General features: G+C 40.5%; 4 protein-coding genes and 1 non-coding gene across 5 annotated transcripts in view; 3 read left to right on the top strand and 2 right to left on the bottom strand.

Moving 5' to 3' along the window:
• Window positions 1–41,257: 41,257 nt before the first annotated feature.
• LOC149010839 (ABC transporter F family member 4-like) lies at window positions 41,258–56,385 on the bottom strand. Its single transcript, XM_089161073.1, has 3 exons — window positions 54,108–56,385; window positions 41,902–41,966; window positions 41,258–41,797 (listed from the first exon to the last, which is right to left on the bottom strand). The coding sequence occupies exon 1, from the start codon at window positions 56,249–56,251 to the stop codon at window positions 54,128–54,130; it is 2,124 nt and encodes a 707-aa protein (XP_089017199.1). The 5' UTR covers window positions 56,252–56,385; the 3' UTR covers window positions 41,258–41,797; window positions 41,902–41,966; window positions 54,108–54,127.
• A 37,732-nt stretch (window positions 56,386–94,117) lies between these two features.
• Window positions 94,118–94,224, top strand: LOC149010838 (small nucleolar RNA R71). Its single transcript, XR_016174887.1, has one exon. It is a non-coding gene; the product is annotated as a small nucleolar RNA R71 (small nucleolar RNA).
• Window positions 94,225–110,897: 16,673 nt separating this feature from the next.
• On the top strand, window positions 110,898–111,494 carry LOC149010837 (uncharacterized). Its single transcript, XM_089162484.1, has one exon. The coding sequence runs from the start codon at window positions 110,898–110,900 to the stop codon at window positions 111,492–111,494; it is 597 nt and encodes a 198-aa protein (XP_089018610.1).
• Window positions 111,495–113,325: 1,831 nt separating this feature from the next.
• LOC149010836 (uncharacterized) lies at window positions 113,326–114,021 on the top strand. The gene has a single exon (XM_089162483.1). The coding sequence runs from the start codon at window positions 113,326–113,328 to the stop codon at window positions 114,019–114,021; it is 696 nt and encodes a 231-aa protein (XP_089018609.1).
• Window positions 114,022–142,777: 28,756 nt separating this feature from the next.
• Window positions 142,778–144,179, bottom strand: part of LOC149010835 (NADH dehydrogenase [ubiquinone] iron-sulfur protein 6, mitochondrial-like) — a 12,043-nt gene continuing 10,641 nt past the window's right edge. The window contains exons 2-3 of the mRNA XM_089163511.1: window positions 143,293–143,377; window positions 142,778–143,144 (exon numbers count right to left, since the gene is read on the bottom strand). Coding sequence (XP_089019637.1) covers window positions 143,035–143,144; window positions 143,293–143,377 — 195 coding nt within the window. The 3' untranslated portion in view covers window positions 142,778–143,034. The remainder of the gene's footprint in view (window positions 143,145–143,292; window positions 143,378–144,179) is intronic.

Below are 144,179 nucleotides of genomic sequence, written 5' to 3'. Positions count from 1 at the left end.
GGTCCCTCTCACCAAACTTCTTTCTATTTTTTTTTTACAAAGAGTTGGGGGTGAGCCAAAGGGGGTCAAGGATTGATACCCCTGATTTTGATCTCAAATAAAGATCAGGAAATCAATCCAAACTTTATAATAAGTCTTCAATGATCTGATTCTGATTTCAATTGAAAATCAGGAAATAAGTCAATATGCAAATTGAACACACAAAATTCTCTGGTTTCCTCTCCCAAACCCAACTTGTAGACCCACCTTTCATATATTTAATGCATTCTGGCTGAAAAGGAAAAGTTCCTCTTCACCCTTATTAGATGGGGATATTATTGATTTTGCACATGAGAAAGAGCAATTTTTTTTTTTTTTAATTAAAAATATATTATATTAGGCTCTCTAGACATTTTAGAGGCATTAATGCTGCTACAGCCACCTGCTTGTGAAGCTGCCTCCCACGCTGCATAACAATATATAGAGGAACAGTAAGAGATCCTGTATTCAGGTGATGCACAGCTTGCTGATTCTGCAGGTTAATTCAAAAACGAAAAAAGAATCAATATAGATTTAAGTTTTATAAATAAAATAAAATATATAGAACTAGACAAACTTGGGTATGTGTGTAACGTTTTCAGATTAGGGTAAATAAGCCAACTTCGAGGGTGGCGCCTCCAAGGAAAACAGAGATAAAAAGAGAGAAGATATTTGATATTCATTGCCTTTGCTGCTCTCTCATTTACAGTATTTATATAATCCCCTTATAAAACCCTACAATTCGAGTTCACTCAATTCTCATGACTCTCCATCCAAACCCTAACAGTCAGTGTTGTTTTCTCTTCAAACATAGTCCCGCAACTTTGTCTGCCAAAGGAGGGGCGTTGTTTTGGTTGTAGATGTCATCCTCCATAATGGTCCTTGTGATTCCAATAATGGTCCCCGTTTCTGCCATGTCCTCCCTACGTGTAGCTCTCACCCCATCTGGGCAACCATTACAATATGCCACGAAATAAATAGTGATTTTGTAGGGGTAGTAGGATTGTTAGAAACCTGACTTCTCAGTGGAGAAGTCGTGGGTTCAACCCCTACCGGCGGCATATGTAATATCCCTGTCTCCTATATATAAAAGCGCTTTTGTACCAAAAAAAAGAAGAAAGTGATTTCTAAGGTTCCATATTACCTAGAGAAGAGAACTTCATATGGAGTTCATCTAATCCAATTGCTTGAAATTCTGAAATCTATGATTGATAAAAGTCCACCACTCCGTAATTGATTCTCCTTCGAAATCTGAGGTATCAAATGCATCGTGTGCTGTCCCACCTCCATAGAAAATTTTTTATTTTGGGAAGATTGTTTACCTTCCAAATCTGCCCGCAAAATTGATCAGGAGGAGGAGTTTTTTTTTTTTGGTAGACAGGAGGAGGAGTTGATAGATAGATAATAAGCAATTTTGACATTAAACTGTCCATTTTTTTAGGCTTTCCAAGACCATTTGTCCTCCATTTTTTGGAATAATATTGGGAGAGTCTAGATGGCTAAGCTCTCCCCTGGGGTGAAGAGTTCCCTTGACAATGACATTTTTCTAGAGAGGAAAATTGGGAATACCAATTGATAACTAACCCATCAGTTGTATGAAGTTAAATGCATGGGGAAAGTTACATGTACCAACCTTGAGATGTGATATATCCATTTTCATCGATCAACTTTAAGAATTATTCATATCATGCGTCTATAAATAGCATTTAAACCTAAACTTTTAGAATTGTAACTTTTTTGAAAAAAAAATGTCATTGATGTTATTAAAAATTTAATTTTATTAAAAAAAGCAAATTATATATAACAATCTCTGGGCTTGTAAATTATTATGTTTACATCCCGTGAATTCTGTTGTATTTGCACATCATATGTTTTAAAGTATTCATACAATCATACACGTATCAATTATATATCTATCATCAGAATAATAAAGTTAAATAAGGACTCAACATTTTTTTGTATTTTCAAAATTTACATACTAGCATTATTCACTTAGCAAGAAGTCTAGAATTATTATTGTTCTTTTTTCTTCCAAATTGAATTTGAAAGTTAAGGGATTTGGTATGTGGCATCGTGTATTCTAGTTATTTTTAGATTTGTTTTTTTAATATTTTCTTTAAGTTATAAGAAGATTTAATAAGGACAAATATATAGTTCTCTATTTAAAACTAAACATATTAGACACAAGAAATGTCTATGATAGGAAAACTTTAAGAGAGTATAAACATAATAGTTTACAAACCCAAAGTTATATATGTAACCTTAAAAGAAGATGAAGATGGTGTCAGAGGCTTCTGCAACAAGCGAGTGTAGAAGAAGCATATATAAAAATAATATCTTACTAATATGGAGAAAATATAACCGAATCTAGTTCAATCTTGGTTCAACCCTCGACCCCGGTCGGGACGAAAGGAATTGACTCGCTTCGGAGCGGGCCGGGTCCAAGAGATAGCTAGTTGAGGAAGAAAACTAACTCAGTCACAAGCACTCCCTAATCCGATACAATCGGAATAGGCTAATCGACAAAGATACGGGTAGCAGCATTTGGCGGCTATCACTTATCGCTATTATATGGATAACTACCATATAACGATCGTATTATCAAAGGAGTCATCTACTAGTCCAACCTAGTAGGGATCTATCACTCAACGGATCTATCTGTTAAGATCTGACGACTATTCAAAGAAGGTTCAAATACATCCAACGAAGGAGATTTGAAGGTACACTCTATATAAGACAACACCTACTCATAAGGTAGAAGGACAGATACAATCTGAATCGTATTCTCTTTATTCATTCCTTAGCTCTATGCTCCAGGAAAGCCGTTTGTGATTAAGTTCATCAACTGACTTAGCCATCGGAGGTGGACTCCTGATCCCAGCGGTCGGGCCACAGCTGACGTTCGTTTTTGCAGGTTATTCTCAGGAGATTTAAGGGCTGAGCAGATTTTAGACGCATCATCTGACGTCGTCTGTGGGAATAGTTTCGGAAAGCCATGGTGACTAGATCATCGGCAGCAGCGGCTACTGCGGCTCAGCAAGATGTTGGCGTCCAAATTCCCGGAGCAAATAATCCAGATATCCCTGAGGGGAGTCGACCCCTTGAGGTGCGGGAAGATGGTGCTTAGGGAGGTAATAATCCTCCAGATCCACTCCAGTATCAACTAGATCAGTTGAAGCTCCAGATGTTGGAGGTAAGTCAGGCGCTCCGTGTGCTAACCAGACAAGTGGTGGCACCGCAAGCACCCGATCACCATGATGCGGGAAGACACGCATTGCAGTGGGAGCAAAGACTGATCGATGAGCAGAATGTTGGTCAAAATTTTCGGGAAGGCGACCGATGGCGAGAAAGAGAACCTAGGAGAACTGTAGAACTCCCTAGGCGAGACGATCGGTTCGACGGACCGCAAGGAAGTACGACCGATTCGAATATAAGGTTGGGTGTAGGAGTACGAACTCACTCACCAACCATCAGACGTGTGGCTCGAGAGAATGATCGTGTCGTCGGAGATCGATCCGCACATATTGGTCAAGAATTGGCCAATATCATTCAGAAACTCGGACAATTAGCGAAAGGGAGGATAACCAATGATATTTATTCGGTTATTCGAAAAACTCCGTTTGTCGGGCCCATAGCTGGATATCAGTTTCCTCACAATTTTTGTTTGCCGACTTTTTCCAAGTTCGATGGTTCTGGAGATCCCACCTGTAATATCCAGCCCTATTCTAACCTTGACCCTGACCCGGATCCACTGTTGTATTCAGGTCCGAGGATCCGAAGCGGCGGAAGAAGAGATTTATAGACCATTCTGATTGATGATCATGATTCGGAGACCGAGCCCATGGACATTGACAATGATACCCCTTGCTTAAATGCATTGTCAATGTTTAAGGAAAGTCTGCGCATCGGAGAAGATTAATATGGTTGATGTACCAAATGACCTCCTGTGCACAATCCGAAGGTATTCCTCGAAACTAGACTTCTTGATTGATTTGTGGAAGAAAACCTCACTCAATTTGACCTTGTATAGCCTTTCAAATCCCTACTTGAAGTTGCTGTTCTAAACCTGAGTTTTCTGCTGAAAACATTTTGGTCGATACCATCGACCAAGGACCATCGACCAAAATGTCCCAGTCTGCCAAGTTAATGATTCCATGGAATATTCCTTTTCTATTTAATATGACCTCGAGCCTTGAGCCTTTTGCAATCATTTTTCTCACCTGGGAACGTGGGGAGAGCCTCCCGAAGCAGCTCCTTGGTTAGTGTGAAGGGTATCTCATCAAAGACACTTAATTTATCATTGATTCTTGTCTTCATCTTTCACACTAAGGTATGACTCTTCATTCCACTCTCTACCCTACCATTTTTTACTCTTTTCTATTGTCATCTTTCTGATGGGACATTTGGAATGGTGCTGCAACCTTGCAACCACCACTCCAAGTGCCTACTCATGCTCAATCCATGATCCCCTTAGCCATTCATTGATGCTAATGCTTATATCTCATGCCTAGCATATGTATTCCATGATTTACCTATTACCATCATACCATTTGATATCAAACTGAGCTATAGAGTGTATTATGTTCATGTTTAACATTGCCATATGATTCCAATCGAATTTCTATTAGTTCCTCTAGCTATTGCATGCTATTCCTCATCAATGCAATCAATTCCAACTCATGCCATGATGTTTATCACTTGAACTTGATAGCTCAAATTGGGGCTTTTTAATTAGACCATTGGATTGGGTTAATTCCTTGATTTATAGTGTCCTACTACTGTTGTTAAGTATGCCTCCAAGTTTCAGATTAATCCGAACACCGGAAGACTCATTTCGGACCAAAATCCCCAAAATCCACTATTCTGCCCGAGGACTATTTTGGTCGATCATTTTGGTCGATACCATCGACCAAGACCATCGACCAAAGTTGTTGCTTGTGACAAGCAACCTTGGTCGATTTTTGACTCAAATGACATCCGATCTTCCCGACTTCTTTTCTAACTTATTATTGATGTTTGTTTAGGGCCTTAACAATTCTATTGGACTATTCTTGGTATTCTCAATTCATCATCAACCTATCCAAGGTAAGGATGGTTATATCCATAAACATATAAGTCATCAAATATTGAACTGTGCTTTATTCAAAGAATGAAATCCCTAAATTTCTTTCAATCATTATGATCTTTTACATATGTGTTAGAACAATGAATATTTAAATCTTTATACATTGGTTGTGATACTTTATCATTTTGATTTGCTTATGTTTATAATGATTCGTTTCAATATCATGATTTGATTACTATTATGAATATGCATTGGATGCATGAGAATGATGAGATTTGATGTGTGATTGCTTACATATGACTTGGAATTGGAGAGTGTCCTACTGACACTTCTGTCCTTGGGCATCGGAGGGAATATTATGGGATGTTCTCCGATGGTGCCTATTGACACTCTCCCGAGTTATTGGATGACATACATAGGATTGTCTAGTTGTGTGGCTAGGTTCATCCTTGTCATGTCAGACCCGAATTGGAAGGGCATTGAGACCTAACAACCCGTGGTAGTGTATGGTTGGATGGGCGCTCTAGGCCGGTAGCCAATCCGGTAGGGGAGATAAACCATGCTACGGATACCTGAAAGGGGCCATTTATTGGTAGAGTTGCATATGGATAGACTTGGGCTCACGGGCGCTCAAGACCGGTAACCAATCCATGAGAGGACGTGAGAGCTTCCCGTTTACTATATGTGGATGACCAATAGGGTTGATGAGTCCGAAATCCGGGATTTCACTGACTCTAGTGTGAATGATACCGGAAAGGATCGCCGGGGGCAAGGAATGGACGTATCTGAATCTGACTTGACCGACTGAGTAGACGACTTGCATTGGGCTAGGCTTTACTGTGACATGCGCTAGTACTTGACCAAATGGTGATGTGAGAGAGCGGTGACCGATCCCCTTACCATGGTTTTTGATGACTTTACCGATCTTCCCCGGGCATTCCCAAGATATGGAAATGGGAGAGTGACTGACGACCCAGAGAAGTACGGTGCTATGACTTAAAGCATGTCTACCTTAGAGACCAAGCATTCATAGAGTTAGGCTCATATCTGCATCATATGTTCCATATCACATTGCATTATTATATGCTCTGAATGTGTATGATTTCTAATTATGGAATAACTTCTTTGCTGAGCTCTTTGAACTCATTCCTTTTGTGCAAATGTTTTAGATTTCATTCCAGGTACTGAAGATTACGATGGCACCTCCTATGAGGCGGACTATGATTCCACATACTACCCTCTGGGTAGTGGCGTCGGTGAGGATTCGTATATTGGAGCCGAGGAGGATTATTATTCGCACCAGGGTTAGCCCCACAGTTGTGCGGGAGCGGCAGCGCTGGGTTTACTTCATCCGTACTGTTGAGGAGACTACCATTAGTATAGAAGAAACCCTAGCATAGTGCCCAATCCCCCTGGTGTATTTGTGGAACCTTGGATTTTGTAATTAACGTGTCTTTGAATTATTCCGGTGATACTTGGATATGTAACTAACTTGATTTAATACTTTTCCGCTGCTCTGAGAGGGTGACTACCACACCTTCTCACCCTTTATGATTTTGATCATACCTTATTTATTATCTATATTCCGCACTCTGATTTAGTTAATCTTGTCTTATTCATGATACTTGATATTAGCTGTTTTTACCATTGATTATTACTGTTCATGATTGTGTTACCGTGTATGTGGGAGGCATGGACCTTAGATCATTGATCCTTGGACTGTGGATCACATCCCGGGTATTCCAAATGGGGGGTTTGGGGTGGGGGGGTTGGGCCCCCCCGCTCACAGGGGGCCCTCGGGGGGATTATTATCAACAGACTATGGCTGTTGCAGGTAATTCCGATGAAATCCTTTGCAGGGTTTTCGATTCATCCGTGACTGGAGCAGCACAGAAATGGTTCTCGAATCTCCCGTCGGAAAAGATTGTGGATTTCGAAGAATTGGCACGCAAATTCATAGGACGATTCCAAAGTGGACGCGCCGGGAAGGACATAGGGTGTTGGTTGACACCAGGTCTACTGCAGACCTTTTATCTTATGCAGCTTATCAAAAGCTTAAAGTAGATGAAGACTTGATGGAGCCGTCATCCACGCATCTATATGGCTTTGCGGGATCGTCTGCAATAGCGGAAGGATCAATACAGCTAGATCTGTCGATTGGAAGCTTCCCCAAAGAGGCTACTGTTTGGGTAAACTTCTTGGTGGTTCGAGAGCTTTCGGCTTACAACGTCATCCTCGGAAGGCCATCCTTATCAAAGTTAGGTGCTATAGTTTCAACAAAGCACCTAAAAATAAAATTCTCGACAAAAATGGGGATCGGTCAGGTCTCAACTGATCAGAGAATCTCTCGACAATGTTATGTGGCATATTTAAAGGATAAGGAGGGCCCAAGAAAGGTAACTGCATTACCAATAGAAGTACGAGATGATCGGGACAAAGCAGAAATGCAAAGGCCCGAGCCAGTAGAAAAGTTGGAACGAATCCAACTGTATCCCGATGATGAAAAAAGAATTACTTATATCGGGTCTGAGCAGCTGGAAGAATTCAAAAAGGAGTTGAAGTCTTTTCTTCAACAAAACAACGATGTGTTCGCGTGGTCGGCGGACGATATGCCAGGAATTGATTGGCAAGTTGCAGAGCACAAACTTTGGATAGATCCAAAGGTGAAACCGGTAATTCAAAAGAGGAGAAATTTCTCCATAGAAAAGTACGAAGCCGTTCAGGGTGAGGTTGAAAAATTGAAGAACTCTGGTTTCATTGAACCCATTGAATGCCCGATTTGCTTGGCCAACGTGGTAATGGTCAAAAAGGCAAATGGAAAGTGGAGGATGTGTACAGATTACACAAATCTCAACAAGGCTTGCCCAAAAGACTGTTACCCGTTGCCCATGATTGATCTGTTGATAGATGCAACAGCAGGATATGAAACATTGAGTTTCATGGATGCATACTCAGGATACAACCAGATCCTCATGAACAAAGAGGACGAGAAGTTTACGGCTTTCATGACTGATCGTGAGAGTTTTTATTATAAAGTTATGCCATTTGGCCTGAAAAATGCAGGGGCTACTTATCAGAGGGTCGTCAACAAAATCTTTAAAGACTTGATTGGGAAGAATGTGGAAGCGTATGTTGACGATATGCTGGTAAAAAGCACTGCAAGAACAAAGCACATTGAAGATTTAGCAGAGGTATTTTCAGTACTGCGGAAATATCAAATGAAGCTGAACCCGGAAAAGTGTGCTTTCGAAGTTTCATCGGGCAAGTTTTTGGGCTTTATGGTATCACAAAGAGGTATTGAGGCTAACCCAGCCAAAATACAAGCTTTGATTGATATGGAAGCCCCAAAGACTGTTCGGGATGTGCAATGCTTAACGGGGAGAATAGCCGCGTTGAATCGTTTTATCTCACAATCAGGAGAAAAGTGCCTACCTTTTTTCAAAGCACTCAAAGATTTGAGGGGCAACAAGGAGGAAAAATGGACTGAGGAGTGTCAGAAGGCTTTCGAAGATCTGAAGGAAACACTGGGAAGACCACCGCTATTGTCCCGACCCGAGAAGGGAGAAACTTTACAGCTATATTTAGCAAGCATCCCCTTCGGCGGTAAGCGCGGTACTCATTCGGGAAAAAGAATAAAGCAGTGGCCAATTTATTATGTCAGCCATGTATTACTCAACGTGGAGACATAGTACTCTTAGATCGAGAAGCAGGCTCTGGCTCTTATGATAGCAACTAGAAAACTATGGCATTGGGATCATCCAATCGAGGTATTTACCACTTTTCCCCTTTGTAAAGTTCTTCGTAAACCTTATTTGTCTGGAAGAATGGTGGCTTGGTCAGTCGTACTCAGTGAGTTCCAAGTAAGCTTTAAGCCTCGAACGGCAATTAAAGCTCAAGCATTGGCCGATTTCGTAGTAGAGACTACTGCACCGGTGGAGGAAATTGCCGAACCCACTATTCCAACTGTTTGGGAGGTATACGTGGATGGTTTGAGTAATAACCAAGGAGCAGGCGCTGGAATTCTTCTGAAGAGTCCAGCAGGTTTTATTATTCGATATGCATTAAGATTCGCATTTGAAGCGAGTAACAATGAGGCTGAGTACGAGGCCCTGATAGCTGGACTTCGATTGTCAAAAGCATTGGCAATAGCAGACGTAACTATTTTTAGTGACTCACAGCTTATTGTCAATCAAGTACAAGGGGAGTATGGCGTTAAAGAACCCCGATTACAAAAATATCAAGAGATTGTGCAAGCATTGCAGAAGGAATTTAGGAATCTGAAAGTATGTCAGATCCCAAGAAAAGAAAATACAATGGCAGATGAGCTATCTAGATTAGCCAATGCCAAAGAAAAGAATTTAGACCCTTCGGTCTACATAGAAGAAATAATATTCCCAAGTTATCGGGAAAAGGAAATATCCTATATTGAAGCAGAACGATGCTGGATGGATCCGATCGTGGAATATCTGAGAGATGATAAACTGCCAGAAGATCCGAAAGAAGCAAGATTAATCAAGGTGCGATCTACATGATTCATTATGCATAATGGAAGGCTATACAGAAGATCTTATTCTGGACCCCTCTTGAGATGCTTCGGTCCCGAAGGGTCGGAATTAGCTCTGGCCGAAGTACATGAAGGAATATGTGTGCTCACTTGGGCGGTCGGGCCCTGGCACACAAAATTTTGAGGCTCGGTCTATATTGGCCTAAGCTTTAGCAAGCTGCTATGGAATATGTTCATCGATGTAGCAATTGCCAAAACCATGCTACAGTATCTAAACGCCCAGCTGAAACCTTGACTTCGATTCTAGATCCCATCCCCTTCGCATGTGGGGAATCGATATCATGAGAAAATTCACCAAGGCGTCGGGCGGAAGAGAATATCTCATAGTAGTGATTGACTACTTCACCAAATGGTCGAGGCTAGCGCCCGGTAACCATCACTTGAACAAAAGGTGGAGAAGTTTGTGCTCGAGTCTATCATATATCAGTTCGGGATGCCAAAAATAATCGTGACCGATCATGGCACTCAATTAGATAACCCACAATTTGAACAGTTTTACGAAACCTATTTGATCGAGCATCGTATGTCATCAGTGGCATACCCCCAGAGCAATGGCCAAGTCAAGGTTATAAACCGAACATTACTTGAGGGGATAAAGAGAAGACTCGAAGCTGATAAAGCCTTATGGGTTGAAGAATTGCACAACGTACTATGGGCCTATCGAACTACGGTTCGAACACCCACAGGAGAAACTCCTTTTAAACTGGCTTATGGATTTGAAGCGTTGGCACCTGTTGAAGTAATGGCTGGAACACTACGGGAAAGAGAGTTCGAGGAAAAAGCGAACGAACAAGGACTGCTAGATAGCCTTGACTTGTTAGATGAATTTAGTGCAAAAGCAATAGCACAAACTCAACATTATCAACGAAGGATAGCATTACATTATAATTCTCGAGTGAAGAATCGTCGATACATAGCAAGAGACTTGGTATTAAGAAATACCTTAGCTTTAGATCCACGCCATCAAAGGAAATTGGACCCTTCATGGGAAGGCCCATATATGGTTATTAAACCGGTCAGTTCGAGAGCTTACAACCCAGAAAGAGTTGGATCGTTCGTGGAATGCCAGGCACTTGAAGAAATATTATCCTTGAGGAGATTATCATTTTCATTCAAGATATAAAAAAATTCAACTCCATCAATACAATTTTAGTTTTCAAACATACTGTCTTTTGATTGGGGGCAAGATTAGATCCAGCGACAAAATCAAAAGGCATCGGTTTAAAACCCGAGTGAGTTCCTTCTCAAACTTATTGAATTTCTTCGGAAATCCTTAAGTAAAGGCATCAGTTTAAAACCCAAGTGAGTTCCTTCTCAAACTTATTGAATTTCTCCAAAAATCCTTAAGTAAAGGCATCAGTTTAAAACCCGTGTGGGACCTTCTACAAGGCATCGGATTAAAACCTGAGTGAGTTCCTTCTCAAACTTATTGAATTTCTCCGGGAATCCTTAAGTAAAGGCATCGGTTTAAAACCCAAGTGAGTTCCTTCTCAAACTTATTGAATTTCTCCGAAAATCCTTAAGTAAAGGCATCGGTTTAAAATCCGAGTGAGTTCCTTCTCAAACTTATTGAATTTCTCCGGAAATCCTTAAGTAAAGGCATCGGTTTAAAACCCGAGTGAGTTCCTTCTCAAACTTATTGAATTTCTACGGAAATCTCTAAGTAAAGGCATTGTTTTAAAACGACTAAGACCTACTGCAAAAGAGACTCAAGTGACTGACAAAGTTCAAAGATGAAGTTAATTCTTTATTCCTTTGAAACGACTAGAAGGGGCCAACCTTTACATCAAATATACATATGAGATAACAAGTGTTGAGGTACAATCTTCGTTCGGTCAAAAAGGAAAGTCATCGTCGGTGATCATCAAGAACTCTAACACAGGATCGAAGCAGCTTTGTCAGAAGCAACACAGAGTCAAGAAGCAACACAGATTCAAGAAGAAGAACAGAGTCAGGAAAACATATGTTATCATTTGTTTATCTCCCTTGGGGATTGCGAAGCATTCTGTAAATACAAAATCCTCCGCAATTCCATACTCTTTATCCAGCTTTTCCGGAAGAAGCCCGATCTTTGATCAAACCTGCATTCAAGGCAAGCTCTTCATAGCTGAATCCTTTAAGAGGAGACAAAGGAGGAGAGTCGTCAAGATGATGCATTATATCCGGATCTGGAGGTGGAAGGTCCATCGCATCCTTGGCCTATGCAGAAAGAGGAAGTCCTAGCTTTGCAAACACTTCAGGATGACAATTGGCGCGGTGGGGAGTCGTGTTGAAGTAAGGATTTCTACTTAGTATTGATTCCCATACCTCATTCTCACCATCCCGATATGCCTGCAAGTTATAAGCGTTCAGCATGTCAACAGAAGGCTTACTCTGCAATATTTGAAAATGCAAGCCCTGCGAACATCAGTCGGAAGGGACTCGGGCAAAAGGGTAACATCTTGCCTTTGAGGTGTTGATACAGCTCCAGACCCTTTCGCCCCTACTGAAAGCTTTCCAACTTCTTGCTCCAATTGCAGGATCTTCTCCCTGGCGCCATCCAAATCCGAACGAAGACGCTCGTTCTCAAAATTCTTCTCTCGAGCAATCTCCCAAGCTTGGATTTCCAAGACGAGTAATCTCAGCATCTTTGGCTCTGGATTCTTCCCGATGCCTAGAGAGCTCATCACTCGGCTTACTGAATCTAAAGGCTGCCTCCACTTGGTTGTGGAAGTTACCAGTAAGACTCCTGCAACAACTTAAGAGTTAGTAAAGAGCAAAAGAAAAATCTTCAGAATGAAAGGTAATGAAGAAAAACTTACATCACCAAGGATTTCATAAAATCCCTATCCGGGACCGTAGAGAAGGCTCTGCTCTCGGCAGGCATTTGAACAGTAGTGCACCATTCCAGTGCCTTGTCAAAATCGTCTGTCACCAAGTCAGACCTCTTCAACGACCAGAAAGGATGGAACACATCATCCGCCAACGGAGGGCGCTTCCTAGTGGCAAAATCCTCGGCCTCCTGGAAAACCTCCTTGGAAGGATTGGAGGAGGATGCCAAACAAGCACTAGAGTTGGGTTCGGAGGCCCGAACGACTACTGTAGGGACCACATCTTCCTTTGAAGCCCGAAGGGTCTTCATCATGGAAGAGGATTCTAGCGTAGTGCCACCAGGGGTATCAGCAGTGCGAACAACGACGGAGGGAGCCACATCCTACTTAGAAGACCGAACGGTCTCTCTAGGCAAAGGAAGTCTGGGAGAAGCATCAGCAGAAGCTGTGGGAATCTGATATGAAGATTCACCAACAACAATCTCCCCACGTTTAGAAGATTCACCAACGGCAATCACCTCAAAGGGAACAACCTTCGTCAGCACTGGAGCAGTCTTCTTGCAAGATCTCGCCCTAATATTATCCAAGTTAATTCTTGGAGGCATTGCAAATAAAAGGCAAACATCGTCAGTACGAGAAATCCAACAAAATATAGCAGAAAAGGGAAAACCCTAGATTTCTGTCGAATAGATGAAGCAACGAATACCCAACAAGGATCTTCTGTAATGAGTAAATCCCAAGTACATATACTGGTGGAGATTACTCAGGAGAAGGAAGAAGTTCGTGATAAACTGAATAACAGATGAGAAAACTTACTTGTTCAGGTTCTGATCGAAGATATTGTTGGAGTACAAGAGTACAGAGACGGCAAAGGAAGACAAAATACTACTTTGCAAATCTAAGCAAACAAGGATAGCTTGTGGATAGCGAAGATAAAAATGAAGCACTCTTGAGGAACTTAAATAGCCTCAAGGAGTGATGCGAAGGTTGAAAGCCCAAGTTAATCAAGGGATAGGATGGAAGAGACGTTTCGAATTCCGAAAAATGCAAGATCAACGGTCAGGAGATAACGACGCTTCAAATTCGAAACTTGAAGGCTGACCTAAGTTTCCACGTGGAACAATGTGCACCTGATACGAGGATACTGCCAAATAACAACCGTCGCACCAGTATTAAGTAAGAGAGTATTTCCAATTCCTTGGGAAGAGCAACTTGTACACGAATACGAGGAAACGTTTGGGCTTCGTCATAAAGAAAGAGCAGTCGGGAGATAAAGTTCAAGTGTCAAATTAACGCTCCCGAACGCATCTCTCTGATGTCCCGAGCGTTATCTTCAATTAAGGTATAAGTTAATCTTACATGGTAACTTATCTCACTCTTAAAAATCTCTTGCGTGAGAGAATAGACAATTCCCTGGATACGATATGAGAAAGTATTATGGCAATCATTGGAAGAGTTCGAGAAAAAGGAGGCAAATTTCTATTTCATTATAGACGACCATGGGGGGGCCAACCCTTACACACACACACACACACACACACACACACACACAAAGAAGAAGAAGAAGAAAGAAAGAAAGAAAGAAAGAAAGAAAGAAAGAAAGAAGAAGATAGCTTCCTATTGGTTTTTTACATTTTCGGCCGAAGGATCTGAGGCAGGCTTTGGAGGCTCTTCGGGAAGAGGCAGCAAATCAGCAAGATACTTCTCGAGGAGGTTCTCCGGGAAGAGGCGGCGAATCAGCGAGATACTTCTTGATATCTGGATATGCTGGAATGGGATCCTCTTCTTCCCAAACCCAATCGAGGAAAGGCAGTTCGAGCTTCTCGATGATTTACTTATGACACATGCTACGAAAGGGAGTTGTGTCAAAGGAAGGGTTAGATTCGAGAATCTTTTTCCAAACATCATCTGCCCCTCTCGATAGGCTTGAAGGTTGAATGAACCCATCAGGTCAATGAAAGGAACGTTGTTCAGATACTTCCGAATGCAGTCCCTCCGAAGATCTTGTGAAAGATGTTCAGGTTTGCTAGGAACTGTCATTTTCTTCAGGCGTTCGTTATCCAGGGCCTGAAGCTCGAGGCTCTCACCGAATGCGATGGCCTGGTTTTTTTTCTTCTTGGCTTTGCATTCGGCAGCAGCAACGCGGTTGATCGACAAGTCAAGTTCTTTCCTCAAAGAACTCATGGCCTCGTCATTCTTTTCGTTTGACTCTTCGGCTGTTTTCGTCAACCGGTCAACTTCAGAATTGGCCTTCGCCAAATTCTCTTCACAGGTCTGCAGCAAGGAGACGCTACAACCAACTCGGCTCAATGCCTCCATGTGTTGATAGAAGCTCAACACAACATTCCTAGAAAACGAAGGAGAATTATCAGAAATCCCAGGAGAGATTACAAAGCAAGTAGCAAAAAACTCAAGAAAAGTAATACCATCGAATCGACTTGATTTTCCTGACAGCAGCTCTATCTTCTTTGGATAGTTGAGGGACCCGGTTGCCCTCAGAGTATGAAGTGTACAGTTTCCAGGTGGTTGGGAAGTTAAGATCAGATTGAGGCGCTCGGTAGAAAAAATACTACTTGCGCCACCCTTTGTGATTGGAAGGGCAAGTTCCCCTGGCAAGAATGCTGCCCGACCAGTCAAGCTCAACTTTGTTGTGCTTGGAAAGCACAACCCAACTAGGAGGATGGGAAAGAGAAAGAACATGAAAATGTACAAAAAGAGGAAGAGAATGTATGATGTCGAGTTCAAAACATAAACCCAAGAAGCCGACGATGAGACGCCAGCTATTGGGAAGAGGCATTCCAAGACAAATGTCCCAATGATTTAGAACAGCAGAAAACAAAGTATTGAAGAAGGGAAAGCGAACTCCGCTTTCCAGAGTATCTATATACAGGGATAATTCGCCAGGAAGGACCGAATCAACCCTCTCATCAGAAGTGGGAGCCCTAAGTTGGTACGAAGAAGGGAAGTCAAAGCATTTGATGGCTAAAGGAAGGTTTTCCTCATTAAAGGAGGAAACAACAGAACCAGGTCCATCAGTGAACTTGATAGGTTGTTTGGACTGCCCAGAGGATTCGGCAGTCACCTTCGAAGTCCTGGATGGTCCAGACTCAGGAAGGGAAAAAGAAGCCTCAGCATTTTCTTCTACTTTTCTCTGTTGGCTAACTTTTGCAAAGTCACGCCAGAGAGCAGTTAGGGTTTTCTTGTCGCTATCCGACTGCTCGGAGGGAACGGAGGCAAAGGCCTCATCACCAGTATCGCCCTTACCAGTGCTAAGTTCATGAGGAATTTCAGAAGAAACCCTACCGCCCTCCATTACTAAAAAAGTCTGATTGTGGTTTCTAGCAAGAAAAAGAAACCTGGAGATGAAAGCAAACTTTGCAAAGGAGTCAGTAGACTTACTGAATCACTGAAGCAGAATGCTCGAGAGCAAGAAGATCTTTAGGGCATGAAGAAGACGACGAGGTTTCAAAATTCCAGACAAAGAGAATGAAACCTACGAAGACAACGAACCGCTTTTAAGCACTTGCACAAGTGTTCGAGGACGTTTACGATCGAGATGGATTCAACATCAACGATCAAGATTCGGAGATGCTTCGAAAGTTTGAACTCACGAATCAAAAACAGGCGTTCAGAAACCGTCGTTTCAATTTCATGAGCAACAATAGTTTTGGCTACAAAGGACACGTGGCGTCACCCCCACAAAAAGTGACAATACTCACAATGCTCGAGGAAAAAGCGATACAGCCGCATTAAATGTGATATGACATTTAATGGGTTGGGGATTATGCAAAACTATTGTTTGACAAGATACCCAGTTCAAAACCAAGCCCTCGAGATCGTCCGAACGCTTGGTCTGGGGGGCTCGTGATATGGAGAAAATATAACCGAACCTGGTTCAATCTTGGTTCGACCCTCGACCCCGGTCAGGACGAAAGGAATCGACTCGCTTCGGAGCGAGCCTGGTTCAAGATATAGCTTGCTGAGGAAGAAAACTAACTTAGTCACAAGCACGCCCTAATCCGATACAATCGGAATAGGCTAATCGACAAAGATACGGGTAGTAGCATTTGGCGGCTGTCACTTATCACTATTATATGGATAACTACCATATAACGACTGTATTATCAAAGGAGTCATCTATTAGTCCAACCTAGCATATAACTACCATATAACGATTGTATTATCAAAGGAGTCATCTACTAGTCCAACCTAGTAGGGATCTATCACTCAACGGATCTATCTGTTAAGATCTGACGACTATCCAGAGAAGGCTCAAATACATCCAACAAAGGAGATTTGAAGGTACACTCTATATAAGACATCACCTACTCACAAGGTAGAAGGACAGATACAATCTGAATTGTATTCTCGTTATTTATTCCTTAGCTCGTGCTCCAAGCAGAGCCATTTGTGATTAAGTTCATCAACTGACTTAGCCTTCGGAGGTGGACTCCCGATCCCAACGGTCGAGCCACATCTGACGTTCGTTTTTGCAGGTTATTCTCAGGAGATCTAAGGGTTGAGCAGATTTTGGACGCATCACTTACTAATTTACGTTGGGGGCAATGCTGAGAGAATAGATTTAAAAATATTAAAAAAAATAAAATTGTTAATTAGAAAAATCGCATGAGTCAAGATGGCCAAATTGGTCTAAAGCCAATTTCAGGTACCAATCCAAAAGGGCATGGATTCAAATTTCATTCTTGACAACACCTTTTAATGTTGTAATTGGAGGAGAACTACCAAATTTATTTAAAAAATTTAATTAGAAAAAATACTTTAGTCGAATGGTCAATAAGCTTATAGCATTTTCACTCTAAACGTTAATCTTGGAAAATAAAGTTGTTATACGAAATTTTCAATGCCACCCCTTGAGTTTCCCATGAATTATCTTCTTGTATATTTATGGTTGTTGATTTACATATTTAGGAAGTCTAGAAGCATGGTTAGGTTTCCAATTACATGCTAATACCCTTTCGATAGGGGAATTGAAGTCGAGTGACCCATGATGGCAGTGGTTGGGTCTTGTGGGTGTCCAAAAGTGGTAACCAGTCCATGAAGAAACACAAACACACTGTTATCATGCAATTGTAAGGTTGCATATATTGAGGATTGGGCTCATGGGCATCCAAAAGATGGCTTGGGTGTCATTAAGAGACATGAGAAGCATCCACCCTAACATATGTGGATGACAATAGGGTTCCAGAATGTCAATCCAAATTAGTTAACCAATCCGTGAGAAATAGCATTCCTAGATGGAGAAGGATACTAGACCAAAAGGGCACTACGCATGAGGAAAGATATATTGACCACATGAAAAGAAGACCCATTCTTGCAACGAATCTTGTGGAACTTTGTTGACTTTTGAATCATAGAAGTAAGTAGACTAACTACTCTCTTCCTTCCTTATTCTATTATTTAGGGAGTAATTTTTCATGCAAAGCTTCTACTGAAAGAGGATTTGACATGGGAAATTATTTATTTGTCATTGATCCTGATCTCATCACACGAGGAGAATAGATCATATATCTATTTTAATGGAAAACACTTTGAGAGAGAGTTATTAAATTCTAGATATAAGTTTTATTTAGTTTTTTGTGTTTTTTAAGTTGGGAATATTATTTTGGCAATTTAGGGACATAATCTAAGCCAAGGATCAGCCCAGAGTCTATTTAGAATAGGAGATCAGAGGTAGGATATTTGGGCTTGTTTGTGCAAGCAGTCAATTGCTTGCTTCAGGCGGTTGCTATAGGCTTTCAATTGAACAAACCGGCTCAAGCGACCGATCCTATCCCAATGAGCCGTTTCGATGTTGATTTGCTATTTTTTATTCCTAAGCCTAAATATAACTTCTTGAACTTGATCTTAGGGCTTTCTAGGATCTGCAAGAGTGTTTGATTGTGAGGAATTAGGTTACTTATCGTGTTTTATCCATTAAGATAGCTAAGGAAATAATTACATTATACTAGATTGTTTGATATGTTGTTTTCTTTGATATTCCAAGTGTAAAATCCGGCCTTATCCTAACCCTGACCCGGCTCGGATTTTATACTGTTGCAGGTCCGATGACCCGAAGTGGTGGTGTGGGCCCTCTTAGTGGATGATTCGATGCTTGATACAGAGCCTATGGACATCGACAATGATGCCCCTTACTTGAACACATTGTCAGTGTTAAGTGAAAATCTGTGCATCGATGAAGATTGAATTAGTTGAAGCACTTATTGGAACCCCGTGATCAATCCGAAGGTATTTCCTGAAACTAGACTTGTTGATTGACTTGTAGGAGAAAACCCCGCTCGATTTGACCCTGTATAGCCTCCCGAATCCACTCCTGAAGTTGCTGTCATGTCTTGGTCGACTGACAGTCGACCAGCTAGTCGACTAGCAGTAATGGAATCCGAAAATTTACTAAATCACTTCCCATTTTGCCCCTACTTTTTGGAACTCGTGAATGACGACCTAGACTAATCATTTGCACTACAGAGCTCGAGGTTGGACACTCTCTTGGGCTTTTTCTTGATGTTTGGGAAGATCTTTGACTCAAATCATTAGTGTTATGCATTAATCCTCAACTCAAGGTATGATTCCTTCTATTCTTCTTCTAATCTATTCATTTTCTATCAATCTATGATCTTGAGACCATGGTTGAAGTGCTACAACCTTGCAAACACTTAACCATGAGTTTTCCCCCCTTTCAATTCCATTATCCTCCCCCACTCATGCTATGTTATGATTCCATTGAGATTACTAGCACTTCATTACCTTGATTCTTTTCGATTTAACCTATTCTTGATTCAAAACTGATATGTAGATACATGTTAAGCTTAGATTATTATGAAATTAAGTTTTTAACTTGATTCTTAACATTCACTTGATTGATTCCCATCATCCTTTACAATTTCAATCAATTCCAATTTGATTCTTGATAATTAACATATGGAACTTAAGATTTCGAATTGGGCATTTTTGATTGGACCGTTGGATCATCATGAAAATTAGTGTGTAGTATCCTCTTACTGTGATCATGCCCTCCAAATCTCATGTCGATCAGAGCACCAGAAGGTCAGTTTCGGACCAAGTTTCAATTCTGCCCTGAGGATAACAAGTGTTGGTCGACTGACAGTCGACCAGCCAATCAACCAAGATATGAGATCACCCTGTTTGTGGCCGAATTGATTTGTTTGACCTCCGATTAGATTGCTTTCTTCTCTAATGCTACTTGTATGTTGTCTAGGGTATCAACACTGATTCTTTGGGACCATTCTTGGTGATCATTGAATTTATTTACAACTTGATTAAGGTAAGGACGGTCGTTAACTCAAGTATGTTAATTATATCAACATGCTTACATTATGAGAACTTAATGGTTATGTTCCTATATGTATTCCTTTACCATACATGATTACTATATGCTTTCTCATCAGTAGTAGAATGTTACCTATCATTTAGAATATCATGTTCAATTGTACTTTATGACTTTATATATATGATCAATCATATTACGATATGTCTTGCTTATATGATGAATCATTGATTTAGTATGATATGATGAGATTGAGCTTGTGATTGACTACGTATGACTTGGGATTGGGAAGTGTCCTTTCGACACTTCTGTCCTTGGACATCGGAGAGAGTAGTATGGGATATTCTCCGAAGGTGTCCATCGACGCTTTCCCGGGTTATTGGATGACATGCATAGGATTGTCTAGGTGTATGGTTAGGATATTTTCCTTGTTGTATCAGACCCGAATCGGAAGGGTATTGAGATCGAACGACCCATGGTAGAGTGTCACGCCCTCCCAGCCGGTACCCTATCTGGCATACCCGAGAGTGTGATCCACAGCCCGAAGATCAGGTATCGAGTGATCAACCTCCCACATAAACAATAACATAATCATGAACAACCATAACAAGAGTGCGGAAGATAAATCATAGATCCAATAATGAAAGAATGAATCATAAACGAAACGGAATAATAGATATAATCAGAGTGTCAAACAGATAAGTAAAGTGAAGCAAAAATCCCACTTTACATCCAGCGGAAAAGTAGCTCTAAAGAATAAACTAGATAAAATCTAATCCCAGTAGCAAGTACATTGGGTAACTAAATTATTCTCCACTTTGTAGACGACATCCTTGTAGGTGTAGATCTCATAGATAGCACAAGGACGCTTCCACTCAATGGTCGGACTAAGCATCGTACGGAGCATAACCACCCGCGGGATCTTCAGAGTAATTGTGGTAACCGCAATCACCTTCCCGGAGATATGTCTCTTCGCCTTGCGCTTCCTCATAGGGACCGTCATAGTATTCCGTACTGCAGGATAGTCTAACAACATTGTACAATAAAGGAATGAGTTTCAAAGAAACTCGGAAAGGCGCTTAAAATCCATAATAACATAAATGGCAGGATTCCGGAACAATCATAAATGCAATATGATATGAGACAAACAATGAATGAATGAATCTAACTCTAAGTATGCTGGTCTCTATTGGCGAGACATGCTTTAAGTCATAGCACCGTACTTCTTTAGGAAAGTCCACTCACATCCTCAACCATTTAAGATATCTTGGATTCTCTCACGGATCATTTCACCGGTCTTGAGCAGCCGATTGGTAATGGGTCCTTCATCCCTCGGGACAAACCTTGGCGGGGGTTAAGTCAACACACTCTCTCACAACCATTTGGTATAAGTACCGGCGCATGTCGTGGTAATACCTAGCCAAATGCAAGTCTTCTACTTGGTTACATCAAGTCGATCCGAGATACTTCCATTCCTCGTCCCCGACGATCCTTTCCGGTATCCTTCACACTAGAGTCGGCGTATCCTATGGCACCGACCAACTCGGACTACGAACTCATCAACCCTATTGGTTATCCACATATGGTAAACGGGAAGCTCTCACGTCCTCTCACGGGTTGGTTACCGGTCTTAAGTGCCCGTGAGCCCAAGTCTAACCATATGCAACCCTACCAACAAATGGCCCCCACAATGTGATTCCCCGTCCTCTCACGGGTTGGTTACCGGTCTTGAGCGCCCATGAATCCCCATTGCTACCACGGGTCGTTCGGTCTCAATACCCCTCCGATTAGGGTCTCGACATAACAGGACATCCTAGCCAAACACTACTAGACAATCCTATATATGTCATCCAACAGTTTAGGAAGGTGTCCAGAGGGCATCTCCGGAAATATCCCATAATATTCCCGTAGTAGTCCAAGGACAGAAGTGTCAAAAGGACACCTCTCCTTTCCAAACCATACGTAAGCATACACATGCATCAATTCATATCATCACATATATGGTAACTCCATATATGGAAAGAAATCAAGATAACAATCACTTGTATAACATTGGTAAGTAAATCATACATGAATCAATTCAATATGAATAAGTAATGCTACTGTAATCAAAGTTATGCAACAAGTAGAATATCATTGTAAAAATCTAATTTAGGAAACATATTAATGATATTCAAATATAGAAACTAGATTCATGCTATCTATGTAATTAAGGAAATAACCATCCTTACCTTTTATAACTCGCAAAGAATCCAAAGAAATCAAGTAAGATCTTGGCAAACTTGAGAAGAAGGTCCTAAACAAGTATATACAACATATTAGGAAAGATCCCTAACAGAATATATATCAAAACATCCGAAACGACCAATTCTGAGTTGCCGTACTCATTGGTCGAGTGGATTGGTCGAGTGGTCCAATCGACCAATCACCGACCAATGCAGACAATAGAGTTAGAAAAACAGAGTTTTGAGATATGAAACCCGAATTTGGTGGTTCAAAAGGGTACTAATCAAGGGGTAGACTACATCAGTAGTATTCTAACATATATGGGACCTCAAAACACTAATCAAATCAAGGTATCAAGATCCAAATTAGGAAACAAAAAGTTACCATAAATAAATCAAACATGGATCTTGATGAATTTTGAAATAGAAAACAAAGACAAGAACTACAGGAGGATGGATCATTGCTTTCGGTAATGAAAACATGAAAACATGCATAGGTCTTCATGGAATAAGGCTTAGAAGCATAAATCTAAATAAGGAAATAAAACCTACCATATATGTACTATCATGCATCATGAAGAACACATAGTAAGGTAGAAGAGAGCAACTAGAATTTCTATGGATTATGGATCATAGAAAGAAAACACAACCATTAACCACTAACATGATCAATGAAAGAAGATCAAAGAGATCAGAATTCAGATTAGGAAATTAACAGAGATTAAATCATGGTTTGATCATGAATCCTTCAAAAGCTTGCAATGATCATGGTTAAGATCATTGTTCTAGCCTTAAATCCTTAGGATGATCATGAGAACATGTTCAGAGATGTTTGCAACAGAGGATGCAGCATCTCTTCCACTGTCTCAACTCAAAAAGGAAAGAAAAACAAAGATGTAGGAGAAGAAGAGAGAGTAGACATACCTTTTGATGCAAAAAGAAGAGTTCCGACGAAGATCCGCCAAGAAAACTCCAAGGATGCAAGAGAGATGACTTGCAGAGGTCTTTGGTTCGTTCCAGAGGGTTTGGAGGCAGCAAATACGAAGTGGACCCGAGGTTAGACTTAAATAGAGCAAGAATCAACCTAATTGCCAAAGACAGCACCCATTGGTCGAGTGGATTGGTCGACTGGCCCAGCCGACCAATCAGTCGACCAATGCAGATAAAGAAGGCCAAAACAGGGAATTGAAGGCCCAGATCAAATCCAAACCTAAAGGGGTTTTGTACACAAGTCAAGTGACTTACCTAGTAGGTAGAAATGCCTTCAAACCAAGATAGAGAGCACTCCAAGTCCATCAACTAATTAGATCTTCATCAGGATTCTGTTTCCATAAATAGAACCTCATCATCAACCTTCATGGATTCAAAGCCAGACACCAAGTCCTCTACTGGGATGGCCCAAAGCTGACTTCTTACTTTACTTCGGGTCATCGGACCTAAAAAAAAAAAAAAAAAAGACGCCCCAGGGAGGGGGGGGGGGGCCACAAAGAGTATATTGGAGGGGGGCCCCAACCCGGGATCCACTCCGTGAGAGGACTTGAACCATACTGCGGATACCTGAAAGGGGCCATTTATTGGTAGGGTTGCAAATGGATAGACCTGGGCTCACAGGCGCTCAAGACCGGTAACCAACCCGTGAGAGGACGTGAGAGCTTCCCGTTTACCATTTGTGGATGACCAATAGGGTTGATGAGTCCGTAGTTCGAGTTGGTCGGTGCCATAGGATACTGTGACTCTAGTGTGAAGGATACGGAACCGAGTTGGTCGGTGCCATAGGGAAAGTATCCGGATCTGACATGATATGACTGAGTAGATGACTTGCATTGGGCTAGGCTTCGCCATGACATGCGCCAATACTTATACCAATGGTGATGTGAGAGAGTGGTGACTAAATCCCCAACCATGGCTTGATGAGGACCTTACCCAATTACCACGGCAGACCCAAGATATCTTATGATTGAGGGGGAGTGACAGAGGACCCAAAGAAGTATGGTGCTATGGCTTACAGCATGTCTACCTTAGAGACTAACATACTTAAGATTAGAATCATATTTCATCATTGTCTCATGTCATATTGCATCATATTGTGACTTGTATCAAATGAACTGTGTATTATGAAACGACTTGCCTTGCTGAGTTCTTTTGAACTCATTCCTTTTGTGCAATGTGTTAGATTATCCTGCAAGTATAGAAGAATTTGATGGCGCATCCAACGACCCGAGCTATGATCCCGCATACTACCCTTCGGGTGATGGCTACGTTGAGAGTCAGGATTACTGTGCCGAGGAGGATTATGGTTCGTACCAGGGTTAGCCCCACCTTAGTGAGGGAGCGGCCACGTTGGGTTCACTTCATCCATACTTATGAAGAAGTAATCATTAGGATAGAAGAAACCTATGTGTAGGCCCCATTTCCCTGGATGACTGTAATCATTTCATATTTCCCCCTTAACTCTTATGGATTTACTCTCATTTACTGTTTGTATTTAAGTTGGATTAACCACTGTTCCGCTATGATCGAAGGAGTGACTTCTGATCACTCTTTCCCCTTGAGATCATTTTTATGAGAAGTTAACACTTGATATTCAGCACTCTGATTAAGTATCTTTTCTTATTCATTATCTATTTATTGCTTACTTTATACACTGATTATATTGTTCATGATTATGTTATCATGTATGTGGGAGGCATGGCCGCTCGATCTGGATCTTCGGGTTGTGGATCACATCCCGGGTATGCCAGATAGGATACCGGCTGGGTGGATGTGACACCAAGCATGTCTTTATTATGTTAGTATGTTGTAATTATTGTTTATGCATGATTGTTTACTTTATGTGCATCATGATTAATTAATCGTTGTTCTCTACTTTAATATATGACATGATGGTTGTACGGCTTTGACTGAGAAATGTTTGGATTGGTATTCCTAGCCTTAAACATCAGGGATTGTGTGTAGAGATGAAGATTTAAACTCAAGATCTCCTTGGATTTATTGTCTCAACCTGTAACAACCCCCGTATTTCTAACATGGGATATGTATTGCAGGTTTGAAAACCCGAATGTCTAACCGGGTAAATTTGTGGAGTGTCCAGATAGAAGTCCATGATCCATACCCTGAACCCATGGATCTGGATTCTCTTGATGAAGAGCCTGCCTTGCTTGGTAGATGGACTTTTGTAAGGCAAGAGATGTCTAGAGATGTCCGGAATGAAGGTAAGACCTCCCCCATGTGTTCATTAGGGTTAGGTTGTACTTAGACATCAACTCCCTAAGCAAAGCACCCTTGTATAGCAATATACTTGGGGGCAGTTGCTAGGGGCAGTTGATTAGACCAAGTGACCGCCTGGTCTTGATTGTGGGGTTTTGCCCTATTTTGCCCCCAGACTCCTATAAATAGTAACCCTCGCCTATTTTACTAATATTATATTCGAGATTACTGTTTTTGGAGGTTAGACGGCTGTGGAGACGTGCCGGAAGGTGATCTGAAGTGTTGTTAGCATTCTAGAAGGTTCTACTGTCCATCATAGCTGATCTGGTTGAGGTAAGTGATTCCCTGTTCACTCTTACTTCACTTTTAGCTATGATAAAAGTAGATTAGTGTTCCCCTTTGGTTGTTCTTGATCCTTCTATTGCATTGTCTACCTTTTTGATGATCTTGGTGAGATCAGATCCGAAAACGAAACCTTGTTTTCGTGAAAAGGGTTGATATAATCAAGAGGGAGGATTCTGGATAACCAAATTGATGTCATTGGTTAGGTTTAGTATCACCCTTGGTTATGGGAATGATAGATTTGAAATTCGGACTATGGTCATTCAAAATTCGGATTGAAATCGAATGATTAGAACCCTGAGTTTCGGATTGAAAACTCTATGTTCTTTGGGTAGTCACTAGTGGTGGTCACTCAGCCTAAGCGACCGGCTGGTTTCCAGTGACCAAATGACTTTTGGTTTTGATCCGCTTTGATTCATTCGACTTATACCTTATTGTAACCCTTTATATAGGTGTTCTCTGTTTCAAATAGAAGTCTTATAATTGTTCTTGGTTTGCAAGTTAAAGGGATTCTACATAATTACAGGTAAGGACATACAATCCTATCTTTATGAAATGACTTAAACATGCTAGTCCAATGTCTGTTATTACTGTTCTTTCATTTCAAATGCTATTGTAACCTTGTTTAGCATGCTGATCTTATTATATGCTTATTGTTTGCACTGTCTTTACTTATACTTTATTGATTATGAATATGATATGATAATGGTTGATGGTTTGTGGTTCTGATGGAAGGGGTATTCCATTGGGATATCTTAGCTTAGGATATCAAAGGGCTGTGGTATGGGACACATGCTCGCTGATGTCTCTAGCACTATCATAACTACTGGATGACATACCTAGGTAGAGTCTAGAATTGCATGGCTAGGTACTCCACATGCTACTACCCTTTCGCTAGGGGAATTGAAAGCCGGATGACCCGTGACGACAGTGATGTGACGATGGTCCACTATTGGTCATATAAATGGTAGGGTTGCATATGTTAGGGTTGGGCTCATGGACGTCCAAGGAACTGAACGGGTGTCGTGAGGAGTCATGAGAGCATTCCGCCCCAACAATATGTGGATGACCATAGGGTTATGGAATGGAGTCCAATAATAGTAGCCAGTCCGTGAGAGTTCTCATTCCTAGGTTGCGAAGGATACTGAACCGAGTTGGTTGGTCCCATAGGGGATGTATCTGGACTTCATGTAGTATGTTACCATTATGACTTGCATTGGATTAGAAACCCCGACATGCGCCAGTACTCATGCCAATGGTTGTGGTGAGAGTGTGTTGACTTAACCCCAGCCATGGTTTGAGAGCCAGGTGTGGACTTTCCATTTTACCCAAGATCCCTACAAAGGTAACCAATCCTTGCCTGATCAGAGTGACTAGACCTACCCAAAGGAGGGCTGGTGTATATCTTAAAGCATGTCAACTATTAGAGATTTGCATGGTTAGATCTTAGCGGTATTCATATTTTGCATTTATACATATAATATAGCATTTCTGATTGGTTTGACATATGGATGGGAATCATTGTTTGTTCTTACTGGAGTTCTTCGAACTCATTCCTTTATTTGTCTATGTTTTATTAGCTTGTACAGATGGAGGATATACGCCGGAAGATGGATTGGTTTCCCATGAAGGAACCTTCTCGTATGAAGAAGATGTGGCACCGGCAATGGGAAATGGAGATAGCATGTGCGGGAGCTCCTGCGAGTGTGTCACATCCTCCCAGCCGGTACCCTAACTGGCATACCCGAGAGTGTGATCCATAGCCCCGAAGATCAAGTATCGAGGAAATCATCCTCCCACATATACAATAACATAATCATAAACAGGAAATAATCAAGGTTTAATATTATAAACAAAGGTTCAAAACAATAATGAATAATCAATATAATCAGAGTGCGGAAAAGATACCAGATATCCAATGATATCAAAAAGAGTAAAGTGAGGCGGAAACTCACTCTACCAATATAGCGGAACGCAGTATGAAAGTCTAAAAGGAATACAACTGAAACAAATGTACTAAGAAATAAACTAAGATCAAGCGTCTTCTAGTTTATAGATAACGTCTTCATAAGTATGGACTTCGTCAATCCAATGAATCCTTTCTAACTCTATGTTGTTTTCAAAAGTAGTACGCAGCTTGATCCGCCGGGGGATCATCAGAGTAATCTTGATTGTCGCTAGCACCTTGCGTGTAATAGCTTCATCGGCTTGCGCTTCACTGTACTGCTCGTCATAATAATATGTACCTGCAGGATAATCTAAACAAAGAATATACAAAAAGGAATGAGTTTCGAAGAAACTCAGTAAGGTAGTTAATCCATAACATCATAGATAACATGTGTCAAAACATAACATGATGCAATGCAGTATGAAACAGATAAAGTATGAATGCATTTAAACTCTATGTATGCTGGTCTCTATGGTAGACATGCTTTAAGTCATAGCACCGTACTTCTTAGGGAAGGTCCGCTCACACCCTCAACCATTCAAGATATCTTGGGTTCCCTCAACCATTTAAGATATCTTGGGCAACCGGTTGGTAATGGGTCCTGCATCCCTCAGGACAAACCATGGCAGGGGGTTAAGTCAACACACTCTCTCACAACCATTTGGCATAAGTACCGGCGGATGTCAGGGAAAAGCCTAGCCCAATGCAAGTCATCTAGTCAGTTACATCAACTCAGGTCCAGATACTTCCATTCCTCGCCCCGGGCGATCCTTTCCGGTATCCTTTCCACTAGAGTCACGGATATTACTCACCGGACTCATCAACCCTATTGGTTATCCACATATGGTAAACGGGAAGCTCTCATGTCCTCTCACGAATATAACTCACCGGTCTCGAGTGCCCATGAGCCCAAGTCCATCCATATGCAACCCTCCAATAAATGGCCCCCACAATATGATTCCCGTCCTCTCACGGATATAACTCACCGGTCTCGAGCGCCCGTGAATCCCCATTGCTACCACGGGTCGTTCGGTCTCAATACCCTTCCGAACCGGGTATGATATAACAGGGGTATATTCTAGCCAAACACTGCTAGACATCCCTAGGTATGACAACCAATGATTCGGGAAAGCGTCGATGGGCATCTTCGGAGAACATCCCATACTATTCCCTCCGATGTCCAAGGACAGAAGCATCAAAAGGATACTCCCCAATCCCAAACCAAACTTAAGCAAACACATTCTCAGAACAGTCATGACATACACAACCAGCAGTTCATCATATACAAGAGAATGTAAAAGCAAAAATCAGATTAGGCAATAATAAGTAATTCATATATCATGAATAATAAAAAGACAATATAAACAAGTGCTACTGTTCCCACAGTAGGAGATCAGAATTAAAGTACAACAACAGTAGGTAATCTCATAGTTTCATAAAGTAGAAACCAGAGAACAAGCAATCTATGTAGTTAAGGAATTAACTGTCCTTACCTTCTAACTTGGATAGGATCTTAAAGAATCAAGTATGATCTTGACTAAACCTGAGAAGACAGTCCTAAACAAGTGCATACAACATGTTAGGAAAGATGCATAAAGAAAAAGATCATAAATCAATCGAAACAGACCAAGAATGAGGTTGCTGTACTCATTGGTCGATTGATTGGTCTGCTGGACCAGTCGACCAATGAGTCGACCAATGCAGACAGTGGCCTACAAGAATCCGAATTTTGAGAATCAAGAACCGAATTTGATGGTTCAAAAGGGTACAAATCAGAGGGAAATTATCATGGTAGTATTCTAGGGTAAGAGGATATCAAATCATAAATCAAATCAAGTTCCCAAGTTGTAACCTAGGAACAAAAAGGTTAACCTACTAGGTTAAACATAGATTATGAGAGGAAAATATTATAATCATAGATAAAAGAACTAGGATATGAAGATTACAGATATAGTAAAGAAAACACATTGATTGGGTTACCATGATCAAACTAGGGGTTCTTGGTTTGATTCCAGAAAATTAGGGTTTCACCCTTTTTGGTTCCCTCGGAAAATAATTGAGAGCTCTGGATGAAGGGAGGTAAATTGTTAGCCAAAAATAACAAGAAGGGTCATTCAATGATAAAGTTTAGGTTCATATAAATTTTACCCAAGAGGTTTCCCTCACACAAGGGAGGTTACCAAAAGTTCTCCAGATAATCATACAGGTTAGGGTTTCAAAGGATTAGGGTTAGGGTTTCGAAGATTCCACTGGCTGAGGTTAAGATCATGATGATGATCATGGATCTTAAAGAACATGATGAGATCAGGGAATAGATGGTTGCAAGAGTGCATCATCTTCTTCCTGATCTCAACGAAGAACAAAATTAAAGAAAGAAAATCAGAGATAGAAGAAAGAGTGAGTGAAATCATACATTTGCTGTAGGAGGATGAAGAATTCTTCAAGTCTTTGTGAGAGATCACCAAAGAATGCAAGGGAATGGGTTAGATTAGGGTTCTAACTCGTTCCAGAGGCTTAGGAGGCAGATGAGGCGGAGTATTCCCGAGATTAGACTTAAATAGAAGAGACAGGATTCAAATTTCAAAAACAGAATCAATTGGTCGATTGATTGGTCGATTGGTCCAATCGACCAATGAGTCGACCAATCAAGACAGCAACTTCAAAACAGGGAATTGAAGGCTCAGATCAAGTCCAAACATCAAGGGGTTTTGCACACACCTAGAGTGACATACCTAGGAGTTAGAAATGCCTTTGAATCAATATAGAGACCACTCCAAGACCATCAACTAATCCAATCTTCAACAGGGTGCAGTTTCCACCATTGGAACACTGGCATCAACACTCATGGATTCCAATCCAGCCATCAAGTCTTCAACAGAAATGGCCCAAAGATGACTTCTTGCCTTACTTCGGGTCACTGGACCTACAAATAACAAAGTTTCCGAATTAGGATCAGGGCTGGGTTTCACAGAGTGCATGGAATGCGCTTATAGCACCCATTGATGGGCGGAGGAGACAGGTTGCCTGGCAGTTTGCACATCGTCTGGAGAAGAATTGGAGAACCCCTCATCTTGATAAACTTGAGTCTAAGTTTTTAGCTTTAGAGAAAAAAACCGGAAAGAAACTTATTTAATTCTTTTTTATTGCTTCCGCTAAACTCATTTTCATCATTTATTCTTTCCTTGATTATTTTATTGGAGTATTTGGACTCCTGTAATCCTTTTATTTGATTATTGAACTTATTCTTGCTCATGATTGTCTTTACTTGCATTTATTATTATTGATAGACTAAAACCGTGGATCCTGTGACGGATCACTCCCACGGGTTGTCGGGCGGGTAACCGAGACCGGTGGGTGGGGTGTGACACTACCTATGAGATTATCACCACAATACTAGAATCAGATCCTGTCACATCCTCCCAGCCGGTACCCTATCTGGCATACCCGAGAGTGTGATCCACAGCCCAAAAGATCAAGTTTAGGAACGATCACATCCATTTCGCACAATAACATAATCAAAAGCAAGAACAAATCATAATGTTCAAGTAATTTATAATAAAAGTCAAGAAAGGATCTCAGAAGGATCACTATAGAATATCAGAGTGCGGAATAACAAGATACCAAATCAAAAGACAACTATAGAGTATAGCGGAAATATACCCTACAAACACATGCGGAAGGTAGATCGAAATCTAAATAAAGCTCTAAGCTAATACAAGTAAAGTAAAAGATAAGTCTAGAAGAAACAAAGGAAATCAAATCCACATCTTCAGTCAGCTCTTCTGGTTCTTCAGTCTTCATCTTCTTCACCTTGCGCTTCCTCATACGGGCCGTCAAAGAAATCCAAACCTGTAGAGAAGTCTAACAACAGATTGTACAAAAAAGGAATGAGTTTCGAAAGAAACCCCGGTAAGGCAAGTTAATCCATAACAACATAAATAACATGGAAGCAAACCATAACAAGATGCAATGCAATATGAAACAAGTAATGTATGTATGCATCTAACTCTATGTATGCTGGTCTCTATGGTAGACATGCTTTAAGTCATAGCACCGTACTTCTTTGGGTAGGTCCGCTCACATCCTCAACCATTTAAGATATCTTGGATTCCCTCCAACCATTTAAGATATCTCGGGCGACCGATTGGTAATGGGTCCCGCATCCTTCTCGGACAATTTCCATGGTAAGGGGTTAAGTCAACACACTCTCTCACAACCGTTTGGCATAAGTACCGGCGCATGTCGGGGAAAGCCTAGCCCAATGCAAGTCATCTAGTCAGTTATATCAACTCAGTTCCAGATATCGTCCATTCCTCGTCCCTGACGATCCTTTCCGGTATCCTTCGCACTAGAGTCAGCGTATCCTATGGCATTGACCAACTCGGACTACGGACTCATCAACCCTATTGGTTATCCACATATGGTAAACGGGAAGCTCTCATGTCCTCTCACGGATATAACTCACCGGTCTCGAGCGCCCATGAGCCCAAGTCTAGCCATATGCAACCCTCCAATAAATGGCCTCTTTCGAGTATCCACAATGTGATCCATGTCCTCTCACGGATCTTTTCACCGGTCTTGAGCGCCCACGAATCCCCATTGCTACCACGGGTCGTTCGGTCTCAATACCCTTCCGAATCGGGTCTGATATAACAGGGGTATATCCTAGCCAAACACTGCTAGACATCCCTAGGTATGACAACTATTGATTAGGGAAAGCGTCGATGGGCATCTTCGGAAAACAGCCCATACTATTCCCTCCGATGTCTAAGGACAGAAGCATCAATAGGATACTCCCCATTCCCAAACCAAACTTAAGCAAACACATTCTCAGATCAGTCATGACATACACAACCAACAGTTCATCATATAAAAGAGAATGTAAAAGCAACATCGATTAAGCAGTAATAAGTAATTCATATAACATAAACAATGAAAAGATGATATAAATAAGTGCTACTGTTCCCACAGTAGGAGATCAGAATTAAAATACAATAACAGTAGGTAATCTCATAGTTTCATAAAGTAGAAACCAGAGAACAAGCAATCTATGTAGTTAAGGAATCAACTGTCCTTACCTGATTATCGCCGAAGATAATCCAAAGATCAAAGAGAGAGACACCAAACATGGCAAATAAACCCCTAACAAGCATAGATACAACATTAGGAAAGATACCTAAAAGATCAGAGAGCAAACGAATCAAATCGAGCGAAAATTGAAGCTACTGACTTCATTGGTCGATTGATTGGTCTATTGACCCAGTCGACCAATCGATCGACCAATCGAGTCGATGACGGAATAGTGAAAACTGTTTTGGCCATAACTTCTTCGTTTGAAGTCGGATTGATCCGAAATTCGAAGGGGAACTTCCTAGGATGTATTAGAATCATATAGGAAGATAAAATCATCAAGTCATGGTAAAAAAGATGGGTTCTTGATTTAACCCAAGAAATTAGGGTTTCAACCTTTATGGCTCTCATGAAAAGGTTATGATCACAGGAAGAAAGGGAATGGTTGCAATCAAGAACATAATAAGAAAATCTTGTTTAGGTTAATAGAAACATTATGGGAAGATAATCATGGTCAAAAGATGGGTTCTTGATCTAACCCAAGAAATTAGGGTTTCACCCTTACGGTTCCCATAAAAAGGTTAAGATCACAGGAGGGAGGGAATTGATGATTGGCCAATTACAACAAGAAGAATTAAAGAATATTGAATTTAGATCAACCTCCACATTACCCATGAGGTTTCCCTCACATGGGAGGTTACCAAAAAGGTTCTCAGATAATCACCCGAGTTAGGGTTTCAAAGGATTAGGGTTAGGGTTTTCAAAGATTCCACTGGCTGGGGTTGAGATCATGATGATGATCATAGATCTCAAGGAACAAGATGAGATCATGGAGTGGATGGTTGCAAGAGTGCATCATCTTCTTCCTGATCTCAGCCAAGAGCAGATTAAAGAAAGAAAATCAGAGATGGAGAAGAAAGAAAAGAGAGTAGACATACCTTTGATGCGAGAGGAAGAAGATTACTTCAAGTCTTGAGAGAGATCACCAAGGAATGCAAGGGAATTGATTAGATTAGGGTTCTAACTCATTCCAGAGGCTTAGGAGGCATAGGAGGCGAAGTAATCCCGAGATTTGACTTAAATAGAGGAGACAGGACCAAATTGGTAAATTCAGACACCATTGGTCGATTGGATTGGTCTACTGGTCCAGTCGACCAATGAGTCGACCAATCAGGACAGCAAGGTTCAAACAGGGATTCAGAGGGCTATACAAGGTCAAATTGAGTGAGGTTTTCTCCTACGAGTCAATCAAGAAGTCTAGTTTCCAGAAATACCCTTAGATCAAGAATTGGAGTTCATTAGGTCTACCAACTAAGCTCATCTTCTTTGATGCGCAAGCAGGATTTGACAGACATAGTTCAGCAACTTCAGACAGGGATTTGGAAGGTTATATGGGGTCAAATTGAGTGATATTTTCTCCTACAAGTCCATCAAGAAGTCTAGTTTCGGGAAATATATTCAAATTGGGCACAGGAGTTCATTAGGTATTTCAACTAATTCACCCCTCTTCGGTGCGCAGATTCAAAACTAACACTGACAATGCTCTCAAGTGAGGGGCATCATCGACAATGTCCATGGGCTTGGGTTCCGACACCAAATCGTCAACCAAAAGGGTCTACAAGCAACAAGATAAGATCAAATCAAGGTCCAACTTTAAGGTCAAACATTTAAACTAACCCTTCTTTACCCAAAACAGATAGGGTGCCTTGGCTAGGTTTGGGCTGGATTTCACAGATCCACAAAAACTCCCTTGAATCATGTGCATTCACTCTCCTCTCATTATACTTGGTAGTAGACATGTAAATGGATAGTCGATATATGCCTTAGGATTCACATTCGTATTCATTTAAGGTTATCTGAATCTAGAATTTTTGTTATTGAAAAATATATGTATCGGTCCAATACGCAACAAGATTCAAATTCGACAAATTGCTTATCGGGCGGGATAATATCCGGATAAAAATTTGTCTGATTAAATTAAAGTATTAAATAAATTTTTTTTCTCTAAAAATGGTTAATAATCAGATTCGAAACCAGAAACCGATAAGTAGAAAATTGAATATTATTCAGTTAGAGTGAAGTATTAAAATAGAAATTCTCTAAAGGGCTGGTAAAGAACTCAAAAATGAAAAAATAACAATCACCAATCGAATAGTTTATTGAATCGAATTCAAATTCGAGTACCTTGGGTGAGTTTCGACTAGATATCAAATTTGAATTCAGATCCTAGTTTTACATATCATATTTGAATTTGAATAGTGACATACCCAAGCCAAATCCGATGCATTTGTAGGAGGCATGCAAGTCGTTATGGTGATTGCCATTTTGAAGAATTTCCAAACATCTCGTGTACTCACACTCCTCCCATTATTGTTTAATCTGAAATTCTCGAAAAGACTCTTGTTGACATGCTTCACTAGGGAGATTGGTGGTATCTTCTAGAGAGTCTGCATTTAAAAGGTCCACCTGTTCTTTCATGTTGCCATCATGTCAAGACAATTTTCCCGATTTGCATTGTTTCCCGCACTACTCGCATTCTAATGAGACTCCTTCGAGTCTTCAGGGTAAGCATCCATGGGCCATAAGTTTGTCTCAACACCGGCTTTCTTGTTGCCACTCATTGGTACAGCATCAACACCCGAGGAACCGCCCTCAACCACTGCGGTGTCAACTCTCATCACCTCCTTCACCTCCGTGAACTGCTCCTACTGATGATCCAATCGGTACATTCATAGCACAACAAGTGTAAAGATTCATATTTGCATCTGAAAATTGTTCAATCACCAAAAGCTTGCAATGTCGGATTATAAAAAACCCACCGAATAGAACAATCAGCAAATAAAGAAAAGAAGAACACAAGAATTTACATGGAAAACCCTTAAGGGAAAAACCCACGGGCAAGAGAGAAAACTCCACTATAGATAAAGAATTATACAAGAGGAAAGATTCTTTGGGATGAATTACATGTGGAGGGGGAGGCATCATTTTATAGCATCTCCCCATCCCACCTTCTCCCACATCTACTCGATGTGGGACTAAAACTCTCAACAAACTCTCACTTCTATTCGATGTGGGACTAAAACAACTCCCACTTCTTTTCGATGTGGGACTAAGACTTTCAACAATCTCCCACTTGGAGATTATATTAAGAACCAATTATCTCCACACCATTCTCTATCTTGCCACCACCATGTTGTCTACGTCTCTGTCAACCCATACAAGGATCTGGACCAAATGAACTTGCCAGTATTGATTGCCTTTGTCAATGCATCTACTAGGTTCTCTTTCATGTGGATTTTCTATATATCCATCCTTTTGTCTTCCACCACTTCACAAACAAAATGATATTGTACTTCTATGTGTTTTGTCCTTGAATGAAAAGCTGGATTCCTTGCAATGTGCAAGGCACTCTAACTGTCACAATACAAGAGAATCTTATCTTGTTTGTGCCTAAGTTCTTCCATGAATCTTCTTATCCAGATTGCTTTTTTACAAGCTTGTGTAGCTGTCATATACTCAACTTCTGTTGTAGACAGTGCTACAATTGTCTGTAGTTTAAATACGCGGCTCACAGCTCCTCCTGTAATTGTAAACACATATCCAGTAGTGGATCTCCTTTATCAAGATCATCTGCAAAATCAGAATCAACATATAGTAAATTCAGATCCTCCATAACATAGAGCAACATCCGAGGTTCCTTTAACATATCTTAAGATCCTCTTCACAGTAATCCAATGCTCTCGTCCTGGATTCGCCATGTGCCAACTAACCACTCCCACTGCATGTGCAATGTCCGGTCTTGTACATATTATAGTGAACATCAGACTCCCCACTGCTGATGCATACGGTACTCAAGACATCTCCTTCCTCTCTGCTCATTGCTAGGACACATACTTGAGGATAACTTGAAATTAACAGAAGCCAGGGTAGAAACTGGCTTATAGTCTTGCATATTGAAGCGACACAAGATTTTCTTTAAATAATTCTTTTGAGATAGTCAAATCTTGCTGTTATTTATGTCTCAGTGAATTTGCATCCCTAGAATCTTGTTATCTTGTTCTACGATATGATTTTTGTTGGGGGCCTGATACCATCATCAACATACAACAGCAAAATAATGAAGTCATCACCACCAAACCTCTTGTAATACACACAAGGGTCTGAAGCAAGTCTGTTGTATTCAATGCTCAATATGAAGGAATCAAATCTCTTATACCAACATCTTGGCGCCTGTTTTAAACCATATAGAAATTTGTTCAACCTACAAACCAAGTTCCTCTTTTCTGGTTTTTCAAAACCTTCTGGTTGGAGCATATAGATTTTCTCTTCAAGATCTCCATGAAGAAATGCAGTTTTTACATATAACTGCTCAAAATGTAGATCAAAAGTAGCACAAAATGCCAAAACTATCTGGACAGTAGTAAGTCGAACCACTGGTGAAAATATTTCTTTAAAATCGACACCTTCTTTCTGAGCATATCCTTTGATCACCAATCTTGCCCGATACCGCTCTATCTGATCATCACTGTTTCGTTTGATCTTGTAAACCCATTTGTTACCAATGGGCTTCCTTCCGTGCGGTAAAGGTACAAGCTCCCATGTCTTATTCTTATGAAGAGCTTTTATTTCTTCCTGCATAGCTGCCATCCAAAGTGATGCTTCTAAGCTATCGATTACTTCTTTGAATGTTTATGGCTCATTGTCTTATGTTAGAAAACAATATGCAACATTGCCCTCCATAATATAATTAGACTACCAGGCTGGTGTGTGTCTTTCACGAGTTGACCGTCGAACTTCTACAGTTGTAGACTCGACTAGTACTTGTTCCTCGTTTTCTGAATTTGCTCCAGAAGAATCTTCTGGTTCGGACTTCTCTAATGACAACCTTGTGGCCAACGGGATCCCACAGTCGATACCCCTTGACTCCATCAACATATTCCAAGAATCTGCACTTTCTGAATTTTGGATCCAATTTCAAAATTTCTTGGAAATGGTACATCACATACACAGGACTCCTAAATGTGTGCAGGCGTGAATAATCAACTAGCTTGCCAATCCACATCTCCATTAGTGTCTTCAGATCAATTGATCTTGTTGGTGATCGATTAATTGCATAGCAGGCAGCGTTTAAGGCTTCTGCCCAAAAGGACTTAGCCATACTTGCAGTTCTTAGCATGGCTCTCGTTCTTTCGAGTAGAGTTCTATTCATTCACTCCGCTACTCCATTCTGTTGAAGAGTGTAAGCCACCGTGAATTGTCTCTTGATGCCTTCTTGATTACAAAACTCAAGGAAGTCATCCCCTGTATATTCTCTGCCATTGTCCATCCTGAAGCACTTGATTTTCTTCTTTGTTTCTCGTTCAACTTCCGCTTTAAATGTTTTGAAAACTGAAAACACATCTGACTTCTTCTTGATAGGAAACACCCAACATCTTCTGAAATAATCATCAATAAAAGTTACAAAGTACATTGCTCCTCCAAGAGATGTAATCGGTGCTTGCCATACATCAGAATGAACTAATTCCAGAATACTTTTACTCTTTGAATCAGATGCATTGAACTTCAATCTATGCTACTTACTTATAACACAATGCTCACAAAAGGGTAATGAAACCTTTGTGAGGCCCGGGAGTAATTTCTGTTTGGCGAGAACCTTCAACCCTTGCTCTGACATGTGGCTGAATTTTTAATGCCAGACTGTCGTCATCTCTTCCGCAATACCGATAGATGCAACTGATGTTTCTGCCTCCAGACACATTTTTCCCATTAATTTGTATAAATTTGCAGCTCTCCTTTCAGCCTTCACTACAACTAGCGCTCCTTTGACGATCTTCATCATTCCATTTTGGATCTTTTACACCCAATTTTATCTAATTGTCTCACAACAATAGCTTCTTCTTTAAGCCCTTCACATGCCGCACATTTTGAATAGTGCGTACCATACCATTGTACATCTTCAATTTGATGGTGTCAATTACAGCAATTTCCAAGGCATGATCATTTTATATGTACACAGACCCTGTAGAGATAGGTTCATAAGTGTGAAACCAATCTCTGCGAGAGGTCATGTGTCATGTTGCTCCCAAATCCAAGATCCAAACATCAGTAAGCCCCAATCTATCATTGGTTACCGTTGCTGCTTCGTTGTAAAGAATATCTCCTTTAACAACGCACTCTTGAGGTGTTTCTGCCTTATCTACACCCTTTTTGAATCGACACTCATTTTTTAAGTGTCCCCTTTCTGCCACAATTATAGCCCTTAATATTCTTTTTACCCCTAGATTTTCACCTCCCTTGTTTGTGACTCCCATTGGAATCACGTTCCATTGACCTTCATCGTGTCATAAACAGAGCTTTTGCTTGTTATGAGCTTGCCTATCTATCTTCCTTGTTTTTTCATCTATTCTCTTCTTTAAGAATTGCAGCAATGACATCATCAAATACCAGATAATCAAAGAGAATATTACTAGTTAAATTGATGATGACTTGGTCATATGAATCTGGAAGACTTTGGAGAAATTTCAGCACGTTCATGTGGCGTAACATTATGTCCCAACGTTAAAAGTTGGCAACATAACGAAGTCAAAGTATGTATGTGCTTTGTAACTGATGTAGACTTTGACATCCGTGAGGTATACAACTTTCTCTTCAAGAAAATTTTGTTGTGAAGTGACTTGACTTCATACAATTTGATGAGATGATTTCAAACCTCCTTAGCAGTTTTCTTCTCTTCTAGGTCTACTAAAATATCATCAGATAATGCTAGATGCAAATTGGAAAGGGCCATTGCATCTATTATGTTCCACTTTTCGTTATCTGTGATCTCTACCGGCCGATTACTGATGGCTTCCAGGCAATTATCCTTTATCAATAATGCATTTATCTTCATCTCCCATAATGAGAATTTTGTGCCGTCAAACTTGTCGATGTCAATCATTGCTGCCAATGCTTCTATCATGAACTGTTGTTGACTATAGAATAACTCCCACTATTTCACGTGAAAAATATATCCTCAAGTTACCTCCAACTAGTATATTGTTGAACCAAAGTACACCAAGAAAGTTTCTAGGAAAGACTGAAGGGACACAACCGATCCGCTTAAATACCAGACTCTTTAAACAAAATTTTCCTAGACATGCACTTAATCACCCAATATACATTTCCAGGATACTCGAAAAGAAAATAAACATGTGAATAGTGACTTCAAAAAAATTTTGCAGCACCTCCGTAGGATGATAAACAAAACATTGCTCTGATACTAACATCGGGTTATGAAAAACCCACCAAATAGAACAATCAGCAAATAAATAAAAAAGAACACAATAATTTATGTAGAATACCCTTAAAAGGAAAAAAACCACGGACAAGAGAAAAAAAACTCCACTATAAATAAAGAATTATACAAAAGAGAAGATTTTTTTGGATGAATTACATGTGGAGGGAGAAGCATCATTTTATAGCCTCTCCCCATCCCACCTTCTACCACATCCACTCGATGGGGGATTAAAACTCTCAACAAACTCTCACTTCTATTCGATGTGGGACTAAAACAACTCACACTTCTTTTTGATGTTGGACTAATACTTTCAACATGCAAAAAAACCGTCAAATGTGGGTTGACTCATGGTCAAAGAACCACATTCAATGGCTAAGTCAATATGTGCATCACAAAAGATCTCTTGATTAGTTTCAAAGCTTGGTTGAGAACTAAAACAGAGGGAAAACGATTCAGTTACTTTTTCATGATGTTGAACATTAGCTTATATAAGATTTACCTTTAATTCTTGATTGTAGAATCAATCGATACATCAAACTTGTGACCTTTCGACAATAAAGCTTAATTCCCCAAATCTGGCTATTGTACATTCCTTCCTAGGTATGATTGTTTACCCCAAATCTGATAGGATCACGATTACTACCATAATTGTTAAATTCCTTAGTGCTCAATAAATCTTTGAGCTGACTTTTCGATCCAGACCCGAATAGACTGACCGCCCATAGTTCGTTCGGGTCCGCTTGTTAACATTATTTTTACTTACTTACATATAGAATCTGATGAGCTCTTTCCTTAGGCCGGAACTCGATTGCATAGGCTTGATGGGGTCAACTTCCAACACTTTCCCTCGCGGCGGATACAGTCATAGAATCAACTTTAATTACTCGACCAATATGGCTTCCCACCTTCATTGTTCAATTGACATTCCCAGGAATCGTACCTCAACTACCAATTTCTTCTTTTCTGCTCCCGATGGATTAAAGTGTGGTTCCCATTTGCGAATTTGACAGATAATGATCTGCCTGTAATCATCCTTAAACGCCAAACTGAGCAACGTGTAGTCGTTTCCAATGTCAATAATGTCCAGAGTGCCACTCGGTTTCCACATTGTCGTAACCTTCTCCATCGAGCTGAGCTATGTACCCAACCGTCTTACCAACCGCTTGAAGATTTATAGACCATAAGACCTTCTCTGAGAACCTCCCCTTCACGGCCTGATTGACCTCTCTTAATCTTTTTGTTACTGCGTTGCATTTGATCCATCTCTTCCGGGGGAAGTACCCACCACCAGAAAGCTCACTCCCGCCATCAAACTCTGTAGAAGAATGTCAATGTCATCTCCTATATTATCCTCCTCAAAGAGGATAACTAACGTAATGACGCTCATGCTGCTGAACCATTCCAAACGTAGCCAATATCCAGCAACTAGACAAAATAGAATACGGTCAATTCCCCCTCCCCCTTCTCTATTCTTGGACTCCAAACATAGCCTAAATTGACAAATTATCAGAGAGATCACTCATTATAAGAACTTTACCATTATACAACGACTATGGTCTATCACAATACTTTCACATCCCGTTGTGTTATGGTGCAAACAAAATGCAGCACATGCGTACATCCTCCCTTTAATCTTTTTACTTGAACTATATACTCCATGCGAACCAAGCATTCATAACCCTGCCTTTGATGATTGTATCTCACTGCAAATGGTAAAAAGCTTAAAGGAGCTTTTACAGAATTCCATAACCCACAGGTTTAAAGCAGAACAAATTAGTTTAAAACCAGTAAATCCAGCTTCCGTGGCCACCTTTACAAACTGTTTCTCTATCCTGTCCTTTCCTCCAGGATGTTGAGCCAGCAGAAACAAGTCTGAACGGAACTTTTGCATCATTTGCGGTCCCAAGAAGCAGAGGAAGAACCCTATCAATGATCACCACCACTTGACTCCCGTAGGTTTGAGTACTGCCTACATAAAACCAGAGAAGTAGCGTGCAGAGATGAAAACCCGTAGATAATCAATTTTTATAGCCTAAGAAATGAAAGTTTCAACGTATGCAAGCAAGCTATTACCTCTAGAAGAATGATGTCTCCCGCTGGAACACTAACAAACAGACCTCCAGCTACATGCTCCATACCTACAATTAGATCATATATGATACCATAAATATGCTTAATGCATGAAATCTTAAATTATTGAAATAAATTTGACTTATATCTTACATTAAATATACATTAAAGGGCGGGATAATACCAGGATAGGTCAGTACTTACTGCACCACATTAGGCAAATTGAAGTTTATCCCCTTGATGTTTGGGTCCTTAGAAATGACCAACTCAAGTGCATCTGCAATCCCAACCTCATCAACTATTATTTTCACATTGTCAAAGCCTTTTGTATTTCTCAAGTATTTCCCTGATGGTTTTGATGGTTCCCTTCATCAATCCTGTACTGAAGGACTTGTTGCAACTTGGGACAGAGAGGCCATTGGCCTCTTATCAAACGGAGCTCCTCCTTCCAGAAGTGCATCTTTCAAGTAGCGCCAAAGAAAATCTAAAAGTAGAACCCATTCCCTTGGGAAAGATCCAATTGGTCTCAGTGAAGCACACAGTCCCAGTGTTGTGCAGACAAGAAGAAGAATGAGAAGCTCCTAACATCTTAAGAAGATTGTGAAGAAAGATTACCAGCTTTAAAGGAAGTCCTTGTGATCTACCATCTTAAAGACACCAGCAAATATGGCGCTTCATGATATGAGAGGAAAAACATGGAGACAGGTGCCAAGCCATAGACTTTCAACAGTGCAATTTGAGAGGAAATACGTTGACCAGCTCTAGCTATTATCTTTTGGCAGATCTAACTCTATAGAAGCTTTGATAAACCATAGGAAGAACTAAAGAACCAGCCACTTCCACGGCCAAAAGAATGGCATAGTCGGTACTGGAGTAAACCTGGATTTTTTGGTTGATTCTCTTTACGTTTTCTTGCTTTCATCTCTACTCAAAACACTTTTCTTCCGGTCACCAGACCACGTACTGCAATCTCATACCAGATCCCAAAGCCATTACCAAGCCCCTTGGAAGCCTGGATTACTTAGGTGGACGCCAAGGCACCTCGATGGTGTCACCTTGTGCCCTGCACCTTCCAAAGCCTAGGGTTAATTACCTAGATGCTCCCAAGAACTATGGATCCACCTCCGCTAAGCCATTGTAAAAAGGAAAGTATTCAATAACTACAGAACATATTGCACTAAAATTCTAATTGCACCAATGGATCCCTTGGAATTTAAAGGAACAGTTTCATGCCTCATAACAAAGGAAGAAACTCCCTCTTATAGATTCAAGAGCACCACAGCAATATTATACCCCAGGTCCACTTTGGCTGCACCGTGGGGAAGAAGAAATACATAAATAAATAAAAACAATTGGACATGTCAACACAGTTCCAGCTACACAATGGCTCAGCAGAACATACAAGCTTAGAACTCAATAAAATTGATTACATCAATGCCATAGTGGTGCTTCCTAAAAGAACCACCACCTTCACGAGATAGCATCAGAAAATAAGACAACAAAATGATATTTATCATTTGATGTGGAATCAACCACCTTAGATGAAATTGTGAGTGTGATAATTCCAAAAGAAAAGTTGAAGAGTTTATCTTTATTAGCAGGGGCAGCATCACGCAATCAATTCAAAAGGGGTCAGAAGAAGGAAACACTTTAAGAGAAAAAAGGGTGCATGGAAAATAAAGCGAAATGGGCCAACTGTAGCTGGAACACTCCATTCACAGGATGCACTAAGGAGCCTAATTCACAGTATAATTTCTAGAGGATGGGAAGAAGATGGATGTAGGTCAGACTTTCATTGGCTGTAAATGAGCATAATTGACTTCGATATAGAAGAGCAATGCATGAAAATAAAATATTTAATGATGATAGAAGATTCCAATGGAAAACTTTATAGGCTTTAAAGAGTCCAAAATTAGGTCTAAGATGCCTAAAGCAACCGCTGAGGTAGAAGAGCTAGAGAGCTACAGAAAATTAAGATCAATGGAGCAACAAACAGAGCGGTGGATGACCATGCTTAGCAGTAACAACTTACAAATTGTGATCAGCATGGTCAAGGAAAAATTACCTGTGTATCATAGACCAATGAGCAAAGCTGATTTGGTGGAGTTCAAAATTCTCTCCGGTAAAAGGGAATAAGGGACAGCAAGGACTTGGTAATGATAAAGTATCTGATCACTAGTTCTTTCAAGAAAAATTATGAAGAAAGAAGGAAGGTCCTGGCCTCCTAGAGATGGAAAAGATTTGTGTAGCCAAGTACCCAACTGATGTGAATAGGGTTGAACCACCCCCAATAAAAAAATAAAAAATAAATAATTGGGCCCAAAAGGCCCAATCCAAAGCTGGCCAAATGCCACACGGGTAGTTTGGTCATTTTCCCAGACCTTTTGGGGCTTAAGAAGGGTCTAATTGGAACCCCATTGATTCAAGGGTCATGGATCTATCTTTATTTTCTTATTTAGATTAGTATTTGTTAGTTATTGAGTTTTTGGGGGTGAAGATACCTGGTCAAAATAAGTCCCAAGTCAAACTTTTTTTTTGCGTTCAAACCCAAGTGGAATCTAATTTAAATTAAGATTCCTTATAAATAATTAAGTGTTATTTTCTAAGATGGTTTTTTTTATATGTGGCTATTATTTATTGAGTTGTCAAGCAGCTCCTAGTATATAAGGGATTCCCTAGTTGAGTCAAGTAGGTTTCCTTATTAGAGTCCCAAGTCTTCTATAGGTTATAAATAAGCCTAGTTTTTCATTGTATCTTCTTATTTTTGGATTAATATAATTATTGAAGAATTGCAGCCATTAAGGTCTGGCAGTGTCCTTTTAAGGGGGACCTTGTGGCTGTTAAGCTTGCTTATTTTCGGCCACATTCTGTCCTACGATTCCAGCAAGAAGTCCAGCAACCTTTCTCTTCCAGATTCTGAAAACAACTGAGTTGAACCCATCTCAAACCCAGCCCTAACCTCTCTTCTTTCTCCTCTTCTCCCTATACCCTGCAACTCCTATTACTTGCTGTTTTAGACCAAGAAACATCAACAAAACACCAAGAACCTCCCAGAACCTTGCTATCCCACCTTGGCAGTAGCCAAGAAACCATCCCCCACCCTTGCGACAACACCTAGACCCCTCCCCCACCTCCCCAAACCCCACGGCACCCTCTCTCCCCCTTTTTTCTGTTTATTTTCTGGTTCTTGAGGCAGAATTACAAGAAAAGAAAAAACAGAATGAAAAAAAAAAAAAAAAAAAAAAAAAACAGACGAAGAAGAAGAAAGATTGCCCAAGATAAAGAAGAAAATGAGGAAAGAAGGATGAGTTGAATTGTTTTCCCTTCAAAGCTCCACCCAGAAGGGATTGCTTATAACCCTAATTTATCTCCAACCCCCAACCCATCTTAACATTTGTTAGAACCCTAAAATCTCCCCCAATCCATCCCAAAACCCTCCCCATACCCAACCCCAGGCTTCCTAGGAATCTGTGATACACCCTATATCTTTTTATTACATCCCATATTGATTCTTGATATCTCAAAATCATCCCATAGAAATTTGTTAACCCTCTAAGCTTTTCCCTTTCATCCCATAGAACCCATAAATTATTATCTAGTGTTTCCCTCCAATTCCCATCTAGATCAAAGCAACCCATAGGCATCCCATTAAATAGTAGATTTAATTGCTGGAAGATTCTAGGCAAACCCTCAATTTTAGGGCAACCATCTTATGAACTTCAAACCTAAAACTTGGTTTACATCACCAACACCACACAAAGGTATCTGTCATTTATTGCATGGGCTGAATAACTGAATGTCTATGTAATTGACCTGCATTAGCAAGCAAATCTATTTCCAGATTTAAAAGTTAACAAGAGAATGAAGACTACTAAATCAGACTGAACTTCGCAAGCCCATATTGATCTCATTTTTTGAATCCTGTGAGCCCAATAATTGTGATTTCAAGGGAAATTGCAGGCTTGGATTTACTACATAATTATGGGGAAGAAAGATCCTTCAAGAGCTTCTGTTTTGTCTTGTCTTTACTGGAAAAACAACGCAAAGATTTGTCTAGTTTGTGTACTGATTATTCTGTTATAACTTAACCAATATGTCTTCTAATATTTCTATTTATATTCTTCAAGAAAGAAAGTCTATGGCTTTGACTTGCACTGTAAGGAATTCAGCATTGGTTAACGAAGGGTTTGATAAGTCATAACCTGGGAAGTCAGGATTTGCTAGGAAATCCAACTACCAACGTGAACAACAAAAAACCATAAAAGTAAATTTTCCATTAAAAAATGAAGCATATATATCACTCATCTCATCAAGCCCCATGTGTGATTAAATCACTTAGAGATAGAACTGTAAAAATGACAACAACAACAACATCAACAAGAAGCCTTGTCCCAACTAAATGGGGTCAGCTACATGGATTTTTGCCTTCCAATAAGCTCTGTTTAAGGCCTTGCTAGATATAAGGCCTAAGTGATGCATGTCATTTCTCACAATGCATATCCTTTCTCATGCCTTCTCTTAAGGTCATCTTAGGTCTACCCCTAGTTCTTCTAATTCCTTTGATCTGGATTAAATCACTTCTCCGTACAGAGGCATTTACAAGCCTCCATTGAACGTGACTGTGCCACCTCAAACGACTTTCTCGAAGCTTATCACTTATCGAAGCTACTCTAAGACCAACTCTAATATGATCATTCCTTATTTTATCCTTCATAGTTTTGCCACATCCATCTTAGGCAGTGTTTGGCATAGTTTTCATTTTTGTACTTTTACATAGTTTTCAAAAATCAATGCTAACAATGATTTTAGGTCAAAATGCTAAAAATCATTAGGTAACCAACAGCTGAAATAGATTTCATACCACAAAGTACATTTGGCATGTCTTTCCATAAAATGACTTTTAGTAAGTTCCAACAGTGCCCCTTCAAGATGCAAAGAATTGGAAACCACAACTACCAAGCATGAGGCTTCATCATGCACTACAACACCCCAGCACCATCCAATACAAACATAGTAACATCACAGTGGACAGTATAGCCACTCCCGTGTATATAGCAGCAGCACTCACACCAAGTTGAGAAATTCTTGAAATCACATGAGGACTACATGGTCCCGATATAGCCGATAAAACACCAGAGGGGGGGGGGGGCTGTGTAACAAATGGAGCAGTCCTGCCAAACTGCTCGTGCAAAACAACATCCCAGAAGTACATATTTCCCAATGCACAGCGTCGCTTGTTTAGCAGCCACTTCTTGGGCAATCAGAAGTCATGACAAAGTCTACTTGCATAACTACAACATTCTTTGGAGAGAAACATAAAAACCAGTAAATGAAGTGAAAGAAATCACTAGCCTTCTCAGTACATGCTTGGAATACGGCCTTCACATGTTTCTCAGATAGTCAAAGCTTTGCTGCCCCTGACTTCAGGTGGGCTGGTTCTGGTGTTCAGAGGAAGAGTTGAGTTAGCACAAATGGAGGTTCCACAGCTGAGCATAGGAATCGACCAGCCCCACTAATGAAATTTGAACATCTAAAACTAAGGTTTTGTATTTTGCATCTTTTGATTAGCAGCGGTTTCTTGGGAAATCATTTCCCTTACTCCTCCCTTTTATTTCCCCTGTAGCCAAGGGTACTGTCTACATTTTCACCAAAAATTAAGTCAACTTGGTCACACCTATTTGATCTGTACAGCTGCTTGTCAAAATATGTACCTGCCGACAAACTAAGTACATCATATGCTTTTGGAGAGAATGTCCATCAGGCTTCAGGGAAGAAAGGGCTTGCATGTCATGCAGTTGCAGCCTTAAGCAAACAGAGAGGATCTAACAGGGTCGTGAAGGGGTGGACCTCCTAGAGCTAAGAGTGTTCTCAAAGGATGACTTACTTGTCTGAGTTGACAGCAGCAAAACTGGATAACATCTATGGAGGAAATCATCGGAGAGCAGACCGGGGAGAAGGATTTATCCTTTTTCCCACCGGGGTGGGGATCCAAGAGAGAGAATACTGAGTGGAATAAATCCCTCTTCGTTAGCAGTCAAACCTGAAATGGAAATTCTATAAAATACCTCATTCCCAAAACTAATTTAGAAACCATCAGAACTTCTCTAGAGATTGGATACGGTTAATTAATTCATGATCTGCAGACCCGCATTAAATTTCTAATGGGTTAGATGTGCAAAGCGTTGTTCAATTAGCAGCCACTTCTTCTGCTGTAACTGAAACTGCCCTCATCGAGCATGACCTCCCTGAGATGGTGGATAGAGTAGAAGTCTAGAGTGCGTTGGGTGGGGGGAGACAGAGGGAGAGCACGTTTCTCTCTTTACATTTTTGAAGGGTTTCAGGTTCTAATTTCTGAAAGAGAGAACGAGACAACGGGAGACAAAATGAAGCAAGGTGATGGCATACACCTGAATTGAGTTTGGAGGAATTGAAAGGCAAAGTAACAAAAAATCAGGAATTTACTGTTTTAAAGTCACTTGTAGATGTTATAAGCACATGCTTTTAAAAGCCACCGCAAAAACAAATGAAACTGATTTTCATAGAAAAATTGAAGACATTTACCAACACTACTTATTTGAGCAAAACTAAAAAACAAGAAGTTCGCCAAACACTGCCTCAGCATCCTCATTTCAGTAACACAAAGTTTATCTATATGATGCTTCTTAACAGCCTCACACTGATGTAATCATGCAACCACAGATCTAGGGTTAGGGGTAAAGTAGTAATTTTCCTAGAATGTGGCTACCAAGGAAATTCCAGCAACAGTTAGAGAAGTTTTCTAGGGTTCTTTCAACAATCAAAACCTGCTGATTATGAACTTCAGAACTGCACTCTTTTTAGATTGAAGCTCAACTTTGAATCTGAACTCAAACTCAGAATTAGGGTTAGGACTTTCAGCTAGGGTTAGGGTTTGGGGAATGGGTTGCTGTCCTGCAGTTTAGAACTAATAAAATGACTATTCTGCAATTCAGAAACTCTTTCAGAGTTGCGAGGCCTGAAGTTTAGGTGTTTAAGATTTTTCTGCAATTTCTCAAAATTCTGCAGATTACACATGAAGAAGATGAAGTGCAGAAATTTAAAACCCAGAAAACAGGGCTGCTTTGGGGAAACTATGTTAGGACTGATACATCTAGGCTTCTGGGGACTGGGATTCTAATGAGAGTAGAATGGTGGGTTTAGGGGCTGGGAAACAGGGAATTCAAATACGGTTAGGATCTGGTGTCGCAGGAAAGGAGCAGATGGGGGAGGCTGCAACAGTAGGGGATGCATGCAATGAGGTGGGGTGGGGATGAAACAGTAGGGGAAGTGGCAGAGGATGTATGTGATGGGGTTGGGAAGGTAGTCAAGGCCTAACAAAGGGGGATGGGGACAGGGGAGTTACAGTGGAGATGGGAAGGGCTCCTAGGATTGCAGGGGCTAAGGGAGGAGTGGGAAAGGGTTGTGGACAGAGGTGGAGGCGCTGGAATGCAGTGGGGTTGCTTCTCTCACTTGCTTGACTGCTGGAAGCTGGCTTGAAGGTTGTTATTGAAGATTTGAGATCATGGTTATCAAAGTGTCTGCCTAGGCATGTCTAGGCGGCAAGGCTATTTTTCAACTGCCTTGTTTTGAACCACTTAATTGGCATGCAGATTTTTTTACCGCTTTGACGCCTTAGTGCCTTATGCTCCTTATTACCACCTATATGCTAAAACAGCCACTTTTTTGACATTTTGTACATAATATTCTTTTCTTGATTTAATTTTTAAATAAAAATTTATTCTACAAAGCTGTATATAAATTTAATAGTTAATCATTTCAGAATCGAGAATCAATGAATCATTAAATAGTTGATTTTATTCTTGAATGCTTTTTTTTTTTTAAATTTAATGAATGTGATTATTGAATGTTTATTTAGCTTATTATAGAAAGTAGTTGTATTGAAACTTTTTGACCCAACCACTTTGGCCTCCTTATTGCCGCCTAGGCGCCACTTTATTGCCTAGGCGGCCGCTTTGGTCGCTTGCTGCCTTGACAACCATGCTTGAGACTGCTAGAGTGTTGAAGAAGATGATGATTCAAACCCTCAACTGAGGCCTATCCTTATGCCTATCCAATAAGGAGACCTCGATCCTCAACTCTAACAATTTTACTGATCTTCAAAAATTGAGAAATAAAATTTGCATAAGAGGCTATATATAGCCTAAAAATAAAGACTTTGACTTAAACTGGGATCTCCTTAACTGATGAGATCCAATTACAACTCAAACTGGACTCTTATCCAAACTCTTGACAAATAAGATAATAAACCTTATCTCTCAACTACTAACTATGACTCATCCAAACAACTTCAACTCAAAATAAAACACTCGAAACAAATCCTAAATAGACTCAAGTTGACTTAATGAATTGCTGAAATAAATTTCAAATTAAAATTCAGAGGCAAATTAAGGACTAAATTGCCCAAAATACCCCTCCAGCTTATTGTGGCTTCTTGGAGCCATCCTGCGGGCCCCACTTGTGCATTTGGCTATGGGGATCTCCATGTCCACATCAAACACTCTACATCATACACCACGCTAGGCATACGATGATCCTATAGAATTTTCCTTTGAGCTTCAAAGGAAGATGTCAACCACATAGGACCCTGAACACACCTCTCCACTACATCCACCCCATCTTAATTCTTTGAAAACATCATCCTCTATACCATCTTTTTTATTTATGATTTAGCCAAGGTACCTAAAAGAATTGCTTCGATGGATCTCCTTCTCATCAAGTTTCACCACCTCACAATCCGGTGATCCAACTCAAAGTTCCAAACTAGATTATCTATTTCCATTATACTTAATTTAAAGCCTTTTGACTCCAAAGTTGCTCTCTGTGATTCTAACTTCGTATTAATCCCACCCTGTGTCTCATTATCAATACAATATCATTAGCAAAAAACATACACGAAGGAACCTCATCTTGAATATCTTTGGTTAATTCATCCATTATAAGTGCAAACAAATACAAGCTTAAAGTTGATCCTTGATGTAGTCCAACTAAAATTGAGAATCCATCACCTCGTCCTCCCATCGTTCTTACACACTGAACCATCATACATATCCTTAACTATGACTACATATTTACTTGCAACATTTCTTTTCTCTACTATTTGCCAACTTAACACTCTACTGACTCCAATAAGATTTTTTTAAGTCAATAAAGACCATATGAAGATCTTTCTTATACTCTCTATACATTTACATAAGGCTCCTAATAGGGTAAAGATTGAATCCTTTTACACGGGTTCGACCTTGTATGATAGAATTATAAATAAAAGTTTCTAAAAAATAACAAAGCAAACCAGCGACCTTCCAAATAAGCACATAGCAAATACATATGGGAAACTGGAAGATGAAGGAATAGTATGGAAAAAGTAATTATCAACAAGAAAAAGCATGTGTACAATGTGGGGTTGGATTTCTTACCTTCAAATTATGAGAAACTAAGATGAAATAAAAAGGAGCTATTAATGAGGATCAGAGATTTCCACATTGAGTGTGGATAGAGGGAGCATGAGTCCTAATTTTGATTATCAGCTTATTAGTAAAAGCTGAATAATGTGCTACAACAGTATCTAGATCTATAAAAATAAGTATACGAGTGAGATACATAATAATTAATCTTATACAGAAATGACATTTACTTGCCTTCTTACCTTGACTAACCCATTTAAATCCAAGGCTAGTGGCACCAAGCTACTTAGGGGTTTTGAACGCAGGTCACAAATGGATTTGGAGCAGTACATTGGGCAACTCACCATGGTTGTTCACACAACATGCTTAAAAGTGAGCTGAATTTTGATTGCAGCATTCAATGCTGCTTGCCTAGTCTAATCCAAGAGAAAAAGCATAAAAACCGCTTCTTTAGATCATTCGATAAAAGTTGGACCTCTGTGAAGACTTGACTGACCAAGATATTAAGTTCTACCAAAAAAAAAAAAAGCTTCTCACTGGGATTACAAAATGGTTGTTCAAACAATGGTTTTGGAGAAAGTATGACAGATATAAGTCCCACAATGTGGAAAGTAATAAGGTATGCACATCTATAAGATGTGCTGATTCACCCCAAGCAGTTAATGATGCAGAAGGCAAATAAATTCTGAGATAAGTGAAGAAGATGCTGTGTCTTCAGGTCCAATTAGAAGCCATGTTGAGGCTCGAGCTGCAAGTTGCAAAATCATCTGATGCTACAAGCAAGACAAATTTCTGGGCTGCCAACAATCCTTGCTGTATGAAGGAAGTGCAGACGGGGACAGCTGGTATAGGAAAAGTCGATATTTTAAAATCTTCTGCCTCTGGTAAACCACTCAGTCAGGATCTCAGACCACAGAAATCCAGTCATCCGTAGGTGAAGGAGAACAGGATAATCAATATTATCTCCCCTTGAGGAATCTGGAGTTGCTCTGTTACAATCTGAGTTTACAGTCTGCTGAACATGACCTCTTGATGAAAACTTAGGTCTATCCTTGTGTTTGTATGGAGGAAAGGTCTTCAGATGGAATCATAACAAGACAATGTCATGATCAGCAGCATACTGCAGACAATGAAATTATATTTTTGGTCCAGAAAGCAGCTGAGTCTATTCTTCAGATTTCTTTGGATAATTCAAATTGTCCACAAGAATGCGTTACCAAGGTATCAAATGCATCGGAGAAGATGAGTGAGCAGCCCAAGTATTGTACCTGACTCTTTTGAGTCAATCACATTAAGGCCAACAGAAAACAGTGTTGATGATTACTCAGTATCATCAATACCAGTTGAAGTAAAGAAGACAGAAAACGGGTGTGGGTGGAAGATGAAATAGGGAAGCAGGTTTAAAGATTGCCCGAAAAACATACAGCCTGGTCTAGTTTCTCTTTTAGGCATGATATTTGGAAAAATATAGACATTATTGGGACACCCTTGAGATCAAAGGAGTATAGGAAAACAGATCCAGAAACATTGGCGGTGACAAGTGGGGGCCCCTATGGAAGGCAGGCAGTCTCTATTATACCTTTTTCTTCACAACACAAGTTTTAAAACCTTAAAAAAAAAATCATTTTGCAGAAAGATATGCCAAACGTATTATTTAGCACAAAATCTATTTTACCAACTGGTTACCAAATGATTTTTGCATTTTGATCCAAAATGATTTTAGTAATGATTCTTTAAGAACAGGTAAAAACCAAAAATGAAAACCATACCAAAGAAAGTCTTAGTTTCATTACCATCAGACTTCTGGTTTTTTCTAGTTAATTTAGTTATGTGTCCTCATCTTATTCAATATTATTTGTTACTGAAGCTAGGAAACAATTAATGAAGAAAATAATTACCTGTTCATTGACATCATGTTCGGCATTTGGACCAGAAATGAATTCTCTTCATCTTTAAGTTCCATTTCAACTTTTGTTTCTTTTGCTTGTGTTTTACATTTTGAAGTATAACGTATATATGATGTCACGATATATGGTCATGTATCACAATAGCATGTACCATCTACCAAAAATGCTAGAGAAGGCCTTGAAATTTTATAAATGCAAGAAAATTGATGCAGACTAACAGTAAGGAACCTGCATGCCCAGGTGATGGGGAAATGCCTTGATTCATAGGCAACCTATGGACAACTATATCCTCACAAGAGTTAAAACCTCTCAAGTTCACAAGACTTAAACAGAATCCCAAATAGGGAAACATGAATCCACAGGCCATCTATGTATACAGATGGAGGTTGTTAGAACATAACATTCCTATCTCCAGCCAATAAGGAGACTATCAGATTAACTCATCACTTAATATAAACAATGAAATAAGGCGAACAGAGAAGAGAATGGAAAAAATAAACATCCCCTTGTCACTGGCTGACTTGCAAATCCCCTTATCTCCCTTAACAACTTCATCAATAGTTAGCAATTGGTGGCGCCAATCCAAGATATAGAACAGAATCACACATACCAAACACAAAGAATTTCAACATGAGAAACCACAAAATGGAATACAAATAAATTATTATGAATAATCTCATCTGAATAGATCAATACAGAAACACAGTTTTTGGGCTTTGTATTCTACATTTTCTCGAGACCAAGAAAAAACCTCAACATAAAACAAGAATTCAACTGTTTTGAAGAATTCTCACTAATATTACCCAAAACGGAAGGCACAGTCTAACCAAAACGCTTATTATAGGATTGAAACAATGAATACCTAAAGTCTTGAAAGCCGACTCAGTCATCCACCTCTGCCTTGATTTCTTTCATGAGTTCATCTTTGTAGTCATCAAAAGTCCCTGGGAAGCTTCTCACACTCCCATCTTCTACAACCCAGATCTCGCTCTTCTCTTCATCATCACAGACCCTTGATATTAACCTAGAATCATGACTGACCAATACTACTCCACCCGTAAACTCATCCAGCGCATCGGCCAGTGCATCAATACTCTGCATATCCAAATGATTTGTGGGCTCATCCAATAGCAAAATGTGAGGCTTTGACATAGAAATTGAAGTAAAAACAACCCGGGCTTTTTGCCCACCCGATAATTTTGTGATAGGAGTAAGGTGATTATGGCTAGGGAGCCCAAATTTTCCAAGCTTTGCACGAACAGCTTCTTGTTTGCTTAAACCTTCTTGATCTGGGTGAAGCCGGAGAAGATACTGAACTGGGGTCTCATCCATAGTCAATAGATCCACGAAGTGCTGTGAGTACCTCCCAATCCTAAGCTTCTGACTTCTTCTTACTTCTCCCTCACTAGGAACCAAATCTCCAGCCAAAAGATTGAGCAGGGTCGATTTCCCAGCTCCATTAGGCCCAACAATGGCTACACGGGTTCCCATATCAATACCAACATCAACATTAGAAAGCTTGAAATCCTCCCTATTTGGATAGCTAAAAGTGACCTCAATGAGCTGTAAGAGAGGTGGGGTGAGTTCAGTCGGCTCAGGGAAGTGGAACTCCACACTGTAATCCCTCCATTTCTGAGGAGCCTCAGGTGGGGCATCATCTTCATCCACTTTCCCTTTTGACTTACTCTTTGATGCTTCCTTTGCCGCAGCAAACTTAGCTCTATCTTTAACTTTCTCCTGCTGAACACGATTCCCAGACCTCTTTGCAGCCTTAACTTGCTTCTCGTATATCTCAAATTTCTTGTTCATCTCCTTACGGCGCTGCTCGTAGCCAGATTCAAATTCATCAAAATTGCCTCGATAGAAATGGAGTTTCATATCATGGAGATGAATAATATCAGAGCAGACGGTGTTGAGAAAATCCCTGTCATGTGAAACTACAACAAGAGTCTTCTTCCACCTGCACAAGTACTCCTCTAGCCACAGAACAGCTCTGAGATCAAGATGGTTTGTCGGTTCATCAAGCAACAAAAGGGTTGGCTGCACAAACAAAGCCCTAGCCAATGAAATTCTCATCCTCCAGCCACCACTAAAGGACTTGGTAGGCCTAACTTGCATCTCCTTTGTGAAACCCAAACCAGCAAGAATCTTTGACGCTTGAGCCTCTGCCGCATCAGAGCCCATCAACTGCAACCTGTCATACAAATCTGCAAGCTTCTCACCCGCATCTTCATCACCGTCTTCTTCATCAGCAGAAGCTCCATTTTGTAGAGCAGCAACCTCCTGACGAAGCTTCACGAGCTCTTCATCAGCTGAAACCACAGCTTCAAGCGCCGTCCTCTCATCACCAACCACCTCCTGTTCCACCAGAAGAACATCTATGTTCTTTGGCACCGGAATCTTCCTCCAAGCAAGAAGCTTTAACAGGGTCGACTTCCCCTTCCCATTAGGACCAATCAAACCGTACCTTTTGCCATGAGAAATCTTCACCGAAGCATTCTTCAACAACTCTTTCCCTCTCGCCGACACAGAGAAATTATCAACCGTTATATCCTTGACATTAGCATCTGCAGAATCTTCACCATCAAGGACTGAAGCCCGGCTACCGATTACAACAGTGAAAGCATCACGATCGTCTCTAAGGGCTTCTTGGCGAGCTTGTTCTACAACATGGGCAGCGATTATATCCTTCTTCTCTCGCTTCTTTAATTCTTTCTCCGACACAGAAATATCCAGGGCCTTTGGATCGAGTTTTTGTTTAAGGGCTTTCTTCTTTTCTTCTAGTTCGATATCGACTTCTTCTTCGTCATCTGAGGGAGGGAGATCGATATCGTCAGTGTAAGAAGAGATCTTTGGGGCTGATTTTGGTTTGGAGGAAGAAGAAGCAGTCTTTGTAGGTTTATCAGGTTTCCCATCCATGCTTGCGAGCATGGCTGAGACTGAGAGCCTCTTCCCTTCTTTGGGTTTTGAGGCCGCCCCCGTCTGTTCAGCCTTCTTCTTTCCCATCTCACTCTTCCTGAAACCTGAGAGCTCCCTATTTCTCTTCTAGGGTTTGTATCAACGAAAACTCTGAAGGTTTAGAGGGTACAGAGGAAACTTTATGCAGAGACCATAGTATTAATCTGGCGAATTCTTGGAAAGACAGGGCATCCTTGAAAAAGTTGGAAAGGAATAAATAAATAAGGTAATTATAGCCGCCTTTGATCTAATCCGTGGTTGATTTAGATGAGCAATCCTGATCGTCCATCTGTCCTAACTTTTTTTACCGATCTAAAATACCTTTTTAGAATGGAATTTTTCTTTTTTACTTCTTTCTATAATTTTTTCTTTTCTTTTTTGGTAATTCAATATATATATATATATTTTTTGTCAAAAACATGAAAATTTCATTAATTAAAAGCATCTACATATAAAGGCTTGAAGAGGAACAAGTTTGAAGAAACAACAAAGAAAGGTGAAAAACCCCACCAATGTGTCCGCAAAGCTATATCTAGACCTAAATATGTAAGCAAATCTAATATAGGTGAAATCCAACGCAGTTGTCCTAATTTCAGATATAAAGCTTAAACACCTCCAATCAAGAGAAGTACAAAGACCTTAAAGAGCTTGAATGGCCGGTTTAAAATCCGAGCTAAGATGCACTTTCAAAATTCCCAAACCTTTTGCCAAAAGGAGACTAATGCATCCAAAAATTGATCAGCCCTCAGATCCTTGAATAATGATCTGCAAAATAGGGTTAGATGTGGCCCAACCACACGGTCGGGTGGCCACCTCCGAAAGCTAAGTCAGTAATGGATCACCATAGAGCTTTGGCTAGTTGCAAAGCTTAAATCGAAAACGACAATGAAGGGAAATGATTCAGTTACCTCTGTTAGGAATAGGGCTTTGGTTTATATAGGATTTACCTCCCCTTCCAGACCGTTAGATTCGTTCGTGCTTATTCTTGATGGTCGTCAAATGATAGGGTTTTACCCCTCTTTCGGAATTAGTGGCAATTACCTTCTGGGGCACGATCATCCACCTTGTATTAGTGGTAGTTACCCTTTATAACTCGATCTCCTATCCCAGATTCTACGAGATCACGTTCATCTCTATAACCGAGAGTCCCTCCACCCTTACGTAACTAATTGATCCGAACTCTGGACCGGTCTCGACCATGATTAATCCATTCCGACCAGAGTCCATGACCCGACCATGGTTAAACCCGATTCGGTGTTATTTTATCCGCATCATGAGCCCCTCAAGCCAGGTGATCGAGACGAACCGACCGATTACTTGGTTTGCCTTTCCTGACCATGATCCTCAAACGTAGTTTTAGAAGATCAATCGTTATCTTGATCTCAAACATCACATTTATTGCCCCGTCTGCGCAATGGTTACGCTCATTGAGCCGCATGCCTTTCTCGTTTCTTGTGCTGAAGGAGCTACGTGGCCCTCAACTGCAGTTATCATCATTACCCTAATAAGTCTGAACCATCAATGATTGTCAATCGTTGATCTTCATTCGATTTTCTTCGTTGATGATCGGTACTCGAACCGTCTCTTGTTTTAATCCGTTGATTAGAACTTATCATATCCATTCATCCATCTTGTCTAGGGGTGTCAACGGTTCGGGTTGGGCCGGTTTTGGGCCGGGCCTAACGGTTTCGGGCTAAAAAACACTCAGCTCAAACACGGCCCATTAAGAAAATAACGGTTTCGGGCCGGTTTCGGGCCGGTTTCGAGCTGGTGAGGTTTGGGTTCGGGCTGACTAACGGTTTGGGCTAACAGTTTAGAATTGGGTTTACTAATGGTTTGGGTTTGGTTTTGGTTTTATTAACGGTATGTTTTGAGTACCTTATTGATATGTGAAATTTATCAAGAGTATGTGAACACATATAAGCATTAAGTTCTCTCCAAGTCTTTTGTGTTGGGTGTTTAAAATCAAAAACTTCTTTTCTACAAAGAAATAAAACTTAAAGAACTAATATACAAAAGAAAGTTGGCATCTTGATGAATTTTAGTGGGTTGTCTTTGCTTATTTTTCTCCCACTTCTTGACACTTGTAAAAATAAATCAAAAGATAGCATTAAAAGATTTTCAAATGATAATACACTTGCTAAATATTTACTAAGCCCATCTTCCAAATGGTGAAAGCTTTGACAAGCTTGATGTTTGCATATTCCAAAGCAAAATAATTAAGGAAAACAATGGATACTTAGGGGTTTTATTGTCTTTTACATTTAAATTTATTTTATTTTATTTCTTTATAATGGGTTTAACGGGTTGGTTCGGATTCGGGCTGGTTTCGGGCCAAACGGTTTGGACTAACGGGCCACACACGGGCTGGCCCAGCCCAGCCCGAACCATTGCGGGCTGAGGTTGTTCAGCCCAAACACAGCCCATTAAGCTTCGGTTCGGGCCGGTTTGGGCTATAGCGGGCCGGTTCGGTCCGGTTTTAACAGTTCGGGTTAGGTTTTGACACCCTTAATCTTGTCCTTGGGTCTATTTAAATGCTTCCCATTTCAATTTTTTTCACTTTACTTCTTCGTCTTTGCAAGATAGCTTCCATTTAGAGTTTCTAGCATTTTAACCCTGTATCTCTAGTTTCAAGCATCATCTCGTACAAGATCTTAAACCAGTAAGTTCCTTATTTCTTGCTTTTGTTCATTCTTCTGTTCCTCCTTTTCCCGTTTGCATTCTAGACTCCCATCGTAGTTGTTTTCTCTTAAGACCTTGGAATTTTCTTCTTTTTCTTATTTACTTCAAGCCCCAAACTTGAACGAAAGGGTTAACTCGAACCTTCCTAAGGAATTCTCCATCTACACTGATACCCTAAAAAGTCGGGTTCGGTTCCCTTTATTCTCCCCCTTATTCTCTGAAATATTTAACCATTGGGAGATATGCCCAAGTATGATTATCCCCAACAGTTGGAGACATATCATCGGTCTTCTCGGTCTATGTCTCGAACTAGAAATTGCTCCTTCTCTTCCTATTTTTTCTCACTTTTTCTGCTTAAGCAAATCCAACCCTCCCGGTTGAGTTTTCTTTTCTAAGCATAACAAGACCGAACTTGGGTGTTTGGGTAGTATCTTAGTTGAAGGTACTTGCTCTTCTAACCGTACGGGGTGGTGTCATCGGTATTTATTCTACCGAGCGCCCCCTTCGGATCTTTACTTCCCGATCATTTGGGGTAGCCTCAACTCCCATACGGAAGTGAATTGACCATTGGCCCATCCCCAACGAAGCAAGCGTGACAAAGATCAAATCTATTCGAGTGTGTCAGGAGATACATGGGTTGTCCATGGAGTACGAAGCTGTTCTCTAGATGTGGGGTCCAGCTTCTCTGCTTTGTTCTTTATATATGTTCCTTGATGAATTTTACTAACTTCTCTGACTTCTTCTTGCAGTGCCTCCACATTATAACCCACAAGCAGTTCGGGCCAATGTTGCCAAAGGATTAGAAGCTACCGAGGAAAGAGCTGCTCAGGAGAAGAAGAAAGAGGTTGATGTTGCAGCCCCGAAGGCTACTACTCATGCCCCAAAAGCGGTCCTCAAAGTCCACCACGAGCCTTCGGGGAAAGGCAAAGCTCTTGTTGATGTGGAGGAATCCACACGTGATGTTGTGGTCCTCACAAAGAGGAGGCATGAAATACAGGACGATGCCAACTCCAAGAAAAGGCGTTTGGGTACTGAGGAGGTGAGATCTATATCCCTCCTTAGAAGCTGAAGGTGACAGATCTTGTCACCAATGATTATGACAAGGCTTTGGAGTGGAGTACCTTCACTCAGATGCCTGCTAAATGCAAAGTCCTTGGTTCTACCATAGGTGAGGAGTTTGTGAACTCCTTAATCAAGTAAGTCTTTCCTTTTACACTTTGCAAATATTTATAAAGCATTCTTGATTTCCCAAACTCGACTATTAATCTCTTTTCTTTGTTATTTGTAGGGTCATTGTAGATGGCTTCCATAAGTAGATGGAGGCTATTCTTCGGGTCGGACAACTTAACATCCGATCAAAGCAGCAGGAGAAAGAGTTGAAGGCAAGAGGCACTGAGATTTCTCGTCTTCGAGGAGAGAGTCAGAAGTTGGAGAAGGTCTCCAAAGACCTAGAGGTTGCCACCGTGAACATTGGTGACCTTAATCAGGAAGTGAAGAGGCTTGAGTGGGTGCTAAAAGAATCAGAGACCAAGAAAGATCCTTAAGCATTTTATCAGTTTTCTCTTCCAATTGTTCTAAGAATGGGGTCATAAGTCCCTCTTTCATCCCTTTATCCCAACGACAAACAACTAAAGATCGACCTACTCTTGTCAATGGGTGCCATAAGAGTACTCCAAGCATCCACAAGAAAGTTCATGCTCGTCATAACCAATTCCCACTAGAGTCTTTATTATCTCTTTACTAGGGTTCTCCCATAAATACGGGGCTTCTTTTGTTCCTACATAACCATCTGAGAAGAAAACAAGAAATCCACAAGGAATGAGTTCTAAAGAACTTGGTAAAGCAACAATCACATACATTTACCTTGATCACATGAAAATAAAGAAATGTCTAATGGAATGATATGTTATCTATGCATTTAAGAATCTAACAATGCAATTTTGTATCTAGACAAACATGCATTAAGATATACACTAGCCCCCCTTTGAGTAGGTCTCGTCACTTGTGATCCCTCACAAACTGGCTACCTCTGTCGGGATCCCAATGCAAGGAGTATGGTCCACATCATCAACCATAGATGGGGTATCAGTCAACACTCCCTCTCTAGAACCATTGGTTTGAGTATTGGCGCATGTCAAAGATTTTAAACCCAATGCAAGGTCATACGCTAACACACTACATGTGATCCATATTCCTTTCCTCATGCCTAGTGCCCTTTTAGTCCAATATCCTTCTCCACCTAGGAATGCTAATCCTCATGGACTGGTTACCTCATTTGGACAACATTCATTAACCCTATGGTCGTCCACATATGCTAGGGTGGACGCTTCTCATGTCTCCTCACAACACCCAAGTCGTCTTTTGGATGCCAACAAGCCCAACCCTCAGCATATGCAATCCTACCATTGAATGATAAATAGTGGGCCACTGTGTCTCCTCACAGACTAATTTTCGTTTTTGGACACCCATAGACCATGTCACTGCCATCATGAGTCACTCAGCTTCAATATCCCTACTGAAAGGGTAGTATCATGTAATGAGTAATCTAACCATGCAACTAGACATCCTAGTCATGAAGGATAGAAACTAAGGAAAGTGCATGAAGAACTAAGGACAATGGTCTAGACCATAGTCCCTGAAGTTCAAGGATAAGGATACCAATCCAGGTAATCATCAAGTCAACCACAACAATCTCATCGTACATTGAAGTAAAGCACAATAAATATCATATATAATTCACAATTAATAATTGATCGTTTATAACAATTGTCACACCCCACCCGCCGGTCTCGGTTACCCGCCCAACAACCCATGGGTGCCATCTATCACAAGATCCACGGTCTTACCCATCAATAATAATAATGCAAGAAATAGATAATCAAGAGCAAGAGAAAGTTCATATAATTAATCAAAAGGATTACAGGAGTCCAAATACTCCAATAAAAGAATCAAAGAAAGATTCAAATAAATAATCAATGTGCAAAAGGAATATCAAGTTCAACAGAAGCAATCAAAATAAACTAAATAAGTTTCTTTCCGGTTTTTTTCTCTAAAGCTAAATAATGCACTTCATGAATAGCAAGAAAGGGAGTTCTCCAATTATTCTCCATACGATCCTCAAAATGTCTGGCAATCTACCTCCTTCGACCATCAATGGATGCTATAAGCGCACTCTAAGCATCCACAGGAGGTTTCGTGCAAGTTATCTCCAGCTCCCACTGATGGTGCCACATCTTCTTCATACGAGAGGGTTTGATCATATGAATTCTCTCCAATTTCCAAGGACGTGAAACCATCTGTACAGTTTAATATAACATACAAAGAAAGGAATGAGTTCTGACGAACTCAATAAGGATAACACATTTCTCATCCATATGTCAACACAATTAGCAATGTATATATGATATGAATGATATGCAATAATATGAATGCTACTAAGATCTAACTATGCAAGTCTCTAGATAGTTGACATGCTTTAAGATATAACACCAACCCTCCTTTGGGTAGGTCTAGTCACTCTGATCCCTCACGGACTGGTTACCTCTATTGGGATCCCAGGCAAAGGGGTCAAGTCCTCATCAGGCATCCATGGCTGGGGTTTAAGTCAATACTCTCTTACCATGACCATTGGCATGAGTACTAGCGCATGTCGGGTTTCTAATCCAATGCAAGGTCATAATGGTAACATACTATATGGAGTCCAGATACTTCCCCTATGGCACCAACCAACTCAATTTCGTATCCTGCGCAAACTAGGAATGAGAACCCTCATGGACCGTTATTGGACTCCATTCCCTAACCCTATGGTCATCCACATATTATTGGAGCGGAAAGCTCTCATGACTCCTCACGACACCCGAGCCGCTCCTTGGATGTCCATGAGCCCAACCCTAACATATGCAACCCTACCATTGCATGATCAACAGTGGACCACTGAGTCTCTGCACAGATTGGTTACCGCTATAAGATGAAACAGAGTCACGTCACCATTGTCACGGGTCATTTGGCTTCAATTCCCCTACTGAAAGGGTAATAGCAAATAGGGTACCTAGCCATGCAATTCTAGACTCCCTAGGTATGTCATCCAATAGTCATGATAGTGTTGGAGGCATCAGTGAGCATGTGTCCCATACCACAACCCTCTGATATCTCAAGCAAAGATACCCGATTAGATACCCTTCCCATCACAACTACACTACATCAAACAAGATCATATAATGACCATTCATTCAATATCATGAAGTAACAAAGTATATAAATATAACACAAACAATAAGTATATAACAGTATTAAAGTGAATTAAACAACTACAACAATGTACATGATTAATGAATAATATAGGAAATATTTGATTCATCATATACATGTCATTGCATATAAACAAGATAGTGTGTCCTTACCTGTAATTAAGTAAAAGCTCAATAGAATGCAACCAAATCACAATTACAAAACCTTCAGTAGACTCAGAAGACACCTAAACATAGGGTTACAAGAATACACAAGAGTCATGAGTCAAACCAAAACAAAAGCCAAACTTACATAGCTACTGTGACCCAGCCGGTCGCTTGGGCAAGTCACTTGGGTCAAGCAACCGCCCCCAATTACAGATAGTTTCCAACTCCGAAATATGATCTTAATCCGAATTTCAAACTTAACAAGTCTATAACAAATGAGCAAATCAGAAACCTAAAATTAACAGAGATCTAAAACCCAAATCATCTCCCTTGATTAGATCCATCCTTTATTCGAATGTAGGGATTCATTTTCGGACAGGATCCTCTCAAACACATTGATTAGGGTATATAGCCAATCACAATTAGGTCACCTCAACATGAAGAAGATGGATCTACACCATTCCAAAGTTTAAAGAAGAGAATTGAGTGAAGGGGATTCATTTACCTCAACGAGATTTGCAAATAGACGAGGGAAACAGATCGAAATCTCAAACCACGCTTTCCTCACCTTCCAGCATGTGTCTTTTGCCTCGTAACCTTCCACAATAGCAATCCCAAATATAATAATGAGTTAAAAAAACATGGGATTTGCTTTTTATAGAGGACAGGGGGCAAATTAGGGCAAAATCCAGCAAACAAACCATGGCGGTCGCTTGGGGCGGTTGATTGGCCCAATCAACCGCCTTAAGCAACCGCCCCTTAGTACATTGCTACACTTGGGTGCTTCGCTCAAGGGGTTGACTCCCAACCTCAACCTAACCCTAAACAACACATGGGGGAGGTCTTACCTTCATTTTGAACATCTCCAAACACCTCTTGCCTTCTACCAGAGATCTAACTTCCCAGCAAGGCAGGTTCTTCATCAAGAGAATCCAAATCCATGGGTTCAGGGTATGGATCATGGATTTCTATCCGAACACTCCACAACTTAATCTGACTTGACCTTCGGGTTATCGGACTTGCAATACAGTTTCCAGGTTAGAAATACCGGGGGGGGGGGGTTGTTACATCAATGATTGCAGCAAGTTAAAGAGTTATAGTCGTTCTTAGAATAGTAAACAAATCAGCACATCAAGCATCCAATTATATATGCAATTGTGTCCTTACCTTACTTAGCAAAAAAATACCGATAGATGATCAAGATTCTCACAACCAAACACTCTAGTAGATCCTAGAAACCCTAGAGTTATGTTCATAAAATTACATTTAGGTTTAGGAATCAAACTAGGCAGAAACAACCTCAAAACAGGTTCTAGAAACCAACCGGTCGCTTGGGCCAGTTGCATAAGCTAGTTGCTTGGGTTGGTTGGTCCAAGTGACCTCCTCAAGCAAACTCCTTAAGAAACCTTCCTCATCTCCAATCATCTTCCATCAGATATTTGAAAGAAAAGCACTCTCTAAAGAGGAGAAAATTAATGGAATAAGAGGTAGGTATCTTACTTTCTTCTAGGATCCAAAAGTCAACAAAGTCTCCCAGAGACTCTCCATGAAACGGGGTCTTCCTCCTCCAACACATGTTCTCCGACTTTGAAGCCATTCTCAACATCTACAACATTAAAATTATGTGAAAATAGGGTTTAGGGGGCTTAAATAGGGTGTCGAAGGCAAAATAGGTAGTTCTGGCTGTAATTTCCAGTCAACTGCCAAGGGTGGTGGTTGCTTGGCCAATCAACTGCATCAAGTAACTATCTCCTAGTACTTTTCATTACTTGGGTGCTTTGCACTCTCGGTTGATTCGTAACATTGCTGGAAGCTTAAACATCATGTAGGAGGCTCTTACCTTGCTCAATGACATCTTCCAACCTTGACTCTCTTGCACTATATATCCACCTACTCAAACCATCCGGGTTCTAATTGGATCTTCTTTTAGTTTCTAATAAGGTAGTTTCTTTACTAACTTTGTCTTGATCCATGGGTTCTGGAGCCAAAACATAGGCTTCAATTCGAATGGCCCACAACTTATTTCGACTGGAGGCTCAGGTATTCGGAATTGCAATTTAGGTTTTGGGTTCGGATTATTGGGGGTTATTACAACCAAAGTCTTGGCAAATGGTGGTTATAACTATAATGGTCCTAAGGCAGTGAAATTCCTTGTCAAGTAAGTTGTGACCTACACGAAAGGTGTAACAATCTAGGCACTGTCTTAGAGAGAAGCTCGATGGAATAGGCATGTCTATGAAGATGCGGACTACCTGCAACTAGAAAAAAAGACCCTATGAAGCTTTACTGTTCTCTAGGATTGGCTTTGGGCCTTTCTTGCACAACTTAGGTGGAGGGCAAAGAAGGCCTCCTTCTGGGGTGCCCTAGCCATTAGTGAGTACCACTGTGGAAGAGCTAAATTCTAACCTTGTGTCAAAATGTAGGGGCCAGGGGACAATCTTAGGTAGATAGTTTTTATGGGGCGTATGCCTCCCAAAAGGCAATGGAGGCATGCAAAGGTTTCCTTAGGCCAAAAGGATATTGGCCCTCAAGTGCAAAAGCAGAAGGGAGCTTCACTACATGACCCACACATCAAGGAAGGATGAAAGTCGGCCTAAGTGATCCGACAGTGCTGAGTGGAAGGGCCGTCGCTTAAATGATAAAAGTTACTCTAGGGATAATAGACTGATCTTCCCCAAGAGTTCACATCAAAGGGAAGGTTTGGCACCCCGATGTCGACTCTTCGCCACCTGAGGCAAAGAGCTTTGGGGACCCTAGTTCAAGCATGATTCTCCATGTTAGGGTGAAGACTCACTCGATTTTAGAAAAAATATCGCATGTAGTGTAGTTTTGAAAAGCCCACTATAGGCCCGACTAAAAACATTTCACTTTGGCCGGTTGACAGACACCCTTATGACTACATTTGACTTCAACAACCAATCAATTGAAATAAATTCCCTAGCTCCGAACTAGCGTCACTAGTCTGCTCTGTAGTTAGGGCTTAATAGCTACTAGCCATTAGAGCGAATCCAACCAGCCAAGCTGTGAAATCCCACCTAACCCTAATCTGAAGACCCTGTTTGTGAAACCCGGCCCTAACCTTAACCCGGATACTCTTTTGTCTGTAGGTCCGAAGACTCGAAGTAGAAGTGAAAGTCAACTATGGGCCATATTGGTAGATGATATAGTGTTCGACTCCGAACCTATGGAGATTGAAGATGATGCCCCATACTTGAAGTCAGTGTTGGATATAGAGAAGAGACTGCACCTTGATGAAGAGAAGATTAGTTGATGACCTTAGAGCTTGGTGGGATATGATTTAAAGCCATTTTTCCATGCTAGGTATGTTATAGAATATGTGTTTAAAGTTTCGTTTGATTCCGAGTAGTGGAAGACCCTCAAATCCCTATATTTGGCTTTCTGTGTCGCTGGGTCGAGTGCTTGGGTCGACTGCCCAATGCTACCCAGCCAATCGACCCAGAGATGCTGAACTCGAACAGAATCTTCTATTTTGAGTATCTTGCTATATATACCCCATGACTTCGTGATTTTAGTATCCCTAGCCTCCATAACACTTAGAGAACGAAGGGAAACCATCTCCAAGCCTCCAAGAGTGAAGAAGAAGACCTAATCTTGCAATCTTGCAAACTCTCTCTTTTGTTCTTCAATTAAAGGTTAGTAATCTATCTTTTATGTTAATGATTTATTCTTTCCATTATCACTCTCATCTTTGAACTAAGATTATGATGAAGATGTTGCAACCTTGTAGTCATATCTTTACAATCTCTTTTCATTCTCTTGTACTATGATCATCTCATTCATTCTTAACATGATTCTTATGATTTCTTCTTAAACTATGATAATATTTCCTATTTTAATTCATTCTAGCATTATAGATGCTTCTCTATGATTATTCATATCTCTGATCTACTGTGTTCTTGTACTAGAATGAGATCTAATCATCTCTAGTTCATCTCTTTCATTCATACCATGTTTCCAATGAAAACTATGATTTTTACCAAAATAGAAACTATGGTTCTAAATTAGGAAGTAATGTTTTAATGGTGGTTTGATGTCTAAATTATGCTTTCTAGGCTTAGACTATTGTGTTAGACAATCCCTCCAAGTTTCGTCGCATTCCGGTTTGTGTAGCATAGGTTTCGGATCAAGATTCTATTTTTACTTTCGGATTTGCTCTTGGGCAGTGCTCGGTCGACCGTGGCCAATGCTACCCACCAATCAACCCGCAACAACATAATCTGTTTTCTTCGTCCGATTTGATTCGAATCATGCTTATTCTTTTAGGACTACTTCCTAATGATTGTGTGATGCTATTCTAGGGATTATTTGCTAACTTTGGATTCATCCTCTTGTCCGTCCGGGATACTTTCGAATCTATTTAAGGTAAGGAAAGTTGTTACCATATTAACATAGATTTGCATAGATTTTGTTTCTAATTTGGGAACTACTTAGATTTGCTACTGTTATGTTAGTTTCTATTATGATATGAATGCTGCAAGTACATTAGGATCTTATTTCCTTATTTACTTTATGTACTTGATTATGTATGAATACTTACTCATGTATGTTTCCTTATTTAATTAATCTTGTCTTATTATACTCTTTCATATGATGTGATATTTGTCGTGGATGATATGACTGAATTATGATCGTGATTGCTTAGGTATGATTTGGGATTGGGGAATGTCGTTTTGACATTTCTGTCCTTGGACCTCATTGGGAGTAGTATGGGATATTTCCAATGTTTCCCATTGACGCTTTCTCGGATTATTGGTTGTCATACCTAGGACTTGTCTAGCAGTGTTTGGCTAGGTTATACCCCTGTTATATCAGACCCGAATCGGAAGGGTATTGAGACCGAACGACCCGTGGTAGCAATGGGGATTTATGGGCGCTCAAGACTGGTAACCAATCCGTGAGGGGACATGAATCACATTGTGGGGGCCATTTATGGGTAGAGTTGCATATGGATAGACTTGGGCTCATGGGCGTTCAAGACCGGTAACCAACCCGTGAGAAGACATGAGAGCTTCCCGTTTACTATATGTGGATGACCTATAGGGTTGATGAGTCCGTAGTCTGGGACTATGCTGACTCTAGTGTGAAGGATACCGGAAAGGATCGCCAGGGGTGAGGAATGGACGTATCTGGATCTGAGTTGATGTAACTAAGTAGAAGACTTGCATTGGGCTAGGCTTTACCCTGACATGCGCCAATACTTAGACCAAACGGTGATGTGAGAGAGAGGTGACTTAACCCCTAACCAAGGAATGTCCAGGAAGGATGCAAGACCCAACTACCACCGCGCACCCAAGATGCCAAGATGGCTGAGGGGGAGTGATTGACCTACCCAAAGAAGTATGGTGCTATGACTTAAAGCATGTTTGCCTATAGAGACCAGCATACATAGAGTTAGACTTATACATACATTGTTGCCTCATATCATATCATCTTATGCTTTGTTTGTGATACTATGTTATTTATGCTATTATGGAATAACTTGCCTTGCTGAGTTTCTTTGAAACTCACTCCTTTTTGTACAATATCTTTTATTAGACTATTCTACAGGTTTTGATGACTATGAAGCGCAATATGAGGAAGCGCAAGATGAAGAAGCGTACCATACGCAAAGTGCTGGCGACTACAAAGATTACTTTGAGGATCCCTCGAGTGGTCTCTCTTGTTACCAGGATTAGCCCTACTGTGGAGTGGGAGCTTTTGAGCGTAATTGATGAAGTCTATGTCTATGAGGACATCCTTTATAAAGTAGAAAAGACTCTAGTTTAGTTAGATTATATCTTTGTTTCTTGTCTTTAGAAATGGTTGTAATCCCATTTGATTATCGAACTACATTCTGTTGTACTTGTGGAGTGAGATTCCACCTCACTCTACTTTTGATTTATATATCTATTGGTATCTTTTCCGCACTCTGATGAATATCTCATTACTTTACCTTGATTCATTTGAATAATATTGTTAACATTGATTTAGTCTTGTTCTTGATTATATTGTTGTGAATGTGGGAGGTTGATTTTTCTAACTACTGGATCTTGTGGACTGTGGATCACACACTCGGGTATGCCAGATAGGGTACCGGCTAGGTGGATGTGACACTGTTTGTTTTGGATGAAGAAGTGATGTGAATGATGTTTGACTTGGAAGTTGGATCTTGAGTTCAGTGTTGATAGCTTTGGAAAGTCCTAGGCAGTCAGGTCAAACCTTTCCCTAAGTTGGTTGAGGACCTAAGTGTTGGTTTTGACCCTAGAAATCCAAAATCCAGCAAGTTGATAAAGGGAGACCCTTTGGTCGATCCTCCCTTGGTCGATACCATCGACCAAGCACCATGTGTCACATCCACCCAGCCGGTACCCTATCTGGTATACCCAGGTGTGTGATCCACAGTCTCGAAGATCAAGTATCGAGGAAATCATCCTCCCACATAAACAATAACATAATCATGAACAAATAAAATCAATGTGCAATAATAATAACCAAGAGATCTAAATAAGGAAAGAATAAGATTATATAATATCAAAGTGCAAAAGATAACGGATAAATATCTAATTAAAAAAAGTAGAGTGAGGCGGAATCTCACTCCACTAGTGCAGCGGAAAGTAGCTCAAAAGAAAGAAAAGAAGTACAACTGTTCCCAAAAAGAAAGTAAACAAAACTAAACTAAAGAGTTTTCAACTTTATAAAGAATATCTTTATAAGTATAGGCTACTGAAATCAGGCACGGACGCTTCCACTCCACGGTCGGGCTAATCATAGTACGAAGCATGATCACCCGAGGGATCTTCACCGTAATCGTCGTAACTGCTATTACCCTGCGTGAAGTATACATCCTCACCTTGCGCTTCCTCATATGGACGGTCATAGTACTCAGAACTTGTAGAGAAGTCTAACAAAAGATATTGTACAAAAGGAGTGAGTTTCAAAGAAACTTAGTAAGGCAAGTTAAATCCACAATAATATAAATAACATGATTACAGAACATAACATGATGCAATATGATATGGAACAGACAATGTATGTATGAATTTAGCTCTATGTATGTTGGTCTCTATTGGTAGACATGCTTTAAGTCATAGCACCATACTTCTTTAGGAAGGTCTCATCTCACAACGCCGGTTGGTAGTGGGTCCTCCATCCCTCGGGACAATCCATGGCTGGGGGTATAGGTCACTGCTCTCTCACATCACCATTGGTCTAAGTACTGGCGCATGTCAAGGTTAAGCCTAGCCAAATGCAAGTCTTCTACTTAGTTATATCAACTCAGTTCTAGATACGTCCATTCCTCGCCCCTGGCGATCCTTTCCGGCATCCTTCGCACTAGAGTCAGCATAGTCCCTGACTACGGACTCATCAACCCTATTGGTTATCCACATATGGTAAACGGGAAGCTCTCATGTGCCCTCACGAGTTGGTTACCGATCTTGAGCGCCCATGAGCCCAAGTCTATCCATATGCAACCCTACCAATAAATGGCCCCCACAATGTGATTCCTATCCTCTCGCGGGTTGGTTACCGGTCTTGAGCGCCCATGAATCCCCATTGCTACCACGGGTCATTCGGTCTCAATACCCTTCCAATTCGGGTCTGATATAATGGGGTATTCCTAACCAAACACTGCTAGACAACCCTAAGTATGAAAATTAATAATTCGGGAAAGCGTCGATGGGCATCTTCGGAGAACATCCCATACTATTCCCTCCGATGTCCAATGACAGAAGTGTCAAAAGGACACCTCTCAATCCCAAACCATACCTAATCAGTCACATTTATCAATCAATCATAACGTACACAACCATTGTCTCATCACATAGAAACATATTGATGACATGATCAATCACATACATAAGTGACAACAAAAGACATTTATAATCAAAAGAATTCATATATGTAATGCTACTGTAGTTGTAGTACCTACATCAGTAGAATCACAACAAGATATTACATTTATGGTAGTGAATCCAAATGAATCCAAATATAGAAACTAAGATTCACGCAATCTACGTAATTATGGAAGTAACTGTCCTTACCTTGTATAGCTTTGAGAATATTCAAGAATCAGGGAGAATGATTATAAACTTGGCAAGAAGATCGTAAACAATCATAGATACCATATTAGGAAAGAGATCTAAAAGATAGAAGGTCAAACCAATCAGAACAGAGCTTCTGTCTTCATTGGTCGATTGATTGGTCTACTGACTCAGTCGACCAACCAGTCGACCAACAGAGTCAGTAAGGTACATAAGTGATGTTTCTGATCCGAAACTTGATTTACATGATCCGAAACATCACCAAACTTGGAGGAGACCTCAATGAAAGTATCCTAACATTAGAGAGTAAGTCTAAACACCAACATTGATCAAAACACAAAGGTACAAATTTGGAAACAAAACCTTCCATAAAAGTAACAATTAGGGTTTTCGATGAAATCGTAGTATGATCATGAAATGAAAACTAGAGATGAAGGAGTATTCATTCTAGTAAAGAATAAATTGAGATCATACACTAATCAACCAAGAAAAACATATCTAAAATGATAAGGATCAAATCAAGAGATTGGGTTAGGGTTAGACATTGTTTTATGATGATTCCACAATGATCATGGCGAAGATCATCATGAAACCATAAAACAAAGATCACAAGAAGATTTTAGAAGGGATGGTTGCAAGAATGCAGCATCCACTTCATAATCTCAAACACAAAGAAAGGAAAACTAGAGATGAGGAAGAAGATGGGAGAGATAACCAACCTTAGAAGCAAGAAGATGAAGGATTGCTTGAGTTCTTGCAAGATTATCACCAAGGATGCAAGGAGAGGCTTGGAAATGAGTCTTCATACGTCTCAGAGGGCTTAGGAGGCAGAGGAGATGAAATAAACTCGAGCATGCAATTAAATAGAGCAACCAAGACCTAATCAGCAAAAATAGATCTGGTTGGTCGATTGGTTGGTCAATTGGCCCAATCGACCAAGCAGTCAACCAAGCAGGACAGCAAGGCCAAGACAGGGAATTGAAGGTCCAGATCAAATCCAAACTTAAAGAGCTTCAACACACACATCAAGTGACTTACCTAGTATGTAGAAATGTCTTCGAACCAAGTCAAATAATACTCCAAGTCTATCAACTAAACTCATCTTCAACTAGGTGCAGTTTCATTTTTTAGTTCTGAGCAAGTTTCTATATATGGAACACCATCATCAACTTCCATGGATTCTAGGTCAAATAGCAAGTCTTCTACAAAGAGAGCCTATAGTCGACTTCTTCCTTTACTCTGGGTCATTGGACCTACAAACAATAGGGTTTTCGGGTCAAGGTCAGGGTTAGGATAGGGCTGGATTTCACACCATGGACCAAAGTAGCTCCGGAAACAGAATTGTCTAATTTTGAAAATTTTGGATTTTGGATCTCTATATATATGCAACCTCAGTCTAAACTTAAATATTTTGCCTCTTAACTATTGGAGGACATGGGAAGAACCCTAGAGCCTCCTCCTCAAGCCAAGGAAGATCCCCCAAGCATTTAACCAAGGTTCCCTCTTTGATTACTCTTCTTCAAGGTTAGTATTCAATCTCTTTCTTCTCTAATCTACTCTCTCTACTGTATTCTCTTGTTGTTTTGATTTTTAGGAAGGGATTGCACTATTGTAATGACCCTACCTTTGATCTCCTTAGTCTTAGAGTGAATCCCCAATTCACTCTATGTTCTCCCTTGAAGCTGTATGGTGTCTTTCCATGTATTTGATCTAGTATTGATAGCATGATCTACTCAAAATATAATTTTCTATTCTAACCTATGTTAGACCTCTTCCTTAATTGTTTTCTATTCATGATCTATTGTTTTCTATCCTTTTGAATGAATCCCCTTTCATTCTAACCTTTCCGTGATGATCCGCGGTTTTAGCCTAATAGGTGTTTTATTAGGATTCTATTCCGATGGCCTTGTTCGATGTTTAGACCATCATAGATAATCTTAGTATGTTGTTTTGGAATTTTCCTGTAAATTTTGGAGTGTTCCAATGTGTTTCAGCGAGTTTCTGATCAAAATTGGAAATTTTGTTCGTACACTTGCTTCTTGGTCAATCATGCTTGGTCGATGCATCAACCAAAGGACCATCGACCAAGCATGTTGTTGACAACAGATTTCCCTGTTTTGTCTCCGTTTTGACTCTGATCTTTTGTATTTGTTTCTTATGACCTATACATGTTTGTTTAAGGTTGTTTAGGTGATTTTGGAATTGTTCTTTGATCTCTCACTTGAACGTTTCAAATTCAAAATTCAAGGTAAGTACTTTCACTCACAATATGCATGTTTATATGCCTTGTTGTGTTATTACTTGAATGCATGATTTTGCTACTATTTAGCATTCTTTTATATATTGTTTCAGTTCTGTGATTATAGTAGCATATTCATATTATGATTTACATACTGGAATGGATCATGAATGGTATGAATGGTGAATTTGACTTGATTGTGCGATGTATGGAATTATGATATGATGTGAATGCCTAGGTTGTAGTTGTGGAATGGGGAATGCCCTTTTGGCGTTTCTATCTTCGGACAACAATGGAGATGGTGTGGGACACTTTCCTACGGTGCCCTTTAGCGCTTTCCCTAATTACTGGTTGACATACCTATGATTGGTTTAGAAGTGTTTGGCTAGGGAAACCCCCGTCATATTTGACCTTATCGGAGGGGAATTGAGACCGAGTGACTCATGGCAGCAATGGGGATTTGTGAGCACTCAAGACTAATAACCAACCCATGAGAGGACACGAATCATATTTTGGGGCCCATTCATTGGTAGGGTTGCAGTAGTAGACTTGGGCTCATGGGCGCTCAAGACCGGTAACCAACCCGTGAGAGGACATGAGAGCTTCATGTTTACTATTTGTGGATGGGGTCAAGAGTCTATGTAGCTGGAAAGTAGATGGTGATTAGGGGGAAGGATACCGGAAAGGATCGCGGGAAGCGAGGAATGGATGTATCTAACCCTAAGTAGATGTGATTCAGTTAATGACTTGCATTGGGCTAAGTTTAACCCTGAACATGCGCCAATACTTATACGAATGTTGATGTGAGAGAGTGGTGACCTAAACCCCAACCATGGACTGTCCAGGAAGGATGCAAGACCCAATTACCAACAGAGAACCCAAGATACTAGGAAGGTTAAGGGAGAGTGATTTGAGACATACCCAGAGGAGTATGGTGCTATGACTTAAAGTGTGTCTGCCAATAGAGACCAGCATATATAGAGTTAGAAGCATACTTGCATTCATTGTCTCATATCATTGCATCAATGTTTGCTTGGAATTGTGTGCAGAATTGTGTGCAGAATGTGATTGGACTACTTGCTAAGTTCTTTTGAGCTTACCCTTCAGGGGATATGTTTTTAGATGCTTTTGTAGGAATGGAAGATAACCCATGCTTCGGTACGCAGGACCCTTCCCTACATAGTACAGCTTCAGAAATCATTGGAGAAGGTCATGACCAGTGGTGTGACCAGCACACAGGTTTGGACTACACTAACGGCTCCTATTGACGACAGACGACATCATCTTATTTGTTGATGGGATCGTGAGCTAGAAGCTGACCCGAGGTTACAAGAGCACAATCCTAAGGTGAAGAAGATGAAGACTAAAGAAGAAGAAGAGCCGACAAAAGATTTTGACTAGTTTACTCTTGTTCTTCTAGACTTATAGTTTAATTGTAATAGTTTAGATTTGCTTTAGATTTTTGATCTACCTTCCGCTTTGTTGTGGGGTATATATCCGCTATACTCTACGGTTATCTTTTATTTGGTATCTTGTTATTTCTACACTCTGATATTCGTTTGTGATCCCTTCTGTTTCATTTCTTAAGTTACTTGAATACAATGTTTAGTTCTTGCTTTTGATTATATTATTGTGCCAAGTGGATATGATCACCCTAAACTTGATCTTCGGGGCTGTGGATCACACACTTGGGTTTCCAAATAGGGTACCAGCTGGGTATGTTACACAAGCTGCTTAGGTTGATCTCTCCTTTTTGGTCTTGCTTGTTGACCCAGTTGGTTATGCAGTTGGTGCAAGCCAAATGCTCTTCGGTTGGAAGATGTGGTTACCCTGGATAGCATGAGATCTCAAACTCTATTGTAGTTATATTCATCCCTACTACTTATAAAAAAAACAAATAAAACAATAACTGATCCTAGGAAGGAAGGAAATAAAGCAAAGAGGAGCGAGAATTCTTGTTAAAGACAACCTTAAAATTGGGACAAGGAGAATGCATTGTCTTTACTTGATGGAAAAGAACTCCATGTTGTGGCCCGCCGAAAGAAATACGACGAATAGTGATCCTTAGAGTAACCTCCTTTGGATCGAGGTGATTGACACCATGCTCTTCCTAGGCAACCTCCTTTGGAAACGACCATTGTTTGCTTCCAAAGCTTGATCAAAAGCAGGCCTTAAGCTATAGGAAGGATTTTACTCTGAGTTAGGGAGTTTGGGTGCCTTCGTGCCCCCACTCAAAGCTTTGCAATTGCTTCGATACCTCCATACTCTTTTGAGAGATTTTGTATGGTACATTGTACATCGGGGTCCACATGTGCCGATTTGGTTGGCTGCCGAAGGGTTATTTGATCCGATCAAATGCATAAGTTGTAGCGCTATGTGAGCGAGACTTTATCTAGATCTATGGATCTTCCTAGCATCCAAGCGAGACTCCATTTGTGAAATCCCCCAAAATCCTAACCCGAAAATCCATATTGTAGGTCCAAAAACCCAGAGTGTGAGAAGAAGGCAACTGTGGGCCATCCAGGTAGAGACCTTTGGATTGAATTTTTAACCAACGGAATTAGATGGAGATGATGCTGAGTTGGGAGTTCTGTAAGAATTTGGAAAGGAAATCTAACTCGGACATTGACGGACTTGGTAGATGGATCAAGTATACCGTGATGACACATGTAGAAGGTCCCTGAAAATTATGTAGGACTCTTATATAGCATATAATAGGAACTAGGCAGAACTAGGGCATTCAAGGCCTTAACTTTGCTCCTTGAACAAAAGTTCCAGGGGCTGGTTGCTTGCCCTGGTCGCCCTAGGCGACCAGCCTAGTTCCAGGAGAAAAGGGCAATTTTGGAAAAATTGATTCTTAAAGCCCTATTTAATGTGTTTTCATTCTAAAACTTGTCATTATGTTCTAAAGCCATCAGAGAACACTCCTCAAGGTGAAAGACAATGTGAAAAGCATCCGTCAAGGTTTTCGAACGACGATTTGCTTTCTTAAAGGTTAGTATTCATCCTCTTCGTTCTAGTTCTCTTCTATTAGTGATTCTTCCTACTGCCAATACCTAGTTGAAGGCTTCTATTTGTTGTATCAACCTACTTCTTCTACCCTATTTACTCTAGAGTGAATCCCCATTCACTTTGGTTTATCCGTGAATCTTTTGGATCGATTTCGGAGAAGACCTAATATAGGATTCATTAGATTTTCATTATTTTGCTTTGTTTGGTCTCTAAACTATGATAGATCATGTTCTAGTATGATTTCATAATTTTTAAGTATTTTCAAAGTAGTTTAGAACCCAATTAGGAAGCTTTCTGACGATTTGAGCCAAATTTGTCCTTACACAGAGGCTAATTGAATGGCCTGTTTGCCCTGGGCGACCAACCCATGCTCTGGTTGATTGCCCTATTGCTCTAAGCAACCAGCGTGACCAACTGCACCATGTTGTGTTGGTCGTTTGTTTTTCTTTTCATTGTCAATACCTCTAGGGATATTTTTAACTTTGAACCAACATGTTGATAGGACTTTTTGGGAAGTGTGAACATACTATTTGACCTATTTTACAAGTTTACAAATAAATATCAAGGTGAGGACGTTCAGTTGCACATAACCATTGTTACTTTCTTTGTTGTTATGAAACTTGCTTCTTTGTTTACATGCAGTTGTTTTAGGGCTTAGGATGATTATGACTCTGAAATTACAAAATATAAGTGTTTAATGATGCTATTGATAAATGGATCAACATGTGACTTTATGTACTTGGTTTGATTTATGAATTGAGAATGTGATTGAACCTTCTTGCTACGTGAATGTGAGTTGTGATGGTGAATTGGGGAATACCTAATTGGGTGTTTTTATCTCGGGACATTAGTGGAGGTGGTATTGGACACAATCCTATGATGCCCCTTGGCGCTTTTCACGTTCTTGGATGCCATGATTAGGAAGTTTAGTGGAGTTTGGTTATGTACCCCATCATATCATCACCTTATCGGTAGGGTATTGATGCCAAGTGACCTATGGCAAAGGTATTTGGTTGGTGGACGCCCAAGAATGCATGAAGCACGAGGGGACACAACATTGCCGTGGGGGCATTCATTGGTACGGTTGTATATAATATGATTAGGCTCGTGGGTGCCCAAGAAGGAGAAAAGCATGAGGAAGGTATCTAGACCTAGTATGATGTGACTAAGTAGATGATTTGCATTGGGTTAGGCTTATCCCTAACATGCACTAGTTCTTATGCCAATGGTGTGGTGAGAAAGGTGACCTAAACCCCAGCCATGGTGATAGTCCAAGAAGGATGCCTTTGCCCCTTACCCAAGATCTCAAGAATGGTAACCTACCCATAAGAGATCAGAGTGACGAGGCTTACCTAGAGGAGGCTGGTGTTCTATCTTAAAGTGTGTCTCCCATTAGAGACTAGCATCCATTAGAGTATAGTTGCATTCTTGCATTTTGCCTCATGTCATATGTAATGTATTGATTTGGATTGTGATATTGGTTATTTGTTTGTGAACTACTCGCTAAGTTCTTTGGAGCTCACCCTTCGAGGAAATTCTTGTTCTGGATAACTATGCAGGTGAAGAAGAGCTCTTGAGCTCCGGTTGGGAGATACTTCCCATATATTATACAACTGAGGAAGCAATGTGAACTGATAGTGGCTCGTGGTGTGATCCCAATGCCGGTATGGAGCACTATTATGGCTCTGGTCAACAATGATAGGAGACACCTCATTTGCCGGTGGGACTACGAGCTGAAAATTGATCCTAAGTTGCAAGTGTACAAACAATTGGAGAAAAAGGCGAAACATTAGAACACTTAGGAAATTTTGACTTTATTCCTTTCAAGTTGCTTACTTTAGATTTGTCATCACTTTCGCACTCTGATTCAGTTTTGAGATCCTTCTGATTGCTTGACATATTTCTTTATTAATATCATAACATTGATTTATTCTTGCTCATGATTGGACTATTGTGTGGAATAGTTGGTGATTGTCAGAGACTTGATCTGTGGGACTGTGGATCACACCCTCGAGTATTCAGGTGAATGGATACCGGTTGGGTGGATGTGACACCATTCAAATTTGCCACTTGTTGGGTGATGCCTTCTTCTCTATAAACACCCCACTGCTACACTGGATGATGAACTTTGCCAGTCTTCGCCTCCTACCCAACCAAGAGAGAACACACAGTCAAGCCAAGCCCTTACCCGCTGCTACCATATAGTATTCGTCTCTCCTTCGTTTGGTCAAGAAAGGAGGCAAACTTGACTGTGACTCTTCTATTACATTACAGAGAAGTCCATTCTCGTCATGATCGATCCACGTCCTACCATAGTGCCCTCCGAACTAGGCTTGCAACACTTACAAAGCTAGCTTACTGAGGTGAAGGAATTCCTAGTTGATGCACAATCTAGATAGTCAATCTTGCCGTTTTGCAGAAATGAGGTGATCCAAACTTATTGTTGCTATCCAACAGTTTCAATATTTCAGTTGAGGATTCATAATATAATGTAAGACTTATCTAATCTTATCTTATCTGTTGTTATAATTTTTAAAAAAATCATGAATGCTTGTAGGACTAAAGAGATCTTATTAGAAACTTATAGTAGCTTGCCAAACAAAGGCTAGGTGTAAAAAAAATACAAGTATGACTGACATAACATCTATGATTGGATAGAAAAAAGCATAAGCCTTGGGCAATTTGGCAAAGAAAAAAACTACTCAAGCAAGGGGTAGAATGAAAATGGATCAAAGCAAAGACATTAGGCACAACAAGCATTTTCTTCTTGGAAATATAGTTAGTTGAGTTATTAATAAGTTATTAATATAAGATACGGGGAAAATGGAAAAAAAATAAGATAAATTTAAAATATTTCTTTTCTTTTTCCTTTGTTTTTTTGTACTCACCCAATCAAAAATCCTTCTATTCTCATTTGAAAATTGAGAGAATGTAATGATCAATGACAGTTTATTTCTACCTGTACATGTATTAAATCCTAGCAATAATCTAATCTATTCTATAGATATTTAGATATTTGGAATGGAATTGACGAACAACCAAGATTGATATTAATGTGTATTAGTGTCGAATAGAAATCAAATTGGGGCATGGCCAAGTGGTAAGGCATTAGGTTTTGATCCCGCTACGCAGAGGTTCGAATCCTTCCATCCCAGAGTAGACCAATTCATTGTTTTCATAAGATTGAGTTGTTGGATATACAATGTGATATGTCTTTTTGATTTCCAACAGGCACAATAGTGTTCTAACTTTGCTAGGCAACCCACGAGTAAGGGTGTCAATCGTTACGGTTTTGGTATGGTATGGTACGGTTTCGGTATTTACAAAAACGGTTCGGTATGGTTTCGGTATTAAATCGGTACGAAAAAATGGTTTAAAAACAGTATCTAATGTGGTACAATTTTTGTACAAATGAACTTATGCCACGTTTGTTATTAGTTCATTAAGATCCTAATGAAATTGTGAGCAAGCAATCAATAGAAATTGAAATTAACAAAGATAAAGCAAGTAAATCTAATTAATAGAAACAAAACAAGTAAATTTAAGAAGAGGAGTGAATGATGAAACGAAAAACTGAAATAGAGAATTAGGGATAGGGTAAAAGTGTGTTTTAATTGTAAAATTATAATTTATATCCCTTAATTTTGTACGGTACCAATTCGCTACGGTTTTGGTACATACCGACAGTATGAGTACCTAAAACCGGAACCGTACCAAAGAAATTTGGTTTAAAGACGTGCACCGCTGCAATTTTGAACGATCGGATGCACGGTTCGGTTTTTTAGACGGCGCGGTTCGGTACGGTTAAACGGTTTCGGTACGCAAATTGACACCTTTGCCCACGAGGCTTCCTAAGAGGAGGTAACACCAAGAGAAGTATAGAACAAATTTTAGATAGCTCTCCTCGTGTGGTTTTTCTCTCTCGCTCTTGCTTTATTGGAGATTTGTAGTTAAACCTCATGTGTGGTGGATCCAAGTTTTGGGTTGGGATTCCTATTTGCACTAGGGGTGTAAACGGATCGGATAGTGGTAATACCATATCCGCATCCTATTATATTTGGATTGATACGGATAATATTCTATCGGTTTTCGGATGAATTCAGTCGGAATCGGATGATAATCGGATAGTTATTTTCTTAAGTAAATTCTTCTAAATGGGCATGAATACAGATAGAATACAAGTTTTGGACTACCTGTTTATAACTTACCATTTTATTTGTGAGGATTAGGTTTGAAATTTAAGAATTTAGCAACTTTGGTAGCTATTTAGGTAGAAATCTAGAAAAATACCACATATCACAGCCAAAAAATTTATAAAAATAAGAAAAATAAATATAAATAAGTAACTTAATCGGATAATTTTATTGGATGGATAATAATCGGTAAGAAAGCGGTATACCATATCCACATCCTATTAGTAATCGGACGGATTCGGATACCCCTAAACGGATGCAGATGCGAATTCGGAAGCGGATTTCGGTTATCCATTTACACCCCTAATTTGCATGCGAGAGACTTCAATAAGAACTAGCGCGACTTTATAGCAGAAGAAGCATTATCTAGAAGATGAGCAAATCTTGAGACTCTCCAGATATACATGTCTCTTGTTTAAATTGATGTATGTTTCCTATTTTGAGTTGGTTAATGGGAGGGCATTCAAGTTGAACTTTCTTATTTTGAATTCAAATAACTAGGATGTGGAGAGAAGAAAGAAACGTTTAATATTAAATACCCCTCACATGATATAATTACCTTAAGGCGATCACCCCATGGGTCCCTAAGGAAAGAAATTAATCCATTTGTTTTCAGTTATGTTAAGGTATCAACACTTAATTAATTGGGTATTGAATTGATTATCCTCTTAGAAAGCTAACACAAACACACACTCTCTCTCTCTCTCTCGTAAGGAGGGAGGTACTCAAAGGTCATACCAAAAACAACTGGAATTTCCATTTCCTACTTTTCATAGGTACGCTTTTTGTAGGGGGTTCACAAATAGATGTTATGTTGTTTCAAATGCATATCCTTTTTCCTTTTGCGTTTTAGGAATGGAACAGGTAGAGTTTATGAATGTTTGAATTTTAAAATTCGAGCACGAATAGAATTTTTTTTTTTAATAATCTACAAACAACTTATATTAAGCTCTCAGGAGCCATACTCCTAGAGGAATTAAATGGAGAGTCAAGTACACAAGGAGGTAGAGACAACCATTAAATACGCTACAGACCCACAAACTTTGAACCTCTAGCAAGAAAATATGCTATGGTATTACTGTTTCTAGATAAGTACCTAAATTGAATAAGATCATGTTGGGTTGGTAATGAAAATCACTTTAGCTTTTTGGGTTCTAATTTGAACTTGGTGGGTCCCACTTAGTGTTAAACATGGGTTAAGTGTTTGGTATCATTAAGAGGGTCTTGGGAGAGGTAAATGGGGGTGAGAAAAAGAGAGTTTATTGTGAGTTCCAAGAGGATTTTTGAAACAAAAACGGGATTAAGTTTGTTGGGTATTCTTGTTCTTGTGGTTTGCAAGAAAAGGGTTCTCCATTGAAGTTTTTCCATTGAAGCTTAAGCTTGGATTGAAGGGTTTTCTTCAAGAGCTTGATGGTGGAAGGGCGTTTTCAAGGAGGTTTAAGAAGTGATTTGACCGGTTTGAGGTAACATTGTATTATTCTCAAATCTTGAATTATTTTAAAGATTGAAATAGTGGATTCCCTCCCCGTTAATATAGTTAATCCAAAACATTTCAGGTTAGTGAATCACGTTAAAATCTTGTCTGTTGCTTTCCTTTATCTTTCATTTTTGTGGTGGTTTGTTGTCTTTGCTTTGCGACTATCCTCAACTTATTTGCACAAGATCCTTGGATTATTTTATTCATTTGGGTAATTTGTTAAATTACATGGATCCTTAGATTGGACATTGTTTTCAACAATTGACATTACAACATATGTTTTGTGCATCTTTTTTTGGAGCTAATGAGTGCTCATACATCGAGGGTGGAGTCATTTAATAGAAAGACAAATTTTGAGCTATAGAAAATGAAGATGAAAGATTTGTTAATTCAAAATGGTTGCCACAAAGCATCGTTGGGAAATGATAGGAAATCGGAGGGAATGAAAGATGATGATTGAGATGAGATGGATCTTAAGGTCATGTCTACCATTCGATTGAGGTTATCCAATGAGAATTTGTTTGCACATAAAAAAATGGCGGCAAACTTGTCGTCAAAGTTGGAAAGCATCTACCAAACAAAGTCTACCACAAATAGAATTTTCTTGAAGAATGAATGATGGTTCAAAATATTTCAAATCATTTGAATAAGTTCAATAACATAGTTTGTAAATTGAAAAGTGTTGAAGAAAAAGTGAAGGATGAAGACAAAGCGGTGATTTTACTTTGCACTCTACCAAAATTTTATGATCATTTAATAACAACTCTAAGTTGTAGTTAGGGGGATTCTAATATTGACTATGATTCAATTAATAGTACATTACTTGCCGAGGAACTCCGAAAAAAGACTTCCGTAGGAAGTTCTATGGAGATGGGATCGGAAGTTAATATGACAAGGGGTAGAAACAAGAAGTGTCATGATTCTTCTAAAAGTTCTTTAAGAAGCAAATCAAAACATCGTACTAAATCCAAGGGGCAATATAGTTGTTGGTTTTGCAGAGAGAGTGAACATCTTAAAAATAATTGTTCAAAAAAAAAAAAAAAGTTCTAACTTGGGAAATAAGAAGGGTAAGGAGATTGTTGGTGATAATTCAAAGGAGGCAAATCAAGTTGTGGATACCAAATCTAGTATTATCGAGGATGAAGTGTTGATGGTGGGTTGCAAGTTAGAATTTCACCAAAAACGGGTTATTGATACCGATGCTATACATCATATGTGTCCACACAAATATTGGTTAGCACATATGAGTCATGTGAAGAAGGATTAGTGAAGACAGAGAATAACTCAACTAATAGAACACTTGTCATTAGATCGGTAAGCTTGAAGATGTTTGATGGTATTGTTTGCACACTTGAAAATGTTAGACATATTTCAGACATGATAAAAGGTTTGATTTCTTTACCTGCTTTAGAGAAGGAAGGTTGTAAGTTTTTTGGGGGAGATGGAGTCCTCAAAGTTTCAAAAGATGCTCTTGTTATCATGAAGGGAGTCAAAGTTGGTATCTTATACAAATTGTTGGGTAGTTCTATGATTGATTGTATTACAGATGTGGCGATTAACAAAGGAGATGTTCCTCTAAGGTTGTGGTATTGAAGACTTGGGCATATGAATGAGAAATAGATGAAAATTTTGATAAAAAATAAACTTATCCCAAATCTGAATTTTTCAGAAAGGAATTTTTTGAGCATTGTGTTTATGTGAAGCATCATAAAAGGGCTTTCAAAACGAGTATGCACACAAGTAAAGGGATTGTTGATTACATTCACTTAGATGTTTGGGGTCTATCACCGAATGTGTCATATAGTGGTGCTCAATGCTTTGTTACTTTCGTTGATGATTTTTCAAGGAAAATATGGGTGAAAATCCTCGAGTTAAAAAATGATGTGTTAGTGTTATTCAAGAACTTCAAGTCAAGGTGGAGAAAAAATTCAATAGCAACATCAAAATTTTAAGAACGAATAATTGAATGGAATATGCAAAGAATGAATTTGTTAGCTTTTGCAAGAAGGTAAAATTGTATAGCATCATACAGTGTGAGTACTTCACAACAAAATGGAATGGTGGAGTGTATGAATAAGACATTGATTGAGAGGATTTAAGCTATGCTTAGTAATGAAAACTTGGAGAAGGAATTATGGGTCAAAGCAGTGTTGATGGCATATTATCTCATGAATAGGTCTTTTTTAATGACTTTGGGTGGAAAAATTCCAAATGAGGTATTATGGAACTCCTTGTGATTATTCAGATTTAATTTTTTTTTGATGTAATACATATGCTCTGATTCCAAGTTGTCAAAGGATCAAGCTTTATCCAAAATCCAAGAAGTGCATTTTTGTAGGGTATGACTAGAATGTGAAGGGGTACTAGTTATGGAATTCAAGTACCTATAAAATCATCATAAGTCATGATGTACATTTCGATGAATCCTCTATGTTGATTAAGGGGATAAAAAAGAAATGTGATGAAGAAAAATCAATTGAGCATACCCATGAATTTCACATGAAACCTACAAGATCTTCAAATGAGAATGCTCAAAATGAAAATATTATAGATCTTGATAATCAAAGTGTACAAAAAAAATTTCAAGAAGAAAACTAGTTGATGTCATGGAACGAAGTTTCGATAATTCCGCCTGTTTGCTTCCCAAGCGAATCGGGCGATATGGCGAAATCTGGCCGAAAAATCGGCGAGATTTCGCTGCCATTAAAACTCATGCGTGTGTCAAATTGTCAATGACTTTAATGTGTAACGTGAATGTTTTATAAAAAAACCATTTTTTCACTAAGAAATGAATGGGATTGTGTCAGTAGCATTAAATGTGTTGAATCAGATTTTATAAAACAAATAAAATATCATCAAGGTGACAACGTGTGTGGCTCCAAATGTGACACTCAAACCACTTTTAACTTTAAAAAACAATTATTTTTTAATATGGATGGGACTTGGGAGAAAGTGGGAAGACAGCACATCATCTTCTTCACTTCTTTCTTCAGTTCCTTTACAGAAACCGTAGGAAAGCCAAAAAAAGCCAAAGAAAAGCGATTGAAAAGTGAGAGTATTTTGCAGTAATAGAGCGAGAGGTCAGAGATTCAGAGGTCATCTACTGTTGTTTCTCCTTTTCTTCTGCATAAACGGTGGTTTCGCCGGCGAGATTTGACTATAAAATGAACCAAAGAGGCAGAGAAAGAACGTAGCAGTAAATTTACCATTTCCGACGATATTTTGCAGGTTGGATGGCGATTTTTGGCGATTTTTCAAGGATTCGATAGTTTTTCCGGCGATGTTTAGCAACTTTCCGGCGACATTCTTGAATTCTCGTTTCACCCCCAGGTATCGTTTCGCCAGGGGGCGAAACCAGCGAATTTCTGCGATATTTCGCCTAAATTCGCCGAAACTAAGTTCCATGGTTGATGTTGAAGAAGAAGTTGTGGTACATTTGGGAAGAAGACCTACAAGATAAACACATTTGCCGGAAAGACACAAGTATTATGTTGATCCAAAAAGTCTTCGAGCGCTGGTGGCTTTAGATGAATAACCAACTATATTCTTTAACTCCATCAATGGGGATGATGCAAAGTATTGGAAGGATGCAATGAAAGAAGAGTTTCAAGCACTTCAAAAGAACAATGGGAATAGGAGGAATTGCCAAAGGGAAGAAAAACCATTGGTTGTAAATGAGTATGTAAACTCAAAAGAGGGGTGGATGACAAGGTGGAGAGGTATAGGGTAAGGCTTGTTGCCCAAGACTTTGCACAAAAGGAAGGTGTAGATTTCTTTGAAGTATTTGTCCTGGTTATGAAGCTAGTAACTATTAGGTTGGTGCTTGGACTTATTGTTATGCATGACTTAGAGCTAGAACAAATGGATATGAAAAGAACGTTTTTACATGATGATCTTCTTGAAGAGGTGTACATGAGGCAGCCAAAAGGAATTTGTTGACAAAGGAAAAAGGAAGTTCGTGTGCGAGTTGAAGAAGTCCTTATATAGACTTAAATAATTTTCAAGGCAATGTATAAAACTTTCGACTCATTTATTTTAAGTCTTGGTTATAAAAGAAGTGAATATGACCATTGTTTATACATTAAGTTCTTTGATGATGATTCATATGTGATTTTAGTTTTATATGTAGATGATATGCTTGTAATGTCCAAAGATAAAACTAAAATTGAGGAATTCAAAGAGTGTTTAAGCAAGAATTTTGAAATGAAGGATTTTGGTCATGCCAAACATATTTTTGAAATTGAGATTTAAAGAGAGAATATGAAACTTTGTTACTTTCACAAAAGTCCATTATAAAGAAAAATTCTTGAGAAATTTGGCAACTATAAGAAAAAGGTGGTTTCAACTCCATTAGCATCATATTTCAAATTATCTTCTAATGATAGCTCAAAAATGGAAGAAGAAAAAAAATAAGATGGCAAGATGTCCTTATGCAAGTTTAGTTGGTAGCTTAATGTTCTTAATGGTGTGCACTAGGCTGTATATTGCTCATGTAGTTGGTGTGTTAAGTATGTTCATTACAAATTTCGGAAATAGGCATTGGGAGGCGGCAAAATGAGTGCTTCATTATTTGAGAGGCACAAGTGACTACTGTGAAATTCAGCCCAAACCCTAATCCGGAAATCCATATGTTTGTAGTCCGAAGACCTAAAATGAAGGTAGAAGGCAACTGTGGGCCATCTCAGTGGAAGACAAGGTGTTTGACCCAGAACCCATGGAGATTGATTATGGAGTTTCCTATTTGGAAACCTTACTTAATTTGGAGAAGAAACTGCATCTTAATGATGAAGAGTTTGGTTGATGGACTTGAGCCCTAGTTTGACATATTTTCGGAGGTCCTTCAATGCTAGGTAAGTCATTTGTTTGAGTTGGGAGATGCTGTCACATCCACCTAGCCGGTACCCTATCTGGCATACTCGAGTGTGTGATCCACAGACCCGAAGATTAAGTATTGAGGAAATCATCCTCCCACATAAGCAATAACATAATCAAGAACGGTTATAATCAAAGTATAATATTATAAATTAGAGATCCAAATAAGGAAAAGAATGACAGTATAATCAGAGTGCGGAAAAATGATACCAGATGTAAACATCAAAAAGTAGTAGAGTGAGGCAGAATCTCACTCCACAATTACAGCGGAATGTAGCACGTAAGTCTAACAAGAAATACAACTGTTCTTAAAGAAAGTAAAGAAATGGAAATCAACTAGACTAAGAGTCTTCTAGTTTATAGATATGTCTTCATAATAATGGACTTCATCAATCCAACTCAGACGTTCCCACTCCACATTAGGTCTAATCGTAGTACGCAACATGATCGCTCGTGGGATCATCAATGTGATCTTCATTGTAGCCAGCACCTTGAGTGTAGTACGCTTCTTCAACTGGTGCTTCTTCATATTGGCCTTCATAGTAATCAGTACCTGTAGAGTAATCTAACACAAGAGGTTGCACAAAAAGGAGTGAGTTCGAATGAACTCAGTAAGGCAAGTTAAATCATAACAACATAAATAACATGACTTTAGAACATAACATGATGCAATGCAATATGAAACAGACAATGAATGTATGAATCTACCTCGTATGCTGGGTCTCTATAGGCGACATGCTTTAAGTTATAGCACCGTACTTCTTTAGGAGGGTCTCATTTCACAACGCTGGTTGGTAGTGAGTCCTTCATCCCTCAGGACAATCCATGTGTCACATCCACCCAGCCGGTACCCTATTTGGCATACCCGAGTGTGTGATCCACACTCCACAAGATCCAGTATCGAGTAAATCAACCTCCCACATTCACAATAATATAATCAAGAACAGGACTAAATCAAGGTTAACAATATTATTCAAATGAATCAAAGTAAAGTAATGAGATAATCATCAGAGTGCGGAAATGATACCAATAGATATATAAAATAAAATATAGAGTGAGGCGGAATCTCACTCCACGAGTACAGCGGAATGTAGATCGAAAGTCAAAGAAGATTACAACTGGTTCTAAAGACAAGAAAGAAAGATATAATCTAACTAAGCTAGAGTCTATTCTACTTTTTTATAAAGAACGTCTTCATAAACGTAGACTTCATCAATCACGCTCAGATGCTCCCACTCCACAGTAGGGCTAATCTTAGTAACAAGTGAGACCAATGGAGGAATCCTCAATGTAATCTTCATAGTTGCCAACACCTTGCATATGGTATGCTTCTTCATCTTGTGCTTCTTCATATTGGCCTTCATAGTCATCAATGCCTGCAGAATAATCTAACAAAAGATGTTGTACAAAAGGAGTGAGTTTCAAAAGAAACCCAGTAAGGCAAGTAAGTCCATAATAGCATGTTTATGAATTTTAAAAGTAACCGCAAGCGCACGGTATCGTGTAGCTAACGGGTCGATCTCAGGGAGATATGCCACTTAGAATTGAACTTCTTAATAGTAATGCGAGAGTGGAATGATTCAATTTTTGTTAACTAATTAACTAAACTAAACGATCCTAATCTATATGTCTAATGCAATCGAATTGAAACGAAAAATAAATTAAACACAATCAATGCATAAATAAAAGACAGGAAAAAAAATGCGAACAAAAATGCAAGCAATAAACAAAGCAATAAACAAAGAAATAAATAAAGCAATAAAAAGAAAAGGAAATAGCTAAAATGCAGATACAACACCACCCGTCACCAGAAGCAGAGGCACGACTGTAGGCTTGCTCCGGTTATGTGGTCCGAGATAATGAATGAATAGGTAGAAAGTAAATAACAGAAAGTAAATAACAAAGCAATAAACAAAGCAATAAAAAGAAAAGGAAATAGCTAAAATGCAGATGCAACACCACCCGTCACCAGAAGCAGAGGCACGACTGTAGGCTTGCTCCGGTTATGTGGTCCGAGATAATGAATGAATAGGTAGAAAGTAAATAACAGAAAGTAAATAACAAAGCAATAAACAAAGCAATAAAAAGAAAAGGAAATAGCTAAAATGCAGATGCAACACCACCCGTCACCGGAAGCAGAGGCACGACTGTAGGCTTGCTCCGGTTATGTGGTCCGAGATGATGAATGAATAGGCGAAGTAAAAATAACAAAGCAATAAAAGGAAAATGAAGCCTTAACCAAAGAGAGGCACGACTGTAGGCATCTCTGATCAAGGATCCAGGGGAAGGGAGAACAATAAATAATGCTGAAAGTAAATCCTAAATTAAGAATATGGAGGGGTAGATAGAAGCGGGAATGGAGGGAGGAGAGAAGATTAATAAAGAAGGTTACTTACTTGCAAATTGAACAAACGATTCGAATCTCAACCAACCCTAACAACCAGATCTAGATCTAGAATGATCTAAATCTGCAATTGCTAGACCCAGAGAAAAACGAATCTAAAAAAACTGAAACTTGAACTTGAAGAAGCTTGAACTTGAAGAAGCTTGAACTTGAATTGCATTACATAAAAAGATTAAACCTAAACATTGAATCTAGAAATTTAAATCTCACTAATGCAAGCAAAGAAACTAGAGAAAATATAAATAAACTGAAGAGAGAAGAAAGAATGCTTCTACTAAGCTCTAGAACATGTTCTCCTTTAATGGAATATGATCTCCTTTTATAGAGTTTACATGAGATATGAAGCACGGCTGAATTTGAATAAAACTCAGGGTTTCTATCTGACTCAGCCAATTGAGGTTTTGATGTAGTAATCGCGCTGACTTAGAGAGATCAGATGCATAATTCCACCGTTGGATTTGAGTTTTAAGTAGTTATGAAGCTCTCCTCCAAAAATCAGCACGATCGGACATCGGATGACCGTTCGATGAAGGGTTTGATCGATACTGGACAGAGGCATTCAAAAACGGGATTTTTCCTCTTTTTTTTTTCTTCGAATATAATTCTTTTTCCTCTTTTTCTTTCTTTAATTAAATCCAAGATAGGAAATAAGATATTGAGGTATGCAAGGACTCTTTTCCATTTGGACTCTCTCAATAATATCTCTGTAGATTTGATTTAAAATCTCAGCCGTAGATCAAATTTGCCTTCTTTATCTCTTCAATATTTCGGAGTTGGCCCATAATCAAACATCTCTAGCCCATCATGCTCCAGATCAGGCCCATTTTCGCATTTGAGAATTTGAATGAACTTCTTGACATGTAAAATAGCATGATTCAAGCCCAAAACTCCAAATATTTGCTTAAATCTTGAAAAGTCCTAAAATCTGCAAAAACAACATAAAACCCAAGGTAACTCCACTTTAAGTGTATAAAATGCATGTTTTATGCCCTAAGATTTCACACATAAATGTGCTCATCAGATTCCCCCACACTTAGACTAAGCTTGTCCTCAAGTAAGAAACTAGTGCAACAAAATAAATCCTCACTCATTTTCGTAGGAATCACAGTTACACTTAGCATGTGCAACAAGCCTTTAAACCACTAGGTTACCCCTAGAGGACGAGTTTTGTCTCGTGGATGTTTGCAGTGAATGTACATCCAAAATTCCAATTTTTAGTTCAAAATAAAACATTGCAAATTCCAACTCTAACAATTGGTAAGTATTCATACAAGATCAATAGCTATGACAATTTTTCTCACCATTGATTTAAGATCCCCCACACTTGAACTTTATTACCCCATATTGATTCTTGAGACTTAGCTTATATCTCAATCAAGGACTCACCTGATATCTTTCAAGTACACCTCTCCTTTAAGCAAAACAACTCATAAAGTAAGGGGACCAATGACTAAGGTTTTGAAGTATTTTTGACCAAACAATTTTACCAAGGCATTGATGACACTTGTATTTATTTCTCTTTTTTTTTCTTTTGAGTAGTGAACTCTACATTACTCCACTACGGTTGGCTTGAATGACATGGTGGAGCAGACACCAGAAACCCAAGTTACTTTGTAGCTTTGCTTTGCATATGCCCACATAGACAGTGATGCGAGAGTTCTTTTCAATAATCTCCTTCCTAAGAGTTTCGATCAAGTCACCTCGATTCCTGAGTCGGAGTGCCCTGTCTAGTTCCAAGGAATTCAACTTTTACTTTCTACTCTTTTTTTTTTTTTTTTTTTTTTGTCATGCCCTACACAAAATTGATCTCAACTTCTAGCCAAAGAAACAAGGACCCACAAAACTCATAGATGGTTAGACGCCTTAAGTTAAGGGCCTTTTATTTTTCTAAGGAAAGTCTCATCTCAACATATATACAAGTTACCTTCCTCTCAACAGGGTTTTTATGTGTTCATGATGGGTACCAAAATCACTCTCATTTCACACATCATAGCAATTGAAAGAATATGTATAATAACCAAAAGTCAAAGTTAAAATCTACAACGCAGCTATACCCCCCCCCCCCCACACTTAAGTAATGCAATGTCCTCAATGCATGTATGCTAAACAAAGAAGAGAAATGAGGGGTATACCTTTCAGTCAATTTGTGCTTATCATGGGAAGCTTTAGTCTTATCTTCAAAATCAATGTATGATGGGGAAGGCACTCCAAATAAGAAAAACCGTGAATCGAAAAATCATCTCTAAAGATCTCAAGAAAAACATTCACAATGTTAAAAAAAATTATCATCATACGTTGAGGTTCTCTAGAAGGTTTTGCATCTTTCATAAGATGAATATGATGTTGTTCAATGGAAGAGCTTAGACCTTTGATATGAGTGACAAACCAACCCAATGCTTCTCTATTATCATTTAACAGTGTGATCAACTCTTTTGCTTTGTCAGAAGTTAAATCAGAGACAACAATAACAGGAAGATGATTATCTTGTCTCAGGAAAGCATACTTTAAATTAGAAGGCAACTCTTTCAATTCTAGCTTGGGGGGTTCAATTATTGAGGGCTTGGGAATGGAGATGGAGATGGATAGAGGATTAATAGGCTCCAAAGGTGTGTGAAAATTTAAGACTTCGGAAAAGAAAGTTTCACTATCATCATCCAACATATCCATACATTCTTGAAATTTAGAATCAAAATCAATCTCAAAGTTGGTAATCACATCATTAGGAAAATCAAAAGATTCCTCAAGCATATTGATCTCTTCTTCTATTTGTGGTTGTTTCCCTATCCTGAACATATTAAACTCTACAGTTTGATTTCCAAAAGATAATCGTAAGAGGCCATTTCGACAATTGATTAATGCATTACTAGTAGCCAAAAATGGTCTTCCTAAAATTATTGGGATTTCATCCTTGATTGAAAAAGGTTTAGTATCTAGTACAATGAAATCAACTGGAAAAATAAATTCTCCCACTTTCAGTAAAACATCTTCAACCATCCCTTTAGGAATCTTAACTGACCTATCTGCCAACTGAAGAGTAGTTCTAGTTGCTTTCAATTCTCCCAATCCTAGTTGCTTATAAACATGGTAAGGCAACAGATTTACACTTGCACCAAGATCAAGTAAAGCATGTTCAATGTGTGTATTGCCTATGACACAAGCTATGGTGGGGCTCCCTGGATCCTTATACTTGGCTGCTACAGGTTGAGTAATTATGGAACTAATGTTACCTGCCAAGAACGCCTTTTTGGGAATGCTAGTGATTCTTTTATGAGTGCATAAATCTTTCAACACTTTTGCATTGGCGGGGATCTGAGATATGACATCCAAAAGAGGAATATTCACTTCTACGTTTTTGAAGACATCAAAAATTTTCTCCATAGTTGCAGTCTTCTTCTTATTCACTAGACGACTAGGATAAGGAGCCTTAGGAACATAAGAACTCTCATTTGAAATTTGCTCTTTTCTCATAGTTTCTGATAGTGGTTCTCCAAACTTAGGTACTGCTAAAGTAACTGGCTCATCCTCAACTTCTATGGGTTTCTTAGACAAACCTTCATTAGGAGATACTTGAACATTCTCCTCATCACAGTGGTCACTAATCTCGCTCTTTTCATTAATATGTGACTCACCTGTTAAATACCCTTTCCCACTTCTCAATGCAGACACATAATTAATTGAAGCTAAAGAAGAATGGGAGGATTCAACTTGGTTGACTTGATTTGGTGGTCTTTGATGAATCTGAATCCTAGGATTTAACTCAGGTTAGCTAGGCATTTTACCTTTTTCTCGCTCAGACAAAGCACTTGCAAGAGTGGAAATTTTTTTTTTCCATATTATGCATAGAAGTCATGAAGGTACTAGAAAGTATTTCCATATTCTTCTCTAAGGAAGAGAGACGAGAAAACTCTGGATTGTTACCTCTGTTGAAACCTGGTGATGATTGATTTTGTGCAATGTGAGGCATATAAGGCACAATAGGTGGATTGACAGGCCTAGTTAAATTGGCCTTCTGGAAATTTGGGGCTTGAGGGAATTGGATATTTGGATTATAAGAAAATTGGGCATTTTGCTTTTGAGGGGCACCAAAGTGATTTTGTGTGGAATAATTGCTTAATCCATTTTGGTTTTGCCCTTGAGACCATGAAAAGTTAGGATGATTCTTCCACCCAGGATTGTACGCTGTACGGGTTTGGAAACATCGTACTGACATTTTCATGTTGGCTTCCAGAATAGCTTGGGCATTCCTCAATTACATGTGTAGGAGACTGACACCATGCACACATAGCAATAGATTTGTCAATAAAATGTGCTTGACTTGGTGGTGCAGCTTTAACTACCAAAGTCTCTAACTTTTTCAAAATGTTATCTATTTGTACTTCCTTATGAACTTGGCTATCAACAAAATATCCCCTACTAGTCCTTTCAGACTCTTGGGTTGACTCCCATTCTCTAGTTCTATCTGCTAGGTCTAAAAGAAAATTCCAAGCTTCGGAATCATCAGTGAATGATGTAAATCCTGTGGGGCACATTGATTCCAAAAGTTGCTTTGTTTGGTAATCGATACCCTCATAAATTATTTGGCATAAATGCCATAATTCTATACCATGGTGAGGGCATTCTTGGAGAAGGCTTTGAAACCTCTCCATTACCTTAGCAAAGGACTCATTGGGTTTCTGACGAAATTGAAGAATATCATTTCTTATTTTGTTCGTCTCAGAGAAAGGAAAGAATTTCTTTAAGAATAGGACAGTAAATTGTTCCCATGTGATAATGCTATCCCTAGGTAAGCTATAAAGCCACTTTTTGGCTTGGTCTTTTAATGCAAAGGTAATAAACCGTAGTCTTACGGCATCATCAGTAAGTTGTTGTACCTTCATAAGGACACAAACCTCCTCAAAAACCCTAAGGAACAAATATGCATCTTGATCAGGTAGCCCATGAAATTGGGGTAACATAGATAGATAATGAGATTTGAGCTCAAAATTATTACCCCTCACTTCAGGTAAACGTATACAGGAAGGTTGTGCAGATCAGGTAGGATAAAATCTATCCCTAAGACTCTTAGGTGGAAGTGGTGGAGGTAGACCTTCCATGGTCAAGGTAGACACTCGGACAATTCTATTTGTAGAATCACGAGTCCAGACACACATGCACTAACCACTTAATGCAATTAATGGCTCTTATGAAAGAATGAGATTTTTTTTTAATAAAAAAATAAATAAAGTACTAAAGAATAAAAGAAAAGAAAATAACAAAAACAAAGGGAAAGTAATGAATTCCCCACCACAAAGATTGAAACAATGATTCCAAAGTCAGTAAGGTTGCCGTATAGCCGAGCGCTTATAGGTTTGACAAAGAAGGGAATCCGTATAGTCTTCGGAGCCACCTACAATCGAATCCTGGGGATTCTACAGTAGAGTGGGGACTACTATACGTTTTTGTTTCTACTCAAGTTAAGAGTAATATCTTTGAATTTTATTTTTTTATTTTTAAATCACTTTGATTTACCTAAGAATTAGAAAAACAAAGTGGACTAATACCTCCCCGGCAACGGCGCCAAAAACTTGTTTGTGAATTTTAAAAGTAACCGCAAGCGCACGGTATCGTGTAGCTAACGGGTCGATCTCAGGGAGATATGCCACTTAGAATTGAACTTCTTAATAGTAATGCGAGAGTGGAATGATTCAATTTTTGTTAACTAATTAACTAAACTAAACGATCCTAATCTATATGTCTAATGCAATCGAATTGAAACGAAAAATAAATTAAACACAATCAATGCATAAATAAAAGACAGGAAAAAAAATGCGAACAAAAATGCAAGCAATAAACAAAGCAATAAACAAAGAAATAAATAAAGCAATAAAAAGAAAAGAAAATAGCTAAAATGCAGATGCAACACCACCCATCACCAGAAGCAGAGGCACGACTGTAGGCTTGCTCCGGTTATGTGGTCCGAGATGATGAATGAATAGGCAGAAAGTAAATAACAGAAAGTAAATAACAAAGCAATAAACAAAGCAATAAAAAGAAAAGGAAATAGCTAAAATGCAGATGCAACACCACCCGTCACCAGAAGCAGAGGCACGACTGTAGGCTTGCTCCGGTTATGTGGTTCGAGATAATGAATGAATAGGGAAAGTAAAGTAACGAAAGTAAATAACAAAGCAATAAACAAAGCAATAAAAAGAAAAGGAAATAGCTAAAATGCAGATGCAACACCACCCGTCACCAGAAGCAGAGGCACGACTGTAGGCTTGCTCCGGTTATGTGGTCCGAGATGATGAATGAATAGGCAGAAAGTAAATAACAAAGCAATAAACAAAGCAATAAAAGGAAAATGAAGCCTTAACCAAAGAGAGGCACGACTGTAGGCATCTCTGATCAAGGATCCAGGGAAGGGAGAACAATAAATAATGCTGAAAGTAAATCCTAAATTAAGAATATGGAGGGGTAGATAGAAGCGGGAATGGAGGGAGGAGAGAAGATTAATAAAGAAGGTTACTTACTTGCGAATTGAACAAATGATTCGAATCTCAACCAACCCTAACAACCAGATCTAGATCTAGAATGATCTAAATCTGCAATTGCTAGACCCAGAGAAAAACGAATCTAAAAAAACTGAAACTTGAACTTGAAGAAGCTTGAACTTGAATTGCATTACATAAAAAGATTAAACCTAAACATTGAATCTAGAAATTTAAATCTCACTAATGCAAGCAAAGAAACTAGAGAAAATATAAATAAACTGAAGAGAGAAGAAAGAATGCTTCTACTAAGCTCTAGAACATGTTCTCCTTTAATGGAATATGATCTCCTTTTATAGAGTTTACATGAGATATGAAGCACGGCTGAATTTGAATAAAACTCAGGGTTTCTATCTGACTCAGCCAATTAGGGTTTTGACGTAGTAATCGCGCTGACTTAGAGAGATCAGATGCATAATTCCACCGTTGGATTTGAGTTTTAAGTAGTCATGAAGCTCTCCTCCAAAAATCAGCACGATCGGACATCGGATGACCGTTCGATGAAGGGTTTGATCGAAACTGGACAGAGGCATTCAAAAACGGGATTTTTCCTCTTTTTTTTTCTTCTGAATATAATTCTTTTTCCTCTTTTTCTTTCTTTAATTAAATCCAAGATAGGAAATAAGATATTGAGGTATGCAAGGACTCTTTTCCATTTGGACTCTCTCAATAATATCTCTGTAGATTTGATTTAAAATCTCAGCCGTAGATCAAATTTGCCTTCTTTATCTCTTCAATATTTCGGAGTTGGCCCATAATCAAACATCTCTAGCCCATCATGCTCCAGATCAGGCCCATTTTCGCATTTGAGAATTTGAATGAACTTCTTGACATGTAAAATAGCATGATTCAAGCCCAAAACTCCAAATATTTGCTTAAATCTTGAAAAGTCCTAAAATCTGAAAAAACAACATAAAACCCAAGGTAACTCCACTTTTAAGTGTATAAAATGCATGCTTTATGCCCTAAGATTTCACACATAAATGTGCTCATCATAGCATAAATAACATGATAACATAAGGAAAGCATAATGTAAATATGATATAAGACAAACAATGCATGTATGAGTCTAACTCTATGTATGCTGGCCTCTATAGGTAGACATGCTTTAAGTCATAGCAGCATACTTCTTTGGGTAGGTCTCAATTCACTCATCCTAGGTTGGCAAAGGGTCCTTCATCCCTCTCGGGCAATCCATGGCTGGGGGTTAAGTCACCTCTCTCTCACATCACCATTTGGTCTAAGTACTGGCGCATGTCAGGGTAAAGCCTAGCCAAATGCAAGTCATCTACTTAGTTACATCAACTCATATCCAGATACGTCCATTCCTCCCCTCTTGGGATCCTTTCCGGTATCCTTCACACTAGAGTCAGCATACCTGACTCTCTCAAATACAGACTCATCAACCCTATAGGTCATCCACATATAGTAAACGGGAAGCTCTCATGTCCTCTCACGGGTTGGTTACCGGTCTTGAATGCCTATGATCCCAAGTCTATCCATATGCAACTCTACCCATAAATGGCCCCCACAATGTGATTCATGTCCCCTCACGGGTTGGTTACTGGTCTTGAGCGCCCATAAATCCCCATTGCTACCACGGGTCATTCGGTCTCAATACCCTTCCAAATCGGGTCTGATATAACAGGGAAATATCCTAGCCAAACACTGCTAGACAAGTCCTAGGTATGACAACCAATAATCCGGGAAAGTGTCAAAGGGCAACAATGGAACTATCCCATACTATCCCCAATGATGTCCAAGGACAGAAATGTCGAAAGGACATTCCCCAATCCCAAATCATACCTAAACAATCACAATCATAATTCAGTCATATCATCCACGACAGATATCTCATCATATGAAAGAGTATAATAAGACAATATCGAAATAATGAGCAACATACATGATTAAGTACTCATACATGATCCAAGTACATAATGTAAATAAGGAAATAAGATTCTACTGTACTTACAGCATTCATATCATAATAGAAACTAACATAACAGTAGCAAATCTAAGTAGTTCCCAAATTAGAAACTAAATCTATGCAATCTATGTTAATATGGTAACACCTGTCCTTACCTTAAATAGATTTGAATATATTCCGGACGGACAAGAGGATGAATCCAAAGTTAGCAAACAAACCCAAGAATAACATCATACAATCATTAGGAAGTAGTCCTAAAAGAATAAGCATCAATCGAATCGAAACGGACGAAGAAATCCAATTCTGTCACTGCGGGTTGATTGGCTGGGTTGACTGGTTCAGTCGACCCAGGCAGTCTGCCCAAAGAGTAAATCCGAGTTCAAAAATAGAATCTTGATCTGAAACCTATGCTATACAATCCTGAATGCTACGAAACTTGGAGAGAATGTCTAACACATAGTCTAAGACTAAAAAGCATAATTTAGACATCAAACAACGATTAAAACCATTACTTACTAATTTGAAATCATAGTTTCTATTTTGGTAAAAATCATGGTTTTCATTTGGAACATGCTATGAATGAAAAAGATGAACTAGATATGATAAGGTCTCATTCTAGTACAAGAACACAGTAAATCAGAGGTATGAATAATCATGGAGAGGCATCTACAATGCTAGAATAAATCAAAATAAGAATATGATCACAGTTTAAGAAGAAATCATAAAAATCATATTAAGAATGAATATGATGATCATGGCATAAGAGAATGAAAAGAGATTGTAAAGATATGACTACAAGGTTGCAGCATCTTCATCATAATCTCAGTTCAGAGATGAGAGTGATCATGGAAAGAATGAATCAATAACACAAAAGATTGAATACTAACCTTTGATTGAAGAATAAGAGAGAGAACTAGCAAGTTTGCAAGATTAGGTCTTCTTCTACACTTTTGGAGGCTTGGAGATGAGTTCCCTTCGTTCTCTAAGTGTTTTGGAGGCTAGGGATACTAAAATCACGAAGTCATGGGGTATATATAGTAATATAACCTAAACAGAAGATTCTACTCGAGTTCAGCATCTCTGGGTCGATTGGCTGGGTAGCCTAGCCCAGTGACCCAAGCAGTCTACCTAGGCAGACAGAAAATCCAAAGTCAGGGATTTGAGGGCCTTCCACTACTCGGAATCAAACGAAACTTTAAACACATATACTATAACTTACCTAGCATGGAAAAATGGCTTTAAATCATATCCCACCAAACTCTATGGTCATCAACCAATCTTCTCTTCATCAAGGCGTAGTCTCTTTCCTAGATCCAACACTGTCTTTAAATATGGGGCATCATCATCAATCTCCATAGGTTCGGAGTCGAACACTATATCTTCTACTAATATGGCCCATAGTTGACTTTCACTTCTACTTCGGGTCTTCGGACCTACAGACAAAAGAGTATCCGGGTTAAGGTTAGGGCCGGGTTTCACACCATGGCTTGGGGTATAGGTCACCGCTCTCTCACATCACCATTGGTTTAAGTACTGGCGCATGTCAAGGTTAAGCCTAACCCAATGCATGTCATCTACCTAGTCATATCAACTCAGTTCCAAATACGTCCATTCCTCGCACCTGGCGATCCTTTCCGGTATCCTTCACACTAGAGTCAGCATAGTCCCTAATTAAGGACTCATTAACCCTACTAGTCATCCACAAATAACAGACGGAAAGTTCTCATGTCCCCTCACGGGTTGGTTACCGGTCTTGAGTGGCCATGAGCCCAAGTCTACTATTTGCAACCCTATCAACAAATGAACCCCACAATGTGATTCATGTTCTCTCACGGGTTGGTTACCGGTCTTGAGCGTCCATGAATCCCCATTGCTGCCACGGGTCGTTCAGTCTCAATACCCTTCCGAATCGGGTCTAATATAACGGGGATATCCTAGCCAAACACTGCTAGACAGCCCTAGGTATGACAACCAATAATCCAGGAAAGAGTCAAGGGGCACCATTGGAAATATCCTATACTATTCCCACTGATGTCCAAGGACAAAAGTATCAAAAGGACACTTCCCAATCCCAAATCATACCTAATCAATCACATTCCTAGATCAGTCACATCATACATACCCGACATATCATCACATAAAAGAATATGTAAAAGCATGATCCATTCATTAAACATCATACATGAGTAAGCATACATATATATACTTGAATAATGAAAAAGAAAACATAAGTAAGGTGCTAATGTACTTACAGTAGTACATCATAATTAGAAAATACAATATCAGTAGTGAATCCAAGAGTTTCAAAAATCAGAAACTAAACTACACGCAATCTATGTTATTATGAAAATAACTGTCCTTACCTTAATAGCGTTGATAATTATCCAAAGATCAAAGAGAGAGGTTCCAAACCTAGCAAATAAACCCCTAACAATCATAGATACAACATTAGGAAAGAGGCCTAAAAGATTGGAGAGCAAACGAATCAAATCGAGTGAAAAACAGAGCTACTGACTTGCTTGGTCGATTGGTTGGTCTACTGACCCAGTCGACCAACCAGTCGACCAATTGAGTCAGTACGAAGCAAAAACATGGATTTTGATCTAAACCTCAATCTACGAGATTCGAAACTCTACGAAACTTGGAGGAAACCCTTAGAACAGTATTCTAACACTAAAGGAGTATAGATTAGGCATTAATAATGATTAAAAATACTACCTTCCAATTTGAAATCATGATTCCCCAATTTGGTGAAAACCCTAGTTTTCGATGAAAAATATACTATGAATCCATGGGAAAGACTAGAGATGATAGATCTCATCCTAGTAGGAAATAATTAGAAGTCATTCACAATTCCATCATGAAAATTAGATCCAATCATGTTAAGAAATTAGATCCAAAAGAAGAATTATGGTTTCAAGAAGAATTTACCAGGGTTAGGGTTAAGGTCACTATGATGATCATAAACCCTTAAGAATGGAAGGAGATTATGGAAGAGATGGTTGCAAGGATGCAACATCTTCTTCATAGTCTAAATCAAGAATAAGATCATGGAAGGATAAATCACAACAAAGAAGAGATCACTAACCTTGGATTGTTAGATTGGAGATGAGAAGCTTCAGATCTCGCAAAGATCCTTTGAAATCACCAAAGTGAGCTTTGAAAGAGTCTTCCCATGTTCTCAGAGAGTTTTGGAGGCAGAGGATACTAAGAAACACGAAGTTTACTTAAATAGAAAGTAAAAAACCCTAAACAAAGGATTTTCTCGGATTACTGGACCTGTTGGTCGATTGGCCCAATCAACCAACCAGTCGACCAAGCTAGTCAGCAAGGCCCAATCAGGGAATTGGAGGCCCAACTCAAGTCCAAACCTCATGGGCTTCACCTAACACAACATATGACTTACCTAGTATAGAGAAATGCCTTCGAATCATGTCTCACTATACTTCAAGTCCATCAAATTGACTTACCTTCATCAAACTGCAACTTCCTTTCCAGATCAGCACAGACTTCCAAGTATGGAACTCCATCATCAACTTCCATGGGTTCTGGGTCAAACACCATGTCTTCCACAGAGATGGCCCATAGTTGGCTTCTTCCTTTACTCTGGGTCTTCGGACCTACAAACAACCTAGTTTCCGGGTCAAGGTCAGGGTTAGGATAGGGCTGGATTTCACAGAAGCCCCTTTGGAATTTTGAAGTTTGGAGCTTGAAAACCTATTTTTGGCCTTGCTATCAATGTTGGTTGATCACCTTGGTCGATTACCTGACTGACCAACCATGAGCGACCAATAAAGACAGGGGCTGTTTTGTAAAACTCGATTCCAGGGTTTTGATGCTCTTTATATTAGAACTTCGTGGTAATCAGGCCCATTATGTTCCTAAGCCTTGGGAAAATGTGGGACGCCTCTCTCAAGCACTCACATTGGAGTTTTCGAAGATCTTCTATCAAAATCCTCAAACCTTTTCGATGAATCTTCTTCATTAAGGTTGGTATTCACTCCTACTCACACTTGATCTACTCTCCTATTGAATTCTTCTATTCTTTGTGATTAGGAGGATGATCTTATATCATTCCCATGACTAATCCTCCAAGCTTTGTTGTTCTAGGGTGGATCTCCATACACTCTATGATTTTGTGAATCTCCACATGATGATTTCAAAGGGAAATCAAGTGTGATCTTCATGATTTAATATGCATTCTAGGTTTTTGATTTCTAAAGCATGCTAGATTCATTCCCATGATGATTTTTGACTCTGATATACTATTATTTTATTTCTAGAGTGAATTCTCATTCTCTCTAGCCTTTCCATAGAATTCACGGATTGATTTCGATAAAACCTAGTTTTTAATTAAATTAGAATTCTACTCTAATGATCATTGTTGATGCCTAATCTATGCTAGAACATCTTAGTTTACTATTTCCCTTAAAATTTTGGAGTGTTTCGAATCCCGGAAGTTGAGTTTCGGAATTAGGGATTCTGTCCATACAGAACTGGCTTGGTCGATCACCTTAGTCGATCAACCTGATAGACCAAGCTGACTGACCAACAAAGTCAGTGATAGCAAGGTTTCCCTGTTTTGATTTGTTTCACTTCCAATCTTCGAGGGTTTGTTCCTAATGCTTAACCTATGCTTGTTTAGAGTTTAATTGCTAACTTTGGACCTGTCATCATACTTCTCTCTGGAGTTTTTTGAGATTAACTAAGGTAAGGACATTTGTTCCCAAATAACCTAAAATGCATGATTGCTTACATTTAATTCGAATTGCATGATCATACTACTGTTTTCATGACTTACTTATAGTTACATTGCTGTTGTAATTACTGTAACTATGGTAGGACTTAATCATGTGATTCACTTGTTATTTTGATTATGAATGATTGGTTATTTCCCTATGTGAATGATTTATCAGTTGTGGTTATGAATGACTAATTTGGAATGTGTTTTCCTAAGTTGTAATTGGGGAATGGGAAATGTCCTTTTGACATTTCTGTCTTTGGACACCAGTGGAGGTGGTATGGGATGCTTTTCATGATGCCCCTTGACTCTTTCCCTGTTTACTAGTTGACATACCTAGGGCTTGTCAAGTTGTGTTTGGCTAGGATTACCCTATTATATCATACTCAATTCTGAAGGGAATTGAGACCGAGTGACCCGTGGCAGCAAAGGGGATTTGTGGGCGCTCAAGACCGGTAAACCAACCCGTGAGAGGACATGAATCACATTGTTGGGACCATTCATTGGTAGGGTTATAGTAGTAGACTTGGGCTCATGGGCGCTCAAGACCGGTAACCTACCCGTGAGAGGACATGAGAGCTTCCCGTTTACTATTTGTGGATGACCAATAGGGGTTAATGAGTTCGTAGTCCGAGTTGGTTGTGGCCATAGGATACGATGACTCTAGTAGGAAGGATACCATAAAGGATTGTGAGAGGCGAGGAATGGAAGTATCTAACCTTGACTTGATATAACTAAGTAGGTGGCTTGCATTGGGCTAAGATTTACCCTAACATGTGCCAATACTCAGTCCAATGGTGATGTGAGAGAGCGGTGACCTAAACCCCAACCATGGAATGTCTGAGAGAGATATAGGACCCAAGTACCACTGGAGAACCCAAGATACCGAGATGGTTGAGGGAGAGTGATTTGAGACCTACCCAGAGGAGTATGGTGCTATGACTTAAAGCATGTCTGCCACTAGAGACCAACATCCATAGAGTTAGAAGCATGCTTGTATGACTACCTCATATCATATTGCATCTTATATGTTTTGCTATCATGATATATGTGTTATTGTGGAATAAATTGCCTTGTTGAGTTCTTTTAAACTCATCCTTTTTGTAACAATGTTGTTAGATCTTTCTACAGGTACTGATGACTATGAGGCCAATACTACAAAGCTCAAGCGGATGACTCATACTGTACCCAAAGTATTGGCAGTTATGACTACGACTCTGAAGACTACTTGTACAAAGCTGGAGCTTATCAAGATTAGTCCGACTCTAGTATTGGTGTGTCGTCGATGGGACATCGAAGCTTTTACTTTTAGACATACTTTTTATAGATTTGAAGAGACATTAGTTTAGACTTAGTTTCCTTCTTTTCCTTTTATTTTGGAATCGGTTGTAATTTCCTTTTAAGTTTTGAACTACTTCTCCGCTGCTATTGTAGAGTGATTTTCTGTTACACTCTACATTTGATTTATTCTTTTGGTATCATTTTTTGCACTCTGATTGAATTGTAATATCTCTTGAATCTTTACTTGATTATTCATCTGTAATACTTAAACATTGATTTAGTCCTGTTCTTGATTGTATTATTGTGAATGTGAGAGGTTGATTTCCTCGAACTGATCTTTGGGGCTGTGGATCACACTCTTGGGTATGCCAGATAGGGTATCAGCTGGGTGGATGTGACAGAGTGGATCACACACTTGGGTATGCCAGATAGGGTACCGGCTGGGTGGATGTGACTACTCTATCACATTTAGCAAAGGAGAGCAAATTCAAAGCTTTGTAAATGCTAATTATTGGGATGATCGTGATAAGGAACGATCTACAATGGGGTATGTTTTCAAGTATGCCAATGGTCCAATAAATTAGATATCTAAGCTTTAAGCAATGGTGGCATTGTCAACTACCAAAGCGGAATATATTGCGGCAACAAAAGTTTGTAAGGTAGCGGTGTGGTTTCAAGGATTGATGGATGAGATTGGCATTGAGTCAAAAGGTATGCATTTGTTTTGTGATAATATGAATGCAATTTACTTGGCTAATAATCCTATACATCACAAGAGGACATAACATATATTGGTAAAATATCGTTACATTCAAGAAGTCATTAAAGACAGGAGGATCCTAGTGTTAGAAGTAGGAATCGATGAGTGTCACATCCTCCCAGCCGGTACCCTAACTGGCATACCCGAGAGTGTGATCCACAGCCCCGAAGATCAAGTATCGAGGAAATCATCCTCCCACATATACAATAACATAATCATAAACAGGAAATAAATCAAGGTTTAATATTATAAACAAGGTTCAAAACAAAAATGAAAAATCAGTATAATCAGAGTGCGGAAAAGATACCAGATATCCAATGATATCAAAAAGGAGTAAAGTGAGGCGGAAACTCACTTCAACAAAATAGCGGAACGTAGTATGAAAGTCAAAAGGAATTACAACTGAAACAAATGTACTAAGAAATAAACTAAGATCAAGCGTCTTCTAGTTTATAGATAACGTCTTCATAAGTATGGACTTCGTCAATCCAATGAATCCGTTCTAACTCTATGATGTTTTCAAAAGTAGTACGCAGCTTGATCCGCCGGGGGATCTTCAGAGTAATCTTGATCGTCGTCAGCACCTTGCGTGTAATACGCTTCATCGGCTAATGCTTCACTGTATTGCTCATCATAATAATCTGTACCTGCAGGATAATCTAAACAAAGAATATACAAAAAGGGATGAGTTTCGAAGAAACTCAGTAAGGTAGTTAATCCATAACATCATAGATAACATGTGGCAAAACATAACATGATGCAATGCAGTATGAAACAGATAAAGTATGAATGCATCTAACTCTATGTATGCTGGTCTCTATGGTAGACATGCTTTAAGTCATAGCACCGTACTTCTTTGGGAAGGTCCGCTCACACCCTCAACCATATAAGATATCTTGGGTTCCCTCAACCATTTAAGGTATCTTGGGCAGACGATTGGTAATGGGTCCTGCATCCCTCTCGGACAAACCATGGTGGGGGTTAAGTCAACACACTCTCTCACAACCATTTGGCATAAGTACTGGCGCATGTCAGGGAAAAGCCTACCCCAATGCAAGTCATCTACTCAGTTACATCAACTCAGGTTCAGATACTCCCATTCCTCGTCTCTGACGATCCTTTCCGGTATCCTTTCCACTAGAGTCCTAATAGTCCCTGACTACGGACTCATCAACCCTATTGGTTATCCACATATGGTAAACGGGAAGCTCTCATGTCCCCTCACAGATCATTTCACCGGTCTTGAGCGCCCATGAGCCCAAGTCTAGCCATATGCAACCCTCCAATAAATGGCCCCCACAATATGATTCCCGTCCTCTCACGGGTTGGTTACCGGTCTTGAGCGCCCGTGAATCCCCATTGCTACCACGGGTCGTTCGGTCTCAATACCCTTCCGAATCGGGTCTGATATAACAAGGGTATATCCTAGCCAAACACTGCTAGACATCCCTAAGTATGATAACCATTGATTCGGGAAAGTGTCGATGGGCAACCCCGAAAACATCCCATACTATTTCCGATAATGTCTAAGGACAGAAGTGTCAAAAGGACACCTCCCAATCCCCAACCAAACTTAATCAAACACATTCTCAGATCAGTCATGACATACACAACCAGTAGTTCATCATATAAAAGAGAATGTAAAAGCAAAATCAGATTAAGCAGTAATAAGTAATTCATATAACATGAATAATGAAAAAGATGATATAAACAAGTGCTACTGTTCCCACAATAGGAGATTAGAATTAAAATACAACAACAGTAGGTAATCTCATAGTTTCATAAAGTAGAAACCAAAGAACAAGCAATCTATGTAGTTAAGGAATTAACCGTCCTTACCTTCTAACTTGGATGGGATCTTAAAGAATCAAGTATGATCTTGACTAAACCTGAGAAGACAGTCCTAAACAAGTGCACACAACATGTTAGGAAAGATGCATAAAGGAAAAGATCATAAATCAATCGAAACAGACCAAGATTGAGGTTGCTGTACTCATTGGTCGATTGATTGGTCTACTGGACCAGTCGACCAATGCAGACAGTGGCCTGCAAGAATCCAAAATTTTGAGAATCTAGAACCGAATTTGATGGTTCAAAAGGGTACAAATCAGAGGGGAATTATCATGGTAGTATCCTAGGGTATAGAGGATATCAAATCATAAATCAAATCAAGTTCCCAAATTATAACCTAGGAACACAAAGGTTAACCAACTATGTTAAATATAGATTATGAGAGAAAAATATTATAATCAAAGATTCAAGAATTAGGATATGAGGATTACAGATATAGTAAAGAAACACATTGATTGTGTTACCATGATTAAACTAGAGGTTCTTGATCTTACCCAAGAATTAGGGTTTTACCCTTTTTGGTTCCCTCGGAAAATAATTGTGAGATCTGGATGAAGGGAGATAAATTGTTAGCCAAAAATAACAAGAAGGGTCATTCAATGATGAAGTTTAGGTTAACACAATATTACTCAAGAAGATTTTCCTTCACAAGGGAGGTTACCAAAAGCTCTCCAGACGATCTCACAGGTTAGGGTTTCAAAGGATTAGGGTTAGGGTTTCGAAGATTTCACTGGCTGAGGTTTAGATCATGATGATGATCATGGATCTTAAAGATCACGATGAGATCATGGAATAGATGGTTGCAAGAGTGCATCATCTTCTTCCTGATCTCAACGAAGAACAGAATTAAAGAAAGAAAATCAGAGGTAGAAGAAAGAGTGAGTGAAATCATACCTTTGCCATAGGAAGATGAAGAATTCTTCAAGTCTTTGCGAGAGATCACCAAAGAATGCAAGGGAATGGGTTAGATTAGGGTTCTAACTCGTTCCAGAGGCTTAGGAGGTAGAGGAGGCGGAGTATTCCCGAGATTAGACTTAAATAGAAGAGACAGGATTCAAATTTCAAAAACAGAATCAATTGGTCGATTGATTGGTCGATTGGTCCAATCGACCAATGAGTTGACCAATCAAGACAACAACTTCAAAACAGGGAATTGAAGGCTCAGATCAAGTCCAAACATCAAGGGGTTTTGCACACACCTAGAGTGACATACCTAGGAGTTAGAAATGCCTTCGAATCAATACAGAGACCACTCCAAGACCATCAACTAATCCAATCTTCATCTGGGTGCAGTTTCCACCATTGGGACACTGGCATCAACACTTATGGATTCCAATCCAGTCATCAAGTCTTCAACAGAAATGGCCCAAAGATGACTTCTTGCCTTACTTCGGGTCACTGGACCTACAAATAACAAAGTTTCCGGATTAGGGTCAGGGCTGGGTTTCACAATGAGAATATGGCGGATATGCTTACCAAGGTTGTCGAAGGAGAAAAATTGACTTGGTGTCGATCTTCTCTAGGTTTCAAGAAATATGATTTGACAAGTCAATGATTTTCATCAAGGTAGAGATTGTGGGGTTAATGATAAAAGTAACTTTAGCTTTTTGGGTTCTAATTTGAACTTGTTGGGTCTCACTTAGTGTTAAACATGAGTTAGGTGTTTGATAACATTAAAAGAGTCTTGTGAGAGGTAAATAAGTTGAAAAAAAAGAGAGTTTCTAGTGAGTTCCAAGAAGAGTTTTGAACAAAAATGGGATTGAGTTTGTTGGGTCTTCTTGTTCTTGTGGTTTGCAAAAAAATGGTTCTCTCTCTTGGATTTTCTTCTCTATTGTTGTTATATTGAAGTTTAAGCTTGGATTGAAGGGTTTTCTTCAAGAGCTTAAAGGTGAAAGGGAGTGATGTGACAAATTTGAAGTAACATTGTATTATTCTCAAAATTTATACTATTTTGAAGATTAAAATAGTTGATTCCCTTCTGTGGATGTGGTTAATTTCTAACATTTTAGTAAACCACGTTCAAATCTTGTGTGTTGTTTTCCTTTATCTTTCAGTCTTGTAGGGATTTGTCGTCTTTGCTTTGTGATTGTTTTCAACTTATTTGCACAATATCTTTGGATTATTTTGTTCATTTGGTTTATTTGTTAAATTAACCGAATCCTTGGATTGAGCGTTGTCTTCTACAAATCAAAATAAGACAAGCAAGAAAATGACATCAGAAATGTGATCCAATCCCAAGAATTGGATTGCCCATTCAAAGCAAGAGCAGCAAGCCTAACAATCTGATATGAGGAAAATTGCACCGAACCCGTGGACGGGTACATAACCCTCAGCCAGGTTAGACCGTAACCAGGGACCCACCAAGCCCTAATTTAATGATCATAAAGGCGCTACATTTTGGTTAGCAGTCCGGTAAGATCTCCTGAACGTTGCGGTAGATGAAGCTAACTTGTAGGAAGCAACTACCGGCAAAGTAGTGAGTAAATCATGCCGCGATTGGTAACTACTAGAGGTCCCGAATATCTAGAAGGAAACCCTACAATCAGACGGCCACTAACAAAGATCGAGACTTCACTCAACGGTCGAGAATTGGAGGTAAAATCTATATAAACGAGTGATCCACTCACTCTAGAGGTATCTGAACCGTTTCCAATTTACGCATTCATTATTTAACTCTACAACTTATCATAGCTCTGGTGATTAGTTTAGGAACTGACTTAAGCTTCAGAAGTGGCCTCCCGACCCCCACGGTCGGGCTACATCCGACTCTCTTTTGCAGGCAATCGTCAAGGAATCTGAAGGCTTGACAATTTTTGGACGCATCATTTGGCGTCGTCTGTGGGAAACGCTTCAAGAAGTCATGGTAACTAGATTGGCAGCAGTGGCTGCAGCGGCTCAACAACTAGCTAACATTCCGCCACTCCTTGAGGAGAATAATCCTTTAAATGTTCCCCAAGGAAGCCAACCCCTAGAAGCACATGAAGATGGAGTTGATGGACCTGAACATAAAAACCATCCTAATCCTCTTCAACAACAAGTGGACCAGATGCAAGTCTAATTTCTAGAGATGTAGGACATGATCCGCACTCTGGTTAGGCAGGTGGTGGCTCCTCAGGCTCCTCAGGCTCCTGATCAGGTGGAGGCCCGAAGACGTGCGGGAGAGGCAAACGAACAAATACCGCACATTCGAGCAATTTCTGTAGAAAGGGAAGGACAACCAGCTGAAGGCCAGAATTTTGGCCTGAATGCTCAAAGAGACCTGCGACGAGCTCGAGATTCAAGGATTGGTGAACATCCAAGAAGGGATGATTGGTACGATAGGCCACAGGCTAGCCGAACTGATTCTCGGTCAAGATTGCCAAGAGGAGTACGTACTCATTCTCCAACGTCCAAACGTTTGGAAAGTGTGATTGTTTAGGCGGAGGATGGTCATTCAATACATATAGGCCGGGAGCTTGCCAACATAAACCAAAGGTTGGGACAACTTTCCCGAGGGAGAAGAATACTCAGTTATTCGGAAGACTCCTTTTGCTGATGCAATAGCCCTGTTTGTGTTTCCGCATAAGTTTAGACTTCCAACATTCACAGAATTTGATGGTTCGGGAGACCCTAAGGCACATATTAGCTATTATCAGCAAACCATGGCAGTAGCTGGAAATTCCGATGAAATTCTTTGAAGGGTATTCGGCTCCTCCTTAACTGAGGCAGCCCAAGAATGGTTTTCTAATCTTCCTTCGGGAAGAATCAATGATTTTGACGACTTGGCCCGCAAATTTATTGGACGCTTCCAGAGTGGTATCCAGATTAAGAAAATGGAGGAAACACTCTTTACAGTCTAACAGGGAGGAAATGAATCGATTCGGGAATACCTGAAAAGATTTAATAAAGTCACCATGGAAATAGAGAATTTGGATGAACAGTGGCAAAAACTGCCCTTTTTTATGGGGTTAACCAACCGGAAACTATTGGAATATCTACTTCAAGACATGCCATCCACCTATGCTGAATTAGTACAAAGGTACCAAAAGGAGGAGGAAGTAACTGAGATACTCGATGCGAGGCAAGGAGAATCTAAGACAGCAACCAAGGAGCAGAAGGTCCCTGTGAAAAGCCAAAAGCAAAAGCAACCTACTCAGGATCATGATCGGACCAAAAAGCCATGACCAACTTGGAGAAGGCGATCACCCGCCCAAGACGAGTACATGCCACTAAATGCTCCCCAATCGGAGATATTGATGCAGATAAAAAATCAAGATATTTTGAAATGGCCACCTAAGATAGTCGAAAAGATGGGAGAAAAGAATATGGAGAGTTATTGTCGATTCAACAAAGATTTTGGACACTACAATCATGATTGTAGACACCTCAAGGCAGATATTGAAAGATTGATCAATCAAGGTCATCTCAGGAGTTTTTTGAAAGTTCGAGAGAACGAGAAGAGAACGACGAATGAAAAAAGAGATCGTTCACCAAGCAGGGAGCGTCGAGTCGAGGTTCCAAGATCTAAAAAAAGCAAGGAATTGGCAGAACCTAGTAGGTCCCCAATCCTCACTATATTCGGAGGACCCGGACCAGAGTCTTTGAGGAAGCTAAAGGCAAAGTCAAGATTTGTGGGATTAGAAGAATCCCAGAAAAAAAAGAAAGTAGAAGAAGTTCCCATCACGTTCGGTGAAGAAGATGAGCGAGGCGTAAGCATGCCTCATGATGATGCGATAGTTATCAAAGTGGAGACCGGGCGAAGGGAGATACATAGGGTCCTAGTTGACATGGGATCTTCGGTGGATCTTCTTTCTTATGAAGCTTTCGAGGAAGATTTGATGAAGCCCTCTTCAACATACCTTTACGAATTCGCTGGTTCGTTTGCCATAGCCAAGGGATCAGTTTAGTTAGATCTTTCGATAGGAAATTTCCCGAAAGAATCAACCATTCGGGTTAATTTTCTGGTGGTTCGGGATCTTCCCGCTTATAACATGATCCTCGGTAGGCCTTCATTAATTAAGCTAGGCGCAATAGTTTTGCCAAAGCATATGAAGATAAAGTTTCCTACTGACACTGGGATCGGGCAAGTAGTTTCAGATCAGAAACTCTCCTGACAGTGTTATGTGGCTTATCTAAAGGATAAGGAAGGACCAAAAAAAGCCATAGCCTTACCAATTGAGGTAAGGGACAATCGGGATGAATATACCATGCAGAGACCTGAACCAGTGGAGAAATTAGAACGAATCTTCTTGCAGCCAGGAGACAAGGCAAAATCCACATATATTGGGTCTGAAAAAACCAGAACCCTTCAAGAAAGAGCTGCAAATTTTTTTGCAAAAAAGCATAGACGTTTTCACCTGGTCAGCAAACGATATGCCAGGAATTGATCGAACCGTGGCCGAACACAAACTCTGGATCAATTCTGAGGTCAAGCCTGTAATTCAAAGGAGACGGAACTTCACAATTGAAAAACATGAAGCTATTAGAGGGGAGGTCGAGAAACTAAAGAAATCTGGTTTTATCGAAGCCATCGAGTGTCCAACATGGTTGTCTAATTTCGTAATGGTAAAAAAGTCAAACGGGAAGTGGAGGATGTGTACAGATTACACAGACCTCAATAAGGCATGCCCGAAGGACTGTTATCCTTTACTGCGTATAGATCTTTTGATCGACGCAACGGCTGGGTATGAAACATTAAGTTTCATGGATGCTTATTCGGGATATAACCAAATCCTGATGAACAAGAAGGATGAAAGATTCACTTCTTTCATGACTGACATGGAAAGTTAATTTTACAAAGTTATGCCATTTGGTTTGAAGAACATGGGGGCCACATACCAGAGAGTTGTAAACAAGATCTTCAGTGAACTGATCAGGAAAAACATGGAGGTATACATCGATGACATGTTAGTAAAAAGTCTTCAGAGGATCGGCCACATTGCAGATCTTAAGGAAGTATTCTTTGTTTTGAGAAAATATCAGATGTAGCTAAATCCGGAGAAATGTGTCTTCGGTGTATCTTCAGGGAAATTCCTGGGATTTATGGTTTCACAAAGAGGAATTGAGGCAAACCCTGTTAAGATACAAGCTTTGATTGATATGGATCCCCCAAAGACCGTTCGTGACATTCAGTGCTTGACCGGACGAATAGCGGCCTTGACTCGATTCATATCACAATCGGGAGAAAGGTGCTTACCTTTCTTCAAAGCCCTGAAGGATTTGAAGGGAAGCAAAGAAGCTCGATGGACGGACGAATGTCAAAAGGCATTTGAAGAATTGAAGAAGAAACTCAGACAGCCACCATTGCTTTCTTGGCCTGAGAAGGGCGAAATTTTACAAGAATATTTAGCGTCATCATAGTCGGCTATGAACGCTGTCCTCATTCGAGAAAGAAAAAGAAAAAAAACAGTGGCCCATTTACTATGTTAGCCATGTGTTCTTGGATCCCGAAACAAGATATTCAACGATCGAGAGCCAGGCGTTGGCACTAATGGTAGCAGCTCGAAAGCTGAGACCATACTTCCAAGCTCACCTGATCGAGGTGCTCACAAACTTCCCTTAGAAAAAGGTCATGTTCAAACCTGATCTATCAGGAGGGATGGTAGCATGGTCGGTCGAGTTAGGGGAATTCCAAGTGGAATTTAAACCCGAATAGCTATAAAAGCACAGGCATTGGCCGATTTTATGGTAGAATCCATAGCTCCGATCTAAGAAGAAAAAGAACCTATCCTACCAGGTATGTGGCACATATACATTGATGGCTTTAGCAACAAATTCAGTTCGGGGGCAGGAGTCTTGTTAAAAAGTCCAGGAGGTTTCTTGATTCGGTATGCTCTGAGGTTTGGATTCATGGCAAGTAACAATGAGGCAGAGTATGAAGCTTTCATTGCAGGACTTAGGCTCGCCAAAGCCTTGGCAGTAGCTGAAGCAACAATATACAGTGATTCCCAACTTATCGTCAATCAGATAGAAGGAGAATACGGAGTAAAAGAACCTCGCTTACAGAAGTACCAAGAGCTGATTAGAAATCTCAGGAAGCAATTTAAAGAGATAAAGGTATGTCAAATACCTCGAAAGGAGAATTCAGTAGCAGATGAACTCTCTAGATTGGCAAACACTAAGGAAAAAACCTTGGAGCCATCGATCTACATTGAGGAGCTGAACTTCCTGAGCGCTCAGGTCGACCTCGTCTTATACATAGAAAGCGACAGATGCTGGATGGACCCCATCATTGAGTATATTCGGGATAATAAGTTACCCGAGGATTTAAAAGAAGCACGATTGATAAGTGTTCATGTGGCAAGATTTACCATTCAGCAAGGCAAACTATATCGAAAGCCTTTACTCAGATGTGTCGGTCCCAAAGGAGCCAAAAAGGCGTTGGCTGAAGTTCATGAAAGTATTTGCAGAGCACACATAGGGGATGGGCCCTAGTGCATAAAATCCTCCGTCTTCGGTTATATTGGCCCAAGTTGGAAGAAGATTCCATGAAATACGTTCGGTCTTGCAACCAATGCCAGATACATGCGAACGTGCCGAAGCAGCCTGCTACAACACTCACGTCAATTCTAAACCCTATTCCATTTGCAATGTGGGGAATATACTTGATGTGAAGATTCCCCACAGTAATAGGAAGAAAGGAATACCTGATTGTGGCAATCGACTACTTCACAAAGTGGGTAGAGGCAGCTCCTTTGGCATCAATATAATCCACAGGTTCGGAATTCCAAAGATATTGGTGACTGATCACGGAACTCAGTTCGATAATCCTCAAGTTGAACTCTTCTGCAATATTTATATGATCGATCACGAAATGTCGTTTGTTGCATATCCTCAAAGTAATGGTCAAGTAGAAGTAACAAACCAAATGCTACTGGATGGAATCAAGAAGAGACTAGAAGGCAATAAATCCCTATGGACCGAAGAATTGCCGAATGTCCTTTGGGCATATCGAACAATAGTCCGAACACCAACTAGAGAAACCCCATTCAAATTAACATATGGTGCAGAAGGATTTGCACTAGTTGAGATAATGGCAGGAACTGTTCGGGAGCGAGAGTTCAAAGAACAAGCCAATAAAGAAGGTTTATTGGACAGCCTAGAATTATTGGATGAAGTTGGAAAAAGAGCAGTAGCGCAAACACAACAATATCATCGAAGAATAGCCTCTCACTACAATGCTTGAGTAAGACAACTGCAGTTCCATGCAGGAGATTTAGTTCTAAGGAACACTCTTGCATCGGACCCACGCCATCAGCAAAAGATGGACCCATCATGGGAAGGACCGTATATGATTATCAAGCAAGTAGGCTCAGGAGCTTATAAATTGAAAGATCTGGCAACAAAGTGTGCATTAGAACTATAAAATCCGGCCTTATCCTAACCCTGACCCGGCCCGGATTTTATACTGTTGCAGGTCTAAAGACCCAAAGTGGTGGTAGAAGAGACCTGTGGGCCCTCTTAGTGGATGATTCGATGCTTGATGCTGAGCCTATGGACATTGACAATGATGCCCCTCACTTGAGCACATTGTCAGTATTGGGTGAAAATCTGCGCATCGATGAAGATTGAATTAGTTGAAGCACTTCCTGGAACCCCGTGATCAATCCGAAGGTATTTTCTGAAACTAGACTTGTTGATTGACTTGTAGGAGAAAACCTTGCTCGATTTGACCCTGCATAGCCTTCCGAATCGACTCCTGAAGTTGCTGTCATAGCTTGGTCGAGTGCTTGGTCGACAGTCGACCAAGAGTAATGGAATTCGATTTTGCACTAAATATCTTCCCATTTTGCCCCTACCTTTTTGGAACTCGTGAATGAGGACCTAAACTAATCATTGGCACTCCAGAGCTCGAGGTTGGACACTCTCTTAGGCTATTTTTTTTTTTTGTTTTTTTTTTTCCTTTCATTCATTTATTTTTTTTTACACTCATCACCCCACCCTTTTTTCTCTTCCCCCCCCCCCCCCTTTTTTCTCTTTTTTTTTTTTTTTTTTTTTTTTCCTACACCAAAAATTAATTTTAACCCCCCCGCCCGCCCCCCCCCCCCCCCCCCCCCCCCCCCCCCCGCGGCGGCCCCCCCCCCCCCCCCCCCCCCCCCCCCCCGCAGGGGGCCTGCCGGAAGAAGAAAGCTTATTCGGCTGCAAGCGTGCCCTAATCCTACTTATGGATTAGGGTAATTACCCTAATGATGGCAGACTCGAATTGACGGCTGCGGATAATCATTATCGAAGGGATAATCATCACATAACCTAAAGGTTATCTCGGGAGTCCTCTACTAGTCCAAACTAGTAGAAGTCTATTGCTCAACGGATCTAACTGTTAAGATCCAACGACTACCCGAAGAAGGCTCAAGTGCATCCAACGAAGGAGATTCGAAGGTACACTCTATATAAACCTCACTACCATACAAGGTGAGGGGATCGAAAAAGAATACTATACGAGACTCGGGTTTCGGATACATGCTGATAGACCTAAACTATCGGTGATCTGCTATCTAGATCACCTTTCCCGGTTCTTCATTCCTTAGCTACGTGCTTCTAGCGAGCCGTTTGTGATTAAGTTCATCAAGCGACTTAGCCTTCGGAGGTGGACTCCCGACCCCGGTCGGGCCACATCTGACGCTTTCGTTTTGCAGGTCATCACGAGGATATCTAAGGGCTGAGCAGATTTTGGACGCATCAATTGGCGCCGTCGTGGGAAACAACTTGAAAAGCCATGGTGACTAGATCAGCGGCCGCTGCAGCCGCTGCACAACGCCAATTCCGGTGTTCGGATCCCTGGAGCGAATAATCCAGATATTCCCCGGAAAGCCAAAATCCTATCGAGGTAGATGGTGGCCGGGGAGGACGTAATCCTCCTCTCGATACACTCCAAGATCAATTGGATCAGGTAAAGATTCAACTCTTGGAGGTGAGCCAAGCACTCCGCATGCTCACCGGACAGAGTGGTTTTACCACAAGAACACGATCGGCGCGATTCGGGGAGACGTGCATTGCCACGTGACCGAGAGATTGGCTGAAGACCGGAATATCGGTCAGAATTTTCGTGAAGGAGACCGAGGACTTAGGAGGATTGATGATCAACCTAGGCGAGACGATCGGTTCGACGGACCGCAAGAGAGTACAAGCTGATTCAAATACAAGGTTGGATACGGGGGTAAGAACTCACTCACCCATTGTCGGAAGAACCGTTCGTGATGATCGAAGCGATTCGCGATGAGCGGAATGCTCGGGAAGGATGGGCTGTTTGTGATGATCGAGTAGCACGGGATGATCGTGTTAATCGAGGTCGTGATCATATTGCTGAAGATCACCCGACCCAGATTGGTCGGGAATTGGCCAACATCAATGAGAAATTAGGGCGATTGGCTAAGGGAAGAATAGCGAGGATATTTACTCGGTCATTCGGAAGAACTCCCTTTGCCGAGCCAATTGCGGGATATCGGTTTCCCCGTAACTTCCGTTTGCCTACCTTTTCAACATTCGATGGCTCCGGAGATCCAACAGCTCACATCGGCTATTACCAACGAGACCATGGCGAGTTTCGGGTAATTACGATGAAATTTTATGCGGGGTTTTTGGTTCATCTCTCACTTGGAGCAGCACAAAAGTGGTTTCGAACCTCCCCTACGGAAGGATCGTAAACTTTGGCCAATTGGCGCGCCAATTCATAGGGCGATTCGAGTGGAATACGAGTCAAGAAAACGGAAGAAACCTTGTTTCTTGTCAAACAAGGAAAGAACGAATCAATCAGAGAGTTTCTGAAAAGATTCAACAAAGTGACGATGGAGATAGAAAATTTGGATGAGCAAGTAGCCAAAACTGCTCTATTTACGGGACTCACTAATCGGAAACTCCTGGAGTTATTACTACGGGATATGCCTGCGACTTATCTTTGAGTTGGTACGAGAGATGCCGAAGCGGGCTGAAGTCATGGAGATTCTAGATGCGCGCCAAGGAGATAATAAAGTCTCCAATAAGGAGCAGAAGGCTCTGACGAAGAAGCGAAGCCAAAGAAAAATGTCCGTGATCGGGTTGGAAAATCTCGGGCTTGGCGCCAAAGGTCCCCCGGTAAAAGTGAGTACACTCCATTGAATGTTCCTCGGGCTGATATTTTAAATATCCTCAAAAGAAAAAATATTTTAAAGTGGCCGCCTAAAATTCTTTTGAAACCCGGAGAGCGACGGGGATCGAGAAAAGTATTGCCGATTCCACAAGGACTATGGTCATTATACTAATGATTGTCGTCATCGAAAGCAAGATATTGAGAGATTAATATCTCGGGGACATCTGTCCGGTTTGTTAGCGAGAAGAAGGGAGGAGCCACGTGAGCCACGTGCGGCTGCTCCTAAAAGGGATCGTTCGGTTAGTTCGGAACGATCAAGGGAGGCCCCAGAAGTCTAAGAAGGGCAAGGAGGTGATTGAAGCTACTCGGTCACCAATCCTTACCATCTTCGGGGGACCGAGCCCGAATCACTCCGGAGTCGAAAACAAAATCCAAATTTGTTGGAACCGGAGAGACGCGAGAAGCGGAAGAAGCTGAATGGTGAAGATTCTATCACCTTTAGCGAGGAGGACGAAAGAGATGTTTGTTTACCTCATGATGATGCTATAGTCATCAAGGTAGAGATTGCACGTCGGGAAGTGCATAGAGTTTTGATTGATACGAGGTCTGCAGGTGACCTAATTTCTTACGAAGTGTATCAAAAATTGAAGGTGGATCGGGACTTGATGAAACCTTCATCCACACATCTATATGGTTTTGCGGGGGTCATCTGCGGTGGCGGAAGGATCGGTCCGAGTTGGATTTATCTATTGGAAGTTTTCCTAAGGAAACAACCGTCCGAATCAATTTTTTGGTGGTTCGGGAGCTGCCAACTTATAATATGATCCTCGGGCGACCATCTTTATCCAAGATAGGTGCTATTGTTTCGACAAAGCACACTGAAGATAAAATTCCCGACTGATATGGGAATTGGTCAAGTCTCCTCGACCGAGAAGATCTCTCGGCGGTGTTACGTTGCCTATTTAAAAGACAAGGAGGGCCCGAGGAAGGTAACTGCCCTACCTATAGAAGTTCGAGACGATCGGGAAGAGACGAGAGATGCAAAGACCCGAACCGGTGGAGAAGGCTGGAACAAATCCAGCTGTGTGTACCGAGGATGAGAAAAAGATTACTTATATCGGGTCTGCGAGCAGTTGGAAGAATTTAAAGATGAGTTGAAGTTATTTCTTCAACGAATAAAGATGTATTTGCATGGTCTGCTGAGGACATGCCGGGAATCGATCGGGCCATTGCGAGCACAAACTACTGGATAGATCCTAAGGCGAAACCGGTGATACGAAAAAGAAGAAATTTCTCCATTGAAAAATATGAAGCCGTTCGAAGCGAAGTTGAAAAACTCAAGAATTCTGGTTTCATAGAACCAATTGAATGCCCAACTTGGTTGGCCAACGTGGTAATGGTAAAAAAGGCGAATGGGAAGTGGAGGATGTGTACGGACTACACGGATCTTAACAAGGCTTGCCCAAAAGATTGCTATCCGTTGCCTCGGATTGACCTCTTGATAGATGCGATTGCGGGATATGAAACTTTAAGTTTCATGGATGCCTACTCGAGGTATAATCAGATCCTTATGAATAAGGAGGATGAGAAGTATACGGCTTTCATGACTGATCGTGAAAGCTATTATTACAAGGTCATGCCTTTTGGCACGAAGAATGCGGGAGCAACATATCGGAGGGCCGTCAACAAGATTTTCAAAGAGCTGATAGGAAAGAATGTTGAAGCTTATGTTGACGACATGCTAGTGAAAAGCTTTACAAAAGCAAATCATATTGCAGATTTGGTTGAGGTATTCTCGATCTTTGCGGAAATATCAAATGAAGCTAAACCCGAGAAAAGTGTGCCTTTGGAGTCTCCTCGGGCAAATTTTTGGGCTTCATGGTATCACGAGAGGGAAATTGAGGCTAATCCTGCCAAAATACAAGCTCGATTGATATGGAGGCTCCCAAAGCTGTTCGTGATGTGCGGTGTTTAACGGGGAGAGTTGCTTGCTTTAAATCGATTCATCTCCAAGTCTGGAGAAAAATGTTTGCCTTTCTTCAAGGCACTTAAAGACCTGAAGGGCGGTAAGGAAGCAAAATGGGTGAAGAGTGCCGAGAAAGCTTTCGAGGAGTTAAAAGAAGCACTTGGACAACCACCGATCTGTCCGGACCGAGAGAAGGGGGAAATATTACAGCTATATCTAGCGACGTCCCTTTCAGCGGTCGGTGCGGTACTTGTTCGTGAAAAAGATAAAAAACGGTGGCCGATTTACTATGTAAGCCACGTGTTGCTAGATGCGGAGACAAGATATTCACGAGATTGAGAAGCGGGCTCGGCTCTCTATGATGGCCGCCGGGAAGCTAAGGCCATATTTTCGAGCTCATCCAATTGAGGTATTTACAACTTTTCCTCTTAGTAAAGTTCTTAATAAACTTGATTTGTGCGGAAGGATGGTGTCTGGTCGGTTGAACTCGGCGAGTTCCAAGTGAGCTTTAAGCCCGGGGCGCAATCAAGGCTCGGGCATTAGCCGATTTTGTAGTAGAAACTCTTTGCACCGGTGGAACCCACCATTGAGGATCCCATTATACCAACCACTTGGGAGGTATATGTGGATGGTTCGAGTAATAAAGATGGAGCGGGAGCTGGAATTCTATTAAAAAGTCCAGCGGGATTTATTATTCGATATGCTTTGAGATTTGCATTTGAAGCAAGTAATAACGAAGCGAGAATATGAGGCTACGATAGCGGGACTTCGGTTGTCAAAAGCATTATCTATTGCAGATGTTACTATTTATAGTGACTCTCAACTTATAGTCAACCAAGTCCGGGGGGAGTATGGTATTAAAGAACCACGCTTGCGAAATATCAAGAGATAGTGCGGGCATTTCAAAACCAATTTCGGAATTTGAAGATATCTCGGATTTCGAGGAATGAAAATTCGATGGCGAGATGAGCTATCCCGACTAGCCAATGCCAAAGAAAAGAATCTAGACCCTTCGGTCTATATTGAAGAGATAACTTTTCCAAGTTATCATGAGAAAGAAATTTCTTATATTGAAGCGAACGTTCTTTGGATGGATCCGATAATCGAGTATCTAAGGGATGACAAATTACACGAGGATCCAATAGAGGCAAGGTTGATCAAGATTCGATCAGCTAGATTTGTCATTCAGAATGGGAGACTATACAAAAGATCTTATTCTGGACCCCTTATGAGATGTATAGGCCCCGAAGGAGCAAAATCAGCTTTGGTGAGGTTCATGAAGGAATTTGTGGAGCTCACATGGGTGGACGAGCCCTGGCTCACAAAATTCGAGACTTGGGTTATATTGGCCTAAGGTCCAAGAGGCTGCTATGGAATATGTTCGTCGATGTGGTAGCCAGTGTCAAATTCATGCTACTGATGTCGAAGCGCCGGCGGAAAACTATGACTTCAATTCTAAATCCCATTCCCTTTGCGATGTGGGGAATTGATATCATGGGCAAATTCACCAAGGCATCGGGCGGACGGGAATATCGATAGTAGCAATTGATTACTTCACAAAATGGGTTGAAGCCGATTGCTTGGCGGCAATTCTTGAGAAAAAAAGTGGAGAAATTCGGTGCTTGAATCAATCATATATCGCTTTGGGATTCCAAAGATTATCAATCATGACCATGGTACTCGGTTCGATTGTCCACAATTTGAGCAATTCTGTGGAACATATATGATCGAGCATCGTATGTCCTCGGTGGCATACCCCCAAAGCAATGGACGGGTAGAGGTTACTAACCGAACGCTCTTTGGAAGGAATAAAGAGAAGACTCGAAGGCTGACAAAGCTTCTTGGGTCAAAGAACTTCATAATGTCTTGTGGGCTTATAGAACTACGGTTCGAACACCCACAGGAGAAACTCCATTCGGGTTGGCATATGGATCCGAAGCATTGGCACCGGTGGAGATAATGGCGGGGACATTACGGGATCGTGAGTTCGAGGAAAAAGCAAATGAACAAGGACTGCTTGATAGTCTTGATCTGTTGGACGAAGTTCGGGCAAAGGCAATAGCACGAACTCAACATTATCAAAGAAGGATAGCGTCTCATTATAATACTCGAGTGAAGAATCGTCGGTACTTAGCCGGAGATTTGGTGTTGAGAAACACCCTAGCTTCCGACCCGCGTCACCAAAGAAAATTGGACCCTTCCTGGGAAGGACCTTATATGGTTGTAAAACCAGTTGGTTCAGGAGCTTACAAGCTGAAGAACATCAACACCCAGAAAGAGTTGGATCGTTCGTGGAATGCCAGGCATCTCAAAAAGTTTTATCCTTGATGATGATTTCAATTTTGTTCGCGATGTAATCATTTTCAACTCAATCAATGCAATTTTTGGCTTTCAACAAACTATCTTTTGATTGGGGGGCATCATACACTACATTCAAGAACAAGATCCAACTATAAGGCATCGGATGAAAATTCGTGTGGGTCCTTCAACACTTATGGAATTTTTTCGGACTTTCTTAAGTCGAGGCATCGGATGAAAATCCGAGTGAGTTCCTTTTGCAAGGCGTCGGTTTGAAACCCGAGTAAGTTCCTTCAAGACTTATTGAATTTTTGAATTATCCTTAAGTAAAGGCATCGGTTTAAAACCGGTACGAGTGAGTTCCTTCAAGACTTATTGTATTTCTCCGGAAATCCTTAAGTAAAGGCATCGGTTTAAAACCCGAGTGAGTTCCTTCAAGACTTATTGTATTTCTCCGGAAATCCTTAAGTAAAGGCATCGGTTTAAAACCCGAGTGAGTTCCTTCTCAGACTTATTGTATTTCTCCGGAAATCTTTAAGTAAAGGCATTGTTTCAAACAACTAAGACCTAATGCAACAGCGATTCAAGTGGCTAGCAAAGTTCAAGATGAAGTTAATTTCTTATTTCTTCAAAAGATCGAAAGAGGCCAGTATCAAAACAATTACAAGAGCTGGATACAATCTTCGGTCAAAAAAGAAAGTCATCATCGGTGGTATCGGCGGAAGTTATACAAGATCGACACGACTTTGCTAGAACAAACATATGAGTCAACCATTGGAGTGGATTCAAGTTTGTCCAGGAGAAGTATGGTCCTCGACCAAACTCGCATTCAGGACAAGCTCGTCATAATTGACTTCTTCCGGGGGAGAATAAACGGGAGAATCTTCCGGATAATGCATAATATCTGGATCGGAAGGTGGAGGATCAATCTTATCCTTGGTCCGGTCGGGAGGAGGAATACCCGGGTCGGTAAATACTTCGGGATGGCAAACGACCTTGTAGGGAGTCGTATCAAAATGAGGATCCTTCCTTAATATTGATTCCCATACTTCGTTCTCACCATCCCGATACGCCTGCAAGTTATAAGCATTCAGCATATCAACAAAGGGCTTACTGTGTAAATACTTGAAGACGCAGGCTCTGCGAACATCAGTTGGAAGGGATTCGGGCAAAGGAACGACAGCTTGCCTTTGAGGTAACGTTTCAGATCCTTTGGCTCTGACTTTCAAGCTGTTCGCTCCGATCGCCGGATCTTCTCCCTGGCATCATCCAAGTCCGACTGAAGACGACCAATCATCGAATTTTTTCTCCTGCCACCTCCCAAGCTAGTTTCCGAAGGCGAGCAATCTCAACATCTTTAGCTTCGAGAGATTTCCCGAAGCCTAGAAACTTCATTGCTCAACCTCTTGAGCCTAGAAAGCTGCTTCCACTTGGTTGTGGAAGTTACCAACAAGACTCCTGCAAACAACTTCCGAGTTAAGAAGGAGCGAAAGAGTAATTTTTCAGAATCGAGAAGATAATGAAGAAAGACTTACATCACCGGTGACTTCGTAAAGACTTCATCTGGAAGTTTGGAAAGAAGCTGCGCTCTCGAAGTCATTCGAGCAGCGGTACACCATTCCAACGCTCTGTCAAACTCGTTTGACACTAATTCGAGCGAAGGATGAGAAGGATGAGCTACACCAAGAGAAGGATGAGCTGCATCACTTGTCAACCGACGGCGCTTCCTGGTGGCAAAATCCTCCGACTCGGAAGGAGAGGAGGAGGATGCCAAACAAGCACTAGAATGGGAAATAGGAGCAGCACCTGCTGGGACCACACCTTCATCAGATGCCAACATAGTTGCCTCAGATGCCCGAAGAGTCTCCTTCGGGGTGTGCACCATCGAGTCTCACCAGGCGGGGCGTCGGCGGCACCATCGGCAGCGGGTGATCAAGATCTTCTGGGAAAGACGAGCGATCACTTCGGGCAAAGAGAGCGCGAGGACGGCATCAATAGAAAGCTGTGGGAATCGACTTGAAGATTCACCGACGCGATCGCCTTACGCTTGGAGGATTCACTAGCTGAAACCACCTCACTGGCCCCAACCACCACCGGCGGAACGATTTTCTTGCAAGATTTTGCTCTGATAAAGTTCGGGTTGATCTTGGGAGCCACTATGCAAACAAACAAGCCGTATCGATACGAGAAATCAAATGACGACAAAAGAGGGGAAACCCTAGTTTTTTATCACTTCCGAGCAAAACCAAATAACTAAACCCCAAGTATAACTACTTGTGCGGTTTACTCGGGGGGAAGTGGGGAAAGAGATGAGTAATCAAGAAACTCACTTGTTCGAAGTTGATAGAGCTATTGTTGGAGTACGAGGAATACGGAAGCGGGGCCGAAGGACGAAAGGTCGCTTTAGCACTTTAGCAAATCTAACTTGCGAGATAGCACGATAGATGGAGGGTACCCACGAAGGCTTTAAATAGCCTCGGGTACTAAGACGACGGTTGAAGGCTAAGGACAACCGACGACCTAGATCAAAATGACGCTTCAAAATCCATGAGAAAGCAAGATCAACGGTCGGAGGGATGCCACATGGAAACATGTGGAAACGAGCACCTGACGAGAGATACCTCCAATCGTCGCACCGCCATGTAAAATAATGGATGTATTTCCGATTCATTGAAAACAGTGAATGGTATACAAAAAGCGGGAAAACGTTTGAACTTCGCGAAAGGGAAACGTGCGGACTTTGCAATAAATGAAGTGGTGGGGAAGATTAATGCATCTTTCCGAAACGCATCTTCACAATATTTCTACAAGATTATTATTCGGCGGGGAATGTAAAGTTAAGTGATAAGTTTTATCATTTATACTTTGATATTCAAGGCAAGATTTCGGCGGGGAGACGGGGGAAATATAAAGGCCAACATGAAAAAGAAATGTCTATTCATTAAATAGAGGGTAAATCTTTACAATAAAAGATAACTCCCTAAGCCTCTTCTTCATTGTTGCCCGGGACCACAGTCGGGAGGACTTTTCTCGGGATCTTGAGAAGAGCCTTCCTCAAGAATGGCATCGGTGAGTCCTCTACAACAGCAACTTGAGACTCGGCTTGTGATTTCTCCTCTGGAAGTGCCGGCTCGTCGGCCGGGTATGCCTCATATTGAGGGTCGGCTGGAAAAGGATCATCTTCTTCCCGAGCCCGGTCCGGGAGATCCATACCAACTTTCCCGAAGACCTCTTTGTGGCACACCTCACGAAAGGGAGCGATGTGTCGAAGGCGAGGGATTGATGCGAGAATTCGCTCCCAAACGTCGTTACGCCCCAAGCGATAAGCTTGAATGTTGTAGATACCTAGCAGCTCGGAGAAGGTGTACGCTTGTTCGGGTATTTCCGAACACACTCCTTCCGAAGCTACGGCTTTATATGCTCGGGCTTGCTAGGGATCGCCAACTTCGGATGTTCTTCGAGCTCCCTACTTTTGAATTCAAGCTGTCACCAAACAACGTGGCAGCTGCTTTTGCTTCCTCGGCCTCGCGCTCGGCGGCAGCGGCCACGAATCTTCGAAGCTTCGAGGGCCTCCTTGAGGGAGATCACTTCTTCCTCATGCTTTTTCTGCAGCTCCACGGCAGCTGCAGTCAGCTGGTCTATTTCAGAATTGGCCTTGGCCAAATTCTCTTCACAGGTTTGCAGCAAGGAGCTGGTGCGACCAACCCGGCTCAATGCTTCCATGTGTTGATAAAAGCTCAACACAACATTCCTGGGAAGGCGGAAAATATCAGAAGAAGTCATAAGAAATTATGAAAAAATAAGTAAGCAAGAAGACCGGTACCTTGTAGATTGACTAACAAGGGAGGTGTCATCCGGGGCTTCAAATTCTCGGCGATCGGAAGGAGCAAGGCGAGGGAGCTCCACTCTGCGGCTTTCTCGGGATCCCGAGTCACCACTGTCGGTCGGCTTCGGGGTCCATTGTGGGGGTGAAGACCTCCTCACAATCCGTTGAAGCTTTGGATTTTTTATTGGAGGAAGCATCAATTGTGTCATGCCTCCTTTTGGTTCGGGCGGAGGAAGAGACATTGGACCTCTCCACCATCGGTTTTTTCCCTTTACCCGAAGCATCAGCCACGGGCCTGATATTCCTGATACCCCTATAAGAGGGGTCGGGAGAGGGAACAGAAGCCTCTTGATCTACGGTCAAGGCTCTGGGTGATCGTTGCTCGGCTGTCACAACGGCCCTAGCGGCCTTCACCCGCAGGCTCTCAGGGTTCATTCTTGGAGGCACTGCAAAGAAGAATGACAAGAGTCAGAATTAAAGACATATCACTTCAGTAAAATTAAAGGATGGTGGTTAGAAGCTCACAATGAGCCAAGCCCCAGTACTGAAGAATGGAGTTATACTCCACTTCAAGTCCATGTATCTCTTGATACCATGGAATGGATTTGATCTTCCTGACGGCCGCCTCGTCTTCTCTGGATAAGGGAAGGCCTCGGTTATTCTCGGAAGAAGAAGTACACCTCCTCCAGGCGGTTGGGAAGTTAAGATCTGATGGAGGCGCTCGACAGAAAAAGTATCGTTCGCGCCATCTTTTGTGGTTAGAAGGGCAAGTTCCTTTGGCAAGGATGCTGCCCCTCCAATCAAGTTCAGCCTTATTGCGTTTGGACGAGAAAAAACCCATCCGGGAGGATGGGAGATAGAAAGAACATGAAAATGTACAAAGAGAGAAAGAGATGGCGTAATGCCAAGTTCAAAACACAAACCCAAGAAGCCGACGATGAGACGCCAGCTATTGGGGAGGAGCATTCCGGGACAAATGTTCCAATGATTGGAAGCTGCGGAGAACAAAGGATTAAAAAAGGGAAAGCGAACCCCGCTTTCCGGTGCATCTATATACGAGAGAAAATTCACCCGAAAGGGTTGGATCAACCCTCTCATCGGGGTGGGGAGCCCTAACCTAATAAGAGGAAGGAAAATCAAAATCTTGGATAGGCTGAAAGAAGGGTTTCCTCATTATAAATGGAGGGAGCAGAGCCGGGTCCACCATCGGACCCGGAAGTTTGAGGCTGCCTAGAAGACTCGACAATCTTGGAAGATCCAGGACTCGAGAAGGACGGGGAGAAGTTTCGGTTTTTCTTTCTAAACCTTTTTGAGAAACTTCAGCAAACTCGCGCCGAGAGGGACAGTTAGGGTTTTGTTATCACTATCCGATTGTTCGGGAGGCGGGGAGAAGCAAAAGCCTCACTTGCTATTACCAACCAACGGGTACCGGAGAGAAGCCCTATCGTCCGCCATTACTTGTTTCGATAAACTACAAAAAGAAAAAGACCGGTAAACTTACTGATTCGGTGAGGCGGAAGCTTGAGAGCAAGAAGGCGCGAAAGCGGACAACAAAGGTTCAAATTCCAGACGGGAAGAATGAAACCTACGAAGACAACGAACCGCTTTTAAAACTCCCGCACGAGTGTTCGGGAATCCGAACGATCGAGATTGATTCAAAATCAACGATCAAGATTGAAAGACGTTTTGAAAGTTTGAACTCACGAATCCGAAATAGGCGTTCGGAAACCGTCGCTTGGATGACGTGAGCCACGACGGATCAAGCTGCAAGGAGATACGTGGCCTTACACTCACAACAGCTCGAGGAAAAGTGACCACCGCATTAAATGTGATATGACATTTAATGAAGCACGCGAGATTATCACTGACGACAAACCCGATTAAAAACCAAGCCCTCGGGATCGACCAAACGCTTGGTCTGGGGGGCTCGTGATACGGAAAGATTATGATCAGACCAGGTTCATACCTGGTCCGACCCTCGACTCCGGTCGAGACGGAGAGAACTTACTCGCTCCCTAGCGAACCGGATCCAGAAGATGGCTTGCTAAAGAAGAAAGCTTATTCGGCTGCAAGCGTGCCCTAATCCTACTTATGGATTAGGGTAATTACCCTAATGATGGCGGACTCGAATTGACGGCTGCGGATAATCATTATCGAAGGGATAATCATCACATAACCTAAAGGTTATCTCGGGAGTCCTCTACTAGTCCAAACTAGTAGAAGTCTATTGTTCAACGGATCTAACTGTTAAGATCCAACGACTACCCGAAGAAGGCTCAAGTGCATCCAACGAAGGAGATTTGAAGGTACACTCTATATAAACCTCACTACCATACAAGGTGAGGGGATCGGAAAAGAATACTATTTAAGACTTAGGTTCAGATACATACTGATAGACCTAAACTATCAGCGATCTGCTATCTAGATCACCTTTCCCAGTTCTTCATTCCTTAGCTCCGTTTTTCTACTGCCTTTTTGTTTTTAATTCCCTAACCCACCCCCCCCGCCCCCCCCCCCCCCCCCCCCCCCCCCCCCCCCCCCCTTCCTTTTCCCGCCCCACCCGGGTCTAACAAGGGGGGCGGTGAGTTGGGCCCCCCCACAACCAACCCGGACGCCCCCCCCCCCCCCCCACCCTCACCACCTTTTTTTCCCCCTTTCATTTTCTTATCCCCCCCCCCTTTTGCTTTGCTTTAATTCAAATGGGATTATTTCCCCCCCCCCCCTTTGATTCTATCAATCTAACCTATTTTTGATCCAAATCTGATATTTAGATGCATGATAAGCTTAGACTATAATGAAATTAGGATTCTAGCTTGATTCTTAACACTCATTTGATTGATTCTTATCATCCTTTTCAATTTCTATAAATTCCAATTTAATTCTTGCTAAGTATCATATAGAACCTAAAATTCGATTTGGGTATTTTTGATTGAACCGTTGGATCATCATGAAAATTAGTGTTCAGTATCCTCTTACTGTTATAAACATTCCCTCCAAATTTCATGACGATCGGAGCACCGGAAGGGCAGTTTCGGATCAAGTTTCCATTGTTGTCTCTGAAGATAACAAGTCTTGATCGATTGCTTGGTCGACGGACAGTCGACCAAGCCAGTTAACCAAGAGTTGTTAAGGCCCTGTACTCAGCCAATTTGATCCGTTTGAACCCCAATTCAATTGCTTTCTTCTTTGACACTAATTGTATGATTATCTAGGGTATCAACACTGATTTTGGGGCCATACTTGGTAATCATTGAATCTATTTACAACTTGATTAAGGTAAAGACAGTAGTTAACTCAAGTATGTTAATTATATCAACATGCTTACATTATGGGAGTTTAATGGTTATGTTCATATGAGAGTATTCCTTTACTATACATGACTGTTATGTGTATTTCTTATCAGTAATAGAATGTATATATCATTTAGAATATCATGTTCAGTTTTACTTTATGATTTTATATATGATCAATCATGTTATGATATGTATTTGTTTATATGATAAATCATTGATTTAGTATAATATGATGAGATTTAGTTTGTGATTGACTACGTATGACTTGGGATTGGGAAGTGTCCTTCCGACACTTTTGTCCTTGGACATCGGAGGGAGTAGTATGGGATATTCCCCGAAGGTGTCCATCGACGCTTTCCCGGGTTGTTGGATGACATATATAGGACTGTCTAGGTGTATGGTTAGGATATTTTCCCTTTTCGTATCAAACCTGAGTCGGAAGGGTATTGAGACCGAACAACCCGTGGTAGAGTATGGTTGAAGGGCACTCAAGACCGGTATCCACTCCGTGAGAGGACTTGAACTATACTGCGGATACCCGAAAGGGGCCATTTGTTGGTAGGGTTGCAAATGGATAGACCTGGGCTCACGGGCGCTCAAGACCGGTAACCAACCCGTGAGAGGACGTGAGAGCTTCTTGTTTACCATTTGTGGATGACCAATAGGGTTGATGAGTCCGTAGTCCGAGTTGGTCGGTGCCATAGGATACGCTGACTCTAGTGTGAAGGATACGGAACAGAGTTGGTCGGTGCCATAGGGAAAGTATCCGGATCTGACATGATACGACTGAGTAGATAACTTGCATTGGGCTAGGCTTTGCCGCGACATGCGCCAATACTTATACCAATGGTGATGTGAGAGAGTGGTGACTAAATCCCCAACCATGGCTTGATGAGGACCTTACCCAATTACCATGGCAGACCCAAGATATCTTATGATTGAGGGGGAGTGACTAATGACCCAAAGAAGTATGGTGCTATGGCTTAAAGCATGTCTACCTTAGAGACTAGCATACTTAAGATTAGAATCATATTACATCATTGTCTGATATCATATTGCATCATATTGTGACTTGTGTTGGATGAACTGTGGATTTTGAAACGACTTGCCTTGCTGAGTTCTTTTGAACTCATTCCTTTTGTGCAATTTGTTAGATTATACTGCAGTTACAGAAGACCTTGATGTCACATCCTATGACCCGAGCTATGATCCCGCATACTACACTTCGGGTGATGGCTACGCGGAGAGTCAGGATTGCTATACCGAGGAGGATTATAGTGAGTACCAGGGTTAGCCCCACATAAGTGAGGGAGCGGCCACGTTGGGTTTACTTCATCCACACATATGAAGAGGATATCATTAGGATAGAGGAAACCTATGTGTAGGCCCCATTTCCCTGGATGACTGTAATCATTTGGATATTCTCTCTCTAGTTCCTATGGATTTGTTCATAACACTGGTTGTAACTTAACTTGATTTACCACTGGTTCGCTGATTGTGAAGGAGTGACTTCTGATCACTCTTTCTCTTTGAGATTTTGTTACTTAGAAATTGTTACTTAATGTTTCCGCACTCTGATTAATTACCCTTTTCTCATTCTGTTGATCTATTTGTTGTTTACTTTATACATTGATTATATTGTTCATGATTATGTTATCGTGTATGTGGGAGGCATGGCCGCTCGATCTGGATCTTCGGGCTGTGGATCACATCCCGGGTATGCCAAATAGGATACCGGCTGGGTGGATGTGACAAGAACGATCGTGGAACACGAAGCATTTGAAGAAATATTTCTCTTGAAGTTATCAACATCTTTTTTATTGAAGAACGTTTATCAATCTTGATCATTTTGATCTATAATTACTTAATGCAGAATACTGGTTTACTTCCAAATCTTTTAATTGGGGGCCGTATATAGCAGAGTACATTTAGAATCAAAAGGCTTCGGGTAACATCGTATGAGACCTTCGATCAAAAGGCATCGGGTAAAACTGAGTGGGACCTTCGAAAGCTTGAAATGTTCTCTGGAACTTTCGGGTAAAGGCATCGGGTAGCACCGAGTGGGACCTTCGAAAGCTTGAAATGTTCTCTGAAACTCTCAAGTAGGGGCATCGGGTAGCACCGAGTGGGACCTTTGAAAGCCGAAAATTTTCCAAGGAAAATTTTCAGGCCTAAGGCATTGGGTAAAACCTAGTGGAACCTTCGAAAGTCTTGATGAAAATTCTGCAGAATTTTCTAAGGTAAAGGGCATCGGATAAATTCAGAACAGAACCTTAAAAAGCCTAGGAAGTTTTTACTTCCTAAGGTAAAGGCATCGAGTAGCACCGAGTGGGACCTTCGAAAGCCAAAAATTCTTTATTGGAGAATTTTCTAGTAAAGGCATCGGGTAAAACCGAGGGGGACCTTTGAAAGGCACAAGAGTGATAAGGAATTTTTTGGGGTCGGGTATATCAGATGTACACCGACTATAACCATCGAACCCTTAGTAAGAATCCCTATGAAACTCTTGTGTATCAAATTAAGGCATTGGGTAAAACCGAGTGAGACCTTCGAAAAAACACAAGTTATGAGGAATTCTTCGGGGTTGAATATATTGGTTGTTCACCGATTATAATTATCGAACTCTTAGAAAGAACCTTAGAAACTTGTGTTTTCAGGCTTCGGATAAACTGAATACCATCCTCAAATGTAGATCGGGCACGTCAAACACTAACCAATTCGACTCAAAGCTCAATCCGGGAACAATAAAGAAGCGTTGCAATCGGGAAGATTAATACAAAAACAACTTTTCATTTATTCAAAGGCCAGAACTATACAACGTTCGGGATATATGCAATGATCGGGATATACACAGTGTTCTAAAATCTTGGACAAGGAACATTTCAAATTTAAAATTATGTTCGAGAGATCAAATAATATCTTGGACAAGGAACATTTCTACAAAGAAAACAAGAACTCCACCAACAACTGGGAAGAGTAGCCCAAACCCATCGTCTAGCTTTTCTAGGATCCTTATCCTTTGACTGATGAAGAAACTTCATCTTCGGTCGCTGAGATAAGATGGAAAAGAAAATTTGGCGAAGAAGTTTTAGGCTTGATCCCCTCCTGTTCTTTGGATCATTGTGGAAGAAAGATTGACGCCTTCAGGATTGACATTTGGAGCGTCAACTTCTTCCTTGTTTTCTGCAATCTCCTCTATTATTGGAGTTGCAAGAGGTGAGTCATCAAGATATAGCGTGATGTCCGGATTAGGAGTCGGCAGATCTTCTACATCTTCGGCCCATTCGGAGAAGGAAGCCACAGTTTCGTGAAGACTTCGGGATGGCAGAGAAATTGATGGGGAGCCGTGTCAAAATTCGGATTTCTCCTCAAGATTGATTCGAACACCTCGTTCTGGCCATCCCGATAAGCATAATCATTCAAAATATCCAACAAGTTATGAAAAGGCTTACTGCCTAAGTACTTACGGATGCAAGCCTTCCGGGTTTCGGCAGGGATGCAATCAAGATCGGGAGGAACTATTTGCTTCCGCAGCTCTTCCACCTTGGCTTCGGAATTATTCAGTTCCCCTGAAAGATTAATTACCCTTCGCTCGAAACCACAGATCTGTCCATTGGCAACAACCAGGGCTTGAGAAAGATTTAAAATCTGTATTTCTTACCTCCTCCCAAAGCCTATCCCGAAGGCGTGCAATCTCCCGATCCTTGGACGAAGATTCAGCCCGAAGCCTAGAAAGGTCAGAATGCATCTTTCCAATCCAGTAAGCTGCCTCCGCCTGTTTGTGGAAGTTATCCACGGTACTCCTGCAACAAGAAATTTTTTGCAAGATTCAGAAAAATATACAAAAAGCGAAGAATAATCTCAAAGAAGAGACTCACATCACCAACGATTTTATGAAAGCATCGTCAGGAACAGAGTCGAAAGCCTTGCTTTCAGCCGGTGCTTGGGCAAGAGTGCACCACTCCAACACCCGTCCAAAACTACCAGTAACACGATCAGAACGCCGCAGTTTCTAGGGAGGCTTGTAAATCTCCTATGTAGAATGAGGGGGAGGCTTCGGAACTGAAGAAGTCTCTTCACCTTCTTCTCTGGACTTCTCCCATGGTATGCGCTTCACAGACATTGCAGCAAAAGCAGAAACGCCGGATGAGTCCATTATCCAACAAGATGAAGTTTACTGTGTGGTTTCTAGTTTCAGAAACGTCAGAGCTTCGCACAACCAAAATGAAAACGCAAGAAGAAAGGGAAAGCCAAAGTGTTTAAATAGACACTGAAACAAGATGATGACAGTTCAAGTTTTTGGAAATCCAACGGCGACAGCATAACGATGGTTCAAGCTTTTTAAATCAATGGTTGAAGACTAACGACGATTGGAATACCCCAGATGATGAACGGTGGACATTAAGCAACTTTTCGAATATTGTAAAAATGGGTTTGAACACATCACATATGTCCACGTGTCAAAGAAGGCTCCAGTTACGAAGACGGCAAACTCGAGTGTGCAACCGTCAATCAAAGCATTTAATACCTAAGCGACGTTTGCGCTTCCTAATGAAGATAAATTCCAAGAAAAAATAAAGGATCATTCGCGTTAACCGTTGGATGATCAAACGGGCAGAATCGAGGAGAGATCTTTCCCGAACAAGATGGTTCGTTCAAATGCCAAAACTTAAAATATTTTGAATAAGGGCCAGTAGAAGAACAAGATAGCACAACGTAAATCCAAAAGACTTTCAGTTTGTGTTCGGATTAAGGCAAGTATGTTCGGTTAAATGCAAGTATAAGAAACAATAGAACATGCAAAGGTACGATCGACAAAACTACAGCAAGCAATAAGCCAAGAAAGATTTCATCTTAAAGTTTAAGACCCAAAAGGGAGGGTCTACCCTTACATAAAAAAAAATAAAAAAATAAAAAAATAAAAAAAAAAGAGTAGCATCTACAAATTGGCAGAAGATTGAGGAACATGTTCAGGAACAGCTTCGGGAGTTCTTTGTTCGGAGGCGCCCTTGGGAGTTTGTCCCTCGAAGTTTTGAGCAGTTTGAGGAACATTGTTTGCAACCCCTTCGGCATCCGAAGGTAAAGCAGGCTCATCATCCAAATATTCGCAAATGACAACGCTGGTGGGATTAGCTGGCGGCGGATTTTTCTTTTCAGCAACCCAAGTTGGAATTAGAAGATCCAAATCCACAAAAGTCTCCTCAAAAATTAAGTCCTTGTGCTCTTCAATCGGGAAGGAAGGATCGGTCGTCAGAATACTCTTCCACACGTCTTTGACACCCTCCCAATAGGCAACTAGATTATACAGATTGAGTAACTCACCAAAAGGCACACTGTTCAAGTATTTCAAGACACAAGCTTTCCGAACCTCTGGTTTCAGATCTTTGGGACCTTGGGGAGAAGCAATAGCTTCCAACTTTCCTTCCAACTTTTTCTTCTCCCGGGTAAGATCCTTGATTTGGCATTCTAAGGACCGAATGCTTTTCTTCAACTCTACCAGCTCTTTCCTCAAATCCTCCAATCGGGACTTAGCAACAATAAGTTCCCCTGAGACGGAACGAAGACAGGCATTCTCCTCCTCCAGCGCAGAAATTTCCCCCAACCTCTTCTCGGCAAGCTCATTACTGAGATGAACGTCAGCACGTAGGCGGCTGACTCTCATGTTTGCTTCCATCTCACAATGGAAGTTCTCAGTAAGAACCCTGTTGCAACAATACGAAAACAAGTTAGTCTGCGCAGAGATCCCGGTTGGGAGACGATTTGCAAAATTAATACAAACCTAATATTGGAATTCACCAATTCATCATCGGGCATCTCATTCAAGGCTTTCCGATCGCAAGGGATCCGGGCATTAATGGCCCAATCAATAGATGCTTCAGTATCTATGAGAATAGGATCCCGAAGACTTACTCTCCATTTGGGAACATAGATTTGCCCTTGATCAACCTTGTTTCTCTTAGAAGCAGCATCATCGGTCAGTTCCCTTTTCCTTTTGACAAGGGCGGTATCATCATGAGTAGATTCCTCAACTATTACCAGATCTTTTCCTCGAGCAGCACGATCCGGCTTGGACCTTAAAAGGCCCCTCGGGGAGTAACCCCTTTCGGGGCAGCAACAGATGAAGTCTTCTTTGGAGAAGGGGCACCCTCGAGAACCTCTTTTCTCCCCTTCCGGGGAACTCTTTCTTTGGTAGTGGCCAAGCCTTGTTGAGCCGAGAAAAGACAGCATTGCAGTTAAACTTGGGAGGCACTGCAAATCAACCAGAAATTGAGATCTAAAGACAATGAGTACATTGATAAATAGAATGGAATTGAAATTTTTGGGCGCTCACCATAGCTCAAACCCCAGTAGCGAAGAACTGCTTCGTACTCCATGGCATGCCCATGGATTTCCAAACGCCAGGAAATGGCTTTGATGACCCGAACCGCCTCTTTTTCGAGGTTGGGAAGGAAAGGAGAAAGATTGATCTGGGTAAAGGAGTCTGGGAAGCTCCAACTCATGGGAAACTTATGTTTGGATTCGGGAACTCTACAAAAAACAAACTTTTCCCGCCATCCCTTATTATTGGAAGGACAGTACCCTCGGCAAGGATTCCCACTTGCCATTTGAGCTCAGTCTTCGGGCGTTTGGAAAATACTACCCACTCGGGAGGATTTGATCTACTCAGTGTATAAAAATGACGAAAAACATCTAAAGAATGGGTTAGCTCGATTTCATGACAGAGCCCAAGGTAACTGATTATCTGCCTCCAGCTGTTCGAGAGAAGCATGCCAGGACAAATTTCCAGTGATTTAAAATCTTGGCAATTACAGAAGAAAAGAAGGGGAGACAAATCCCACTCTTGAAAGAGTCAAGGTAAAGAGAGAATTCCCCTGGGGGGTTAGAATTGATCCTCTCGTTTGAATTTGGGATGCGAAGGACACAAGATTGTTGAATGGAGTAGTCATCGCAAATGTTTTTTAGGTCTTCTGGGCGGACTGCAGAAATAATATCTGAGGGCCCGGTGGAAGGTCTTTTTGACGAACGGGATTTCTCCACTGTCGTCTTCTTAGAAGCTTTTCTCTTCTTAGAGGAAGACCCCTTAGCAATGGGAGCATTGCCTACATCTCTAGGAATGGCTGGGGCAGATCTCAACTAGTGCTCGGTGATCCTATGATCCCGATCGCTGGAGAGTTCGACGGAAGCAGTGGGACTCCTTTGGTCAGCAGATTCTTCACCCTCAACCATGCGGGATACATAATCACTATTTTCAGAAGTCTTACCAGTACCCATTTTTGAAGAAATAAATAGAAAGAATAGACTGTGCAAATGCAGGAAAAGAGAACAAAGTAAGGGAAGACGAAACTTACTTGTGATTTCAGGATTAAGAAGAACAGAGCTTGAGTCGAGCGGGTTGAAAACTGAAAGACTCGAAAGAGCACAAGCAGAGGAGCAAAGAAGTAAAAAGAAGAAATGAGACATGAGGAACCTTTTATAGGTTCAAAAGGCAAATGAACAAGAGTTAATGGATGGACAAGGGCACATCGATTCGAGAGAAAAAGATCGGACGATTCCTAAGGCTCTACTGGTCTGACGTCGCTGACGATTCAAAAAACTTTTGTCATGATGGAATAAAACTGAAACTATGGTTTGTCGGCAGGGTGTAATGATTGCACCTCCCCGACTGCCACGTGGCCCACTACGCACGGGCAACGAGGCGTTAGAACGTTTCGACGGCACCTCGCTGGAAAGAGATGTCAGCAGCATTAAATGCTGATATATTTTTACTTGGAAAGATATATCACACCTGCTCATGATCGGTAATTACACCAGACTAGACCAAGCATTCAGCACCGTTGATCGAACGCTTGGCCTGTGGGGAAAATGATATGAGGAAAATTGCACCGAACCCGTGGACCAGGTTCATAACCCTCAGCCAAGTTAGACTGTAACCAGGGACCCACCAAGCCCTAATTTAATGATCATAAAGGCGCCGCATTTTGGTTAGCAGTCCGGTAAGATCTCCCGAACTTTGCGGTAGATGAAGCTAACTTATAGGAAGCAACTACCGGCAAAGGAGTGAGGGAATCATGCAGCGATTGGTAACTACTAGCGGTCTCGAATATCTAGAAGGAAACCCTACAATCGGACAGCCACTAATAGAGATCGAGACTTCACTCAACGGTCGAGAATTGGAGGTAAAATCTATATAAACGAGTGATCCACTCACTCCTGAGGTATCTGAACCGTTTCCAATTTACGCATTCACTATTTAGCTCTGCAACTTATCAAAGCTCTGATGATTAGTTCAGGAACTGACTTAAGTTTCGGAGGTGGCCTCCCGACCCCCACGGTCGGGTCACATCTGAGTCTCTTTTGCAGGCAATCGTCGAGGAATCTGAAGGCTTGACAATTTCTGGATGCATCACAATCTAATAAACTTTTAATCTGTTCAAACGAAGACTTAATGGCTATAAGTACAACATCTCGAATAGCCTCCTTTCTGCTTGAGTTGTTGAAGTTGCATAATAGTAGCTTTCGCTGCTAAACTTCCGCCATTTGGATCCCGACCACCCCGATTATTTGCTGCTCAACGGACGTTAGTTTGCGGCAGCCGCTGCTGCCAGCAGCCTGGCAGCAGCGGCCGCGATCGAGCCACGTGTAAAGATGTGAATCTAACGGTTGCGAATGAAAGTGCAAGGATGTAAGTGTAAATACAAATTATTTATTTTACAAATTTTCAATTAACTTTTTGAATTTTACAAAAACAACCCCTGATGTTCACCCTACGGGAAACGAAGATGAAGCGAGAAGAACACAATCGTTTCAACAAAGACGAACCTTCTGACTCTACTACAACTGGCACTTGGTTTAGCTCTGAAAATATTTACGTTTCTTAGAACGACCGCTCTTTTTCCTGCTCTATTTGCAGAAACAGCTGCTCCACTTTGCCTGAAATCTGTTAAATCTATTCGCTTTCCATTCCCTGCAAGTAGGGAGTTTCAGTGTTTTTTTTACTAGGATTTTTTTCTCCTCCATTCTGGTTTCCTTTTTCTTAAAATTCATTGAAGTTTCTCTACCTTTGTCTCCATCTTAAATTACTTTGAAGCTGATATTTAAATTTCAGCTTTCTTTTTCTTTGGCCCCTGTTAAGTTATTCTCTCCATCTTTTTTGGGTTTTTTTTTATTTCAATGCGAGAAGAATCTGAGTTATCGATGCAGGAAATGAATCAAAGTGTATTCTCTCTTATCAAATTCACTGAATACCCGTGTGATATGGAGAAATTATGATCAGACCGGGTTCATACCTGGTTCGACCCTTGACCCCGGTCGAGACAGAGGGAACCGACTCGCTCCCGAGCGAACCGGATCCAGAAGATGGCTTGCTGAGGAAGAAAACTTATTCAGCTACAAGCACGCCCTAATCCTACTTATGGATTAGGTTAATTACCCTAATGATAGCAGACTCGAATTGACGGCTGCGGCTAATCATTATCGAAGGATAATCATCACATAACCTAAAGGTTATCTCAGGAGTCCTCTACTAGTCCAAACTAGTAGAAGTCTATTGCTCAACGGATCTAACTGTTAAGATCTAACGACTACCCGAAGAAGGCTCAAGTGCATCCAACGAAGGAGATTCGAAGGTACACTCTATATAAACCTCATTGCCATACGAGGTGAGGGGATCGGAAAACACACACAATCTGAGACTCAGACTCAGATTCAGATACATACTGATAGACGTAAACTATCAGGGGCTTACGATCTAGATCACCTTTCCCAGTTCTTTATTCCTTAGCTATGTGCTTCTAGCAGAGCCGTTTGTGATTAAGTTCATCAACTGACTTAGCCTTCGGAGGTGGACTCCCGACCCCCGCGGTCGGGCCACATCTGACGCTTTCGTTTTGCAGGTCATCACGAGGAGATCTAAGGGCTGAGCAGATTTTGGACGCATCACAGTGTAACTAAGAAATAGCAAAGGCAGTTACGGAGCACAACCTCCTCCTGGCGGACCGAAAGCGGTGAGAATCTCGCCACTGATTCATCCGGCAATGAACAAGACGAGCTTTTCTGTCGCCACCGTGTGAAGAGGTACATCAGTGAGATCTGGATCGAAAAGCACTAAATCGATTGAGATCTGGATCGAAAAATCCTAAATCGAATGCATTTCAGTCGTGAATACAGGGAGTTGCTTTTGTAAATTTCAAAGAATTAGTTGAGATTTTGTAAAATAAAAAATTTTATATTTACATTTACATCCCCACATTTTCATTTACTGCCATTACGTTCATATTTGCTGACGTGGCTCCATCGCAGCCACTAGCTGCAAATAAAAATCCGCTGCTCAACACAAATAGGTTAACGTTCAAAAAGTCTTAAGCAGGTAAGTTATACACAAAAGAGTGCTTTCATTGTGAACAACAGCTGCTTGCATTCCTGGTCTAGCTTCACATAGCTTTGGGAGTGCAAAGGAGTTATGATTTTTACCGATACTGTAGTTCTAGAATCTGAGGCATGTATAGTCCAGGCTTTGGCTAACCTTCTTTAGAAGTTGGAAACAACTCATATAATAAGATGAGATGGTCAACACTATTTCTTACATGGACGTGATTTTAGCATTGTAATCGCAGCCTCTTGTGTGGAGGCAATAAAATCAAAGAGGTTTTGGGCTCAAACCTGAATTCTCCCACGCCTTCCCCTTTCCCTCTTCCTATCCCCTCAACTGATGGGTCTAAATCCTCACGACTGGTTTGATGACGATTTAAAAAAAATTCTAACTAGAAATTGGACCTGTTATTTAGTTCTCTTGTTCTGAAGAGGTTAAGTTATACTTTAAGCCGTTTACCAAAAAATAGAAAGAAAAAAAACAACCCATACTTTCAAGCCCAAAAATGTCCGGTGGCTAACTATTTTAAATTTTGATGATGAATAATTTTTTTTAAAATAAAAAATGGTGGTTTTTTTTTTTTTTTTTTTTTTTTTGGATCATAAGAAAATCTAGATTACTAAAAGTAGTTTGAACTGTTACAACTTCTTATCCAGATAGACCCATCTACCGGATAATTAGGGAAAGAAATTAACCTATTGCTATCTATGTTTGTAGTTAAAGTCCGTAGAAGGGTGGGGGATTTAAAGTTACAGACCGATACACTGTTTATTTCAAGAAGAATTTTAGCCAAAATTGGAGTATGAATGAGTGGCCATATAGACTGATCTGGTTTGGATAATAGTTGCACTACTATCAGTTGATTGCACCATATTTCTTTGATGCTGAATTGATATTCTTTTGCTTGCTTCATTCCCTCCCAAATTGCCATGAAAGTTGCCTCTATTTCATCCCCATCCTTTTTCCTTCCGTTGCTTAGCTTTATCAAGTCCGCTTCATCCTCTTCGGCAATAACCCCCACACTCCAGGTTGATTCTCCTAGAGATTTGTGATATACCCATGCCCACAATAAAAAATTAGAATTAGTATTATAATTGACCTTTACTTTATTAGTTATCATTGGAGAGGAATAATTGTATTCCTGATTGGATTCAGCCACTAAATCCTCAGAGCCATCCAATTGTAAACTATGAATCCAAGTGTTGATATTTGTGAGGACTCTGTATGGGTTTGGTGATTGTTTTTTGAAAATTACATTATTTCTTTCTACTCATATAAAATAGCAAGTAATAATGAAGATGGAGAGACACCACCGCTTTGTTGTGTAATCTAGATGTTCATTGTTTAAGATTGTAATGCCCCAATTTGTAATTGAGCTTTCTGAAATGAATTCGGTTCTAAGTCCCATCCAGCCGCTCAGATCCTCTTAGTCCATTCGCAAGATAGAAACAAATGCCAAATGGTTTCATTTGTGTTTCCACATAGATCGCAGGTTGGGTTCACCGCCAACCATCGTGAGAGGACTGCTTTCACTGGTAATCTTGAGTTCAGTAAGCGCCAAAAGAAGGATTTAAATTTTGGGTGGATTGGTAGTTTCCAAAAGAACCTCCACCATGTTGAGGAATCTGTTGAAATTGATTGGTTTTGTTTCATCAACGCTTTGGCTGCTAGCTTGGCTGTGAATTGTCCCGTTGAAGAGATCTCCGAAACCCATTTGTCATCTGTAGAAGAGATATTGAGGTTAATAAAAATTTGATTGTAGTTGTTGAGAAATGAGAGATACTCCCTGTTTATCTGAACAATTTGTAGCATTTGTGCTACAGTTACTGTAGTGTCCCAAATTTCTTCCTCAGGATTTGCTTCCGCAATGGTGGTAGGTTGTTGGTGCCATCAATCATACCAAAAGGAGGTGGTCGTACCATTTCCAATTTGTCGTTTTACCATTTGTTGTAGAGATGGAAGAATACTGCAGATGCTCCTCCATGGCCATGATCCCCCTTTTTTCCTGACTTTTGGGTGAAAGATACTTGAGTTAGAGAAATATCTAATGTTTTGGCCCATAATGATTGATGTTCAAAAAGGATTCTCCATCCTTGTTTTAGTAGAAGGACACTATTTACATCTTCCATTTTTTTTAAGCCCAGGCCTCCTGCCTCTTTTGGTTGGCAACACTTTCTCCATGAAATTAGGCTTAATTGCTTTGATTTGGTGGGATGCTCTAGCCAGAACTTGTGGCATATGGAATCGATTTGCTTGCATATGGATTTAGGGAATCGGAAGCACTTCATTTGGTAGAGAGACATTGGTTGTAATACTGATTTGATGAGTACCTCTCTGCCTGCAAATGAAAGGCTGCTTGCTTTCCAAGTTACAAATTTTGACTGGATTTTTCTCAAGATGAATTTGAGAAATTTGATCTTGGCTCTTCTTTGCACCATGTTAGTTCCCAGATACACTGAATCATTCTTCAATTCGTTTACCCCTAAAAAATGGTGGATTTGATACCTAAAAAGCAGCTTGACCCATCTCCCAACATAGGAAATCTTTGATATGGAAGTTCTTTTGAAAGCTTAAATTACTGCCAACATTAAAAAAAATAATTACTGCGTACATTAAAGTGTTCCTCTGGAAATATCACATTCTAGCAACCTCAGTAATACCAAACTAGCACTTTCTAAACATGTCATTTCAAATGATTCTTCGTGTGGAAATGGACATGACGCTCCAGAACATCTCTATCTATATTGCAACTTGGGGTCCTACATGTAGGCATGTATACCTTAGGTCTTTGCACTAAAAATTTTACCCAGATAACGATGACTTTATGATGTATCATCCTCATTTGTGTCAGTATCTTATATGGAATGCCAGAAAAAGATATCCCATTCCATTCGAGTCCGGATCAACTCCCCCGACGGGTTCCGGACCACACAAAACAGTGTGGCCCACAGTGTAAAACACTTTTTAGAAAAAACAAAAAAAAATTAAAATTTCATTCATGGACCCCACTGTTTTGTGTGGTCGGGAACCCATCAGGGTAGCACTGTGCTCCCCGACGGGGTGAGGATCGAGATTCCATTCACATATCCAACCGAATCCAAGGATGTTATTATAGGTATTAGACCCAGACCCAGGGCTAAATAACCTTCATAATCAAGCTGTTCCAAAAAAATTGAACCTACAAAAATAAATGACCCCCCCATAATTACAAAGTCTTAACCCAGACCCTGCCCTGTCAAGTTCAGCGCAACCCAAGCCTGATTTATTGACCTTGAGCGGGCTGGGTTGGGCTGAGTTGACCTGATTAACCCTAGTAACTCTAACGAACTCTAATTACCCTGTATTTAGAAGAATAATAAAAATATATCCTTTCAATTGAAAAACCAAAAACAGTGTCATTTTAGATACTAAACAAGAGAAAACTCTGGGGATTAACAGATCAACCTATCAGAGATCAACCAAAACCTTTTTTCGCTTATTTGCAGATAATAAACAGGAGAATGTGTTACAAATACACCAGAACAGAACTCAAGCCATAACGAGAAAATAAAATTGTTTTCTGCCAATCATGGTTATGCAAGGATTCAATCTTTGATAGACCATTCTCCAACAGTAAGAAGTATACAACATCTAATGATGGTGATCTTGAACATAGCGGAGGCCACAATACTTGCAAATAGCAGGCTCGTCCAAGTCCAGGCATATGAATTCAATTGGGTGCCCAAGTGCAGGATCGGTGTCTGCAACAGAAATAGAAGACGGTGAGAATACCATCAGATCAAAGAAACATGTATGGTTTTACCATCCACTCCTCTGGAAAATGAAGTGAAAAGGTCTGATCACAAAAAATAAGCAAGCCTACAAGTGGGCAGTTTCTTGGGAACCTACCTCCTTCACAAGCCGCAATCCTGCCTCCAACCTTGATGGGTGGGACATCATTGATCAATTCCATTGGAGATTTTTTACTTGTATCCTGAAGATCATTACATCAAATAGATTATCTTCAAAGCTCAAAAGTTTTACGAAGTTCTAAAGCAAATACAACAACAAGAAGCCTTGTCCCAACTAAATAAGGTCCGCTATATGGATTCTTGTCTTCCAATCAGTTCTGTTTGAGTCATGCTAGATACAAGGCCTAAGCTATGCATATTCTTTCTCACCATTTCTCTTAAGGTTATCTTAGGTCTACCACTAGCTCTTCTAGTCCCTTCAATCTAAATTATATCACTTCTCCGTACAGGGGCATTTATAGGTCTTCGTTGAACGTAGTCGTGCCACCTCTAACGACTTTTTCAAAGCTTATCACTTATGGGAGGAACTCCCAAACCAACTCTAATATGATCATTCCTAGTTTTGTCATCCATCCATCTTAACATCCTCATTTCTACTACACTGAGTTTATTTATATGATTCTTTTTAACAGCCCAACACTCTGCACCATATATCATAGTTAGTATAAAATTTTCCTTTAAGTTTCAATGGAATACGCCAATCACACAAGACTTCGAACGCACCTCTCCACTTCATCCATTCTATTTTAATTCTTTGAGAAACATCATCCTCTATATCACCTCTTTTATTTATAATTAAACCTATATACTAACACAATCACTCTAAGGAACCTCCTTATCATCAAGTATCACCACCTCATTGTCTGTCCGATCATGACTGAAGTTACAAACTAGATATTGCGTCTTCGTTCTACTTAGTTTAAATCCTCTTGATTCTAAAGCTGCTCTCCATGATCTAATTTGATATTAATCTCCACTTGAGTC

The sequence above is a fragment of the Hakea prostrata genome, chromosome 7 (genome assembly GCF_041222555.1).
Source record: "Hakea prostrata isolate BN-2017 chromosome 7, UWA_Hpros_2, whole genome shotgun sequence".
NCBI lineage: Eukaryota > Viridiplantae > Streptophyta > Magnoliopsida > Proteales > Proteaceae > Hakea > Hakea prostrata.
This window is presented reverse-complemented; position numbering and strand designations above follow the sequence as displayed.

What these genes read in the sequence shown, in the direction of transcription:
- LOC149010839 (XM_089161073.1), bottom strand. Translation starts at nt 56,251, where the DNA reads ATGGGAAAGAAGAAGGCTGAACAGACGGGGGCGGCCTCAAAACCCAAA.
- LOC149010837 (XM_089162484.1), top strand. Translation starts at nt 110,898, where the DNA reads ATGGGAGAAAAGAATATGGAGAGTTATTGTCGATTCAACAAAGATTTT.
- LOC149010836 (XM_089162483.1), top strand. Translation starts at nt 113,326, where the DNA reads ATGTGGCACATATACATTGATGGCTTTAGCAACAAATTCAGTTCGGGG.